Raw genomic sequence first — 120,216 nt, 5'->3', positions numbered from 1 at the left:
ATAGAAAGGAAGATCACTGGACAGTTTGTGTCAGTGTTTAGTACTTGACAGTTATCACCGTGATCAGAACATAATTAACTATTCAGTCATTTGAAAGAAATGAGTCTACAAGAGACGATGGAACATACAGGGTTAGGTGAAATATGTTAAACACTGAAGACAGGCTTCACATAGCCACATAAGACACAAACACATACACACACTTTTTTCTCTCTTGAAAATTTTAATATAAGCCGTCTTCTGCTTGGAGTGTACTTGTATTCTCTACTTGTCGTCTGCGCCTATTTTTGGCATGGGAACAAAAACTTAATTTTAAACTTATACTAATTAGAAGTATAAAGTAGAATTTCTAGATTTAAAAAAAAAAGAAAAAAATGTAATAAAAATGTACAAAAAACAATAATTCGACGTTTCGTCTAGCCATGGTTTAGTTAAATCCTTCGTGACCAAATGTCTTGTCAATCCCAATGTGTTCAAACGAACAAGTACTGCCTATGGAGAGGATGAAAGAAAGGCCCCCGCTAACCCGTCCCATCCCTCACACCGTTCCTCAAGGGGAGTCTTACTGTTGGTGATGGCCCTCTCACGGGCTAAAGGAAAACATAGGAACCCCTCTTGGGCTCGGCCTCTGGCATCACTACCATGTTAAAAAAAAATTATGGTGAATATTACGTCCTTCGCTTGAAAATGTTTAACTAAGTCTTTTAGACTATAAAACCTTCTAGAGCTCAGTGGCTAGTCGTGGAGTCGTGGCAGTACGGTAACCTTCTCCCAGATACCCCTTCCCTCCCCTACTGGTCTACAAAAGTGATTGGACCATAGCGCACTAAGCATTCTAAAAAATTGAAAGTTGCGCTAAACAAAAACAATCAATAAAATATTGCCAATCGCACACATTTGTTGACTAGGGCAATCAGTGGCTAGCACGAATTCGACTAGAGAAATCAGTGGCTAGCACATAGTTGACGAGGGCAATCAGTGGCCTGCACATAGTTGACTAGGGCAATCAGTGGCTAGCACGAATTTGACTAGAGAAATCAGTGGCTAGCACATAGTTGACTAGGGCAATCAGTGGCCTGCACATAGTTGACTAGGGCAATCAGTGGCTAGCACGAATTTGACTAGAGAAATCAGTGGCTAGCACATAGTTGACTAGGGCAATCAGTGGCCTGCACATAGTTGACTAGGGCAATCAGTGGCTAGCACGAATTTGACTAGAGAAATCAGTGGCTAGCACATAGTTGACTAGGGCAATCAGTGGCTAGCACATAGTTGACTAGGGCAATCAGTGGCCTGCACATAGTTGACTAGGGCAATCAGTGGCTAGCACGAATTTGACTAGAGAAATCAGTGGCTAGCACATAGTTGACTAGAGAAATCAGTGGCTAGCACATAGTTGACTAGGGCAATCAGTGGCCTGCACATAGTTGACTAGGGCAATCAGTGGCTAGCACATAGTTGGCTAGGGCAATCAGTGGCTAGCACATAGTTGGCTAGGGCAATCAGTGGCCTGCACATAGTTGACTAGGGCAATCAGTGGCCTGCACATAGTTGACTAGGGCAATTAGTGGCAAGCACGCCATCCTGTAGTCACATATTTCTCGTGTTGTGAAACTGAAACTCGAAGTCAAAACGTTATGTCTTTTCTTTGCAAATTCTCTTCGCCCCAAAACACCTACCTATCAGTTTACGCCTTTGAATCTCCGTGCCGTCTATGCCTACAGGTTGCTCGTTGACGGTTAAAATAAATCGTCATTTCTAATAATGACTTAATGACAAGTCACGTGTTTTAATCTATTACACGCAAAACTAGGAAGACAAACTGTTCAGTCTAAGCAATACAGACACAAGAGAACTATTAAATCAATCGCAGGGACAGCATGTAAACATAATTTGACCTAGATAAGAACTTGAACATCACATAACTCCCCACTACTCTCTCTCTCTCTCTCTCTCTCACACTGAGACTCTCTGTCTTCCTTCTCTCTCTCTCTCATATTAAATCCTTATGCCTCTCCCCGTATCTCCCGCTCTCCCAATGTTCGTCATCTCTTTCTCTCTTCTGCCTCTCACGGGTTTAAGAATGCCAGCCTATGATCTAATTATCATATAATGGTAAACAATTTCACGTCTGCAGACTATCTTTGACGATTCCATCGCTCCCCCTTCCAAGAGAATACGTTGAGACACGAAAGTGGCCACCAGAACATGTTGAGGTCAAGCCTGGACGGGCCTGGCCTAGCAGGAATGTTGTCCTACGAAATAGATATGAACATTTACCTATAGTTGAGAAATGTGGGCCATCAGCTGTTCATGTTTCCTTTGACACAGAGACAGTTACACGACTGAATGACGGCTACAGGATTTTATGTTAAGTCATGCGGTATATAGACTGGAGTCCTCTCTCTCTCTCTCTCTGTATATGTATGTTATATATAATTCGTATATATATTGTTACGATGATATGACAACACCATATATATATATATATATATATATATATATATATATATATATATATATATATATATATATATATATATCAGATAAATAGCGATATCATATCATATCAGATAAATAGCTAACAGTCGTGAAGTCGCCTTTCTATCGCGTAGACAAGTTAAGTGGGACAACCAGAATTGATGATATATATATATATATAGCAGTAAAGTTTAACCTTTCCTAAAGTAGTTGGTAGCCACCTAGTAGTACAGTCAGATTGTTAATGGTCACAGTTTTAACAAAAGGTGGGGAAAAGAAGTAAAAAGTGAACTCGGTATTTCGATCCTGATTAGGGTTGTTTCGGTTCGCTAGGTTTGAAAAAGTCAACTCGTGCAGAACGTCTTTGTACACCAATCGCTTATACAAGAAAAGTAAGAAAACACAATAGCATAACAACAACAACACCATCACCACCAACACTACTTGCAACACCAACAACAAAACCACCAACACCCCCACCATTGCCACCAATTACAAAAAGCACCAACAACAACACCATCTTCAAAAACAAAAGATTAGATACAGAAACAAATAAATATGCGCGCATACACCTTTTCTTTTGAAATGATTTATTATCTAAGTTGTATCTTAATTGTGAAAGCAGACTACACCTGTAAGCAATAGATGTATGGGTTTCACTTGAGACTAGGTAGAGACTGTGAAGTCATGTACGAGATGTCAGGCCCCTACAACCATGATCTTCAGGTTTCTCTTCATACTTCTACAGGTTTGCTGTTTGTCGTACCTGATAGAACTTGTTCCACGACTGAATGCAATGGCGTATCTTTTTCGAGGGTGTCCCTGCATTCATAACGTCTTCGGATGGAGGGGGCGCCCATGGTTCCGTTAAATTCTAGACTAGACTATCAGGGCAGAAATATGGAAGACAGTCAAAAGAAACCACAGAAAGAACACAAGAGACTAAATAGATAGAATAGACAGGAAAGACTAAAGAGTCTGAATCAACTTTCAAGACACCACAAAATTGAAGGGTTTTGTTGGGGCTGCTAGTAAGACTTCGTCAAAGTTCTTAGAAAAACATTTTCGATTTCGATGATATGACAACACCATGCCAGTGTAGGATCTTGCGAACAATATCACTAGACAAAACACATAAATCCAATAGATAGGTAGATAGATAGATAGATAGATAGATAGATAGATAGATAGATAGATAATAGATAGATAGATAGATAGATAGATAGATAGATAGATAGATAGATAGATAGATAGATAGATAGATAGATAGATAGATGGATAGATAGATAGGAATAGGATATCCCTGATTACACCATAGCCTGTATTGACTTAATGATAGCGTGAATCATGAATGTTACTTATTCATTCAGAAAAGACATTTCGCTAAAAATACAATCCTCCAAGGCGTCGTCTCTTGTGACGCCCTAGCACGTGAACTTGAATGGAATGCTCAAACAAATCTATTAGGCACACGGATTACATCGATCTGATTATTGACCAAACATCCTTAGAACAGAATCCATGGATCCGGAACTTACCTGTGACTCCGCGTCCTATTTGGTTTATCTTAAAAGTGGCCTTCATCGCATTGGCTTTTCTACGGTAATGATGTCATGCACACATTCAGACATAAATATAAACACAAAGATAAAGCGTGTATGTGTGTGCGTGTGTGTGCTTGTGTACACAGCTCTCTTTTAGTGTTCTTGAGCTATTGCTAATCAGCACACCCCAAAACAAGTCCGGGTCTTGCTGTCAATTGCTACTATGAAAAGAGGGAAGAGAACACTACAATATCCCATCTCTCTCTCTCTCTCTCTCTCTCTGTCTCTCTCTGAGTCTCTCTCTGTGTGTCTCTCTCTGTATCTATCTCTGTGTGTGTGTCTCTCTCTGTGTCTCTGTCTGTCTGTCTCTCACTCTAGTACACTTCCGTTCATCCCCTTATTTATTCCCGACCTGTAGGACGTAAAATGGAGTTTACACACACACACATATAATAATGTTCCATTCTAAATTGTGAATCCCCTCTTGAAAATATTGTGATACGCCCACAGTCTTTATGTGCAGTGTGTGTTTGATTGAAATTTTGATCTCTGTTTATTTAAATATAAATTAAAGGTGAGAATTTAGCCATGTTCTTAAATAATTTTCCCACACACTGACAGAGAGAGAGAGAGAGAGAGAGAGAGAGAGGGAGAGAGGGAACGAGACAGACACCTTTCCTGATTGTATCTACGTCTCTGTTCAGAGGTGTAGCTTCCTTATAGATTCGTGATGAAAATCTTCATCATTTTGGATTCGTCTTATGAAACAGATTTCCCCTAAAAGAAACGCCCCTGAAACATAGCGTGCTAAAAGTAAGTGGTATTATCTTAACTCTGGATTTTCCAATTGTTCATCCTGTTCCTGTTAAAATGTCCCGCTTGATTGAATGTCTTGATATCTGCACAGTAGAGGTAAACTGGTTCTCAGGGGTGTCTCCATCGGTAACATACTTTAGTCTGCCTTGACCTTCACGTTAATCGACATAAACCTTTAGCTTCATCAGCAGAAAACACACACACAGACACACTAAGGTTTTAAATTTTATGTTCACATAAGAAAATGTTTCGAAAAAAAAAGGATATTAAAGAGTCTGCATGACCTGGACTTCCTATCGGGCTGTAAGAGTCAGTCGTCTGCGGAGTATTAAGACTTTCTTTAAAATCTTGTTTTAAACACTGTTCATACATTATGTTTATATAATTCAAAGACTAATTTAATTGTTAGATTTAGTCGATGCAGCTAAATACACAGACTTTAAATTGGTTTTTGTGACCTCACACTAACATTTTTAGAACCTTCATATTTCATTCATTACGTCTGGGACGTATAGGTTGCGTGGTACAGTACTTTACTTCCGTACCGAGAAGTCTGGGTTTGAGTCCCTGTGAAGACTTTGATTTCGAATGTCCAGTTTACAGTACGCTCTATTAATCCACACATTTCTATTGGAAACCAGACATTTGTAGTGGAAAGTAAAAATCGGCTGGTCCTAGACAAACTAATTTATCCTGCCGTGCATACTCAGCATAGTGTTCAGCTTAGATCTACTGGGGCAGGGCAAAGAAATGCAGAACTAATGCAGAAGTGAATTTCAACAGGAGAATGGGTTTAATATTACTTGTAAACAATGCTAAACATCTGCTTTGTCTTGTTTCAGTCTTAAGTCCAGTTCATAGTTTGGAGAAAGTTGAGAGACAACTTCCAGGAACGTAACACAGAGTCTCTCTCACACACACACACAAACATACACATACACACACACACATATATATATATATATATATATATATATATATATATATATATATATATATATATATATATATATATATAATATATGCACACGCGTGCGCACGCTGTAAGTCACGCTCAAAGGTGCTGGGATAGATTGATAAAAAAAAACATTTTGAGAATCCGTCTTCAATTGTTCTCCCCTTACTAAAACTTTAGTGTAACAAATATTTAAGGAAGTTGAATTCGTATACAAGTTATATCTTGATTTCTCGGTAACAGCCAGTCATTCAAACAGCCAGTCATTCAAACAGCCAGTCATTCAAACAATCAGTCATTCAAACAGCCAGTCATTCAAACAACCAGTCATTTAAACAGTCAGTCATTCAAACAATCAGTCATTCAAACAATCAGTCATTCAAACAATCAGTCATTTAAACAGCCAGTCATTCAAACAGCCAGTCATTCAAACAGTCAGTCATTCAATCAGCCAGTCATTCAAACAGCCAGTCATTCAAACAATCAGTCATTCAAACAATCAGTCATTCAAACAATCAGTCATTCAAACAGCCAGTCATTCAAACAGCCAGTCATTCAAACAACCAGTCATTCAAACAGCCAGTCATTCAAACAGCCAGTCATTCAAACAATCAGTCATTCAAACAGCCAGTCATTCAAACAATCAGTCATTCAAACAATCAGTCATTCAAACAATCAGTCATTCAAACAATCAGTCATTCAAACAGCCAGTCATTCAAACAACCAGTCATTCAAACAGCCAGTCATTCAAACAGCCAGTCATTCAAACAATCAGTCATTCAAACAGCCAGTCATTCAAACAATCAGTCATTCAAACAATCAGTCATTCAAACAATCAGTCATTCAAACAATCAGTCATTCAAACAGCCAGTCATTCAAACAGCCAGTCATTCAAACAGCTAGTCATTCAAACAGTCAGTCATTCAAAAATGTGCAAAGTCATTATCTTATCCTTAGCTCTTTTATTATCAATTAGTGAAACGTTAGATCAGAAGAAGATTGTGGAGGGGTCCCTATATATCTGTTTACAAGCAGAAATAAAGAGAACCCCGTAGATGCATAGGTAGGCCTACAAATTAATGTATGGATTATCTAGGCATTTTTACTTAGTTCAAAGGACCCTTGCATAATTAACAAAACATCATACAGAAGGTCCCCTTTGTCTAATTGAAATAAAACCATATAGATGGTCGTCAGGTACATACTTACTTAGAAACAACTATAATATCATTACAGAAAACAAGCTGTTACTTCCGGCTGCTGAAGAATGACAACGTCTCGTGTTTGATTCTGGGTTTATCTCAAGTCTGAAGTAGTTCTTTTCAGCACAACGCAAGTTCTTATTTTTGAGGAGACTAATACTGCCTTCATCAAAAACTGCCTCCATCAGAAACAGCATCTATCAAACACTGTCTCCATCAAACACTGCATCTATCAAACACTGTCTCCATCAAACACTGCATCCATTAAACACTGCCTTCATAAAGCACTGCTTTCATTAAACACTGCCTCCTTCAAACACTGCCTTTATTAAACACTGCCTCCAGAAACACCACATCTGAGCGTTGTAGTCTTTTTCAAACCTGAAACACAGGTACAACATTGACACCTCGTAGGACTACCAGAGCCATACATTAGCCAGACAACCTTACCACAATTCCATGGAGACAGACAACCTTACCACAATTCCATGGAGACAGACAACCTTACCACAATTCCATGGAGACAGACAACCTTACCACAATTCCATGGAGACAGACAACCTTACCACAATTCCATGGAGACAGACAACCTTACCACAATTCCATGGAGACAGACAACCTTACCACAATTCCATGGAGACAGACAACCTTACCACAATTCCATGGAGACAGACAACCTTACCACAATTCCATGGAGACAGACAACCTTACCACAATTCCATGGAGACAGACAACCTTACCACAATTCCATGGAGACAGACAACCTTACCACAATTCCATGGAGACAGACAACCTTACCACAATTCCATCGAGACAGACAACAACAAAATAATTGGGCCGTTTAGACTGGATATGTCAATCTTGGAAAATTTGACTTCATCGCCCCTAACCTGTTAACCTCTGTTTTGTAGTATCCACCCGTACACCTCAGGTTTTTTTTAAATGAAGAAAACAACTAAAGTGGCAGACAACTAGATGTTTTCAATTGCCAACTATGGAGTGGTGTAAAGAATAAAACGTATAGAATATCAGGCAATAAAAGGATAGCATTCAGACTATCATGGAACTGTCAGTGATGTAGGCGATAAGGTTATTCAGACTATGACTGTATGTCAACTTGCTTGGAGAAGCCGTCAGTCCTACCAGGTGCCTGTAAGGCCGCACGATGCATTGCAGAACTCATGAAGTCATTAGACTATCAAAGCTAATATGACAATATTGTGTTAGGGATTTAACCGTTAGACGTCGAGCCTTCGCGTCTCTGCTCTAACAGGTTCACATATTAAAGAAACATTATGTAAATTTATACTGACGCGAGAAGTAACAAATTCAATCGTGACGTCTGCTGCGCATGTAACAACCAATTGTAAATGCCCTAAATTGGATTCAGTGCATAGTTCTTATTATCCCCTAACCATACACAGAATCCCCCTGCCCCCCTCCCCTATTACAGCAGTAACAGAAAGCTTTTAATCTTATCCAACGTGACGCTTTTTCTATCAGATCATCTCGTCGACTGTTAGTGTGCTCTGCACATATGTACAATTGTATATGACACTGTACAACTCTGAACAACTTTGAGTGGTCCCTTAGACATCTGTGAGAAAAGGGCTTTCAGTGAGATCGAGTCTCGGCGTGGTTTTGCGTTGAGGATTCTCAGTTACAACAGACGTGTGGAACCCCCACAGTTTGTGTGGTGTATCGGTATTAAAACAGTAAAAGTTTGCGTTTTTTAAAAACACAAAGATCGTTGTTGTTAACTGTTTTCAAATATTTTGTAAACAATTTTATCAATTTTTAGAGATTTAACAAAGAATATTATCTGTAGAATAAATGAACCTAAATAGAGAGAGAGTGAGAAAGATGGAAACGCACCCTAACGTTATACCTATATATAGTAACACTTGTAGTCTATCGAGCTCTAGCTTGTCAATCCACTAAACATTATAACCACAATAAAAACGACTCTACATTGTTAGTCGTAAAGAAGGTAATAACAACCAAATGGGCAGACAAGTAGCGCCCCCAATCGGCATGTCTCTCCTTCTTCAATAGCTGTCTTCTAATACTGTTATTACAACCCTTCGTTATCAGGCACCTGATCTCTGCAGTTCCTTATATCCATGTTTCAACTTGCTCGGGTCATGGGACTGTTGAATCACTTTAACAGAACACGGCAATAGATGGGGCGGGGGGGGGGCGGTTGAATGAAACCCGAACATTAGTTGTCGCAACTCGTTTCTAGTTGGACTTTATCAAAGAAATAAATCTCAGTTCATCAATAGTTATATTTACCTCGCGACAAAGTTCAAACCAATGAAGAGATGGGGGAGTCGAGCTTATCTCAATATCTATCTCTCTAGTTCTGATTTCAAAGCGGACTTTGTTCAATTAGAAAAAACATATTTAAAGACAGGCTAGTAAAGACAGGCTAGTAAAGACAAGCTAGTAAAGACAAGCTAGTAAAGACAGGCTAGTAAAGACAAGCTAGTAAAGACAAGCTAGTAAAGACAAGCTAGTAAAGACAAGCTAGTAAAGACAGGCTAGTAAAGACAAGCTAGTAAAGACAGGCTAGTAAAGACAAGCTAGTAAAGACAAGCTAGTAAAGACAAGCTAGTAAAGACAGGCTAGTAAAGACAAGCTAGTAAAGACAGGCTAGTAAAGACAGGCATGCATGGGCCAAAGTGTTTATTTTTGTTTCTTATCTCCTTTGTAAGACTCGACAAGTATGTTGGTGGTGGTGACGGTGGTTGACTTGTAGCACCAAACTGCTGGTAGACGACTAAACCCACGTAAGTGTAATATATCTTAACTAATGAAACTTGAAATGACTTCCTTGTGAACAAAACTAAATAGAAATTGTATTATAGTAGAGACAAAATCAAGTTAATATGAAATGAAATAAATGTACTAGACTTTAGTGATAATATAAACAAAAGTACACTCTACAATACTACAACCTTTCATCAGTAGCGTAGCGAGGGTAGGGGAGGAGGAGAATTTGAGTGTTCGAAATTTTTTTTTTCATTAAATATTCAATATTACGCAAAATGCAGGTGCCCCCAAAGAGGCCAAGTTCCCCCCCCCCCGACCGACCCCAAATCATGGCAAATTCCTATCTACGCCACTGCCTTTCCGTCTCACGTTCTGTCCTAACTAAAACCAATGATGACACTGCCACCTATCTTGCATCATTCACAACCAATCGCTAACATCTACCCACGGTCATCTTAGAAACACACACACACACTCCATACCAGTTGGTTTGTTACTGCTATACAAAATGATGAAAGTTTAAACTAATCTAATTTTTTACAAATGGCGTATACTAGACATCTTTGGCCACCAGATGGGAAGAGTCTGTGTAAGTTGCCTATAACCGATTTCTGTTGAGCTTGGTTGCCAGCTAATGCGTCGAACGGCGTGGAAGGACCCAAGTCTAAGTAATAAGTAAATAATTAAACAATACTAAACTGAGATTCTGGCATGGCACAAGACGTCACAGAAATACCCGAAGGCTTCTGCAGCAACTGCGTGTCTGGGAAAATGCCAAATTGACCATGGCAACCACAATGATAGTCTAAAATACCTGTGTTGTGAGCACTGTTCTTTGCACCAACTATACTGAGCTAACCTGCGGAGATGTCTGCAAGCGAGACATGAGAACTACAAATATCAATGAAAGTATATGGGATGAAATAGCCCAAGATCGGACAGCATGGAGACAGACAGTGCGTGCTGGTACTACTAACCTCGCCGAGAGCAAAAGAAACGAAGCAGCTTTAGTCAAGAGTAACAAAAAGAAAGCTGCTCTATCAGCTGGCCCTAAAACAGATGCAATCACATGCAGGAACTGGGGCAAACTTTACCGCTCTAGAATTGACTTGATTAGTCACACCAGATTCTGCCCCGTCTCAAGAAGAAACTAAAACCTGTGATTTATTTTGCCGCATCCATATTATATGTCTGTAGATGTATTAAGTTAGTCATCTAAAAAAGAAAATCTAGATCTTGTGTTTGCCAGAAGAATTGGGAGTTGGTCTCGGGGAAATGGTTTTTTAATGATGTCTGCTGCACTATAAAACAGAATGGTTCTCAAACGTTCATTTGAAAAACACCAGTATTAGACTAATTCCTGTTCCCAGACAGTGCGGGTAGAAAGTAACACCAGTGAGTTGTCTAGACGCCTCCATCAGGCTGACAAAGAACCATGTCTGTCTGACACTGAGGTGGTCACCATTTTGAGTTTTGTCACATACTAAGACAAAAGAAATGTTGGGTTATTGACTGTTAGTTTTGTGACCCGCACCTATCAGCACTACTTCATAGTCTATCACTACACCCTGGAGTCTTAGTGAGTAGCAAGACATTAATTGAAACAGGAATCAGTCGTCAATCAATCACTCAAGCGAGGCAATCAATCACTCAAGCGAGGCAATCAATCACATATTCTAGAGATGTCTACACAATGTCGCCATTTCCTTGTTCAATTAGCTATGAATGTAGGTCTAGATTTCTTTAATCTCATGTGTAATTTTTTAAAAATGTAAGCTCCGCCCATTTTTCTTATAAAAGTAAGACCGACTATAAACAAGAGAACGAAAAAAATAATTTAAATCTAGTCTGATATTATTTGGTCGCTTACTACGCAGGTCAACAGTATTTACCAACGGAGTCCTAAAGTAACAGGATGCCAGACCAATGCAGAGCTAGGTAGCAACAGTTACAGACGCAGTAGTGTCTCCCAGCAGACGTCGCGACCAAATATTGACAAGATTGAACCAAACTGCACAACTGCTATCAACAGTCTGTGGTTACAGGCGTTTCTAGCTCTCTTTCTCTTATCAATACTTTCCAGTTCTCAATCAATCAGCGGCGGCGACCTACTGAACAATCGATTTCAAAATGTAAAGTGCACGAGAGAAACAAACAACAATGAAACTGAATCCGTCCAGTAACTAAAGCTTAGAGTTAATGTTTTTAGTGATGTATCAATAATGTCTTAGTGACATGATCTTTAGCCGATTTATGACGCTCACCATGGCATGATATTGTGTATGTGTTTGTGCTTGTAAGTAATCTGGAAAGAGTTACACGACGTATTGTATAGATGCTCGGCTAAGCTAAGACCAGCCTGTCCTTGTGTGAGCTGCAATATAAAACATGGTGTGATGTAGATATGCTGAGTAGTTGCTTAAGTAACAGAAAATGTCGCATACATTTTCACAAGTGTACAGGTCCCCTGCTGTGCAGTGCATATCCGGACCTGGTCTGCGTTAAATGGTGTGTGTGTGTGTGTGTGTTTATAATTTATTGTTTTAATATTATGGTAAATATAAAGAGTTTTATTTATAATACAACAGAATGCTTGTCAGCCTCAAAGTCACTTGCAAGACCGACGTCTGGAAACGCCGCCACCAGACGATAGGCAATTTTTACTTTTCAATGTCCTTGAACTCTGAGCTGGTTTGTAAAGTTGTCAAAAATTCTTGCTAGGCACATTTCTAATGTCTCAATATTTTTTTCTTTTTAAACGTTTATCTTAAAGGTTAATCTTAGTTTGTTTTTTTCTAAAAGAAAAAAAATATGAGAAAAATGAAAACAAATCGTGTGTAATTATCCCCCTTGTTAATCTCCGCGCTTACAGCAGAAATGATGTAATACTAAACTGGGTACTTAATACGGTTCTCTCCCTTCTTTGAAGCCCTATTTCAAAAGAGTTTAATCTTTTTTTTTTTTTCCCCCATGACCTACTTACAAAAGCCCTAGATCAAGTCCTGGGAATTTTGTACTCGTTCTGCTAATCTTTGGATTCATATTGGAGAAATTCGTTTAGTTTGATTTTTTATTTATTACTTTTTGATTGGATTCATTAATTACACTAATGAAGCTGGGAAATGTTCCACTCAAAGAAAAGACTTGCTTCTTGTGAGACATTTCTAGATAACAGAGAGCTGGGTGGACTCAGAGGCGTTCTAAAAGTCCAGAAGCTCCTGTCTTCACTTAGATTTGAACCCAAAACCCCTCGGTTTGGAAGCCAAGCATTTTACTATTTTCGGTTCCCAGGTCCCCAGTTGTTATTCAGACTAGAGAATAAAGTCAAGAAACATTTCAATTTGTTTTTCTTTATATTTTTATTACTTATATTGATTTAGGCAGAACATAAAAAAAACAATAACGACCACTATAGTAGTGACAGTAGTATATAGAACTCAGTTATAGACAATTTTATTTTATAAACAAATATAAGATTGTAAGACTATTTAGTACAGAAATTATGAAAGAGATTATAACATCACATATATGTTAACATCACATATATATGTTGACTTCAAGTTAGGAAATGCAGATCATATTTACATATATGCAAATAACAATGTTCTATTTTTTTAACATTATATACACATGAGAAAATAAAGTGACTATATATCGATAAAATGTTTTGACAACAATGCAACAACAATGTCATTGTATTATAGAGTATGTACATCATTATTTATTATGGTAATATCAAGAGAGTAGGCGTTTAGCTGATACTGAGTCAACATGGAGGGGTCAGCCATAAGGTCAACGCTGTGGTTAGGCAACAATACTACAATGGCCTTGGCTGTTAGCTGAAAGACAAATGAGGCATGACAATAGAACATCAGAAAGTTTGGGTCTGTGTGACTTTGTGATGGATAGCAGGCGTTGATAACCTGGTGATGATTAGCTCAGATGATTGTATTGTTACAAAGGTTTTGAATATGTACATATTGGTAAGCTTAATTAAAGTAGATTTAGTAGATTAGTATACCGTTATAGGTCAGATATATTTGTAAGGATATCAAATGACTGTGTGTGCGTGTGTGTGTGAAACAATGTTTAAAAATGTTTTATTCAGAGGTCAAAGAACTCAGAACTTGACATTTTAATGTCATCCATCTTTTGGCATGTGAGTGGGTGTCAAAGTAGAAAGTTGTAGTTTTTGTTTTGTAACCAATCGACTGAGTACATCACTGGCCTGTGTTGTAGGCTATGTAGGAACGTGTTGGCGTAGATTCAGTTCTGTTTAAGCTAGATGTCAGGGACAACTTTACTGTCTAAGATAAACAAGGCTGGCAGGGATAAAAACTAACGTCACGGCAGTACACTTCCGGCCCCCACAAAACTTAAGTAACACTAACTCTAAAATAAACTAAAATTTGCTTTCAAACATCTGAACTTTTGGTCAATAAACATTAAAATTCAAGTTTTACGATATTTTACACTCGTCTAGTTTCACGGAGTCGACCTCTTACAGCAAGGGCGACTCGATCTCGAAAGACACACTTACAGGTAGATCTAGACACCACTCGGAAGTAAACTATTTACTTTTAACTTATGCTTACTAAATGGTCATCTCAAGGAGTAGCAGTAGACTAAAGAATAGATTTTCACGGTCAAGTCATCATGATTAATAGGCTCCGGAAATGAGACTTATATTCGACCCAAGAAGCGCGAACAAGACACTGGCGCCATAACAGCCTTTGGAAGACAACCTGTATAGAGAACTGCTTCATATGTGAACCAACAAGCAGTCGAGATATAGGAGTGGTTGTCGGCGCTCTCCAACTTGTGGAGAGCAAAGAAGTAGAAAAAGCTTAGCTGTATGAATTCAAGAGTTTTTTTTTCTTCAAATAATGGTGTACCAGTAGTTCTTGTACATACCATAAGATCACACCACCGGAAAGAACGAGGTCTATAATGATAGAGAAATCCAATGAAGCCTTAATGAGATAGTTGGAAAAACTATGAAGAAAGCCCAGGTTAGAACGTGGCACTAGAAGTCGTTTGAGAACCTCTCACAAGAATGCGCTATACTTGAGACGCCATCTTTACATACAGGTCTGTTGGAAATCATTTGTTTGCCAAGACAGAAGACTTGTGTTTTGTTGTCTGCCAAGACAGAAGACTTGTGTTTTGTTCTCTGTCTTAATGGGACAATTTACATTTTCTTCGATTACCAAAATGAGTCCGTTACGTCAAACCCCGCTAAAGTACATCGGCTGTTGGATTGGCGAAGTTTTTTAACCTTGACCTTTACACGGGAGGGGGATTTTTGTTTTTGTTTATGGGGTAGCCCGAAGTGTGAAACGCGATTACCGCTGAAAAGAAGTTTGGATTTAAGGGAGGAGGGAGGTTGCTCTGTGCCCTTGAAAAATGCATTATCGTAAATGTTAGAGTGAAATGAAACATGGGCGAGATTCTAATGAGATGACGCTAAGACAAGACAGTGTGAATCTCAATGTTTACTTCCAGAATGTATTCATTCACACCAATTAGTAAGAAATGCTCTTGCCTGCTTGGATTGGGGATGGGGCAACTGAAACAAATCAAACAATGGATATGTCAGACATTGGGGGAAAATATGATTACGTCCCCTGAACGCCATACGTTTTAAAAGCTGCATACTTTAGTCTCAATGATTCAAAGTCGACATTTTGTTTGGTTTGTTTCAATTCTACAAGAAGCAACAGTTGCAATAAAAACCTGGCCACAGTGTAAATAAAGTTTTCCGTTTCAAGGGAGATAATTGAACTATCGAAGAATAAACCTAGTTTTGTTTTATTTTGTGTGCAAAACAATAACATTCAGTGACACATAAAAGAACTGAAAACAATAATAACTTCCTGTACTGTTAGATATTTACATCATTATATCCTAAAGGACAGTAATTACGCGTTTTCCTAAGCCCAGCACAACAAGAGTAGAAACACCTAGAACGCCATGAATGAACTATGACCCGCATTTATGTCATATTTTATAAGCAGTTACATGTCAATGTCAGTATCATTAGGGGAAACAATGTGATTGGTGTGTATAAAGTATTTATTATGAAATCCAACAATTTTGTTTTCCACTGTTGTGTTATAATCATTATGTCTAATACATAGGTAGTACACTATGTGTTCCAGTCTAGAGATGACTAATGGTTCTCGAATTGTCTATTTGGTTGTAAAAGCCTGCGGACTACCTCGAAATCTGTGTTCACGCCACACCGCTGGTGGTCCGTAGACCACACGTTGAGAAATGTCACGTGATAAAGATGGGGAGACGCGAACGAATGCTTAGGTAAGCGTGTGCGGAGGTGGTTAGGATGACCCAAGGTCTCTGTCACATTTTGACTTATATTGGTAATTGTCATCGGAGGTGAGTCTATGACTCTTGGAGAAATAATGTGTGGGACAACGCAGCACCAGTGCAGAACAAATACGGCAGGACTGTTGTTGGTATTCAATTGTGAGGCAGGGCTTTTGTTAGAATTCAATTGTGAGACAGGGCTGTTGTGCTATAAAGTAGTGAGACTAAAGAAGGAAACGACTATGTGCCCAAAGAGACTGACTAATGACAACAGTTAACGGTAAAAGAATTCTAATCAATATATAAACCATGGTATGAAAAGATTCGGGACTAGTGCATGGTGTCCTGTAATTTAGAAAAAATATAATTAGAAAAACAAAAACCTTCACAAATGAGCTGCAGTGTCAAATCAAGTTTAAAAGACTTTGAACAGAATGCGATAGCGGAAGACAAAGTCTACAATAAGCGCAAGGTATTGTAGAAATATTTGGCGACTTTGTAACGTTATGGCTGAGACTCTGAAGTAACGCTTGCGTCAGCGATTTTCTCTATTGAATGTCCACCACCTCCAGCAGACCCCTCGAAGACAACATTAAGGGCAGGAAACTTAAGTGTACTTCACACGTGAAGAGGACATGGTCACTTATTACAAATAGGCTTATTGTTTACTTTGTGTGCTGGTCAAGAGGTCACTTCATGGCACTATAACGGAAGCGATTACGACACATACTTCTGTGAACGAATTCCTACTTGACTTAGTCCGTCTGTCACAATGCTAACATTATCTGCCTGTACACCCCCTCCCCTCTTAAACATCGTTATGTCATTGATAGTGTTTTTGAAAGTCACATCATAAAGTTTGGTGTCAGCGGAAATCTCCTCCTTAATTTATTGTAGTAGTTGTCATCTGTTGATAATGCTATACTGTTGTCATCTATTGGTAGTGCTATACTGTTGTCATCTATTGATAGTGCTATACTGTTGTCATCTGTTGTTATCAAAGGTGTTATCACTTTACTAACTGCAACGTCGTCACGTGATTTACCAACTCATTTTACCATTTCGAAAGTCGCAGTACGACTGGATATTTATCTTCCCACAAGAAGGAATGCAATAGATTCTTAGTCACAGACATCTCTGCCAGTATCTACCGTCTTTAGAGTGTCACAGTCTGTCATAGCTACACAGTCAATAGAAAGTACTACATCGGAAATGGATGGGTGTGTCCTGCCAACTAAAATGAGTGGCTAACATGAAAAATGATCTCCCTCTTAAACCTAATGACCTTCAGGAGTACTACTTTCTTGTTATATTGCTCTTTTTCCATAGCTTCTCCGACTTAATCTACGATATGAAAAGACCACAAGCTTTATTCAAATTATAATTGACTTAACTAATAGGAATACGTACATAAGTGTGTGCTATCAGTAATTATTTATAATTTTCACGACGGTTGAATGTCAAGATTGTATTTCCGTAAGCTAAAATAAGCCTTATGTCTACTCATTTTTAAGGGGGTGATTATATGATAGTGGATAAATAGTAGATCTTCTTGAGAATTGTTCCACTTAGGTAATTTAGCTGGCTAGAAACATAAACATTAGGCTCGGTGAATCCAGTCCAAAAGTTATAAAACATTTCGTAAATACACTAGATCTAAATACAGTTTTGACAATACAATCTAGAAAGTTTAGCTATTCTTATATTTCGCTTTATGCTGACTTAAGAGTTACTGTCCTTGTTGTATGATAGGAACCAACTAGCAGTATCCTTGTGAAAAACTTGAGAACTATTGACTTCAACTTTAGATAGGAAAATATATATGTGTGTGTGTGTCATTCTGTTAGTTTTGTTTATAAATTATAGACTTTCAAATATCAAAGTATACAGCTTACACGTCCACATGTTGTCCCATCCATTAACAACGCCTTTGTACTCAAATGTACTCATGCTGAGAGTGAAACATGCTTTCTACATTTAAAAAAATGTCATTAGTTGAGTTCAAAGGGAATGCCACACATATTGCCATTGCCTTGGCAAGTGACAAGAGAAACATGAAACATCATGACAAAGTGATGCGTCACAAACGTTTCAGACACACACCTACCACAAACACACCACCAGTCACATTGATCCCCCCCCCCCCCCCCCACGGTACTATCTCAAGATGGCGTGAACATACAAATATTCTGAGTACATCGTAGGATGCGGCGTGTCTTCCCCCCCCCCCCCCATTACCTTTCTTTACGTGCCCTAGAACGGTGAGATGTCCACTAGATCTGTCAGGTCTATTGAGAGGTCTGTTTTGGACTTCACACATTTCACTTTGAATTCTGCTGCCCCTCCCTCTCCACAAACATTAACATATCAGACTACTGCTGCATGTCATACGAAGTACAGAGAAGTCTTTAGTAAATAACAGGTGTATCAATGAAGTAACGGTAAGCTACAGACTTAGTAAGTAACAGGTGTATCAGGGAAGTAACGGTAAGCTAGAGACTTAGTAAGTAACAGGTGTATCAATGAAGTAACGGTAAGCTACAGACTTAGTAAGTAACAGGTGTATCAGGGAAGTAACGGTAAGCTACAGACTTAGTAAGTAACAGGTGTATCAAGGAAGTAACGGTAAGCTACAGACTTAGTAAGTAACAGGTGTAACAAGGAAGTAACGGTAAGCTACAGACTTAGTAAGTAACAGGTGTATCAAGGAAGTAACGGTAAGCTACAGACTTAGTAAATAACAGGTGTATCAGGGAAGTAACGGTAAGCTACAGACTTAGTAAGTAACAGGTGTATCAGGGAAGTAACGGTAAGCTACAGACTTAGTAAGTAACAGGTGTAACAAGGAAGTAACGGTAAGCTACAGACTTAGTAAGTAACAGGTGTATCAAGGAAGTAACGGTAAGCTACAGACTTAGTAAGTAACAGGTGTATCAGGGAAGTAACGATAAGCGTTGATTACAACTTATTGATGCAATAAGAGGTGGGACTATTGGGACCCCGTCAATCCTTAGTACGACCAATAGTGATCAACACTTTATTATCTACTTCTAGATTGTACACCTTAGAAAAAAAAGTCATTGGAAAAGGACACACATATAAGCATCCACTCTAAGCTACCTGTACACCAATCCTTTCAAAACACAATCCATACCAGGTGCAGATGTAAGTTAGTAGGTAAACGTCAAGTATGTCAGGTCGGTGCGCCTTCCCTCTCCTATTGTGTAATGGGCACACACACACACGTCAGACAGACAGACTTTAAAGTCTTTAATTAGTTTGAACATGAGCTGCATGCTTTGCACTTTTCAGAGTTCAAGTGATTTCTTGTTTTCAACAGCTAACAGCGTCAAGTGGCTTGAGGCCAATCCAATAGTGGTCAAGTCAAGAGGTGGCACGGGCGACTGTCTCGCTCCTTATCTTGACAGTGGAACTAAGGTGTAACGTACGCTGATCTAAAGATAGTTTAAAAACAGTTTGAATTATGCCAAGGGTTTCTAGCGACATTTTGTATACGGCCCCTAATTCCTGCTGGTTTATGTGTGGAGTCCTCAACGTATGCTCAAGGCACTCATGAATTAAAGTGTTTCAAATGTAAAGAACGTTTTGGCTTCTGAGTGAAGTTGTCCAAGTATTGGATTGTGTGTGGAGAGTGTAGTCAAGTGTGCCTACTGATGCTAGTTGGAGACTGTAGTCAAGTGTGCCTACTGATGCTAGTTGGAGACTGTAGTCAAGTGTGCCTACTGATGCTAGTTGGAGACTGTAGTCAAGTGTGCCTACTGATGCTAGTTGGAGACTGTAGTCAAGTGTGCCTACTGGTGCTAGTTGGAGACTCTAGTCAAGTCTGCCTAATCCTACATCTTCAGTCTCATTATTATTTTCTCGCTCGCAATTAACTAAGCCTTTAGCAGAAAGATGACATATATATGAATGCCTGGCCAGAAGAACTCTACCTGCATATCTTTAAAACTTCATTTTCTACACATCTCTGCTTCACTGAAGAAAATCGTCACATGATCTTACGCTGGATGGAGGTGACTATTGATTTGACTACCAGAACAGTGACCATTTTTAACAGCTCTAATGTTACTTAAGACGTTACTTCCTCAAAGAATAAGCGTTCTATCTAAATGACTTACAATAACAAAAACATGTTGAAAGGACTAGTTGATAGGTTGTTAGGCTATTGGCTAACTTTAATGGGGTAATTTCCCTGTGCAACTAAGCCTAAGAACAGTAAATAGTGTACTTCGCAATAAGTACTCAGTAAAATGATTAATGACATCTTTCATTTATTTCCTAGCAGCTGTTAAGGGTATCAGGAAACAGTCAATGGGGAATACCAAGATCGATGAAGACCTGGAATTCCCAGAGGCTGTGGGCACGGTGACGACCCCTGTTGCCTCTTCCCTCTCGCTATCCCAAAATACAAATCTATTAGTCATCCGGGCACCCACACAAACTCATTAACACTCATTCGAACAGTGGTGAAATAAACAGATTTATTTTCCCGAAAAAAACAACTATTCAGGCTTCACATGTGTTGTCAGAGTTTAAAATATCAATTATTAGAATTGAATTCGACTGTAGTCAACGTGTCCTGATCAGCTCCGAAACAACTTGGTCATTAAATACAACGTTAAAAAAAAAAATGGTTGTCTTTTTTTGTTGTTGTTGTCCTTCGCTTAGGTTCAACCAAGACGTCACGACTGTAGGGCAGTCATGTAAACTAAGTAGACTAGCCAAGTGTGTCGTTAATTAGATCATCGCGTGTCTGTGTGTGTGTGTTTAATAACGAAAACAAGAGTGCAATGGGAGATAAACTAGTAGATGTTTATTGATAACTTTGCACTTTTGGATTCTTTCCCCTGTTTCCGGGTTATAAAACAACAACATTTTAAAAGCTCGACCTGAATTCTGTTTATCGACTTATAAACAAATTGCTAGAGGCCAGGTGATAGATACAGAGAGTACATGTGTTTATATATATTTTGCATGTGTGTGTGCCTCAGATAGAGGTATAAAGAGAAAGTACCGCTGTTCAGTACTCGCCATCACAAAATAACTTCGCTCGAACTAACACGTTTTCTGGAATATTTCAATGACTTTGATTCGGCGATGAGCAGCATGCTTTAACGCTTACAAGGGAGAGATCTCTCAGAGGAGGATGTAGAGACGGCGGAGTGGTATTAGGAGATATCAGACGACTTAAGTAGGGCAAGTTTGGTTCAGAGACACAAGCAGAAGTCTCCTGACATACTATTGACCACCAATCGTGGTATTTATTAAAGCCCACCCCAAGCAGTGTTTTATTACTTGATTTTGTAAACCCAACCCTCCGCGTTCTACACATTATGTTGGAGCCCAAAAACATCAGCACTTTTTGGCATGCACATCAAGATGTTAAACTGTGCCGATGTTTAGTTGGACTGGACTATTTGAAATGTTTATCCCAAGTCTGTGCGTGAGTGTTTGGGTGCACGTGTTGTAATCTTTTATCTGGCTCGAGGTCTATCAACAGGTTTTTTTTTTAATCATATCTAGTGTGTTTCATATTCTAGGGGCATGGGTTGAACAAGGAGTCCTATACTCAACTTGGTTGTCTTAGGGTTGTTACTTGTTTAAATTAGAGCCAACCACTGACTGGAAACTCGTGTTGTTTGTCTTACCTACAAAATAAAATTTGTTTTGAAATGTCCGCTGACGTTGTTTTCGTAGATGAGTTATACCTGCTGTTAACGGCACCCCCTCGCTCAGTGATAGACAAGTTCTTCTCAGCAACACAAACACAATTGAACGCAGCGCTTTTGTCTTGTCACTGACCTCCTTCATATCTCTTTGACCTTTCCTACTGGCCAGTGTCTAAGAAAGTTTGTGTAAATATCAGGAGTTGGCTTGCAAAGAGAGTAGAAATGACTCTCACGTACTTAGGTAGGTAGGGAGGGGGTGTACTCAATAGCTTCAACCTTTCACCACTTTTAATGAATGTATTTACTTTCACTTTCACACGCCCAGAAGTTCAACTCGATACGTCGACTGTGATCTACTTTAAGTACCTGAGCCTTTGAAAGAAAAAAAGAGAGAGATAGAGAGAGAAAGATGCACGGCGTTGACCTTCACCTGAATCCAATTCGTGTCATAACTATTAGGAGTTGGTGAAAGTGGTGGTTATTAGAGGTGGAGGAGTTCCATCAGCGGAGGAGTTCCATCAGACATCGCCCTTTAGCCCTCACGAGTAAAATACTATACGTTCATCGCTAACAAACGACACGCACTAGTACGACTAGAAGGAAGTTGCGGACAGAGATTAGAAATCTTGGACTGTTATAAATCCGGGAATAGTACCATGGGCACAGATTGGTGTAGGGTTCAATCTATAGACAAAAAAAAAAAAAAAGGGTGTGTGTGCCAAAGAAGTTAGGTGTTTTTGGAAAGATCTCTCACCAGGAAATCTGTTCTATCAGACTTCATAAGATGTTCAAATTATCAAACACGCGTAACTCAATTATTTAACAATGCAAAGGGCGCAATATGTTGCCATCAGAATAAACTACAGGTGGTGGCCCTTCTATAATCCAACACAGGTGTTGCCCTTTTTTAATTGCCACAGCGCAATCCCAAACTACACACAAGCCAAGCCCAAACTACACACAAGCCAATCCCAAACTACACACAAGCCCAAGTGGAAAACAAACAAAAACGAAACCTGGATGGGGGCGGCACCAAATGAATGTCAAATAAAATATACGCTTAAATAGATATCCATTTGGGAGATCTATAAGGAGATTGTACTAGTTTCGAACACATTCAGTCAGCAATTGAGGTAGAGGAGAACAAAGGTTCAGTAGTCAAAAATAAGTTTCGAACACATTTTTTGTTTTCCAAGAAAGAAAAGGCAACATTGGCCAGAGGTAAACAACTTGACTGGTGCTATATAGGTTGGCCAGAGGTACAAACGTGACTGGTGCTATATAGGTTGGCCAGAGGTACAAACTTGACTGGTGCTATATAGGTTGGCCAGAGGTACAAACGTGACTGGTGCTGATCACCGAAAATCCCCCCCCCCCATTAGCTTTGGTCTCAATTATTCATGACTATACAGCTTTCGTATACTCCTGTCTTTTGTTTTTTCTATTTAATGCATTCAATCACCCATATATCCAACCTTGTGCGTTCAATGCTATCAAGTTAGTAACATTCTACTTTGAAATATACTGACATTATATTGCAAACATAGTGTAAGTCCTCTACCCCACTGGACTAATGAACTTATTGGGATGGGATTGAAAGTTGGCTCGAGTGTACACTTCAAGGATTTATATAGACCAATTATTTTCAATGTTTTGTTTCAAAGTGTAAGATGAATTATGCACAGATGGTATAATTGGACGTGTAAGGTGGTAAACTATATCGCGAATGTTAGCTTTGTTTTAGTTACAAAAATAAACATAATTTTTGTTCAAAGATGGATACTGATGTTTAGAATTTAGGACCTTTATATACATATAAACAAAGTAGCGTGCATGCTAATGTCACGGTGTATGATGACAACAGTGTGGATGATAATGTTAAGTCATAATGCAGTGTTGAATGATTTGCACTGAGAAAAAGAGATGCTAGCCAAATGAAGTTTCAGAATGATGCCGAGACTAAAAAAGTAAAACTATGAACAATTTGTAGCTAAATATAACACAGTCATCATTATCATCAGCTGCAATATCAAAACATTCTAACAATGATATGTCGTCAACATAACATGAACACATAGAACAATGAATCAAGTGAATACAGACAATTAAAGTGGACTGTGAACGCTTACGTTTGTATATCTGTTAGCCCTTGGTCACTTCAGAGTTTTGCTGGGGACACAAGGCGTTACAGTAACAAGTTAAAATATATCACCTTTCCTATAAGGCAAGTCAACACAGCTAGTGCAAATAGACTTTTCCAATTTAGAAAAAATCATTCCTTAAATGTCATCACAAAGCTCAATACAAGCCCATCACTTGAAGAAAAACATCATTAGCGAACAATGACTCCAATCAACTCACATCATAGTCTCTATATCCATGTGAAAAAAAAAAGAAAAATATTAACAAATAATGCTAGGTAACAATTAAACACATTATATCCCAATGTACTACGAAAGCCGTTCAGAGGTAGGTTTGGCGTCTCGCATAAAATTGTTAAAAAAAAAAAAGATGCGTTAAAAATTTGCATCTGAAATTAACTGGTTCATCTGATCATCGCTTAGGAGAGGTGACTGAATGTCTAGGTCAAACAGACTGTCAAGGTCACTTGGTGCTGTGCTGACCAACATAGTGTCCAGCATGCCTAAGCTGTACGTGGGTGGATGTCCGAGAGAGTAATCAGCAGCGGGGTCAGTGTTGTTGTTGGCCACGCTGGCATGGTTGTTGTTGCAGTCACTCTCTTGAGAGTCCATAGGTTCCTGGTTTTGAAAATGGTGAGAACCGCTGCTGGTGGGGTTCAACGATTTGAAAGATGCTGGCTTAGAGTCTTTGCCATAGAAGAGAAAAAGGTCTTTCACTTGACTCGACACTCGGCTTTTTGAGGAGCTGAATGCCGGTATTGAGATTACAGATATTGGTATAGTTACTGGGATAGTCACGGGCACTGATGATGTGGATGCAGGGGCGAAACTCACGGTGGAAGCGGATTTGATGGGCGAGGCCAGTACGGCGGAAATGGAAGGCATAATGTAGTTGATGGTAGCCTGCGAAATGGGCGTGTAAGACGGCGTGGAGATAACGGTCAGTGGAGAAGGAGACGTGGCCTGTGCGACAGGTGAATGGTGCGGCTCGTGGCTGTCGTCGAAGGGAGGAGTATTAGCCGGTGTGTCGAAGACTGATGAGGACATTCCTTTACTTTGCGTCTCAGACACGTCAGTGTCATGGTGGCCGGCATCCTCAAATCTGTCCATCGTTTTGGGGCTATCCGCCTCGATAGGACTAAGCTGACCAAATCGGGAGTGACAAGACGGCGTTGATATATGATCTTTCAAAAGCTTATCCTTAGATATTTTTAAACTGAGCATGTCTCTGATGGCTGGCGAAGACTTGGATAAAGTCTGCTTAGGAGATTTTGTGCTTACGCTAGGTTTAGGTCCTTGAACTTTCCTTGGACGACCAGCGTTTCCATGTGGCTTCTTTTTACCCTGTGCGGCTTCAACGTTCGCCACTTTTTCGCGTTTGACAAGAGCTCGCATTTTGGCTTTATTCAAAGTGAGCTCCTCTTTTTCCCTAGCCTTCTGTACTTTTGTTTTGGGTTTGTATTTGTATTCTGGGAACTCCACGTTGTGAAACCTTCTGAGCTGGTTCTTCTCGTCCTCAAACTTCTTTTTAAATGCCTCACTTTTGTTTCGCCAGCAGTCGCCTAGAGCCTCGCTGATGATGGCGTTCTGCATTTTCGGGCAAAGTTCATTAATCATTCTTCGGGCGCCCTGAGCCCATATCATGAAAGCGTTCATTGGTCTGGGAGGTTTGTCCCTGAAAGACAATTTCTTGCAGTCTGCGACAATTGTGTAACAGCATGGGATGTCTTCAGGCTCGACACATTCCCAGCGGTAGCGCTGAGGGATGTTCTGGACAATTTTGGCACAAGCTTTAGCCGAGTCTTTGCAGCGTTTGTCAAACTGTAGAATATCATTGACTTTGTACTCTTTGCAATCACTTTTAGATAAAATGAACTCGATTTTTTCTTTGTGACTCAAATTGTGGTTTGGAATGAAAGCAATTTTATGGAATTCCTCATCGACGAACCGCCTGGCTTCAGCCTCTGACATGCTATGGGACTTTCCGATTTTATTAGAACTGATCGGAGCACTGTCTCCATAACCAGGGTCAAGAATTTCTGTTTTAATGAGAGATGCCGAATCTTCGATGTCCACTTCATCAACCTCAACATCTTCACGGTCGGCCTTTTCGTCATCGGGGCACCCAGTAGATGTAAAGTCGTCGTCCTCTTCTTTGACAGACGGGGCCCTTTTGCGATCGTTTGACCAGAAGTCAGTCAACGAAGAGCTATGCTCAGGACTGAGGAGGCCTTCGATTGACAAGCTGAAGGGGTTGGATGTGCATGTTAGCATTCCCATGGGGCTAGGTGCCCCCGAGTGGCATTCAAGCTTCTTTAACCACCCTTCGCTGTCAAAACTGGACAACATGGGATCGTGTCCCGTATTCATAGTGGGCGCTTGTTTAGTAATAGTGTTCGCATGAAATCATTTCTGGTCTGAAAAACAAACAAAGAAATAGTAATGAATGGAAACTAGTATAACAAAGACAGTAAAGCAATATGAATATAATTATATTAAATCATATGCTTAACCATGAGGTTCACATTCTGATCATCAAGTTTCAAGGCTAACATAAATTCATTACAAATATATGTTCATTATACTTCAAGTTTGAGTAATTTCGCGACCAAAGCTGCATAACTATTTAGTTCAAGACATGACGGTTATATTCAGGACACAGAACCAACGCACTGGACTACTTGATGATATGCATGCATTACAATTTGTTCATATTGCAATTAATGGTAGCTAGCGTCCTGGACACATGAACAAAAAATCATTTATGTAGTTTATATTAAAGTAATCAGAGAGGCCTTAGAAGACATCACACATCTTGTGATAGAGAAACATGTTATTTGAGGACTCAAATGAAAAGCTCGATAACGAAACGAGACAAGTCAGCAACACTACTTTCACGAGTCCATTCTAGAGTTAAAAAGCTAAAATAACCACGGCAACAATAGCAGCATTCTAAAACTTTATTAAGACAAAGAATTAAAACTTTTACATGTAAATAGTTCATCAGCTAGTTTAAAAAAAAAACGTGCAAGCTGACCTTTGAACCATAACCCTTCCCCTTTTCGTCTCATGCAGTTCACCAACACATGTGCAAATCGCTGCTTATTGTTAACATTCTTTCCGCTGACCTGCACATGTCAAATGGGGAGTTGGGGCAATGGATTTTAATGGAGGTCATTCGCGTCAAAAGGAAGAGAGCCCGTTTGTCCATTAATCCAAGGCCAGCCCTGGAAACTCTAAAAATTACAAGCGCATAACATAGGCCCTACTTACCCTCAAACAAAAATAAAGACCCCACTTAAGCTAATAGTCGAACATCATTGACCACGAGTGCAAGCGTCCACTGCCTGGTCAACCCAAACTACCTACAGTTATAGGTAATTGTTTACCTTTCTGCACACTGGACAGAGAAAAACCTAAAGAGCTAAAAACTGTTAATAAAAACCCATATAGTAACCTGCAGTAATGATGCAAGTGGCTTCAATGTATCTAGAGAAATAAATAAAACCAACCCCTAGTTCATTTGACAAATAAATGCTAAAAACAGGTATCCATTAGAAGTGTGGGAAGAAGGCACGTCGGTACATTTTAGTTATCACAATGACCCAATGGTTTGAACTCCGCCACGACACAAATAATCGAAAGTAAACTGGTCGAGCCTTGGAAGATGATGCTCGCTGAGACTAACATGCAAAGGTGACAAGTGAGAAACGAATCCGCAATGCAGGAGACGTGTGGCCTTGAGATCCTCCGAGAGAATAAACCAGCACTCACAGCTAGGAGTGATTAGCCGATCAAAACATCCGAGTGAGGTGCATAGCTAGGAGTGATTAGCCGATCAAATCATCCGAGTGAGGTGCATAGCTAGGAGTGATTAGCCGATCAAATCATCCGAGTGAGGTGCACAGCTAGGAGTGATTAGCCGATCAAATCATCCGAGTGAGGTGCACAGCTAGGAGTGATTAGCCGATCAAATCATCCGAGTGAGGTGCACAGCTAGGAGTGATTAGCCGATCAAATCATCCGAGTGAGGTGCACAGCTAGGAGTGATTAGCCGATCAAATCATCCGAGTGAGGTGCACAGCTAGGAGTGATTAGCCGATCAAATCATCCGAGTGAGGTGCACAGCTAGGAGTGATTAGCCGATCAAAACATCCGAGTGAGGTGCACAGCTAGGAGTGATTAGCCGATCAAATCATCCGAGTGAGGTGCACAGCTAGGAGTGATTAGTCGATCAAAACATCCGAGTGAGGTGCACAGCTAGGAGTGATTAGCCGATCAAATCATCCGAGTGAGGTGCACAGCTAGGAGTGATTAGTCGATCAAAACATCCGAGTGAGGTGCACAGCTAGGAGTGATTAGTCGATCAGATCAATAAGGGCATCTTCTGGGATTCTAAATTCATTTAGCCTACTTGATTTATACGTAATGTCTATATTCGCCATTAGAGTCCAGACTCTCCTATTTATTTCACAACAGCTTGTTTCATTAATAGACACAATTACATTTAAGAATGTTTCAATCTTTAATTCCTTTTAGCCCTATCAACTATTTTTAGTTGACTATGGTAAGCGTGGCCTTCATTTAGCTTATTACTTTAAAGTGTGTTCATCTTTTGTTAAATCTAAATTGACGTGAATTTATTGCCTTTGAGAACTTCGACCGGAAGTTTCAAAATGCGCACTTTAAGAAGAAAGTTTTTTTTTTTTACCCTTCTCCCCCCCCCCTCCCCCAGTCAGTCCGTAGCGTGCAAACACACACCGCTTTCCTCTTCGCATTGCTGTGCTGGCTAGCACTTTGGTCGAGCCACGAAACTAAAACATCTTTAGGAAGTCCTCATTGAAATGTCGATCAGAAAGGTAAGGAGACATTGGAGGGGGGAGGGGGTAACAAGTATGGTGTCTTGTTAAAACACTGACTAATCCCAAGACTGGACGTGTCCACAAAAACTATGGGCATCTTTGTTTCGGGGTTTGACAAGTGACCATGGTCTTTTTTTTTTTTTTTTTCGTTTTAAATCGGAATCTCGGGCAGTAATTGCCAAGTCGGCAAGTGTTCCCGTTGAACACAATACCTACACCACTTGGAGAGGGTGAAAACTGTACTTCGTTTACCACGAATGGTATCTGTGTGGTAGCGAACAAAACAAAGTGTATGCATAGGTTTATCACCAAGTTTGAAAAAAAGTTAAACGAACCTTAAAGTGATACTATGTAAGCTCGCGTTCTTCATAAATACTACAACGTTAAATGAACATACTATAACGTGTTGATACAATTGTATTAATTGGACAATAGCATGGAATTATTGGTTTAAGCGACAATTTAAAATGCAAAGTTCAGACCTAGTCAAGCAATTCAACTTGAAAATAAATTCACATTTCAAAGAGTAGACCTACTGAAATGCAAGTTGCCTGTTACTCAGCCACCAAATTAATTGAAGATGGCGATTTAAACAGTTTTGAATTGATCATCTAGCTTGGCCGTAGTGTGAAGTTTAGTTTGTACCAAATTCAACAAAATCAAAATTACATTTAACCTTCCATGATCTCGTCCAAGTCAAATGTTTATTATAGATCACCTAACCATGGCCTAACTCTAGGACAAAGTGAACAAGCCTTCAGTCAAGAATAAATAAACTTGAGACTCGAACACTTCAATTAGAAACATCCATTTACCTTGTGGATACATTGAGACCCAAATAACTCCACGTGCAAGTTACGAAAGTAGGTCAGAACTGTTACTTCTATGCAAATGACGTTTGTGTAACTACATGCCACAGCTTGTCACTTCTATGCCATGAAATGTGTGTCACACTGCATAAATATGTCATAATTTGACAGATATTGTTTTCACCCTAAGGACAGACTGAATTTTTTTTATCTGACTCAATAATATGACAAAATATAACTAACTATCCTGTATGTAACTGAAAGATCAAAGAGAGATAACAAAATGTAGATATACTTTCCCTTGAAAAACAAATCAAGGCAGAATCAGGCTCGTTTACCGCATGCAAAGGTTGGGTAGCCATCGACATCCAAGTTATACAAAATAAAATTAAAGTTAATTCTATCAATTGTATTTCTAGGCGTAAAACTGATTGTCTTCTAATCATATCTAGAGATCTCAATCAAATGAAACCTTTGGGTAGGGCCTAGTCAGAGATTCCCAGTACGAATCATTATTCCAGGTGAAGTTACATTTACAGTTTTCTAGATGCATCTCTGTGTCACCAAACATTAAATAAGTCTGATCTGACACGCCGGCCTGAAAAGTGATTGACAAAGATCAATAAGACTAGGTCGGATGGCTGCCCAGTGTGTGGTATATGCTCTCGGGAATCGTCACAATGGTCTCGGGTTCGAACGCTACCCACCCGCCGTTCTGTACATTGATCTATGAGGTTTTGTCTAGGATGTAATACTGATCACTTCTGAAGGAAAATCTGAAACTTAACAAGTAAAAACTGATCATGTTGACAACAGGCATCTTATAAGTTAGCAGACAATTCTTGCTAAATGTATCTCTTACAGTCATAGTCGAGTTACATTGCCTTTAGTATACGCCTACCTAGACATAGAGATTTAGATCTATTTGTATTGTCAAAACACACCAATGAGCCCCTTATAGACTCTATAACCTGCAGACAATGTGCATGTTCTATGCCAAATGTTTTTTTTTTTCTTGATGTTTCGTCTAAACGATTTTCATAGATCTACCCCTTTCACATTCCACACATTGACACAACCATAGTGATAGATCTAGATCTATATCTAAGACATTCTAAGGCGTGCCCAAACTAGGCCTAAAGCTAGATGTTTCTTAATTCAATATATATATATAGCCTATATATATATATATAGGCCTATTATATATTCAAGACTAGAATCTTTATCTCGACTCTATGTAGAGTCTAGATATAGTAACAAATATATACATATATATACATTAAGCTTAATTGTAATAATTTTACTATATATAGATCTACGCCTAATCCTGACTTATGCAACACATTTGAATGAAGATCTAGATATCTAGACTCTATATTATATAGAATCTACATCTACATCAGTACTAGATCTAGAGTTTACTAGAGTCTACTAAATCTAACTCTATATTAGTATATGATGTATAACTAGATCATCTAGGGTCTAGATTAATTGATCTAGATTCGATCTATGCTGAGTTAGATCTAAATGAAAGGGGAGAAGAGACAAATTAAAATATTTAAAAATTTAGATCTACCTGCTAAGTTAAAAGTCCAGGTGACAATTTAAGTACGTAAAGTTTATAATCCAAAGATGATACTGGATCTAAAATATTTTTAATCCAAAGTACGAAATAATTATAATATGTATCCTTTCACAGCACGATAAGAATAGAACTGTAGATCTAGATCTAGATTTAGTTTACATCCAAAACGTGTTCAAGTCCAAAATGATTTATTCTATTTATTTAAAAAAAATCTATAGAGTCTATATTTTCACTGAAACATGCGATAAATAATAGGACTATTGAATGTCTTGTTGACTGATCTAGTCTTGACCTAGATCTAAATCTATATAGATCTATCTAGATCTAGATCATATCAAACCGAGATAATAGCTCTGGCTAACCCAGATCGAGAACTCGATCTATGTAGATAATATAGGTCGATACAAAATTAGAAAAATATCTAGATCTAGATTCAAATAGATTTCGAATCGAATAGATCTAATTAGACTTTATTAGACTCTACATTGAGTTCAGAATTGTTACATTTATCAATGACAAAGAGTCTAGCTCACAATAACTTTATCTGACGTAATAAAATAACAAAGTTACAAATTGTTTATGTTTCTCACTATTAAACAAAATCACGTTGGTATTAAAACAAGACTCTGAACTTAAATTTCAATGTCTTTCGAATTTGTTGTTTTCGTTTCACTGACTAGGACAGATTTTCTCGTCTGCTAATAAACTCTTGTTCTGAGGCTCTGTTGGGGTAAAGTTATCTATTATAGCGCAGGAGAGAAAAAGAGAAAAGCGGGCTAGACGTAGTTTTTTTCTTCTGACAGAAAAGTGAACGAGGGTCTGTGGGACTAAAAGTTGTGACCCTTGACAGAACTTCTAAACAGCGCACACACACACACACACATTTTTTTGTGTGTGGCGCAGTGGCGATGCACAGACAGAGAAGGGAGAAAAAAGTGAGAGAGAGGTGCGAGTCGCAACATGAAAATCTGTTGAGTCGTGTAGACATCACTGGATTCGAACGAACCCCCCCCCCCCCCCATCATATGACACAGAGGTGACATGACTCCTGCAGAGGTTCTCATGTTATTTCAATGAAACCTGATGTATTTAGAGATATATGATTTTCAATCTACTTACTATTGCACATTTCCCATTAGTTATAATACTAATTGGTCAACCACATTTGATAGTTTTGCGAATCGGGAGCACACACATACCTTGATCAAAGGCGGCCTTAGCAGAGCGCAGGGCTGTGGGCGAGTGCCATCAGATGCACCATGGGCTCACGGTGACAACAGTCTCCTTATCGCCCCCCCCCTGCAAGGCGAAGGCACTGGTGCGGTGGCCCCACTCGCCAACCCTGCTTTGATTAATGTTTAAACAATGTTTAATCCCTTGATTATACGATGGAGATTGCCATTGTTCCTATCATAAACAACTAAACCTAGACATATTCACGAACAAACAAGGGAACACCAGGATCACATTGAAGTTCAATATCTTGGAACAAGAGTTTAATCTCTTGGGACAAGCTGTGATGATTATATGATTATACAGTTATACAAGACACATAGACTACTTGAGGATCTTGGCTATGGTGTCCATAGACGTCAGGTCTTAAAATAATTCGAATATACGTCATTATTTCTAATATTGGAGGAACCGAAGACGTCACAGGATCGTTTTTTTTTCTTCTAACTGTAACAATGGAATGCATACGAGAAGGGAAATAATCAATAAAATATATTTTTCTCAGAAAACTACACATTAAGTATAGATTTACCTCCTCTTAGTTCATGTGCAAACGTTCAATAATAAAAAATACAACGTAAGATGGTACATGCTAAATGTGTTAAAAAGCTCAAGGTACCATTAATAAAAGAGAATTTTTTTTTCATTAAATCTAATTCAAAGTTCAGCGAAATAATCAGAACTATTACATTTGTATAGTAGAAATGCTAGCCTATCTTCCCACTGTAACCTATATACATAACATCACAAAGTGGCCATTCTTTTCACACTAAAATGTAGTACAATGCGTACTACAAAGAGATATAGTAAAGTATACCAAACTTTGTTTCAACAGATGTATTTTTCCTTTTGTGTAAAGTGTACATTAGTACAAGCTTCCAACATCCAGGTGTCATGGTAGCATGATGCTGCAATATATGGATGAAGGGTGGCAGTGCAACCTGTTGATGCTCCAAGAACATGTTCGTGATTATTCACTTTTTCATGCCTCACGAAAGTACAACATATTGATTGGAACATTGATGCTTAATGATTGTCTAACATATTGATGCTTCACAATAATAAGGTTTACCAATTAACTTTTTAATTTCTTTAGGGTTGAAGCTTACACATTTTTTTGTAATACATTACTGAATAGGCTATACAGCTTTTAAAATGAAAAACAGAACAAAACAAAACATCTGGATGGCTGGTCATGTTGTTAGCACTCTGTCTCAATGATCCCAGGTTTGAACCCTGCCTGCCACTATCCCGTGTGAAGTTTGAGCTAGGACAGGAACCTCCGAAACACGAAACATGTCAAACATAGAAACTGTGTGAGATTCAAGGGATTTCCAGTTTTACTGACTGGACATTTTCAATAGGCACCTATTCTATTTTAATATCAACTGTTTTTTTTTATTTACCTCTTTTAATAAAATTATATTAAATAATTATATTTACTAAACAAATAAAAAACGACACAGGCGACAATAGAACAACAAAAATGTTTGACATTAGATAAAAATTTAATTCCAATAATATACTGGTATAAGGCTAATTCAAATTGGGTAGACAGACAAGCAGAGAAGAGCTGTGATTCTTTATAAGTCTAACACATTGTAGTTTGGGGGGTGGAGACTATGTCAGTTACATTGCAACTCCTTTAGCTAACAAATAAAATATTCAAATAGATTTTTGCAGCAACAAAAGAGATCCCATTCCAAGTAAACTGTCTGAGCAGACTTTTCAACTCAAGGCCTCAATGTGATACCATTTCAACAAATCTATAGAAAGGGGGACAAAGCTGTAGTGGTGTTATTTGGACTACTATGTATGAACAATGTATAATGTCTGACCCACACTGAATCATACAAGTAAACAAATAAAACCTATTGCTAAGGAGACCACACACACTCACTCACTCACACACATACATATATATAATAGATTTGTGCTAAACACAGATACTTAATAAAACTTACAAAGAATTGAGATAAACTATTTGGTTTACAGATGGTTGTTACAAACTTTTTGGAAGAACATCCATGTTTTGGGGTTAGAAGTCTTCAGCAGTCTGTTGAATAGCTGCCAGAATCTTGTGTGTCTGCATAGACTACTATACATTGACAAATTACTTTAAAAAAATAACAACTGCTTTGTTATTTTCATAATAGGTTCAAAGGTTATGGTAAGCAACCAGTCAACAAAGTGTTAAAAGGATATATATATATACAAATTAGAACATAGCCGAGTGTTCAGTAGAACTAGAGCCTATAATATCATTTGTAGCATGAGACAAGTTGTCTCCTTTCTCACCACCTTTCTTACTAATGAATGTACAATTTCAGGCCAAGACATACACATTCATACATTTGTAGGTTAGATTCGTGGAAACACTTTTTTTTTGAAAACCTAAGTTTCTCTAAGTCAGGCCAGAAATAAACCTAGGAAGTCAAGTGTTTGTGAAACAAGAAAAACATATTTTGAAATATCTTCCAAGTACATTCACATAAAGACAAATGAAATTAGTCTTCTTATAGATTACAGACATTACCTCAAAAAAAGAAGATAATTAAGTCCTAAGCGTTTCAGGTGTCAATCTTATATATTACAGACATTACTTCAAAAAAGAAGATAATCTAGTCACATAAATAAAGACAAATGAAATGTCTTGCAAATTAAAACGCATTTGCTCTATCCAACTGTCGCATATTTTAATCCTGTTTTAACTTGCAACAATTCAAGCATATATTGTACGAGAACATTTTTAATTTCTTAGATAAAATAATAATTCTGCATCCAATTAAAAAAAACCCAACAAAACTTCCTCTTTAGTTGTCCTGCAATATCTGAGATCTTAAATAACATCACAACCAACAACAAATTCAAATATAAACTCAAATTGACAGTTCTGAAGACAGATCAAGCATACATTATGTTAGCCTGAAAAAGAAAGATTGAACACACAAAATAATTGATTCTTTTTTTTGCTATGAATCTACTTCATGCTGACATTAAATAAGAAATGTCAAGGCAGAACTACATATAGGGTCATTCTAATGAAGTGAGGACTCCTTTAATAATGCCTAGGTTACCTAACACACATACATCCTCAGCACAAAATTAAAGGTCTCAGTGAAATGGAAGCAAGAGGTGAGGTAGATCAACTAAAAAGTCAAGGGCAGAAACTCAGCTAAAACCTAGGGAAGATAATCCAGCCAACTTAAACATCATGTTCTACATAAAAGTGCTTTTCTCTCCAGCAGATAGATATTTCTATATGTGCCTAGTTAACCTCCACACTACACAATATATATTCTATCTATAGAATACATGAACACATAATATATATTTGTTAATAATTATAATAGTTATATTATAATGCTAATGGTTTATTATAAAAATTGGAATAATGAATCCAAACCCATAAGTTCAAACACAGCAGTGAATAGAAATGTCTTCTAAATATTGAAATATGTCTTCTATGTAGTGTGTTGTAATAAGACTCACATATGATTATACAATATACTTTTGAAATGCACATAACCTTGATTCCCAATGCCATATACATTAAAAGGTAACATAAAAACATAACAAAACTGTACAACGCACATCACATAGATAGTATGGAATGTATGAAGATAAACATATTGTATGTACTCTGGTATGTACATTTTGAAATAAAGGCATAGACCACTTGACATAGTGGAGGACAAACAGAACAAGATTCTGTACATGAGTAGCTAAGGTTTCACATTCATACAATTAGCTCTGCCATTCAGAAGGGTGTGCAAAATTAGTTTGGTGTCAGCATACTAGTTGAATGAAGAAAACAAACAACAGATATTGGTTGGTTGGTTTTCCAGAAGCAAGTTTAGATTTCTTGCTTTTCAAATAGAGAGATTAATTATTTACTTGCAAGAAAACTTAACAACAAGAATTCAAGTCCCAGCTAAAAAAAAAATCCAAGGACCACTTGAATTAATGCTCTTATGTCTGGAGATCAAACCACTGGTGGTGATCATCTAAAGAGATTTTCCTATGCTATCAATTTTCAAAGCACATAAAAAAGAGAAAGTGTCCGATGTAGTGAAACAATAGGTTTGTGACTGGATTTGAGAAGTGATGAAAACTGAGTCAAAATCACACAGAAAATTTGCAAATCCTAAACATCTAGAATCTATATAAGAAATATGAAGATAAGAAAAAACTATTTGAAGTGCAAGATGAACAACACTCTTATTTCAACTTGAAGAAGGTTCTAAAGTTTGTATCAGAATATCAGGGGCCATCACTTGTACAATGTGAAACTAGTACACTTTTCTACTTAGGGAGGGAGTGGATAACACATTGATTGCCAAAGCAAAAGTTTCAGATTCAAATCTTTGTGAAGAGACATTTATTTATTCAGAATGTAGATCTGGAGTAATGTCCCTGGTATTTCAGAACTGAAAGGCATTTAATTGCTAAATCAGCCACACTTCCCACATGTCAACTGTTACAGAAAATGGAAAACTTTTTTCCACCTGCCATATAGCCCATTAGGTGCAAAGAAAACTTTGTTTATAAATGTACATTTAGAAGCAAAAGCACCTCTTTCATTGCATTTTGCAGATATATGATCATAGCAACATCTCATTCAGATTAACTAGATTTAAGTGTACATAACTGGTGTTTCAAATGTTTAATATAATGAAAATTGTAAGTTTATATTTTGAACAATATTTAGATCTGTGTCAACTGTAACATTTATTTCAGAGTATAAGCCTGGCAACCTCTCCTCTTCAGGGGAGTTTACTCCATGTCCCACGCTACTTCTTGTGATATCCCAGCATTCACAGTGAAGATTCTGTGTCTGGATTCTCTGTTAGTGGATTTCGAAACTGCTGTAATAGAGATTAAAAGAGCAGAATTAGCACTGAGAGTTGACAAGTAATGAATAATAAGTTGTCTTCATGGTCTATTCAAAGGATTAATAAATTACTGTAAGAAGACATTTTCTAAATCACATTTATTGTTTCACAAACATTTTGAAAGAAGTCATATTCCAATAAACTGTTTAAAATGTTGATGTATTTTCTATTGTTATTTCTTACTTAAGCATAAACTTTTAAAATAACTGAAATAGTATTAAATTTGTGCTAAATATAATCCTTACTGCAAGGCACCATAGAGAAAGGTGTTACATGTATCATCTTATTATTATCCATTTTGTCACAATTTTCTCTGTTGGAGTGCACAACTAAGAACATGTCTACCTATTGATGTTATTATCAACACAAAACAAATTTGTAGCAGGCCTACAGAATGTTGGTTGTACACCATTTATAAAGAAAACCTTGACATTTGTTCAAGTTCAAAGGTTAGGGTGACTCATTGATTGCTGCATCACAAGGACATGTCATTCAAGTAACACTAAAGTGTACAGTGGTGATGGTTAAATGGATGCTCCAGACAAGACAACAAAACAGAATTATATTTGCAATAAATATACTTAAAGGAAGACAACCCAATTGGTCGTTCTATTTTATGAAGAAATCAAAACATTTATTTTAAATGGCAAGTGTCATAGATTTATTGATTAAAAAAAATATGTAGTAATAAGCAAGGTGCTTGAGATATTAGCAGAGCTAACAAATACTATAAGACTGATTTCCCTTTTTAGTTCTGGAAACTTTATTGCGCTCTAATTCAAGAAATATTTGTTACACTATGGGGAGTTACAACACTATGGGGAGTTACAACACTATGGGGAGTTACAACACTATGGGGAGTTACAACACTATGGGGAGTTACTATGGGGAGTTACAACACTATGGGGAGTTACAACACTATGGTAGTGATGTGGAATGCACCTTTTTTCAGGAAAATAACTAAACACAGCCTACAATTCAATTTAAATGCTGTTACTATTATCTAGATCTAGCTTATAAAAATAGAATAAAAAAAGAGAACTCTCAACTAATGGGTTAAAATTAGAACCAACAAAACTACAAGGTGACTACAGTGATAAATATTTGGTTGCTCCAAGCACATAGTGATGTTGTAAGAAAAACTACTCAAAATAAAATGAAAAGTTAAATGACATAAAAAGGTCAAAATGATACAAGACACATTACAGTGAGACAGAACATGCAGCTAGAATTCATGTTGAGTTGAAGAGGGTCAGGTGTAGGGATGTATCTAAAATGCAATACTAAAGTCAAGAGTTATTGAAAACTTCACAAAGTGACTACTTCAAAAATCTTTGACGAAATCCATTTGGATGTTTTGTCTTAGAAGTAAATTGTATTTCTAAAAAGTGTATAGGTGTAGCTGGTCCTATAACTTAAATGTAAAGTGGGTGAATGTAGCAAATGGTGTAACTTTAATGCAAATGATTATTAGTCAATTCTTTAAAAATAAAATGATGAACCACAGCCAAATTAATTATTATCATTAAATTGCAATACAAAAATATATTATAGGCTACACACTTGCTATAACATAGCTGATGAATGAACTGAAGAAAGTTTTTTGCTCATTAAAAACATGTTACTTAGAAACTAGCAAGTTTTGTGGAATGTTAAGCCCACTGAAGGACTATTGTCCAATGAACAAAACATCTGCACTCACTCAATAGATTTCTACTTCTCCACAAAGGGAATCTACTCCATTGTTCTTTCAGTGATTTTTTTCCCTAACAAAAAGTTTTAGCTGCCAAGTTATCATCACTATAAGGATGAACTATAAATTGAAAATATTGCGAGTTACTTTAAACTAAAACTTTTGAAGTTCATAATCTGAGTCTAGGATGTTTTGAATAACTCTTGTAGATAATTAATACAAAAGTCTTGAAAAGAAACTTCAAACCTCTTAAATTTCTTTATAAGCTGAAACAAAGTGATACAAAGTTTTGATCTCAGTAGCTAATACTAACAGACCACACCTATTTGGTTTAGGCTGTCTGGCTTATGAGCAAATTAAAGACCAAAATTAAATGTCTCTGAAAACATTATTTTTTGGGGGGCAAAGCAATGGAAGTAAACTCAGTATCTTTAGTATAAGAAAAAAAAAGACTATTTAAAAGAAAGTATTTGAAATTTAAAAAGACATGAAGATAAGAAAAAAAATCATTCTTGCCATTTTGTTGAACAATTTGAGATAGCAATGACTAGCTTTAAGGAGAATCTTGTAACAATAAGAAACTGAAATTGTCCTGATTGGATGAACCATCAATCAGTTACACAATCAGCATAAAGACAAAAGTAGACCCAGTGTTTAGGCAGATCATGCTTTAGAAACTAAAAGTTCAGTCTAAATGAGCACCCCTCCACCTAATGTGTCTGCCCATCAGCCAACTACTCAATGAATTAGTTGCCTTGTCAAACTTTACCTTGGAGTGGGAGAGCTGGAGCTTTTTCTTTTCTTGTGATAGCCCTAGTGAACAAGAGAAGGAAATGCATGCATACAGCGAAACATAGAGACACAAAAAAAAAAAATACACAACAAAAATGAAAATGTGATGCTTACTGCCTGCCATACATCTGACCAACAAAACTAAGCTCACATTTTTTTATGGATAAAATTAGAAAAATCTGAAATTGACACATTATGCCACATGCTGGTTAATATTTTAAATCATAAAACAATGGACTAATTTTCATAAGGGTTTAAAGACTGTATGGCAAGCAATATGAGTGATAAACTGAAAATTAAAAAGCCATTAACTTGTAATGCAAGCTAATATACAGACATAAACAAGAAGGATACAAAACAACTTTATATAGGGTCCTAATAAACTAGACTGAGCTGACAATACATAGGGTCCTATTAAACTAGATTGAGCTGACAATATATGGGGTCCTATTAAACTAGACTGAGCTGACAATTTATGGGGTCCTATTAAACTAGACTGAGCTGACAATTTATGGGGTCCTATTAAACTAGACTGAGCTGACAATATATAGGGTCCTATTAAACTAGACTGAGCTGACAATATATAGGGTCCTATTAAACTAGACTGAGCTGACAATTTATGGGGTCCTATTAAACTAGACTGAGCTGACAATTTATAGGGTCCTATTAAACTAGACTGAGCTGACAATATATAGGGTCCTATTAAACTAGACTGAGCTGACAATTTATGGGGTCCTATTAAACTAGACTGAGCTGACAATATATAGGGTCCTATTAAACTAGACTGAGCTGACAATATATAGGGTCCTATTAAACTAGACTGAGCTGACAATTTATGGGGTCCTATTAAACTAGACTGACCTGACAATTTATGGGGTCCTATTAAACTAGTCTGAGCTGACAATATATAGGGTCCTATTAAACTAGACTGAGCTGACAATACATAGGGTCCTATTAAACTAGACTGACCTGACAATTTATGGGGTCCTATTAAACTAGACTGAGCTGACAATATATAGGGTCCTATTAAACTAGACTGAGCTGACAATACATAGGGTCCTATTAAACTAGACTGAGCTGACAATTTATAGGGTCCTATTAAACTAGACTGAGCTGACAATATATAGGGTCCTATTAAACTAGACTGAGCTGACAATATATAGGGTCCTATTAAACTAGACTGACCTGACAATTTATGGGGTCCTATTAAACTAGACTGAGCTGACAATTTATGGGGTCCTATTAAACTAGACAGAGCTGACAATATATAGGGTCCTATTAAACTAGACTGAGCTGACAATACATAGGGTCTAGACTGACCTGACAATTTATGGGGTCCTATTAAACTAGACTGACCTGACAATTTATGGGGTCCTATTAAACTAGACTGAGCTGACAATTTATGGGGTCCTATTAAACTAGACTGAGCTGACAATATATAGGGTCCTATTAAACTAGACTGAGCTGACAATACATAGGGTCCTATTAAACTAGACTGACCTGACAATATATAGGGTCCTATTAAACTAGACTGAGCTGACAATTTATGGGGTCCTATTAAACTAGACTGACCTGACAATTTATGGGGTCCTATTAAACTAGTCTGAGCTGACAATATATAGGGTCCTATTAAACTAGACTGAGCTGACAATACATAGGGTCCTATTAAACTAGACTGACCTGACAATTTATGGGGTCCTATTAAACTAGACTGAGCTGACAATATATAGGGTCCTATTAAACTAGACTGAGCTGACAATACATAGGGTCCTATTAAACTAGACTGAGCTGACAATTTATAGGGTCCTATTAAACTAGACTGAGCTGACAATATATAGGGTCCTATTAAACTAGACTGAGCTGACAATATATAGGGTCCTATTAAACTAGACTGAGCTGACAATATATAGGGTCCTATTAAACTAGACTGACCTGACAATTTATGGGGTCCTATTAAACTAGACTGAGCTGACAATTTATGGGGTCCTATTAAACTAGACAGAGCTGACAATATATAGGGTCTTATTAAACTAGACTGAGCTGACAATACATAGGGTCTAGACTGACCTGACAATTTATGGGGTCCTATTAAACTAGACTGACCTGACAATTTATGGGGTCCTATTAAACTAGACTGAGCTGACACTTTATGGGGTCCTATTAAACTAGACTGAGCTGACAATATATAGGGTCCTATTAAACTAGACTGAGCTGACAATATATAGGGTCCTATTAAGCTAGACTGACCTGACAATTTATGGGGTCCTATTAAACTAGACTGACCTGACAATTTATGGGGTCCTATTAAACTAGACTGAGCTGACAATTTATGGGGTCCTATTAAACTAGACTGAGCTGACAATACATAGGGTCCTATTAAACTAGACTGAGCTGACAATTTATGGGGTCCTATTAAACTAGACTGAGCTGACAATTTATAGGGTCCTATTAAACTAGACTGAGCTGACAATTTATGGGGTCCTATTAAACTAGACTGAGCTTACAATTTATGGGGTCCTATTAAACTAGACTGAGCTGACAATTTATGGGGTCCTATTAAACTAGACTGAGCTGACAATATATAGGTTTCTATTAAACTAGACTGAGCTGACAATTTATGGGGTCCTATTAAACTAGACTGACCTGACAATTTATGGGGTCCTATTAAACTAGACTGACCTGACAATTTATGGGGTCCTATTAAACTAGACTGAGCTGACAATTTATGGGGTCCTATTAAACTAGACTGAGCTGACAATATCAAGTACTTGAAAACACTGACACCATCTTATTGACACTAATTATTCCTACACAGAAGTAAACAAAGAAATTAATTTCAACAAATTATTTCCGAACTTTTAAAATGACAAAATTCATAAAACTCACCAATGGAATGGTTACTACTTATCCGTAATTTTTGTTATTTTGCATAAAATTGTTAATTTTAGAAAAATGAAAAAGAGGTAAATTGGTTCTGAAAATTAAAAAATTAGCTTCCTCAATTTAAAGGACTGAGTTAACAAGAGGTACTGCTAGTTGCCACTCAACAACTTTTTATCAAACACTCTTGCAATAGATGGGTGCCCGGTCTGGTAGTATGAGCTTTGGACTGCTGTCCCAATGGTCTAAGTTCTAATAATGATCACTGTTATCCCATGACATCAAGCAGGAGGTTTAGACTAGGACATAAATAATATTCAGTGTGAAGGATAGTCTCAAACTTATAAATCAAGTTTTACCTTTCCTACAAACAATAAATTATGAAGTTACAATGATCTAAGTTCAAATACAGTTCAATCTCTTCGATGTGTTGAACAGTGGGTATATCAGTAACTATCATTATGATGTGAATGTTCCTTTTGAATCTATCTAAATGTCTATAACAATACATGAAGACATTGAAAATAAATGTCAACTACAACAGTGATGACAACAAGAGGGAACACAAATAAAAAAAACCCAGTATAAAATATTCACAGAATAAACCTCAACAACCACAACATCTAATGGAGGACTAAGCAAATGAGCTCAAAAATGTCATTTACCCTTGCTGATCGCTGGTAAGGTGGAGAAGAAACAAAGTTAAGAATAAAAAAACTATTTAAATCATGTAATGTTCAAAGCAAATAAAAACAATTAGAATTAGTTAAAAGCTATTGATTTTGGTTTTAATTTAAAACTGAATGACGTAGGTCTAACTTTGTGAACTAGGAACAGAGTGATTCTAGGATTAGTTAAAATAGTAACAATAATGTGACATTGTTGTGACCCATCTAATTGTAATGCTGACCCATCAAATTGTAATGCTAACCCATCTAATTGCAATGCTAATCCATCTAATTGCACTGCTGGACCATCAAATTGCACTGCTGACCCATCAAATTGCACTGCTGACCCATCAAATTGCACTGCTGACCCATCTAATTGCACTGCTGACCCATCCAATGGCACTGAAGGTAAAAGATAACATTGATTGAAATATGAATGAGAGAATTATAGTTCTTGTTATAAAATAGAGAAAACTCCATTTATTTGATATGCTAGTTACAGATTTTCAGATAAGCACAAAAAAATAATAAGTGTGTATAGATAACTAACTAATTATATGAAGGTCGAATAGCGTTTGTGTGCATTAAAAAACCCAAATATAATCTCATAGAAAAAAAAAAGATTATGGTGAGAATAAAATCCTATAAAAATGAATTAAACTAAACAAATTATCTTGTAACATAATTTTTTTTTCTTTTTCAATAAATAAAAAATTTAGCTGAGTAATTTTGAATTATTCACTAGCATAAAAAAAAATAAATGTGAAGTAATCTGCTAAGAAAACTAAAACAATTAACTTGACAAATGCTTTAATTATTTGGGCAATTCTTACAATAATATTGTAACTGTTTTCTTATCTCTAACCCTAACATAAGAGGATATAGTGGAAATGTCCCTCCTCTACTTTCTTTCCCCCATTCTTGTGATTTTGATAGTATACAAATCTCACAATTTTCACTAACAAAATTTGTCATTGTCTTGAAGCCCAATATTGCTCACACTCCAAGTATTGGCTGTATTGGATGTAAGTATTACTGTAGAAAGTAAACATTATTTACATCCAATAAATAACTAGATTCTGTCTGTTCCTTGTTCACTGTATTAGAATTAGTTCAACTGATCATATCATTGGAGGCTAATCACATAATAAGTAAAAAAAAAAGCCATGCTAAGAGGGTGGAGGGTGCAGTGATACATGAATTAAAAACCTCCATCATATGGTCAGGAAATAAATGGGATAAATAATATTAATGATAAAATGATAAGTGTTTTAAAAATATAATATGACAGCCCTGCATGTTCTAACAGCCAAACCTCATAATCTGAACATGCATAACATCTAGGATGTAGCTGATAATGTTTAGTCCCACAGTCTATCCAGGAGCCACGGAGACTATAAGGAGGTTTGACTGTTATGCTGATTTGCCCTAGCTATGTGAAGTCTGCAGGACTTACTGGAGATGTTGGCTTGGAGAAGTTGAGATGTTTGTACAGCACCACACCCACATCTTTGTGTCCTGCCTCCATGGCTATACTCAGGGCAGTGCTATTCTCCTGCACACCAAGAACAAAAATAAATGGAAGGATTTTACAAATTTGTAAGCATAAAAACAGGTGGCCAAAAGAAGAAGGCAACAGAGGAAGGCATTGTTCCAGCAGGATCTCAATGATGCCTACTTCAATGTTTCCCAGAGTTGATTTCTAACATAAATTTTTAAAATAGCCCTTAAAACCTTCCCACGATTTTTCAGCTCACCCAAAACATTTGCACAAAAATTGTTTGCTAAGGCTATTGACACATTAGTTGGATAACTACTGAGCCAATGAAATAAATATGGAAAAAATTAGAACAAGAAGAAATAAAAAAAAATATATCTAAAAATAATTTTTGCAAACAAACAATACAAATCAAAGTCAAACTGAAATGTGAATGATTGAAAGATGCTTTAGAAAATTCTAATTAAAAAACCATCTTTGACATAGATCTACTGATAAGCACAAAATAATATTTTTTTCCTAAAATAATTTACTCTATAAAAAAAAAGTAAAAATAAAACCACTACACCCAAGAAAAGAGTTTTGAGTTTCTAATTGAAAAATAAAAGTTTCCAGAAAGAAGAACTACTTACATTGTCTGTAATCTTGGCATCAATATTTGGCTGGGACAACAAAAAGTTGACAATCTCCAGGTGACCATGTTCACATGCACACATGAGGGCAGTGGAGCCATCCACATCTTGGAGGTTGATCTCTGCTCCCTCTTCAACTAAGAGTTTGACCATCTCTGTCTTGCCATGGGAGGCAGCAAGCATTAAGGCTGTCTGTTGAGTCTGGGATTAACAAAACGTCTATTGTATAATACAGCTCACATTTTTAGTTCACATACAATTTTGAAAACAAACTTTTTTTTCTTCTAATTTCTAAGATGATAAATTAACTAATTCTTATTATAAAAAAACTAACAATATTAAAATGATATTTTTCAATCAATTTTTTTATAGTAAGTGATACTTGAGTTAAACTCTTTTCAGTGACAATCCAACACATATAATTTAAAAAGCAAATAAAATCAAAAGCTATTTAATTGATACACTTCAGCTCCTATAATCACAAACTGGCTCATTTTTTTCTTGTTAGATAATAGAATATTTTTTATATTATAGCTTTAAGTTATGACTAAAAACCTTGGTATTTTAACATGCTTGTAGTTAACCCTAACATGCAAGAGATCAAAGTTAAGACATAACCTAGTTCTAATAAATTCTTCCTTTATTCACAAATGCTTGGTGTCAGCCTGAATGTAAGTGTTCATTTTCAAATGAATTTCTTCAACAACCAAACCAATCATGAAATAAATTAGGCAGATAAAGTCAATATCATTTCATGACCTATAGTACATCCATATTGTTTTTAATCCACAATGACAATACAATTTTCAATGGTATTAGTTTAGACCAAGTAGTACCTGCATCTAAATTTATACCAACCAAATCATGCTCCCTAATAAAGGCCAACCAATCCAAGCCCTACATAAAGTAAGGTCATCTACATTTTCTTAAAAGTATGTCCAAGTGAAAAATCTAAACAGTCAAGGATTAATTTGTACCTAACATGAGACTGGAGTCTCTGTGTCTCTAGTGTAATTAATTATATTAAATGCATGTTGTATTGGACTTGCTCTCAGTGCCAAAGTGTGTCAGTTTTAAAGACACCAGAAAGAAATTACCTCTGAAGCTCTGGCATTAATATCACCAGTGGAGAAAATTCTTCTGACCACTTCCAACTGATCAGTGTTCTGTATGGAGGCTAGTCCAGCCAACATGATAGGAGTGTATCCAGCTTTGTTTTGCTTATTATTATCACAGACTTCTGAGTCCAGCAATAGGCTGGCTATCTCAAAGTTACAGTGTGAGATACAGTAATGTATAGCAGTGTTGCCCTGTACAAACAAGCAGACAAGAATGCTGGGAAAATTGTTCTTTTTTATTACATGTATGTAATAATATTATAAAAGTATCTTAAAAAATAGTAATAACTTATATAAGAAACTTTTCCTGGCAATAAAAGTATGTTTTTTTCTCTAAAATTAAAAATTTTAAAAATATTTTTAAATTGTAAAAATACAATTGTAAACACAACTATAAATAGCTTGTAACATTTCTGTAACAACTTTTCTTAAATATACAGAAACAAGAGTTACATGAATTACTTTTCCAGTTTTTTAAACTATGTTTACTTAATGAAGTGGATGAATATATATATAACTAATAAGGTATTATCTTCAATTCTGATTTCACATGACCACACAATGCCAGTTGTGACTTGCATATAATGCATACAAAGCCATAGCCCTTGAGGGTTTTCCAACTGTCGTTAGTTCTGAGCAGCTTTCGTCATCTGCGAAGTCCAAGTCTTTCAGATGTGTTAGGGTCCATTGTATGCTGTTTTTGCTGTCTGACACTGTCTGTTTCATGACCCAATCAATCCCAAACAAAAATATGAAGGGTAAAAGCATGCATCCTTGTCTTACTCCAGCAGTAGCTAATAAACTAGTAAATAATTGTTAGCAGAGTAGACAAAGACTTACATTCGAATCTGTCATATTGACAATATACTTGAGGAGACTTTTAGAAATCTCATTCACAGAAGATAGGAAATCTTCCACTTGGTGTGCACTAGAAAGTTTCATACTTGATACTCGAAACCATTCCTGTTGGACAATGTTCTGACAAGCATTCTGAAAGTAAAAGACATGTTCTAATGTATGTTCGACAACTTAGACATATGGTTACTAAATATGCACAAGAACTTAAGTGTAATCAGATGGGAAATGTCAAATATTCCAACACACTTAAAAATCCAAACATTTTCTGCTTGGGTCAAATGTACTAAAACGTTTCTGAGAGTCACAGCAAGGGAGATAATTTCAATTTAGTTGCTGAACTGATGTTTGGAAACATTCATCATATGGCCAAAGTTTGAAATGGAAGTTGACAGACGAATAGTGTGAAAAAAAGATCTGATGTAGTTTTTAAATTTCAAATGTTTTACTAATCTCTATGAGATTTTGGAATTAGAAATTTCATCATAAATGTTTTCATGTAGATTTTTAAATAAAGCTATTCTTGTCATTCATGTTGTAATGTGTGTCTAAATCTTCTGAAAAATTATGTACTGAAGATGAGCTGCAAAGTTAGTGTCTGCAATCTTAATAAAAGTCTAAAAAAAAAATTAAATTTAGCAATCAAGTAGATCAGTTTTTAGCATAGTTGTAAGATGTCAGATAGTGATTCATTATAGTTTTCTAAAACCCCTGGGCAAAACAAATGCAATCAATGTAATTAATTGTGCACTATTTGGTTGAAAGGTGTTATCAAAATTCTGCTGGCATTTCTAACAACTTTTCTTCAACTCTGTTTTATCATTACAATTTTTTTTGGGGGGTTTCAGATTATTCAGCTGTACAGAAATGCAGCCAGAATGACCTAAAGACCAGTTAGTCAAATCCAAACTTTGCCTACTCTCTCCCCATTCTCTTTGTCCTAGTCTACCAACAATCATAACAATAACATGGTTTCAATTCAACATTTCACTTTCAGCTTTCCTGATTTCCCACTATTGTAAAGAATCCTATTGTAGCCATTTTTCTGAGTGATTATTGATAACTCACCAGCTGTTTTGTCTGAATGTCAGTTGAGTCAATCAAATAGGCAGCCAACACAGTACAAGCTTCTCTGACTTCTTCTGAAAGTTCATAGCTAAAGAAGAAAACATGGGAAATAGATTTTAATTGAAATAATTTGTTAGTCAACATTTGTTTTTTCATTTGTATTGATACCTTAAGAGCTCACATCTTGTATCAATTATTCTATGATTTATATTCACATTACAAAATTTGCATTATCATTCATTTATTTTCTAATCATCCAGTCACTTAGTGGTAACTCTATTATTTATTTTGATAACCACTGAGTAAAGGCACTCCACTAACTATAAATGCTTCCAATGTGATGTACACATCAAACAACCTCTGATAACCACTGAGTCAAGGCAGTCCACTAACTATAAATGCTTCCAATGTGATGTACACATCCAACAACCTCTGATAACCACTAAGTCAAGGCACTCCACTAACTATAAATGCTTCCAATGTGATGTACACATCCAACAACCTCTGATAACCACTGAGTCAAGGCACTCCACTAACTATAAATGCTTCCAATGTGATGTACACATCAAACAAGCTCTGATAACCACTGAGTCAAGGCACTCCACTAACTATAAATGCTTCCAATGTGATGTACACATCAAACAACCTCTGGTAACCACTGAGTCAAGGCAGTCCACTAACTATAAATGCTTCCAATGTGATGTACACATCAAACAAGCTCTGGTAACCACTGAGTCAAGGCACTCCACTAACTATAAATGCTTCCAATGTGATGTACACATCAAACAACCTCTGGTAACCACTGAGTCAAGGCACTCCACTAACTATAAATGCTTCCAATGTGATGTACACATCAAACAACCTCTGATAACCACTGAGTCAAGGCACTCCACTAACTATAAATGCTTCCAATGTGATGTACACATCAAACAACCTCTGATAACCACTGAGTCAAGGCACTCCACTAACTATAAATGCTTCCAATGTGATGTACACATCAAACAACCTCTGATAACCACTGAGTCAAGGCACTCCACTAACTATAAATGCTTCCAATGTGATGTACACATCAAACAAGCTCTGGTAACCACTGAGTCAAGGCACTCCACTAACTATAAATGCTTCCAATGTGATGTACACATCAAACAATCTCTGATAACCACTGAGTCAAGGCAGTCCACTAACTATAAATGCTTCCAATGTGATGTACACATCAAACAAGCTCTGGTAACCACTGAGTCAAGGCACTCCACTAACTATAAATGCTTCCAATGTGATGTACACATCAAACAACCTCTGGTAACCACTGAGTCAAGGCACTCCACTAACTATAAATGCTTCCAATGTGATGTACACATCAAACAACCTCTGATAACCAATCCAACTCATGGCCTTCACAAGTGGGCCAGATATTGGGTACAGGGACACTGACAAAAGAAGGGTCAAAGGCAAGCAGCTGTCTTCTAAATCAGTAAGGTTCCATCAGGAGGGGAAAACAGGAAAACTCTGAATTCAAACCGCTGTTGCCTTGTGGCTATAGCCATTAATGGGAAAGACTTTGAGAGTCAACCCTGAGGAAAAATCAGGAGCCGGTGACACTTAGACAGCTGGCAGATGTAGTGCTACATCCTGACAGAACCTGCAGCACCACTGATCCATAACTGTTTCGGGTACTGCTGTTCTTTTGGGCACATCAGCTGTGTGGAGATGGGGAGAACAGCTGGGTAGACAACAATATTCCAACCATAGCTAATGGTCGAACTACCATAGTAGCTTGGTGACTGAAGAATGAAAACAATTCTTTTTCTTGTCAGCTATCTAATAAACTCAATAACATTTCCCCTTAGAGTTAGTTTTTTTAAACAAGACTTTCTTGTGTGAAATTGTTTTCTTTTAAATAAATACACACACAAAAAAAAAAGAAAAAAAAAACTGTAAAAAAAAATGATAAGAAATTTAAAAAAAAAGTATTAGACTACAGTCTGAAGTAATTAGACACAACTAATGGACTGCAAAATTTTCCCCAACAAACAAGGGTTTTTAAAAAAAAATTCTATTGAACATTAAAAATTAAGTGTCTTCTGAATAATGTAAAGAAAATTATGATGTTACTCTCACTGTCATACCCCACCTAAACCTAACACTAATGATACAATTTTATACTTAACACTAGAACACAGAATTCATTTTTTAAGTTTCAGACGTTCTTTGAGAAAGATTATTACAGCTATGACTATGTCAGCTATATGTGTCTGTTTCTATTGAGAAAGATTATTACAGCTATGACTATGTCAGCTATATTTGTCTGTTTCTATTGAGAAAGATTATTACAGCTATGACTATGTCTGCTATATGTGTCTGTTTCTATTGAGAAAGATTATTACAGCTATGACTATGTCAGCTATATTTGTCTGTTTCTATTATTGCTACAGAAACGGCAAACTCGACACATAATGAAAACTATACATGCGGCGAGGGCGGCCAAACCCTGATGACGGTGTTGGATCAAAGCCAACTGGAAGTCCAATACCTGATACATGGCAAGCCTTTCAACGCAAGGAAACCGACTCTTATAGGCACGTGGAATGTAAGAACCCTGAATCAATGCGGTAAACTGGCCCAACTTTTAAGAGAGTTTGACTCTTACCGGCTGGACATCCTTGGGATCTGCGAGATGCGGTGGACATCAAGTGGACAAATAATCAATGATGGCAAGACAATAATATATTCAGGACATGACAAGGAGCACATTGGTGGTGTAGGAATCATCATGTCTAAAATAGCAGCTTCAGCGCTAATTGCTTGGAAGCCGGTCAGTGACCGCATCATTACAGCTCGACTCCAAACAAAGCAAATTAAAGTCACTACCATCCAAGCTTATGCTCCTACAGAGGATGCAGAAGATACCATCAAAGATCATTTCTATAATCAACTACAAACCACTCTTGATGAAACACCTACTCACGACCTAATTCTACTGATGGGAGACTTTAACGCCAAAATCAATCCCAACCGAACTGGCTTTGAATATGTAATGGGACCATATGGCTCTGCAGAAAACATCAGTGATAATGGCGAGCGCTTGATTTCTCTCTGCGCATCCAACAGCCTTTCAATTGGAAACACATATTTTAAGCACAAACAAATACACAAAAAAACATGGCGATCACCAAATGGAGAAACCTTCAACGAGATAGATTACATTTGCATCTCCAAACGATGGAGGTCATCTCTGTTAGACGTGCGGACCCGCAGAGGAGCTGATATCGGCTCAGACCACTACCTTGTCAGTGGCAAATGTAAGCTCCGATTGAAACGCCAACCAAAACAAACCACACGACCCCGCCCATTTAATGTAGAGAAGCTTAAAGACGGCAATACTGCAGCACAGTTCCAATTGAAACTAACGAACCGCTTTGAGGCTCTTGCAGATATATTGACCCTTGAAGAAGAGTGGGCCAACTTCAAAGATACCACTATTGGGTGCGCGGAAGAAGTTATCGGAAGGAGGCGAGGCTCATACAAGGAACGGTGGATACAAGACAGAACATGGAAATTGATAGATGAGAGGAAAGAGGCCAAACGTAGACGAGATCAGAAAAATGAAACACAGGATCGCAGCCTAGCGGAAGAAGCCTATAGGGAAGCAGATCTGAAAGTAAAGAGAAGCTGTCGGCAAGATAAACGGGACTGGATTGAGCAGAAGGGACAAGAGGCACAAGCAGCTGCAAGCAGAAATGACACAAAAACCCTCCATCGTATTGTCCGAGATCTCACTGGAGCAAAGAGTGGACATGGGGCACCAATAAAAGACAAGCAAGGCAAAACTTTGTTAACCAAAGAAGAACAGGATGCAAGATGGGTAGAGCACTTTAAAGAGACCCTTAACCAACTGTCGCCAGACCTAACTTACATATTCAAGGACCCCTCTCCAGACAATGATCTCAAGGTCAAGACAGACCCAATAACTGCTGAGGAGGTTACCATGGCCATAGCAGTGCTAAAGAATAACAAAGCACCAGGACTAGACATGATATCAGCAGAAATGCTAAAATATGGGGGACAGTGCATTGTTAACAGAATGACTGATCTCTTAAATCTCTGTTGGCGAACTTCAAAAGTCCCAGAGGACTGGCAAAAGGGAGTGATTGTAAAGCTTCCAAAAAAGGGCAACTTGGCAGATTGCAACAACTGGAGGGGCATTACTCTCCTCTCTGTCCCAGGCAAAGTTTTCAGCACAGTTTTGTTGAGACGGCTTCAACAGTCTGTAGATGAAAGGCTCAGAGAAGAACAAGCAGGCTTCCGAAGAGGCAGATCATGTACAGAGCAGATTTTCGTTTTACGAAATATCATAGAACAAAGTCTTGAGTACCAACAACGGCTAATGATCAGTTTTGTGGACTTCAAAAAAGCGTTTGATAGTGTCCACCGAGAATCACTATGGAAAATAGTTAGAGAATACGGTATCCCAGAAAAATTCGTCCAGATCCTACGACGCCTTTACAGTCAGTCTAGTTGCTGCATTAAAACAGAAGAGGGAACAACAGAGTTTTTTACAATCGAGACAGGTGTGAGACAGGGGTGCATCTTATCTCCCTTCCTTTTCCTCCTAGCCATCGACTACATAATGAGGAGAGCAATGAACCAGACTGCCTTTGGTATTCCATGGCATGAACAACTCCGATTGATGGACTTGGACTTTGCTGATGATGTTGCACTACTCGGGGCTACAAATAAATGCATTCAAGAAATGACGGAGAGCCTAGACAGAGAGGCACCCAAAATTGGCCTCTGCATAAACTTGGATAAGACTAAAATTATGCGAGTGGGATATAAGGCAAAGGGTGTCCCCATCAGACTTGGCGAGTCAAAGCTTGAAGAGCTGGACAAGTTCACGTACCTTGGCAGCATCATAACAAATGATGGAGATGCTTACCATGATGTAGCATGTCGAATAGGAAAGGCAGGGAGCATTTTCCAAAGGCTGCAGCCTATTTGGACTAGCCAAGCCATTGGACTCGAGACAAAAATACACCTTCTCAACACAATCGTCATTCCAACTGCTACATATGCATGTGAGACGTGGAAGTCATCTGTCAAAATTGAGAAAAGACTAAATGTGGCTCAACAGAGATGGCTGAGACGGATTTTGGGAGTCAGTTACACAGACCGGATCTCAAACAAGGAAATCCTATGCCGAACTGGGAGTCGAACACTTAGTGAGGTTGTGACTGAGCGTCGCATGAGGTTTGCGGGACATGTTCTACGTCAAAATGAATTACGCACACCAAGAGTTGCGATAACCTGGAAGCCAAAACGAGGAAAGCGCAAACAGGGACGTCCTCGTATTACCTGGCGACACACCTTCATGGAGGACCTCAGAACAGTGGACACCAGATGGGAGGAGGCTCCAGACATTGCCAGTGACAGATCATTATGGAGACAGCTTGCCGCCCAATGCGCCGAACGGCGCGGGAGGACCTAAGTCTAAGTAAGTCTAAGTCTATTGAGAAAGATTATTACAGCTATGACTATGTCTGCTATATGTGTCTGTTTCTATTGAGAAAGATTATTACAGCTATGACTATGTCAGCTATATTTGTCTGTTTCTATTGAGAAAGATTATTACAGCTATGACTATGTCTGCTATATGTATCTGTTTCTATTGAGAAAGATTATTACAGCTATGACTATGTCTGCTATATGTATCTGTTTCTATTGAGAAAGATTATTACAGCTATGATTATGTCAGCTATATGTGTCTGTTTCTATGATTGTTTTTTTCATTAAGGCTCATGTCATTTTAGTGACCCATATACAGTAGTCACTCACGTTTCTCTAATGTTCTGATCAAACATTTGGGCTCCTGGACGTCCCTGGGCTATGACTTCATCATCTTTACACTTGTAGACTACCTCCCCTTGTTGGCTGTCATAAGATCCTTCATCAAAGCTTGTGGTAGAATCAGAGTCTGACGTGTCATCATCTTCTTCAGAGCTTGAGCCTGTCCTGTTGGTAACACCCACAAGAAAAAGAAATTAGTATGTAGCAGTTAGAGAGATTACCATTTATATAAACAATGACCACACATTTTATGTAGGCCATGATCCACAAGTTTTATGAAGACTTAGGTCTACATGGTTTTAAGAACACAATGCTTCACAGGTTTCTTGTAGACAATGGGCTATATTTTTTTAATGTAAACAATGGCCCACAAGTTTTATGTAGACAATAAGCTTTATATCTACACTGTGTCACAACTTTGTGTACTCTATTTGATGGCTTGACCAACCAAAATACAATTTTAAAAGTCCATCACAAATAATTTTATTCCAAAACATTGCAAATACAAAAGAAAAAAAAATACAAAAGAAAAAAAAATACAAAAGAAAAAGAAATACAATAGAAAAAGAAAAACGATAGAAAAAAAAAATTCAATAGAAAAAAAAATCTTAAAGCACAAATTAAAAGTCTTTATTTTTAAAGATGGCTGCCTGATCAGGTGGTATGCTTTTCAGACTTGTCATGTTGGTACCAAGTACCAACACTGCCTGCTTTCATCCAACGCCATCTTGCAGAAGTTTTGGACTACAAGATATTAATAACTTTTTTTTATTGAAAGAACATACAAAACTGATTTTTAAAAAGTGCCATTATAGTATGAAAAAAGTTGCCTACAAGAAAAGTAATAAACAGGTTAAACCTCTCATTAACAAGAATAACTAAATAACATAAATATGCAAAGAAAATTATTATCTTTTATTTAAGGTTAGTAAATTCCAATAGCATCTTCTTTTTGAAGTAACATCTGTATCATATAAGATAAGATAAGAATAGCCCATTCTAATTAATGTGCATGAATAATCTAGATTACTTATCATATCTATTGATTTTTCAACAAACACCTAAAGTAAAATTAACAATAACTCAAAAAGAAGAAAGGAAAAAAAAAACAAAGCCAGTACTATGGGAGGTAAATGTTTCATATCTGTCACCCAATGAATGCTTCAAACAAAATTTCATTTCCTTCTTTCCAGACATATTTCAAAACAATCTTCTAGTACTGTCTGGTGGAGGGCAATTCATGTGTCCACTTTTTCTATTACAAACATTTGTATCTTAGCTTAAAGACATTTTTTCATCTACACATGTCCAAGCTACAGAGTCAGTTAGTTTTCCCTGTACAATACTTCTCATTGTCTTCTCAGTTTGTTGTCTACAATAGTCCATGTTTTTAACAGCAGGCTCCCTACTCCCTAGAAAATCCAGAAAAAAAACAACAACATAGATATATAGTTAATCTTTGACATGTAACACAAGCAAAGACAAGAGAGCCTATTGTGGGCAGGTCCTGATGTTGACAAGAGATCTAGAACATTGGTGCAGGAGACTGTCAGTCAGCATTTAGATACACTGATTCATGCCCAGGGTGTATTCTGATGAGTGAATGTTATTTTAGGAACAACAAAATATAGTAGAACTTTCAGTATGATTTTCAGATGAACCAAAGGGTTGAGTTGTTATCCCATTGTAGCAGACACAATCATTTCAAATAGGAAAACTCTAGTGCCTAAATTGTACAACTTTAAAACAGTTATTAACAGTATTAAAGTTAAAAATGATAATGAATTAAAAAATATGTTTAATATAAATAATAAAAAATGATCAATGTATAACATACAAAAAAAATAAAATTGATTAAATCCAAAGACTCGTTGACGATAATTCTAGGAAAACCTTTATTAAACTTGTATCCCTACCAATTTAGTGTTATTCTGTAAAATTGTTTGGAAAATCTTGGATAGCTCCATGCCTGGTTTCAATAATTCCTCATGATGAGGAGGCAAGGTTGGAAGTGGTGGCTAGGAAATAACAAAAAAACTAAGTTTCTAATCTTTCCTGTATGTGTGTTTATTGATTTTTACTGGTGGAAAACAAAAAATTAAACTATTCATGAATTATTCCATAAGGCAAAGATTTTAGGATACAACAAACTACTAGATAAAAAACAGTATTGATACAAAGACTTCACTTGAGATAAGAACATCAACAAATTGAGAACATTATATTTCATAAAGACTTTGAAATAGGACTCACCCTCCAGTGACTGACTCAGCAAATCTAATGCCAGTTTTCTTATCTCTTCTTTCAGCCTCTGACTTGCTTTGTTTCATGATGGACTTGAGTTTGCCTGTGGCTCTGTCTAGTGAGCCATAGTTACCACTGCTGGTTGTCATGTCACTGTCAGTGGATATCTGGGTGTAACTGTCAGTGTCCTGCTCAACTGACACATCTGAGTCATCAGTTCGGCTAGAAGAATAGCTAGATGAGTATGTTGAAGATGACATTTCATTTTCAGTTGCCCCATTACTAGAAAAAAAATTTGAATGCGGGCCTTGAAGGGCATTGTCATATTGCTGTACAATTTTCAGACCATCTTTAGTGGTCTCAGTAACTGTGGTCACACTTTTACCATCAGGACCTTCTACAGTTTTCGTTTCCTGGACAATGACTGTATCTCCACTTTTAGAAGTGGATGTTGTGGTGATGGTCTTGGAGAGTTTCACTGACCTACTGGCGCCACCACTAGACAATCCCTCGCTGCTAGACACTAGGTTGCCAGAGAAACGGCTCTGCAAGTCTTCCCCAAAGCCAGAGTCTTTAGTTAAGTTGGTCTCAATGGACATGTACTTTTTAATATCATCTGGCATAAAGTCTTCCACAGAGCCAGCCCGCCTCATATCGAAGATAGTGTCCACTGATTTGGTCTCATTAAGAGAAGTTCTCTCAGAATACAGATTTCCATCACTGGATGTTTTGGAAATGGATACTGAGTTGGAATCGATTTCATCAGGCTGGGAATCAACCAGAGCTGAGACCTCAGAGAGGTTTTCTAATGTTCTGTATGGATTAGTCATCAAGTTAATATGAATTTTTTCTACTTTTGAACTTCCAGAGTACTTGTGGGTGTTATGTCCATCTAATGAACTCTTAGGCTCAGTGGTACTGATATCATTGTTGCTATGGATGATAGAAGCATCTGTTAATGATGACCTACCTTCAATAGATGCATTACCAGTGTAATGATTCACAGAGCTGGAATGTCCCCCTCGAGAAGATGTGGTAGTCTTCTCTTCAGATATCAGCTTTTTTCCATCCTTAGTGATAATGTAGTGCTCAGTTACTGTTTCCTGGAAGCTGTCATCAGATCTTCTAGGAGAAACTTGTTTAAACGATGAATTCATAGTCATGGTATTTGTCTCAAGACTTTCACTTTGCTTTCCCACTAAAGTGACAGGTGCAGAGCTTCGCCTTGATAACTCATAACTTGAAATGTGTACATCTCTCTCATCTGAACCTGAACGACCTACAGAGTTACTTTGAGAGATGTATTTACTAGTCTCTGTTGCTGCCTTTTGAACGTTTTCCAATTTGGCTGTAGAAACTCTAGTAATAGGTGTAATAACCTCTGTAATCTCACTAAAGGAATAGGGTTCCTCATCAGCTACATTGTCCCCAACACTTTTGTCCACATGCTGTGGCTTCTTTAAGATTGATTTCAGCTCTGGTGCTTTCTTCTCAACCGTAGCTTGCTGGAAAAGTTGAGACACCTTCTCTGTGGTATTTACAGCCACATTACTTCTAGGTATAGATTCGGTGTTGGTGGCAGAGTCTAGCCCAATGACCAGGTCTGTGCACATTGCTGTAGAGTAGGTGGTGGGCTGCTCTGTGTTGGTTACAGCATGCTTAATTTGTGCGCTGCTCATGAACACATTCAGGTCTGTCTGAATGGATGAATGCCGATAGGGTAAAGGTTCTGTGTTGGTTGCTGCCATGATACATTTCTGCTTGTCTGTCATACAGGCTTTATGGTACTGGTCAATCATGAATGTGTTGGTACTAGCGTCGAGAACCCAGTCTTTCTCAGTGGACACACATTTAGGCAAACACTCTGGCTTGACTGTCACACCCTGGGACTTCTTGACCGTCGCTGGCCTGACTTCCACGTCAATCCTCATCTCTTCATCTCCGCAGCCAACACTCACACCAGAGCCAGTCTCAGTTAAGGTGGCTGCATCAATGGTTGTTACTTTAAAGTTACAGTTGGTTCCCACACTGTGGACACTTCGTTGCAACACTCCTCGTAAAGCCATGCGCAGCTCTGTTTCTCCCTTAAAGTCCAGTGATGTTAGAATACCACTGGTGTCATAACTAACATTAACACCAATGGTGCGTGTGGCTGGTTTCTCTTCATCACACATGAAAGACACACCCACATCTCGAGTCGGGACCCTGCAGTCTATACCCACATTTCGTTTGGCTACAGCTCCACTCTGTCCAATGATTACAGTCCTTAGTTCCTTCTCATGAACATGCAAACCAGAATCTTCAAAAACATTACCCTCACCCACACCTAGGGTTCGAGTCAGAGCTTTAGGAGTTGACCTCTGTATTTGATTTATGGTGAAACGAGGAGATTCTAGCTGTGATGAGGAAGGAAGACGTGTCTCTCTGTCTATTGACTCCTGAGACGTGGTGCGGTGGAAAGAAACATTTAGGGAAGGGGGCTGGATAAAGCTCTTCAGCAACCTGTCCCTCTCTATTACTGTTGTAGTATGGATCTCCGTGTGGGTTACATTGTCCTCTATTGTGTAGCCAGTGGGCAGCTCAGGCTGCAAAAGATAGGGTTCAATGACACTGTGGTCACCCACTCCTGTGCTTGTTGTTTTAACAGGCTTGGGAAGTGTTGCTGGTGGAGTCTTTGCCAGCGGAGATCTCAAGGATTGGGTAGAGTCTGTGAATGACTTGGGAAGCTCAAACTGTTTCGGAGAATAAACCAATTTCTCCACTTTCTCGTCAACTTCTATCCTGTTATCTCCAACACCAATAGATATCATTGGAGGATGACTGTTGGACTTACTGGCCTTCAGCTGCAGATTTAGAAGTCGTTTTTCTTCTTTCAAAACAGATATGCGCACCTGCAACAAAGCACATTTCAGTAAATTAAACATTAAAAAAAAAAACCAACAACTAACATTCACATATTGGAAACAATAAGTCTGTGTGGGTCTTCTCAAGGACAAAATGAGTATGTTTAAGTTTAATTGAAGTTATCAAGCCATATTTTTGTAATAATAAACTAGAAGAAACAATATTAAGAATGTTTAAAAAGTAAAATTATGTATCTGTTTTCTTGCAAGGTGTCTGCAAGAAGAATGATTCAAAATGTTTTCATGCAAGGTGTCAGTGAGAAATTCGTAATGAGTGATGTACCATTGTTCTGTTGATATCTTTAGCATGAGCAAAATGAGATTACTAAAAGATGTCTTGATGAACACAAGCATAATCTTACAATGATCAATCCCATTACAAACATACATTCACTAAAGCCTTGAATGTTTCTCACACTTCAGTTTAGTCCAGTATAAGTCCTTCTTAATTTTGCTTTATTAGACCTGTGCTTTCTTAGTGTGTTGTAGGCACCAGGATAATGAATTTTGGAAGCTCAGAATCAAATAAAACACTTGGGGGTCTGTGCTCTGCCCTGTTCCCCTTTATGAGAGAACTTAAAATACTCCATGAGCTAGCTAAGAGGCAGGCAAACATACAATTTTTTGGTGTGGCAAGGGGGTGGGGGGCATCACTAGAGAAAGTCTAGAAAACATTGTATTAAATGAGCGCATGACAAAGAGCATCACTAGAGGATGATTGATTTAGGAGCATAAAGAGGACAGCAGAAAGAGAAATACAAGATATGCCATGAAATCTCTTTTCTCTTAAAAAAACCCACAAAAAAAAAAAAACAAGATTGTTTTCTTATTTTTATATTAGCCTAAAAAAATACTGATTGAAATAAATTGTTGAAATAGAAGGCATGGAGAAATGTAAAACTTGCATCAACACTGACCTGCAGAATTGGAATGGTCTTGACCTGATCCTCAAGTTCTTTAATTCTTTGAGCATTGAGAGCAAGAGTTTCTTTAACTGCTGGAGTCAAAGGGTTGGCAGGAGGCAATGTATTTGGAGGTATCTTGGTATTGCCCGGAGAGAAAACCTGAAAGAAAGATCAAAATAATTTTTTCTGATGTTAAGCTTTAACCCCAATACTTTAAGTAACAAGTTTCCTTAGATTCAAACAAACATATAAATATATTTATAGCTGTATAAAGTAAATGAATATTTGGAACTTATTTAACTTTTAAACAGTTATTACGTTTGCACATGTCATAGGTCAAGTTTCATTGCGAGAAGATTGACTCTGCATCTTGCTTACAATTTTTCAAGAAAAAAAGTTAAGTCTAATAATGTGAAGAAATATTTACTTTGGGACTGAATACTGGTTCAAAGACTTCAGACGGACCAGCCAGTTGAGCTGAAGAAGTTGTAGAGTAGTGCTTGACCTCAGCTGTCCCTCTTTCTACCACTGGTGTTTCTTTAGGCTTGACCTCAGCTGTCCCTCTCTCTATCACTGGAGTTTCTTTAAGCTTGACCTCTGCTGTGGCCATTTCTATTACTGGAGTCTCTATAATCTACATAAAAAAAAACATAAGTAAAAAAATAATAAAATAAATAAATAAATAAAAATAAATAAATATGATGCTATCGCCAAACTATGTTTTAATACAGAAAATCAAAATGTTGTCATAATTTAATTGCAAGTTAGCAACATGTTGTATTAAGTGACCAACAATTGTATAAAATTGGACATTGACTAAAAGTATCAGTAAGTATTAAAAAAAAGTCTGTTTAGATATCAATCAAACCTTTAAGATAGAAATGCTAGATAAACCTATAACCATTTTTTTTGGTCACTTCTAATGTATAAATTCTAACGTATAAATTCAGACTAGAGCCAATTCCTTCTTTAATTCTATAAATAAAGTGCTGGTCAATCAAGTTTCAATTATTTTTTTTTTAATTAAAACAAAAACCCTACATTTCATTGGAATAAATATTAAGAACGCACTATGTTTTTTAATACCTTCCAGAGAGTGGTAAAATCAATCACTGGTTGAACAAGAGAAACTGAAAAAAAAAAAAGATCTACATCTGACTTAAAGATAACTCTGACTCTGAACAGCCAGTGACTTTATTTACCTTGCTAGTGACTTTGTGATTCACAGTGTACTGGAATTCCTGAGGGTAGAGCTGTTGCATTAAATGGCTCTCACTGGACATAGTGGACACAGAGGAAAGGGAGGTGAGGGAGTCAGTGCGAGCTGACATGGACAGAGGTGGAGTCATGGCACCATCATTTGAATAAGCCGCCCTAAAGAGATGACAAAACAAGGTTACAAAAATAATAAGCCTTTATGGCTCGTAGTAAAAATATCTGTCTCTTCGTAATACATTGTTATAACTCTTTCCTGCACACCGTCAACCACATATTTGAGAAGGTATGCACTATCTTGTGCACTATAAGAGGCTGGACTGTATGGAATATTTTAGTGTTAAAAATGGAAACGTAAGTAAGTCAGCTAAGAAGAAAGCTGTGCAATAGGCTATCATCTCTGACCTCTCTTCAGACTACTATGAACTATAGCTGTGCAGTGTGGCAACTCCAACTAACACTTACTGCAGTTGTAATGGTAAGTTCTTGCATCACATATTGGACAGACATATTGGACAGACATATTGGACAGACAAATTGGACAGACATATTGGACAGACATATTGGACAGACATATCGGACAGACAAATTGGACAGACATATTGGACAGACAAATTGGACAGACATATTGGACAGACATATTGGACAGACATATTGGACAGACATATTGGACAGACAAATTGGACAGACATATTGGACAGACATATTGGACAGACAAATTGGACAGACATATTGGACAGACAAATTGGACAGACATATTGGACAGACATATTGGACAGACAAATTGGACAGACATATTGGACAGACAAATTGGACAGACATATTGGACAGACATATTGGACAGACATATTGGACAGACATATTGGACAGACAAATTGGACAGACATATTGGACAGACATATTGGACAGACATATTGGACAGACAAATTGGACAGACATATTGGACAGACATATTGGACAGACAAATTCTAATCATAGCTCACCTGTAAGAAGAAGGGCTGAAAGGTGTCACGGGCTCGTCGCTATCTGATGACATGTACCTGCGACCCCTGACTCCGTCAATGTTGGCAATAGTAGTGTTGACAGAGGAATCAATTTGGCTGAGGATGTGGTGGGTAGCTGAACGCTCGTAGTTAATCATGTGCATAAGGCGTCCAGCCTCAGTGGAATGTACAATATCAGGTGGTGCTGAGCTTGGGTCAAATGTTCGTCCCTCTTGCTCGTCTAGCATAAGCTGTAGGAAGAAGCAAATATTTCATTCATTAAACACAACAAAAATTTTTCCTTTTCTCAACATTCACTTGTTCAGATTCTAAATTTATTTTTTCTAAATCTAAAGAAAATTAATGCAGTTTTACAATGCCAAGTGACACTTAAATAAAACTACTTTAACGTCAAATTTTTGACTTACTTCCATAGATTTTCGCAACTTTTTCTTATTGCGTCGAATTCGTTTAAGGTTACGCAGAGTAGAGCCACTTTCAAGATCACGACAAAAATTCAGAAAGTCAAGGTCAATGTGATAACCATAAGGACAGCAAGTACACTTGCCATCTACATAGGTGACCTGGAGGGGTTTCTGTGGCTCTGTGGTCAGATGCTGGTCAGGATGCAAACTATTTAGACCTTGGGGATCTATAAGAAAGCAAAATGAAGACTGCTATTAATAGCGAAAATAAATCATTATTATTGTTGAGGAAATCTGTCTTAGAATTGTGTATTGCACATATCAAAACACTAACCATATGTTAAACAATTAAACAAAATAATAATTTTATAAGTAAAGCGAATGCGGAATGTGTGAATGTAAAAATAGTAAGATACTATATTTTCATAGAGTCTGTCAAATTTTTTTTTATTTTTTTTTTGAGGGTCTTAAGTTTCTTTTAGGGCTACAATACATACATTACGGTCCTATTTAGTACCCAAGGAACATTTATGCCAAGTTTTATCAAGATTGGTCAAACGGTTTTGATTTCTATTCGGCACATACATACATACATACATACATACATACATACATACATACATGCATACATACATACATACATATGCCTTACATTCTACTTTAAAGTATAGATTATAACAATAGAAAACAAATTATTAGTTAATACCAGTTTCACTCAATCATGAAGTTGACATGAGAAAGTTGAATTAATGATTTCATTGTCAAGGGAACAAAAGAACTTTATATTTGCCTCTTTTCGTGATTAGTTCTTCTTCTCTGTGATGGTCAAATCAAGACTTAAATTATTTTTTTTTTATGTTTAAATTTTGTTTCAGCTGTTTTTGTCCAGCCCAAGTGCTATTTGCTTTTGCCAATGATCTTACTAGCAACATTTAGGATTTGATAAAGTTTATGTTTATTTTTAATGTTCAGTTTGCCAAACCAGGTAGAGATGTTGATACTACTGCAGATGGGAGAATGGTAAAACATTGACAAGGCCAAAAGGGAACATTTTCTATTTAATCTTAATCTTTGTTGACATTTTTAAGGTGATATAATCTTATGTTTTTACCTTTTTTTTTAATAGTAGGCTGACACAAAATTGTGGTTTCAATGTAAAGTATTTATTGTCATCATAAAAACACATCAAATGTTGGAAAATGTCCATAACATAAGAGGATAAGAGAAACCACCCAGATTATAACTCAATCAGTAATCTATTGGATATACGGATGTTAGAGAATAAAAAAACAGAAAATCATTTTGCATTGCAAAAACCATAAAATATACAGATAAGTGAAAAATAGACAACTGAAACATTAAATGTATTATGTATGTCATATTAGGAGAAAGGTTTGAAATAAACAAAAACTATGTAACAGTAACATCAAAAGGAGACGCAGGACAAAACTAGAGAGGTCATGTTAGAATGGTGCAAACAAACAAATACATTTTATTTTATGTAGTACCACTTCCTACGCCAAGAAATATTAAATTAAAAAAAAAATAGGGAAACAAGGGACAACTTCTAATACACATTTTCCATATTTGTGTAAAACGTCGGGATGAGCCTCTGCGACTACATTAGTTCTTATAAAATTATTCACTTAGATTGAATGATAAAACGTGTAGAGTTGGGATGAAAGAGCAATGATGGACCTGACAAAATGTCTTTTCCGAAGTATCAAATACAGCTAGTCATTATTAGTGCACACGTTTGGCAAGCTCAACGAATATCGCTTGTCTAGTTAATACACTTCAAAATGTTGGCTTGGACAAGAAATCAGATCAAGCTATTAATCACACGGCACTTCTACTGAAGTATTACCGCACTGAGGTGCTACGGCAGCACATTTTGTCTGCTCTGGCACTTTTCAACAACCTGCGCCCCACCCCCACAGTAACCAACTCCCCACCTCTTACGCTAGCAAATTATTAACCCTAGCTTCACTGTATCTACTATAAATCTAGAAGTGATCTCTACAGGTGTCATATTTTATGAGCCACTGGGCCCCCATATTACGTAAACTACTGCAGATTTTGACAGACGTAAACATCAGCTCTTCTGTTAATGTGTTTGAGACTAATGTAGGACTTAGTTTGGTCATGAACAAGAAGAGCTCTAGCACCAGTAGTACGGAATATATTTGTAAAATGTGAGTACAATTCTATAAAAAAAAACAGACTCACAACTACTATATAGTCTTATTCTATTCAGTTCTGTCTCTATTTGAACAGAAGTATCAATAAACCGTTATGTCCTGACTTTGTTTTCAAGCCTATTGAACGAATGGTGAAGCGCTTTGCGGTTTTCGTATCGCGTTGAAGAGCATGTCATGAACTTCCAAATGTACGTCCCCGAGTCCAGACATCTCTCTTATAACATTAGACTAGGAAAGGAAAGTTGGCTGGCTGCATTACGCTCTCCTAAACCGTCGGTCATAGAAACAATTTCTCTGTACACCTGACTCGTGCAACGCAGGATCTAAAAGAGAAAGTTGACTAGTTACTTTCAGACCTCGGGATTAGAGAGTTGTAGAAAATGAACAGTATTGGGTTGACACTCTTGAAAGATGTCTTTTTAGTCCATAAGTAAACAAATGGAAAACTTTGGCTCTAGGGCAGATTTAAACGTGCACAACACAATGATTTCACGTGACGGTTAGTAGGTACTGGGAGTAGGTACACACATAGTGTAATACTCCTATTCAAGATGTAGTTGAACATTTTTTTCTTGTACAAATGACAAGAGCAGAAGAAAACATGTTTATTTATCAAGTAGTAATCCATCCCACACCACATCTCTCTCTCTCTCTCTCTCTCTAGTTAATTTACTTGCTTCAGTTTCTTAAATGCATTTCTATTTTAGTTCCACCATGAGCAGCGACTCACACACGATATCGCCCGTGTATGTGGTTATAGTTCCAAAAATAAAAAGGACAATTAATTGTTCGTCCATTAAAACCACGTTAAAAGCAAAACGAAATCCTTAGTTTGAGTTTTATGTGAAATGATTCCTATACGAGACCTTATGCTCCATGGAGCAAGTCAAAAAAGGTTCAACCAATAACGAACAGCCCAGTAGAGTAAAAAAACCTCCGTGGAATCCAGAGTGCCAATGATTTCCCGTGCCCACCTTCGGTTCTGACTACAAATCCCAGTGTGAGATCATCTGGCCAGAAGTACTGGGCTGAGTTAGGCAAGCAACGTAAATAGCTTGATCCTTTGTTGGGCTACTTAATCCATTTCTTTGGTCATTAATACATTAGGACATGTAACGGTGAGACATAGCAAACTAAGGAACAAAGAGAATGAACGGATGTATTTCATTTGAAATAGAGTCTTACTACCAAGTCATTCGATCAAATATACATCTCTAGTTCTTGTTGTATGTTCTCTCTGTATGTTTGAAACAAATCATTTTGGTCAAAGCATGAACCATTCACACGAGGAGGTTATGTATTCAGTACAGTGATCGCATTGACTTTCTAAAACGTTTTTTTTTTTTTTTTGTTTTTTTAAAGCCGAATGAATTAATAACACCGATAAATCCGGGACTTCAGGATCTCACAACGGAAGTCTAGCGCTTTGCCTCTATGCCGTCACGGCGTCAACATGTGTGTACTGTTTATTTGTAAAGCCCATCTTTCAATGTCAAATGTAGAGCAAAAGTGAAGTTGTATCAAGTCCTTTAATAATGATGTGATTCTACATGAATACTCGGCAAATCAAAGACAGATCCTGACTCCCTATTTGCTAAGAAGTACTTTAGACTGTCAACAAACAATTACCTGTTAAGAAAACACTCCAATATAAAAACTCCTGAACAGAAACGAAACCCAACGTGATAATTTCCGTATTGTTTTGACCAGACTGCGAGCAAAGTCCAACCATTACTCACGTTGGCCTCTCGTCAAGCCTGACACTCGTCTCGTCAGACCCCTCACTGCTCTCTCTCTCTTTTTTTTTCTCGGACATACCTGAACCCGATCTCTTCTCTTTACCTCGGCAACTTTACCTTTTGACTCACCTTGTTTTATCATCAAGTCCGCAACTCAACACCCCCTCCCCCCGGACACCCTTTCCACCCACGCTAAGCTTTTATCACTGGCCAGGCTTTCAAATATATTTGACTTTATTTATCTCTAAGGTAATCCTGACCTAACGACCGAGTTGTTTCCCCTGCTCTAGAGGACTACGTTAGCATGCACTGAGCAAATCTCTCTAGAATCTCAATTTTGTTTTCTATCATAGAATAAGTTAAAGAGAACTGTGTAAGCGTTTCTACAGAATGTTCCAAGTGTTGGCTACAGCAAGAACATCTACATTCGACCATCTCTTCCTGTGATGTACAGCAACATCTACATTCGACCATCTCTTCCTGTGATGTACAACAACATCTACATTGGACCATCTCTTCCTGTGATGTACAACAACATCTACATTGGACCATCTCTTCCTGTGATGTACAACAACATCTACATTGGACCATCTCTTCCTGTGATGTACAACAACATCTACATTGGACCATCTCTTCCTGTGATGTACAACAACATCTACATTGGACCATCTCTTCCTGTGATGTACAGCAACATCTACATTCGACCATCTCTTCCTGTGATGTACAGCAACATCTACATTCGACCATCTCTTCCTGAGATGTACAGCAACATCTACATTGGACCATCTCTTCCTGTGATGTACAACAACATCTACATTGGACCATCTCTTCCTGTGATGTACAGCAACATCTAGATTGGACCATCTCTTCCATTGATGTACAACAACATCTACATTGGACCATCTCTTCCTGTGATGTACAACAACATCTACATTGGACCATCTCTTCCTGTGATGTACAGCAACATCTACATTCGACCATCTCTTCCTGTGATGTACAGCAACATCTACATTCGACCATCTCTTCCTGTGATGTACAGCAAGAACATCTACATTGGACCATCTCTTCCTGTGATGTACAACAACATCTAAATTGGACCATCTTTTCCTGTGATGTACAGCAAGAACATCTACATTGGACCATCTCTTCCTGTGATGTACAACAACATCTACATTGGACCATCTCTTCCTGTGATGTACAACAACATCTACATTGGACCATCTCTTCCTGTGATGTACAGCAACATCTACATTCGACCATCTCTTCCTGTGATGTACAGCAAGAACATCTACATTGGACCATCTCTTCCTGTGATGTACAACAACATCTACATTGGACCATCTCTTCCTGTTATGTACAGCAAGAACATCTACATTGGACCATCTCTTCCTGTGATGTACAGCAAGAACATCTACATTGGACCATCTCTTCCTGTGATGTACAGCAACATCTACATTGGACCATCTCTTCCTGTGATGTACAGCAACATCTACATTGGACCATCTCTTTTTGTGATGTACAGCAAGAACATCTACATTGGACCATCTCTTCCTGTGATGTACAACAACATCTACATTGGACCATCTCTTCCTGTGATGTACAACAACATCTACATTGGACCATCTCTTCCTGTGATGTACAACAACATCTACATTGGACCATCTCTTCCTGTGATGTACAACAACATCTACATTGGACCATCTCTTCCTGTGATGTACAGCAACATCTACATTCGACAATCTCTTCCTGTGATGTACAGCAAGAACATCTACATTGGACCATCTCTTCCTGTGATGTACAGCAACATCTACATTGGACCATCTCTTCCTGTGATGTACAGCAAGAACATCTACATTGGACCATCTCTTCCTGTGATGTACAACAACATCTAGATTGGACCATCTCTTCCTGTGATGTACAACAACATCTAGATTGGACCATCTCTTCCTGTGATGTACAGCAACATCTAGATTGGACCATCTCTTCCTGTGATGTACAACAACATCTACATTGGACCATCTCTTCCTGTGATGTACAACAACATCTACATTGGACCATCTCTTCCTGTGATGTACAACAACATCTACATTGGACCATCTCTTCCTGTGATGTACAACAACATCTACATTGGACCATCTCTTCCTGTGATGTACAGCAACATCTAGATTGGACCATCTCTTCCATTGATGTACAACAACATCTACATTGGACCATCTCTTCCTGTGATGTACAACAACATCTACATTGGACCATCTCTTCCTGTGATGTACAACAACATCTACATTGGACCATCTCTTCCTGTGATGTACAGCAAGAACATCTACATTGGACCATCTCTTCCTGTGATGTACAGCAAGAACATCTACATTGGACCATCTCTTCCTGTGATGTACAGCAACATCTACATTGGACCATCTCTTCCTGTGATGTACAGCAAGAACATCTACATTGGACCATCTCTTCCTGTGATGTACAGCAAGAACATCTACATTGGACCATCTCTTCCTGTGATGTACAACAACATCTACATTGGACCATCTCTTCCTGTGATGTACAGCAACATCTACATTGGACCATCTCTTCCTGTGATGTACAACAACATCTACATTGGACCATCTCTTCCTGTGATGTACAGCAACATCTACATTGGACCATCTCTTCCTGTGATGTACAGCAAGAACATCTACATTGGACCATCTCTTCCTGTGATGTACAACAACATCTACATTGGACCATCTCTTCCTGTGATGTACAACAACATCTACATTGGACCATCTCTTCCTGTGATGTACAGCAAGAACATCTACATTGGACCATCTCTTCCTGTGATGTACAGCAACATCTAGATTGGACCATCTCTTCCTGTGATGTACAACAACATCTACATTGGACCATCTCTTCCTGTGATGTACAGCAACATCTAGATTGGACCATCTCTTCCTGTGATGTACAACAACATCTACATTGGACCATCTCTTCCTGTGATGAACAACAACATCTACATTGGTCCATCTCTTCCTGTGATGTACAGCAAGAACATCTACATTGGACCATCTCTTCCTGTGATGTACAACAACATCTACATTGGACCATCTCTTCCTGTGATGTACAACAACATCTACATTGGACCATCTCTTCCTGTGATGTACAGCAAGAACATCTACATTGGACCATCTCTTCCTGTGATGTACAACAACATCTACATTGGACCATCTCTTCCTGTGATGTACAGCAAGAACATCTACATTGGACCATCTCTTCCTGTGATGTACAGCAAGAACATCTACATTGGACCATCTCTTCCTGTGATGTACAACAACATCTACATTGGACCATCTCTTCCTGTGATGTACAGCAACATCTACATTGGACCATCTCTTCCTGTGATGTACAACAACATCTACATTGGACCAGCTCTTCCTGTGATGTACAGCAAGAACATCTACATTGGACCATCTCTTCATGTGATGTACAACAACATCTACATTGGACCATCTCTTCCTGTGATGTACAACAACATCTACATTGGACCATCTCTTCCTGAGATGTACAGCAAGAACATCTACATTGGACCATCTCTTCCTGTGATGTACAGCAAGAACATCTACATTGGACCATCTCTTCCTGTGATGTACAGCAAGAACATCTACATTGGACCATCTCTTCCTGTGATGTACAACAACATCTACATTGGACCATCTCTTCCTGTGATGTACAGCAACATCTACATTCGACCATCTCTTCCTGTGATGTACAGCAAGAACATCTACATTGGACCATCTCTTCCTGTGATGTACAACAACATCTACATTGGACCATCTCTTCCTGTTATGTACAGCAAGAACATCTACATTGGACCATCTCTTCCTGTGATGTACAGCAAGAACATCTACATTGGACCATCTCTTCCTGTGATGTACAGCAACATCTACATTGGACCATCTCTTCCTGTGATGTACAGCAACATCTACATTGGACCATCTCTTTTTGTGATGTACAGCAAGAACATCTACATTGGACCATCTCTTCCTGTGATGTACAACAACATCTACATTGGACCATCTCTTCCTGTGATGTACAACAACATCTACATTGGACCATCTCTTCCTGTGATGTACAACAACATCTACATTGGACCATCTCTTCCTGTGATGTACAACAACATCTACATTGGACCATCTCTTCCTGTGATGTACAGCAACATCTACATTCGACAATCTCTTCCTGTGATGTACAGCAAGAACATCTACATTGGACCATCTCTTCCTGTGATGTACAGCAACATCTACATTGGACCATCTCTTCCTGTGATGTACAGCAAGAACATCTACATTGGACCATCTCTTCCTGTGATGTACAACAACATCTAGATTGGACCATCTCTTCCTGTGATGTACAACAACATCTAGATTGGACCATCTCTTCCTGTGATGTACAGCAACATCTAGATTGGACCATCTCTTCCTGTGATGTACAACAACATCTACATTGGACCATCTCTTCCTGTGATGTACAACAACATCTACATTGGACCATCTCTTCCTGTGATGTACAACAACATCTACATTGGACCATCTCTTCCTGTGATGTACAACAACATCTACATTGGACCATCTCTTCCTGTGATGTACAGCAACATCTAGATTGGACCATCTCTTCCATTGATGTACAACAACATCTACATTGGACCATCTCTTCCTGTGATGTACAACAACATCTACATTGGACCATCTCTTCCTGTGATGTACAACAACATCTACATTGGACCATCTCTTCCTGTGATGTACAGCAAGAACATCTACATTGGACCATCTCTTCCTGTGATGTACAGCAAGAACATCTACATTGGACCATCTCTTCCTGTGATGTACAGCAACATCTACATTGGACCATCTCTTCCTGTGATGTACAGCAAGAACATCTACATTGGACCATCTCTTCCTGTGATGTACAGCAAGAACATCTACATTGGACCATCTCTTCCTGTGATGTACAACAACATCTACATTGGACCATCTCTTCCTGTGATGTACAGCAACATCTACATTGGACCATCTCTTCCTGTGATGTACAACAACATCTACATTGGACCATCTCTTCCTGTGATGTACAGCAACATCTACATTGGACCATCTCTTCCTGTGATGTACAGCAAGAACATCTACATTGGACCATCTCTTCCTGTGATGTACAACAACATCTACATTGGACCATCTCTTCCTGTGATGTACAACAACATCTACATTGGACCATCTCTTCCTGTGATGTACAGCAAGAACATCTACATTGGACCATCTCTTCCTGTGATGTACAGCAACATCTAGATTGGACCATCTCTTCCTGTGATGTACAACAACATCTACATTGGACCATCTCTTCCTGTGATGTACAGCAACATCTAGATTGGACCATCTCTTCCTGTGATGTACAACAACATCTACATTGGACCATCTCTTCCTGTGATGAACAACAACATCTACATTGGTCCATCTCTTCCTGTGATGTACAGCAAGAACATCTACATTGGACCATCTCTTCCTGTGATGTACAACAACATCTACATTGGACCATCTCTTCCTGTGATGTACAACAACATCTACATTGGACCATCTCTTCCTGTGATGTACAGCAAGAACATCTACATTGGACCATCTCTTCCTGTGATGTACAACAACATCTACATTGGACCATCTCTTCCTGTGATGTACAGCAAGAACATCTACATTGGACCATCTCTTCCTGTGATGTACAGCAAGAACATCTACATTGGACCATCTCTTCCTGTGATGTACAACAACATCTACATTGGACCATCTCTTCCTGTGATGTACAGCAACATCTACATTGGACCATCTCTTCCTGTGATGTACAACAACATCTACATTGGACCAGCTCTTCCTGTGATGTACAGCAAGAACATCTACATTGGACCATCTCTTCATGTGATGTACAACAACATCTACATTGGACCATCTCTTCCTGTGATGTACAACAACATCTACATTGGACCATCTCTTCCTGAGATGTACAGCAAGAACATCTACATTGGACCATCTCTTCCTGTGATGTACAGCAAGAACATCTACATTGGACCATCTCTTCCTGTGATGTACAGCAAGAACATCTACATTGGACCATCTCTTCCTGTGATGTACAGCAAGAACATCTACATTGGACCATCTCTTCCTGTGATGTACAGCAAGAACATCTACATTGGACCATCTCTTCCTGTGATGTACAACAACATCTACATTGGTCCATCTCTTCCTGTGATGTACAGCAACATCTACATTCGACCATCTCTTCCTGAGATGTACAACAACATCTACATTGGACCATCTCTTCCTGTGATGTACAACAACATCTACATTGGACCATCTCTTCCTGTGATGTACAACAACATCTAGATTGGACCATCTCTTCCTGTGATGAACAACAGCATCTACATTCGACCATCTCTTCCTGTGATGTACAACAACATCTACATTGGACCATCTCTTCCTGTGATGTACAGCAACATCTACATTGGACCATCTCTTCCTGTGATGAACAACAGCATCTACATTCGACCATCTCTTCCTGTGATGTACAACAACATCTACATTGGACCATCTCTTCCTGTGATGTACAACAACATCTACATTGGACCATCTCTTCCTGTGATGTACAGCAACATCTACATTGGACCATCTCTTCCTGAGATGTACAACAACATCTACATTGGACCATCTCTTCCTGTGATGTACAGCAAGAACATCTACATTGGACCATCTCTTCCTGTGATGTACAACAACATCTACATTGGACCATCTCTTCCTGAGATGTACAACAACATCTACATTGGACCATCTCTTCCTGTGATGTACAACAACATCTACATTGGACCATCTCTTCCTGTGATGTACAACAACATCTACATTGGACCATCTCTTCCTGTGATGTACAACAACATCTACATTGGACCATCTCTTCCTGTGATGTACAACAACATCTAGATTGGACCATCTCTTCCTGAGATGTACAGCAAGAACATATACATTGGACCATCTCTTCCTGTGATGTACAGCAACATCTACATTGGACCATCTCTTCCTGTGATGTACAGCAAGAACATCTACATTGGACCATCTCTTCCTGTGATGTACAACAACATCTACATTGGACCATCTCTTCCTGTGATGTACAGCAAGAACATCTACATTGGACCATCTCTTCCTGTGATGTACAACAACATCTACATTGGACCATCTCTTCCTGTGATGTACAACAACATCTACATTGGACCATCTCTTCCTGTGATGTACAGCAAGAACATCTACATTGGACCATCTCTTCCTGAGATGTACAGCAACATCTACATTGGACCATCTCTTCCTGAGATGTACAGCAAGAACATCTACATTGGACCATCTCTTCCTGAGATGTACAGCAAGAACATCTACATTGGACCATCTCTTCCTGAGATGTACAGCAAGAACATCTACATTGGACCATCTCTTCCTGAGATGTACAGCAACATCTACATTGGACCATCTCTTCCTGAGATGTACAGCAAGAACATCTACATTGGACCATCTCTTCCTGAGATGTACAGCAACATCTACATTGGACCATCTCTTCCTGTGATGAACAGCAACAAAAGATGTTGATCACTTTGAAAACATCGCCCACATCTTTGTCTTATTGTCTCTCACATGACCAAATGTCCAAATGTAGTGTTAGAAATACTAGCAGGGCTAAGGACCAATGCATTGCTTCTCAAAACTAACAAGAGAAATACAAGTGTCACTAAAACCCTTGCTAACAAAATAGTTTCTAGTTTCGTATCACTTTTTTTTTTGCTTTTAGTTTGTTTTTGTATTTACTGTTTGGTTTTAATATCTAATAAATTTAAGTTCCAGTTCATTTCTTTGTGTCTGAGGAGCAGTAGAAAGTGAGATAAAGAATGCAAGCGCGAGTCAGTCAATTTGGAAGTATCAAGTCAATTTGGAAGTTTCAAGTCAATTTGGAAGTATCGAGTCAATTTGGAAGTATCGAGTCAATTTGGAAGTATCAAGTCAATTTGGAAGTTTCAAGTCAATTTGGAAGTATCGAGTCAATTTGGAAGTATCGAGTCAATTTGGAAGTATCAAGTCAATTTGGAAGTATCGAGTCAATTTGGAAGTATCGAGTCAATTTGGAAGTATCAAGTCAATTTGGAAGTATCGAGTCAATTTGGAAATATCGAGTCAATTTGGAAGTATCCAACTCAGTTCACTAATGAGACTTTCAAACTTGCCCTCACTTGATTTTAAAGCGACACGATAGACAACTCTGTAAGCGACACTCACAGCGCCTCGTGCAGACCTGTACTCATACCCTCAATTACGCCAGACCATTACTCACTGTCACTATCGACGTTTGAATGCAACCCAAATCACATTTGTATCTGCTTCCACTCCCGCCCTCCCAGGCCACTAAACTCAGCCTCTAGAGGAATTATTCTTTATAGAATGTTATTTGTAGAACGTGACTCTTTTCAATGAAAGTGCCAACAAAGCAAGTCAAGCAGCTGATACATTGAAGAACATTAAGTGTTCGTAATTTAATCAAGTTTTGGTCCTAAACGAGTCCAGGTGTCCGGTTCACAATTTGTGTATGTCCGGTTCCACTTTTTTTTTTTAGTGGCGACATCTTACAATAAAAGCGGTTGATATTTTTTAAAGTCACATTTAGACCAAACAAAGAGATCCATCAGTTAAAACTAATCCGTATAACATTCAATAACCGAATTATCCTTGGTGCAATGTCAAGGGCAAACGTCGTACTTTCAAACTGCCACAGATTTCTGTAGGTCAAGTAACTCTTACTTTGAATGAACCAAGCGGTTCTAGTACACAGTAGGAAACATGCAACGAGGACTAACAACTCTTTATAGGAAGCCCGAGGACTAACAACTCTTTATTGGAAGCCCGAGGACTAACAACTCTTTATAGGAAGCCCGAGGACTAACAACTCTTTATTGGAAGCCCGAGGACTAACAACTCTTTATTGGAAGCCCGAGGACTAACAACTCTTTATAGGAAGCCCGAGGACTAACAACTCTTTATTGGAAGCCCGAGGACTAACAACTCTTTATAGGAAGCCCGAGGACTAACAACTCTTTATTGGAAGCCCGAGGACTAACAACTCTTTATTGGAAGCCCGAGGACTAACAACTCTTTATAGGAAGCCCGAGGACTAACAACTCTTTATTGGAAGCCCGAGAACTAACAACTCTTTATAGGAAGCCCGAGGACTAACAACTCTTTATAGGAAGCCCGAGGACTAACAACTCTTTATTGGAAGCCCGAGAACTAACAACTCTTTATAGGAAGCCCGAGGACTAACAACTCTTTATAGGAAGCCCGAGAACTAACAACTCTTTATAGGAAGCCAGAGAACTAACAACTCTTTATAGGAAGCCCGAGAACTAACAACTCTTTATAGGAAGCCCGAGGACTAACAACTCTTTATAGGAAGCCCGAGAACTAACAACTCTTTATAGGAAGCCCGAGAACTAACAACTCTTTATAGGAAGCCCGAGAACTAACAACTCTTTATAGGAAGCCCGAGGACTAACAACTCTTTATAGGAAGCCCGAGAACTAACAACTCTTTATAGGAAGCCCGAGAACTAACAACTCTTTATAGGAAGCCCGAGAACTAACAACTCTTTATAGGAAGCCCGAGAACTAACAACTCTTTATTGGAAGCCCGAGAACTAACAACTCTTTATAGGAAGCCCGAGAACTAACAACTCTTTATAGGAAGCCCGAGAACTAACAACTCTTTATAGGAAGCCCGAGAACTAACAACTCTTTATAGGAAGCCCGAGAACTAACAACTCTTTATAGGAAGCCCGAGAACTAACAACTCTTTATTGGAAGCCCGAGAACTAACAACTCTTTATAGGAAGCCCGAGAACTAACAACTCTTTATAGGAAGCCCGAGGACTAACAACTATTTATAGGAAGCCCGAGAACTAACAACTATTTATAGGAAGCCCGAGAACTAACAACTATTTATAGGAAGCCCGAGAACTAACAACTAATTATAGGAAGCCCGAGGACTAACAACTATTTATAGGAAGCCCGAGAACTAACAACTATTTATAGGAAGCCCGAGGACTAACAACTCTTTATAGGAAGCCCGAGGACTAACAACTCTTTATAGGAAGCCCGAGGACTAACAACTCTTTATACAAAGAGAACTAACAACTATTTATAAGGCCAACAGTGGCATACAGTTTACGCGCTGAGTTTTTCTCGACCTAAACACAAAGAATAAAAAGTTAAATCACTTTGTTGAATCTTTGGATTTCTTTAGGAATATAGTCTGTTGCTTTAGTGAACCGAAAGAAAGGTTTCAAAACTCAAAAGTCTCAATCTGAAATGTTATGATAGCAAAACCCCCAAATTAGACGTTTAACCCATGCCTAAAAAAATAACTTAAATAACCCAAGCTCGTGATCCAAACCATTAGAAGGTCCTCGTTGAGTCAACAAAATGTTACCTTCTGCACCCATTCCACACGAGTGTTAAGCCCCCCCCCCCTCCATCCCCACTAGTTTCTATAAAGTTCGTTTCTACCCTATTGTCTCTGTTAGCCTTTTCTTCTATCTTTATGTACAAAGGTATCAAACGTATGAATAGAACATATCTAGAGGGTCCATGTCAAGACTGCGCCAGATAGCACCTGCTGCCCCCCTCCTCCTGTTCAACTTATCAGAGTGAAGTCGTACAACTCCAACTTAAATAGCAGCAGAAGCAGACGATCAAACCTGTAGAAATGTTGTCCATTGTTTGCTTTAGGTAAGCGCTGAACTGGCCAGTAAAACAGTTGACCTTGTCTTAGGTCAGAGAGGCCTAGGAACGGTTTCCCGCCTAGATAATGATGCTCTAAATACAAGGCTACATATAATTACAAATCAATGTCATTAGGAAGTCCACTAAATAATGTCTAAACCTGATACGATCACAACTAAAACCAACAAGGTGGTTATTGTTGCTATTTGTTGAGAAACGTAATTTTCTTTTTGTTTGAAGACAAATAAACTCAACCGCTTCTTTCACGTCTGAAAACAACACGACTAGATCTGTCTAGTAGAGAAGTCACGTGTGTACCATAAGATGGAGAACAGAAGATGTGCATTACTTAGTAGGATGTTTTTTAGCCGCCCTCGTAGGGAAACGTCGCTATTGCATCTGTGCTGCCTGTTTGTCCGTCTGTCACCTATAGATCATTAGTTGCAACGACTACTATAGGTCTGGTGATAAGAAGTCTTTTTGATTAAAACAGTAACACACGATACATACAAACTGTTTTTAGAGACCATTTATAGACAATGAACAATACAATTTTAAAACCCAAGTTCACGTGTTCAGCAGCTTAGTTTGGAAAGATCGCATGTATGGAACTACTACTTATGTATATTGTTTTCTTACATTGGTAAACATTTAGTTGAAAATAAAATTCGAAAGGTAGTGTGTGTTGGTAACTATGGTTACAACTAGGCAACTCAAACAAAAATCACACGCCGCTTCCGCTTTTACGATAGTACAATGACTGCATAGTGCACTGCAATTACACACAGCACTGCAATTACATGGTGCACTGTAATTACATACAGTAATGTAATTACATGGTACACTATATTAGCCTACATACAGCACTATAAATTACATACAGTAATGTGATTACATGGTTCACTATAATTACATACAGTAATGTACTTACATGGTGCACTATAATTACATACAGTAATGTACTTACATGGTGCACTATAATTACATACAGTAATGTGATTACATGGTGCACTATAATTACATACAACAATGTAATAACATGGTGCACTATAATTACATACAGTAATGTACTTACATGGTGCACTATAATTACATACAGTAATGTACTTACATGGTGCACTATAATTACATACAACAATGTAATAACATGGTGCACTATAATTACATACAGTAATGTACTTACATGGTGCACTATAATTTCATACAGTAATGTAATTACATGGTGCACTATAATTACATACAGTAATGTGATTACATGGTGCAATATTATTACATACAGTACTGCAATTACATGTTACACTATAATTACAAACAGTACTGTAATTACATGGTACACTATAATTACATACAGTACTGTAATAACGTTAAAATATGCAACGTAGTTCTTAGTACCATAAATATAGATGTTCACGTATTGAAGGTATAAACCTAGACAGAAGAATACATTTTTTTTCTAATCTAGTAGAATAATATCCAGTAAATGTAAGCGCTTGCTAGTTTCTTCATACTTAGAGTCAGTCACACACACACACCTTTTTTTTCCTATTCCCTAGAGCCAGTTTCATTAAGTTTTAATCAGCACACATAGACACAAAATTCTGTCTAAACTAACTTCCCAGTACTTCAGTCTTATTGAACTCTTAGTATCTATTGACTCCTCATGGCACACATAGACAAAATTCTCTCTAAACTAACTTCCCAGTACTTCAGTCTTATTGAACTCTTAGTATCTATTGACTCCTCATGGCACACATAGACATAGAATTCTCTCTAAACTAACTTCCCAGTACTTCAGTTTTATTGGAATCTTAGTATCTATTGACTCCTCATGGCCCAGTTGATGTTTAAATTCATTAGTTCCAGTAAGTCTCTGACAATTATTCCTACGTTCTTTAGGACGATCATGTTTCACTACAATACGTCAGACCGTGCTACATCAAGTCAAAGCGTCACCTTCTAAACATTGACCACACTTTATGCAGACAGAGTCAATGTTAACTTTACAGATCACAGAGCGGGACTGGCAAGCGGGTAGGGCAACGTATTCTTGTGTTGGTCTCCCACACATACAGGTTACACAAGATTTATAAGGCATAATGATTTGAAAACCTATTACGACACTATGCCCCCCCCTCCCTCCTGTTTGACAGGTCAACAAGCATACTAACTAAAATAGCAGCAGGAAACAGTGTTGTTGATGTGACTGTTTGGCCGCCTGACGTTGTTGGTATAACGTAAGTTTTACATTGTTACAATTCACGTCTTCAATATCATGAAGATACGGTTCTGTGTGAGCCTGGCCTAACGGATGGTTTTGAAAGATCATCTAATCGATGTTTGACCTAGGGGATTAGAGAATGGCCAATCTCTCATTCATGTAGCAGTTGCATCAAAACTTTGCCAGCCGTAAAAATATCATGAAATTTTCAATATCTTTTCTAGCTTGCGAGATCTAAACGTGACGGACGCTCACACAGACCACACAAAGCTAACAGCAGTTTTTTCCCCTTTCGGCGGCCGGTGATTGGGTTGAAGTTGAAGCCATTTACTTCCGTAAGCCGAGAAAACACTGGAATTGAAGACTACAATATCAAATGTTCCAATAATTTCAATTACTCCCCCCGCCCACAACTTTCGCCAGACTTCCTTCTTCTATCCGCACTAGCATTAAGGTATTTTGTTTTAACAGCCAAAGCAATGCACCATGACGTCACAGACCACTTAGTGTGGCTCATATATCTCATGCGGTGATATCCCGAGATAAAATTGTGTAAACACCGTAAGAACGGAGGACAGGTAAAGAAACCTATTCTATTGACTTTGGGAATACATAGATTAAACAATGTCTGGAAAGAGATGAACAACACCCTAATAGAATTAGATTGAGTCTAGCTAATGCCATATAGATATCCTGTAATTCATCCTAATACATTACGACACACAATCTCCCGAGCGTAGCACTAAGTCTACATTAGCACTGTAGACAGAAGGAGATACAAGCTTGACTTCTCAGTCGCCAGCCACCTTTGAATATTTTATCGAGATCTAGGTAACACCATATGGCTAAACAATCCATACAATCAATACGGTCAATGTTTGAATAGATTAAGTAACCATATCCTTGAACTCACAAAAAAAAAAAAAAAAACAAACACAAACATCTTAAAAGCCAAACTTAAAAACAAACAAATAAATCCACATTAACCAAAGCGTCAAAAAATAAAAAAGGTTGCGACTGGTTCCTCTTGTTAAAGAATCTATCAGTCTTCTGACTGAAGTAGCGACTTATATACAAGACATTTTTGTTAGTACTTTCCACAAAATTGAACAAGGTGACAAGACATGTGTCTACTCTCCAGGAATTGAACAAGGTGACAAGACATGTGTCTACTCTCCAGAAGTAGTGACAAAGACGAACTAAAGTGAACGTCTTAAATAAACAGACCTATCTGTTCAGGTCTGCTCAAAAGTCCGTAGACCCCAACCAATAGGAAACACAATGGCGCCAGACCCATGCCACGCCCGCCTCCAACGAGTGATGACATTTGGGAAGCTTACGTTAAACTATCAGAGGTTCTCAGTTTGTTGTTTTTAATACTTATTTATAAAAAAACAGCTCTACGTAAATACTCCATAGGATTAAGGTATTTTAGAAGTCAGTCTAGTCCTACCCGCGAGTCTGTTGACACTCCAACCAGCAGTGGCTCAGCAGATGTTCCATTACACTCGACTAGTTTATTTATTTGTTTGAAGCGATTAGCTCCCTTGCATGCGTGTCAGAAATGTCCATGGCCCAATGCTAAAAAACCTGGCTACCACTAATGTCCATGGCCCAATGCTAAAAAACCTGGCTACCACTAATGTCCATGGCCCAATGCTAAAAAACCTGGCTACCACTAATGTCCATGGCCCAATGCTAAAAAACCTGGCTACCACTAATGTCCATGGCCCAATGCTAAAAAACCTGGCTACCACTAATGTCCATGGCCCAATGCTAAAAAACCTGGCTACCACTAATGTCCATGGCCCAATGCTAAAAAACCTGGCTACCACTAATGTCCATGGCCCAATGCTAATAAACCTGGCTACCACTAATGTCCATGGCCCAATGCTAAAAAACCTGGCTACCACTAATGTCCATGGCCCAATGCTAAAAAACCTGGCTACCACTAATGTCCATGGCCCAATGCTAAAAAACCTGGCTACCACTAATGTCCATGGCCCAATGCTAATAAACCTGGCTACCACTAATGTCCATGGCCCAATGCTAAAAAACCTGGCTACCACTAATGTCCATGGCCCAATGCTAAAAAACCTGGCTACCACTAATGTCCATGGCCCAATGCTAAAAAACCTGGCTACCACTAATGTCCATGGCCCAATGCTAAAAAACCTGGCTACCACTAATGTCCATGGCCCAATGCTAAAAAACCTGGCTACCACTAATGTTTATGGCCACATGCCAAAAATTGGTCACCACCGATGTCTATGGCAGCATGCCTAAAAAAATTGGCCACCAAGATGTCTATGACCCAATTAAAAAAAACTTGGCCACCACTGATCTTTTTATGGACCCATATCAAAAACGTGGCCACCCCTGGCGTCTATGGCCACATGCTAAAAAAAATAATGGCATTGTGTTCCCTACCAAACACAACAGTATTCCCTTATGACCATCATTAGTTCATCATTGTATGTAATGCACATCTCTTAGAAAGTTTGTAACTACTAAGTTCTATCAAGATTTGATCGGGAGACCCTTGTATCAACTCTAGAACCTCTGGCAGACTACTCACCGACTGTTCGCAACACTTCATTCTGTTCCCTCAAACCCACCGGTGCGTTAGCCGCACAGATCTCCCCAAATCAGACCTGTATCTACCTATTAGATCTAGATCTACCTGTCATATAAAGTCTCAACACCAAGGTGTTGGGTGGATTCAGGATAGTTTAGATATGGCGGGATCGGACATGGAGTAGTGAGGGAGGGGGTACTCACCAATGGTGTATGTAGGTAGACGTGATGTCCTAGGCTGTGTGTGGCTGGGGGGGGGTACTCACCAATGGTGTATGTAGGTAGACGTGATGTCCTAGGCTGTGTGTGGCTGGGGGGGGGGTAATCACCAATGGTGTATGTAGGTAGACGTGATGTCCTAGGCTGTGTGTGGCTGGGGAGGGGGGTACTCACCAATGGTGTATGTATGTAGACGTGATGTCCTAGGCTGTGTGTGGCTGGGGGGGGTACTCACCAATGGTGTATGTAGGTAGACGTGATGTCCTAGGCTGTGTGTGGCTGGGGGGGGGTACTCACCAATGGTGTATGTAGGTAGACGTGATGTCCTAGGCTGTGTGTGGCTGGGGGGGTACTCACCAATGGTGTATGTAGGAAGACGTGATGTCCTAGGCTGTGTGTGGCTGGGGGGGGTACTCACCAATGGTGTATGTAGGTAGTCGTGATGTCCTAGGCTGTGTGTGGCTGGGAGGGGGGTACTCACCAATGGTGTATGTAGGAAGACGTGATGTCCTAGGCTGTGTGTGGCTGGGGGGGGTACTCACCAATGGTGTATGTAGGTAGACGTGATGTCCTAGGCTGTGTGTGGCTGGGGGGGGGGGTACTCACCAATGGTGTATGTAGGTAGTCGTGATGTCCTAGGCTGTGTGTGGCTGGGGGGGGGTACTCACCAATGGTGTATGTAGGTAGTCGTGAGGTCCTAGGCTGTGTGTGGCTGGGGGGGGGTACTCACCAATGGTGTAAGTAGGTAGTCGTGATGTCCTAGGCTGTGTGTGGCTGGGAGGGGGTACTCACCAATGGTGTATGTAGGCAGACGTGATGCCCTAGGCTGTGTGTGGCTGGGGGGGTACTCACCAATGGTGTATGTAGGTAGTCGTGATGTCCTAGGCTGTGTGTGGCTGGGAGGGGGGGGGTACTCACCAATGGTTTATGTAGGCAGACGTGATGTCCTAGGCTGTGTGTGGCTGGGAGGGGGGGTACTCACCAATGGTGTATGTAGGCAGACGTGATGTCCTAGGCTGTGTGTGGCTGGGAGGGGGTACTCACCAATGGTGTATGTAGGCAGACGTGATGTCCTAGGCTGTGTGTGGCTGGGAGGGGGTACTCACCAATGGTGTATGTAGGTAGACGTGATGTCCTAGGCTGTGTGTGGCTGGGGGGGGGTACTCACCAATGGTGTATGTAGGTAGACGTGATGTCCTAGGCTGTGTGTGGCTGGGGGGGGTACTCACCAATGGTGTATGTAGGTAGACGTGATGTCCTAGGCTGTGTGTGGCTGGGGGGGGGGTACTCACCAATGGTGTATGTAGGTAGACGTGATGTCCTAGGCTGTGTGTGGCTGGGGGGGGGACTCACCAATGGTGTATGTAGGTAGACGTGATGTCCTAGGCTGTGTGTGGCTGGGGGGGGGTACTCACCAATGGTGTATGTAGGTAGACGTGATGTCCTAGGCTGTGTGTGGCTGGGGGGGGGGTACTCACCAATGGTGTATGTAGGTAGACGTGATGTCCTAGGCTGTGTGTGGCTGGGGAGGGGGGTACTAACCAATGGTGTATGTATGTAGACGTGATGTCCTAGGCTGTGTGTGGCTGGGGGGGGGGTACTCACCAATGGTGTATGTAGGTAGACGTGATGTCCTAGGCTGTGTGTGGCTGGGGGGGTACCCACCAATGGTGTATGTAGGTAGACGTGATGTCCTAGGCTGTGTGTGGCTGGGGGGGTACTCACCAATGGTGTATGTAGGTAGACGTGATGTCCTAGGCTGTGTGTGGCTGGGGGGGGGTACTCACCAATGGTGTATGTAGGTAGTCGTGATGTCCTAGGCTGTGTGTGGCTGGGAGGGGGGTACTCACCAATGGTGTATGTAGGAAGACGTGATGTCCTAGGCTGTGTGTGGCTGGGGGGGGGTACTCACCAATGGTGTATGTAGGTAGTCGTGATGTCCTAGGCTGTGTGTGGCTGGGGGGGTACTCACCAATGGTGTATGTAGGTAGTCGTGATGTCCTAGGCTGTGTGTGGCTGGGGGGGGTACTCACCAATGGTGTATGTAGGTAGTCGTGAGGTCCTAGGCTGTGTGTGGCTGGGGGGGGGTACTCACCAATGGTGTAAGTAGGTAGTCGTGATGTCCTAGGCTGTGTGTGGCTGGGAGGGGGTACTCACCAATGGTGTATGTAGGCAGACGTGATGCCCTAGGCTGTGTGTGGCTGGGGGGGTACTCACCAATGGTGTATGTAGGTAGTCGTGATGTCCTAGGCTGTGTGTGGCTGGGAGGGGGGGGGTACTCACCAATGGTTTATGTAGGCAGACGTGATGTCCTAGGCTGTGTGTGGCTGGGAGGGGGGGTACTCACCAATGGTGTATGTAGGCAGACGTGATGTCCTAGGCTGTGTGTGGCTGGGGGGGGGGTACTCACCAATGGTGTATGTAGGTAGACGTGATGTCCTAGGCTGTGTGTGGCTGGGGGGGGGTACTCACCAATGGTGTATGTAGGTAGACGTGATGTCCTAGGCTGTGTGTGGCTGGAGGGGGGGGGGGTAATCACCAATGGTGTATGTAGATAGTCGTGATGTCCTAGGCTGTGTGTGGCTGGGAGGGGGGTACTCACCAATGGTGTATGTAGGCAGACGTGATGTCCTAGGCTGTGTGTGGCTGGGGGAGGGGGTAGAGATGTCCTGGAGGAAGTGAACCAGTAAGACGGGTGTCAAATGTAAGACAACTACAATGCGCTGCTGCTGCTCCAATAAGATCTAAAATGTAAGGTTGATTAGAAGCAGACGACTCAGGAGGCAGAACTGCACCAAGAAATATTTACAGAAGGATGTTGACAGTTTGACTAGGAAACAAAAAGTATCTAATGTGTGCTCTTTACGTAGCATGGACAGCAGGTAGATCAAGTCATTACAGCGTATGTACAATAAAAGTGTGCAGTTTTAATCTGGTTTATATCTTTGCGCACAAAAAATGCTTGCATAATATTCAAAACCAAAAAAAATAAATAATAATTGTAATAAACTTTTGTAGGACTCACCTATTTCCAACCCCAAAAACAGTATAACATTTAATTTCTTATTTTGGACTATGTGTATTTCAAACTAACTTTTTCGTTTCAAAAACTGCCCTTTTTACCAAACTAATATCAATTCACTATGTCTATCAGTCTGTCTGATACAAGTTTCGTACACGTTATACCTAACCTACCCATTCTCAAATCAATTTGAAACTTTCAACCATTATTTACTGTACCTAACAAAACACGAATCAAACAATTAAATAATTTAGTTAGTTAATTATTGGTAATTAATTATTTTTTTTGGTGTATTAAGAGATATGGCTGCATATACGGAGTTATTCTCCTTAATACGTTTTGTACACGTTTTTCTCCTACTTCCCATTCTCGGATTAAGAGGAAATGTGGCATAATTATTTTGTATTCGGTTTACAGAATCCTTCGTCTACCTCAAGGTCAGTGCAAGAATACACTAAACCAGAACTTACAAATAAATATAGTACAACACAATAAAATACTCAGAAATACAGACTGAGAAAGGCACATTTCTTATTCCATAGGCTAAGACATATTTGTACAAGCGCTCCTTCTTCCCTAATGCCCCTTAAAATGGAAAGGGTTGCCTGAATTAGCCAGGAAAAGCAATGACTTAGCAGAGCTTAAGTCACTAATTAACTTGCATGACTAAATTAAAAATTTATACGCGTAGGACGTAATTATCTTCTGTTTTCAAGGAACGTCTGTAATTTATAAGATAAGATAAGATATAACTTTGATCCCAATTCTCAATACTTTCTCTGGCAACCAGTGCACCTGTCATCCACACTTACCTCTTCGTTTCACTTCTGCTGTTCCTGTCACGAAAGTCACTTTGGAGGTGGCCATGACATTCAGTACAAAGTAATCCAATCCACTCAGGAAGGAAGCAAATGCGTGGAGGACAATGGGTGGACAGCGTCTACGTAGACAATGATGGGCATCTACTGGTCAAGCCAGGTAAAATCCTCATTTTATCACGAACCAAAAGGACCGACGGATCTATGGAAGAGAAATGGACAATTTTAGAAAACGATTGGAGTCAATATAAAGAACTGAGTAATACAAACAAGAATTGAGTAATACAAACAAGAATTGAGTAATACAAACAAGAATTGAGTAATACAAACAAGAATTGAGTAATACAAACAAGAATTGAGTAATACAAACAAGAATTGAGTAATACAAACAAGAATTGAGTAATACAAACAAGAATTGAGTAATACAAACAAGAATTGAGTAATACAAACAAGAATTGAGTAATACAAACAAGAATTGAGTAATACAAACAAGAACTGAGTAATACAAACAAGAATTGAGTAATACAAACAAGAATTGAGTAATACAAACAAGAATTGAGTAATACAAACAAGAACTGAGTAATACAAACAAGAATTGAGTAATACAAACAAGAATTGAGTAATACAAACAAGAATTGAGTAATACAAAAAAGAATTGAGTAATACAGGAAAACGTGGACAAATTCAACTGTACCCCCCCCCCGGGGTTCAAAGGTTACCTAATCCGAATAAGTGTGGAAAGAAAACATTCCTAGGAGGTAGTTCGAAACTAACGCCGCATCTAGAGAACAGGTCGCACGAGTATCTTGTATGTACAGAGAGGTACTAATCATTGATTGTTGGACAGAAACTCTTTGATGTCAGATCTAACACGATACAGACAACAGAAGGCAATGTGCTACTTGAGTGAGACAAAAAAAACAAGCATTTATTCTTTAAAAAAAACAACAAAATGTAAACAACATCTAAAATATGAATAAGGTCGATCTTAAAAATATAAAGAAAGGTTGAATTGCAAGCAGACTGATCGAGGTCAGGTTAACCCCTGTGGATAGTTATGTGTGAGGAAATATGATCTTTTGGTTGTGGCGATGAATAAATAGTTAGGAATGGAGATTAACAAAGTCACGTTCATTTCTTTTGGAGTCTTCAACTTTTAAAATAAAAATTATGGCTTGAAGAGTTGATGCCACGGAAGAAGAAAAAAAAATATAATGAGTGGGGGGTGGGGGGACTAGAAACATGAGAGTAAGTGTCAATATGATGTTAATTGTAGTATATACATTAGATCAGAGTAACCTATGAAGTTAGCTGTAGGTAGAGATTTCTTTTCATTGTACTATGACGGTAGGAAAAATAGGAATTTCTGCGTAGTCAAGGAATGGTGTGTTTTGTAGCTGACCCTTTGTTAATGGAACAGCTGCATGTGAACATGTACGGGTTAATCAAAAATGTATTTAAAGGCTAAATTTTGTTCTAGTTATAGCGAGACGTGTTAAAATTTGTAGAGAGAGTGTTCGTTACAGTTTAGGGATATAGTTCAATGCTAGAGCACTGTAATTTAGAAATGTACTTGTATTTATAAACATTGAAACTGTTCAAGAGTTCGACTTGTCTCTGCTGCTGTTTTTCAAGAATAAATTCAAGTAGTAAATCAGCATCAACATTAAACGAACGAACAATACAATGAACATGGAATTTATTTAAAAAATTGCAATATTTATCACAATTTCGCCGAATATTACCTTAAAAAGTCGCTTGCTTTGGGATAAAAATGTTGAAAATCTACCAGCTTGAATTACGCAACAGAAATTTGAAAGAGCCACAAGTTTGGTTTGACTGATGAGAAGCATGAATGTCAAAGCATTGATACATGTTACAGTGCATTCAAGTATGTATATTGTATTGTATTATGTTATTTCTTATTGAATTTGTGAAATTACTTTCGCATAGCGCATTCTTCACGCTACACGCAATACTTGGAGGTACTCAACAAACAGTTCGAGCCGGGGGATGAACTCGGACCTCAAGAACAGGCAGCTAACACACCATACTTTGTTCAGAGGTGTACAGCGACACTCATTATTTCAAGGAAAACAAGATTACAAAGACAGTTTGTGTTGAAACACAAACTCAAATCGGCCCCCGAAGTGGTCCAGCCACGCAGGCTTCAATATTTTCAGAAAGAACATCCGAATGAAATTATATCAAAGACAAATGAGAGATAAGAATGGAGAAAGAAGGTTGATAGATCTTGTGTAGTGCCCCAACGGTACAGCAGATCAAAGGATAGGTGCAAGTGAATGCAAAGTTAGATGTGAACCTGGCCTAACTAGTTCCCCTTTAAGACCTTGTGGTCTATAGGGCAGATGATGTAAAGTTCATCTGTTTTTGTGGCCTACGGTTAACGAGGTTGTCATGTAGCATTGCCAGCACAACGACCAACCGCCTTTACTTTTCCCCAACTAATGTCAGGTACCCATTGGAGCTGGGTGGACTCAGAGGCGCCTAAGGATTCCGAAGTTGAAAATTCCAGTCTTCACCAGAATTCGAACTCTGGGCCCCAGGTTCGGAAGCCAAGCGCTTTACCGCTCAGCTACCGCGCCTCCACTGGCCTAACTGAAGTGATATAATTGATATAATTGTTTTGAAAAGGCTCAATCTCTTTTTCGAATGCTCAAAAAAAAAAAAAAAACATTTTCGCAATAAAAAAAAGTGCACGAAAATGTCGTTTACAGGATTACTATTCGTGTTAATTTAGGTCTAAATTATAATGTATACTAATTCGCTTTTTCTCTATAAAAAAATACTTGCATAACTGATTTTAAAAATTAGATTTTTCGCTTTCAGAAAAAAAAAAGTAGCCGTTGCATCAGAACTTTGAATGGTCTAAAATATTGTATGTCGGATTTTCAATATCTTTTCTAGTTTAGGAGATATAAACGGGAGGGACGGACAGACATTTCGCACAAAACTAATAGCGTCTTTTCCCCTTTCGGGGGCCGCTAATAAAAGTAAAGCTTTTTGAAAACCGATTAAAGCAACACACATCAAATTGAGTTGTTGGATGTCGGATTGTGGGCTTCACCAATATTTAAATGCATGAACTAGTACCTCAAGTACTCCTCTGTCTACACACACACATCATGTCAGTGTGAGAACCAACTTCTCAAGTACTCCTCACTCCACACATCATGTCAGTGTGAGAACCAACTTCTCAAGTACTCCTCACTCCACACATCATGTCAGTGTGAGAACCAGCTTCTCAAGTACTCCTCACTCCACACATCATGCCAGTGTGAGAACCAGCTTCTCAAGTACTCCTCACTCCACACACGGCATGTCAATGTGAGAACCAACTTCTCAAGTACTCCTCTCTCTACACACACACATCATGTCAGTGTGAGAACCAGCTTCTCAAGTACTCCTCACTCCACACACGGCATGTCAATGTGAGAACCAACTTCTCAAGTACTCCTCTCCCTACACACACACGTCATGTCAGTGTGAGAACCAGCTTCTCAAGTACTCCTCTCCCTACACACACAAGTCATGTCAGTGTGAGAACCAGCTTCTCAAGTACTCCTCTCCCTACACACACAAGTCATGTCAGTGTGAGAACCAGCTTCTCAAGTACTCCTCTCCCTACACACACAAGTCATGTCAGTGTGAGAACCAGCTTCTCAAGTACTCCTCTCCCTACACACACAAGTCATGTCAGTGTGAGAACCAGCTTCTCAAGTACTCCTCTCCCTACACACACACGTCATGCCAGTGTGAGAACCAGCTTCTCAGGTACTCCTCCTCTCCCTACACACACACGTCATGCCAGTGTGAGAACCAGCTTCTCAAGTACTCCTCTCCCTACACACACAAGTCATGTCAGTGTGAGAACCAGCTTCTCAAGTACTCCTCTCCCTACACACACAAGTCATGTCAGTGTGAGAACCAGCTTCTCAAGTACTCCTCTCCCTACACACACACGTCATGCCAGTGTGAGAACCAGCTTCTCAAGTACTCCTCTCCCTACACACACACGTCATGCCAGTGTGAGAACCAGCTTCTCAAGTACTCCTCTCCCTACACACACACGTCATGCCAGTGTGAGAACCAGCTTCTCAAGTACTCCTCTCCCTACACACACACGTCATGCCAGTGTGAGAACCAGCTTCTCAAGTACTCCTCTCCCTACACACACAAGTCATGCCAGTGTGAGAACCAGCTTCTCAAGTACTCCTCTCCCTACACACACAAGTCATGTCAGTGTGAGAACCAGCTTCTCAAGTACTCCTCTCCCTACACACACAAGTCATGTCAGTGTGAGAACCAGCTTCTCAAGTACTCCTCTCCCTACACACACTCGTCATGCCAGTGTGAGAACCAGCTTCTCAAGTACTCCTCTCCCTACACACACACGTCATGCCAGTGTGAGAACCAGCTTCTCAAGTACTCCTCTCCCTACACACACACGTCATGCCAGTGTGAGAACCAGCTTCTCAAGTACTCCTCTCCCTACACACACACGTCATGCCAGTGTCAAACACTTAGCAGTGAAAGGCCAGACTTGAACGTGAGATACAGATCACCATGGCAACAGGACTTCGATAATATTTTCACAACCTGACAGTGAGAAGAAATGAGACAAAATGAAAGAGAGAAAGAGAGAGGGAGAGAGAGAAGGAGAGAAGGAGAGAGAAAAGAGAGAGGGAGAGACTGAGAAAAAGTGCCAAAAAAAGAGAACTGAAAGAAAATGTGAGGGTAAAAAAAAAAGAAAAAAGATTTAGCAATGGCGGAGGTAGACAATCCTGCTATGGTACCTGGGGAGCATTGAAATGTCAGACTACCACTGATGGCTACCTGATGTTAGTACCCGTAGACACGCAGCTTAAACTATCTCAACTGTGTACATTTCATTACATTCACATGATATGATATCAACTATTTATTAAACAGTCATGAAAAGAGAGAAAAAAGAAAACAAAAATGTGTCCAGAGACGTAAGTCATTTCATTGACTGTAAAGATGTTCAGATTGAGCAATGAGTAACATGGATAGAACCATTGAAACAATCTACTAGACAACCAACAAGTCATGTCTTTGACTCAATCACTTCTATAAGACCTTCATGAAAACTGCATTCAATCCTTTCTCTCTAATCCATACTCTCTCTTTCTCTAAGTCGTTTCAATGAAGACACTTATACCAGTTTAGATTTGCAAGGTAGATCTAAATATTTAGAGTTCTGAAATAATTGGCTCGCTGTTTCTTTTGATAAGCGAGGTCTTCGTTGAATGTAATAAGTAGGATCTGTGTGTTAGGCTTGGCCAGTTTTGTTGACGGCAAGAGATAATAGACTATTTATAGAGACGTCAAATGTGGAACAGTTTGTGATATTGTGTAGGGCTAGAAAGACTGCGAAATTTTATATTTCAGTTTTTGGAGCAAAGATTTTACAGGTGTCTGGGAGAAAATAGGTCAAATGAATGGCGAACTTTCATAAAAGCGTGGTATAGAAAGCTGTCAGAAAGCCCCTAAGGAAATGCAGAATTAAACGAGGTCAGCAGAAGGTATCTTTGTCGAGCAGCTGGACGTTGCCTAAGGCATTTATATTTGACTTTAGGCAATAGGTTAAAGTGGCCACCAAACAGCATCAGATGCCAAACTTTTCAGATCAGCATACTGCCAACTTAACATTTCTAAGGCCAACAGACGTGTGCCAGTTTGAAGCTTGATTTTAGGATGGCGTGAAATCCTTTGAGAAAATAAATAAATAAATCTAGATCTATTCAAGTCATGCCAAGAATGAAGCATGCGAAAGTAAAAGCTATTTATGACTTCCAGAGAGAGAGAAACGCTCAGTGAGATTTGTCTAAACTTGTCTAAGAAATGAGACTCCACCACTAACTAGGCGCAACACGTGAAGCAGTCCAAAACCAAAACAACATAAATGTGGTCAGTCATGGTCATTTGTGACCATTCACGAGGAGGAGACATTTTCTTAGCGGTCTTAATGCTGCTTAAAAAGTGTACAACTTTTCAGCTTTAAAATGTGTTTAGCTTTCACCTAAGATTCGCACTCGAGATCCTCAGTTTTAGAGTGAAACGTATTGATATAGTTGATATACCAGCTCGATACGTGAATATAGCACGCAGATATGTATGTGTCTATGCAAGAGATAATTTATTCAAAAATGACAAACATGTGGGCCAAATGTTGGAAGCAACAGGTGTTGTAAAACAGTCATTAGTTTGCATAATTTGGAGAGAGAGAGAGAGAGAGAGACAGAGAGCATGCAACAAGGGGAACAGAGCCATGGAGCGTCAACATACAGCCGGTAACTTATACATCAATAATGCTTTCTGAACAGTGACTACCTGCCTAGTACATGTAAGATCTGCCGAGGGCGGTAGAGTTAAGGTCAAGGATTTTGGTGTAGAACACTGTGGGGCGGTGTTAGATGCATGTGTATTGTCTCCCCTCCCCCAATCCCTCCAGTGGATGGAAATAATAATTTCTCTTCAAAAGCAGAAACAAAAAAAAAAAAGAAAACCAAGGCTGGAAGTGAAAGTCCGGAAGTGAGAGTTAGAGAGAAGTTTGAAATACAAGCAATAGGTCTATTGTCTATTCAAGAGTAGTTATACCCTCAAGTTCTATTTCTATACTGAAAAGTGGCCTGTCACTGTATTGATCTTCGAGTAAAATAACAGCAAAATTTGAGAACATACGTATAGAACATACACCCGCGGCCCAACGCTCTGATCATACTGTCTAAGCAAAGACTAAGTTTTCATTAATTATCAGATTTACTCCAAGCAATGTCAACAAGTCTGTCCATTCTTGTGTATTCACATAGCTGAGTATCCTGCATTCTCATTTCATACGCAGTCTGCAGTAGCCAAACATGTTATAACCAAGCATTTGTCAAGTTCACTTTGAAATGTGCAGGTTACAATCACAGACATTTATTACAGTGTTCAGATACATTTATTACAGTGTTCAGATACATTTATTACAGTGTTCAGATACATTTATTACAGTGTTCAGATACATTTATTACAGTGTTCAGATACATTTAAAAAAAACATTTCAAAACTGTATCGATTATGTCCCCATAAACAAACACACACACACACGTGTGCTACTGCCCTACCTGAGAGAGAGAGAGAGAGAGAGAGAGAGAGAGAAAAGAGATAGAAGACAAGAGAGAGAGAGAAATGAGATAGAAGACAAGAGAGAGAGAGAGAGAGAGAGAAATACACGAACAACTCTGAGAAGAACAAGATGTATTTATTGAATTAGAACAAAATAGTAACTGGATGAACTGAATTACTTGACTCTGGATGAACTGAATTACTTGACTCTGGATGAACTGAATTACTTGACTCTGGATGAACTGAATTACTTGACTCTGGATGAACTGAATTACTTGACTCTGGATGGACTAAATTAATTAACTCTGAATGAACTGAGTTGCTTCAATTTGAATGAACTGAATTGCTTCACTCTGAATGAACTGAATCGCTTCAATTTGAATGAACTGAATTGCTTCACTCTGAATGAACTGCTATGATTTAATAAAAAAAATAAATTTTCTTGCTCATTGACCATAGAGTCCAAGACCAACCTGAGTGTAACAGAGCGAATCCAAGAACCTAGTTTGTGGCTCTTGCTTACCTAGAAGTGCTCGTTAGATCTAGACAAGATAAAGACAGTCAGAGCTTACCAACTAAAACGCATACATTTAATGGCACTGGACTGGAACATGAGTTTCATAGACAACTATTTGAATTTTCTTATACATGACGTCCTTTGTATAAAACATACAATATTATCATCGAACCTTCACAAAATGTAAATAAATTACCCAGAAAAAAATGTAAAAGATAAAAAAAGTAATACAACTTTATTCTTTCAATGTTAATTTTTCAACATATGAGTGCCATTACATTGGCCAAAGATGGACTACAATTAAAGTGAATATAAACATGACATTTGCTGGATATGGGAAAAAAAAAGGAACTTAACACTTTCCTATACTCTACACCTCTTAGAATCTACCCAATAATTTCAGTCATAGACTGTCAAATGGATGATCGTAACAGTCTCATTACTGCACGTTATTAGTGTACTATAGACTGTCACATTGATTATCGTAACAGTCTCATTACTGCACGTTATTAGTGTACTATAGACTGTCACATTGATTATCGTAACAGCCTCATCACTGGACGTTATTAGTGTACTATAGACTGTCACATTGATTAGCGTAACAGTCTCATTACTGCACGTTATTAGTGTACTATATACTGTCACATTGATTATCGTAACAATCTCATTACTGCACGTTCTTAGTGTACTATAGACTGTCAAATTGATTATCGTAACAGCCTCATTACTGCACGTTATTAGTGTACTATAGACTGTCAAATGGATGATCGTAACCAATCTCAAACCTTCCCACACATAAACTCAAACATAGTGCGATCGATCAATCAGTATTGTCTAATCACCTGAGGGCGATTCTCAAAATCGCAGCACCCTACCCCAAATAATGTCAATCTACATTTATATAACAATCGTAATTTATTAAGTGAATAGTCACCTCTTGATTATTGGTCTGGCGACTTTGTTTCACATAGAGACAAAAATAAACTATTCTACTAGATTCTACTCACACTGTCTGGTTGGGGGGGGGGGGGTGTACTATAATCAAAACAAAATGTTAAATTATAAAGGCCAAGTTTCAGACTTACATGAGAATCAGTGTATGAAGTCAAAGAAATACATCCGAACAAGAGAAACAAACCTTATGTCCCCTAATTGAGTTGTCAGCTAGACAGGAAGACTAAAAGCTGTGCCAAAAGTACGTGTAATTTTTCTCTGTGTCGTGGTTGAACCAGTCCGCCCACTTTACCACCGCCACCACACTGCATACAGAAACATAGAAAATGTACAGAACATACCATACTAAGTCTTTCCGTGGAACGGGGGCAGGGAGAGGGGTAGGAGGAATGAAGACACACTAGTGCAACGAGTCAACCAGATCACAGCCAACACGAGATAGCATGTAGGCATAGACACAGAACACTAGATAATAAGGTTTGTTTATTATTTGTTGAACTATCTTGTCTCGCATAGACACAGAACACTAGATAATAAGGTTTGTTTATTATTTGTTGAACTATCTTGTCTCGCATAGACACAGAACACTAGATAATAAGGTTTGTTTATTATTTGTTGAAGTATCTTGTCTCGCATAGACACAGAACACTAGATAATAAGGTTTGTTTATTATTTGTTGAACTATCTTGTCTCGCATAGACACAGAACACTAGATAATAAGGTTTGTTTATTATTTGTTGAACTATCTTGTCTCGCATAGACACAGAACACTAGATAATAAGGTTTGTTTATTATTTGTTGAAGTATCTTGTCTCCTATCGAAGGCTTGCATTCAGAAATAGGAGTCGTGGAACTATAGCATGAAAACAAATGAAGCCAAAGATTTACTTGGCAAGCAGTTGGGGCTTTCATTGGATTGCATGTTAACTTATTATTCTGATTCTCAACGAGATGTAGTCTGGACTGTGGTGTCTGCAGCCATGAGCTCGACAAATATACTTTGAATGCACTCAAGGGATATCTAACAAAGTGACAATAGAAATAGCTCAATTTCCAACATAGAATGAAAACAACATAGGACCAAAGTAATATACACATACAAATAGATTAAAGAAAAGCGTAGTTATGAGAAAGCTTAGAGTTGAGGAAATAGAAAAATTATTATCCGAGATCAAGTCAAAATATTTCAAACGTTTGTAATAGTGACAATCAAAAGGAGCCAAATGTCTTTATTCAGTCTTCAGAAGGAGCATGAGATTGATTTTGTTGTTCTCACATTGTAAATGTATATAGGCCTACTGCGATATATCTCATCATCCGTCTTGTCCATTTTGTAAACTAGACTTTTCATCCAAAACCATTGAACGACTATCGATGAAAGTGGTCGCGGGGTCTGCACACAATGTTAGTCACTCTCCATCTGGTTTAACTTCCAATGACAAGAAAGACCCCTCATACAAAACCGGGCGGTGTTCTCCTTCAAATGTAGCTCTACTAAATGACTTACAATTGTGTCAAGTCAATGACATTTGAACAGTAGCATAGGAAAAGCAGCTAGCTCTCCCCCTCTCTCTCGATTAATCACTTCAACTAACTGCTAGGAATCATTTATCAGATGTAATCAGTCAGATGAATTATAATCATTAAGTGATTCATGTCATTATTCTTACAAATGTCAATGACACCAGCTACACTGCATGATGATCACCATGTCGTTAAGATGGGACAAAATTATTTTTGTTTTCAAATCTGGAGCAATATTTCTACATTTTAAAAGCACAAATCTAGACAGAATTTAGTTCACGTCTAGACTAAGTTCCAAATGTCAACATCCATTTTTAAATGAAAAAGTAAATATGCAACGAAATCAGTTAAAGTCAATCAAGTGTGTGTGTATATGTCGCATGTGTTCGTGAGCACCAGTGTCACGATGACCCAATATTCAAGTAGCCTTGTCAATATGTTTTAACAGGTGAGTTGAATGACTAGAGACAGGTAGATGAGAGAGAGGGAGAGAGAGAGAGAATACCTGGACTCTATACGTAAGAAGACAAGGGAGGAGAAGCCAGTGGGAGCACAAGACTTAACGATGTTCAAACACTGATTGAATGTTTAAAAACTTCACATCTCAGTACTGCATTAGAAGACACACACACATTTAGTTAGAAACAACACTTTCTCCTAGCACTACCCGCCCACTCTTTTGACAGCCCTCCCATTGTTTTGTGTACACTTTACCAAAAGACTACAGTAGCAAGACGTTGTACAAGAAACCAAGTCAGTTATAACAATGTTGTACACAAACAGGTGTCAGGCTAACTAAACATGAAGACACTATGCATTTTAGGAAATCTAGGATTGTGTGATTGTATCCAGAACTATCCACAGCACGTGCTAGACAAACACTTCCTGTGTGTCAATGTTGCGTCGGCGTTTGTTTTTTCTGTTTAATATTCCATTTTTTTCTCTCCTCAATGGGAGAATACAGTGTTGACGTGTTGATAGTTCATGTTTGGAGGTTACAGAAATCATTGAGTAATGAAACTTTTTTTTTTTACCAATACAATTGATTGAAAAGAAAAAAAATCTTTGTCATCAGCTTCAATATGTTTATGGCAGTAAAGTGTGGAACTAATTTACATAAGAATACATGAGAGACCATTAAATATTCAAAATCTATTTTAAGTATAAGATAACACGGAGTTGTTTACCCTTGCAGTGTGTCAAGTTGCCACCATTGAAAGCTTCAACAGACTAGTCAAACAAATACTAAATACAGATATTCTAGCAAACCAAGAGATTACCAAAATGACTGTAAATCTATCACACATGTGTTAGTTGAAGATTGTTCTAGAAGTGACAGTCTGCCTCAAACTCGTCTGTGTCTCTAGGCGCTAGATGGTATCAACACACAGCTGAGAAGACACGCTGAGAACGCGCACCCCCGCACCCTCGAAACAATAAGAGATATTACGCAAAGAAAGTTCAGTCTCTATGGAATTAGAAATGAAAATAATGGAAGAGAAATACTGATTAAAACCTAAAGATAGATTATTGAAATAAGAAATGGAAATAAAAAGATCGCTGGCAAAGAATAACAAAAAAACAACAACAACAGGAGAGTTCACTAATACAAACTGTCAGTGAACTAATGAATGACAATTCACTAATACAAACTGTCAGTGAACTAATGAATGACAATCTCTGGCAACCAGAATGGAATAATAATATAATTCAAAGTTCACAGTTCTGTATCACGAGATGAATTTATGGATAGACTGGAACAGGAGAAGACCAAATTACGAAACGGTTAGCAAAATGAACTACTGTATTAGGCAACACACTTTCCAATATGACCTGCTAACCTGTCTCATTACAGAAACGTTTAGGACGAGACAGCATATCTCGGAGTTTACCTAGTTATCAATACAGACTGGTATAAACTAATTCCTAAATTAATAGGCCTACATGTTGTGTATTTTTTAACCATTTTAAGTTACTTTAGTTTTGGACATTATGTAATACTACTTGTATAACTTACGCAACGAGATGTAAACACAAAGCCATGAATAGAAATACACGAGACCCGGGCAGGCTAAACGAAGCTGTGTCCCTACGAGCGCATCAAGGCCAACTTAATGAAGAAATGAGGTGGCCCTTTCTGAAGAATTGAGTCACACAATGACGCTCATTCCGCAGTGCCCGCTGCTGTTACCCTCCCCTCCTATTTGATTGGCCAACAGCCAAATTCTATAAATAGAGTCACGTGGTGGACATGCTACCATTGTCCAAAAGACAAAATCATTCTGGGCATTCAGTATTTAAATCAATATGGGCAACAGAATACAATTTTCTCAATCACCATTGGCATAAAGTATTTCAAATAGGTATCTATTATTTCAATCATTACGGACCCAGTAAATTAATTTATTTTAATGGACTCTGTGTTAATGCTAGTTGGCGCTACAACGTCGGAGGTTTGTGTCTATGAAGATTGCTTTTGAGAACATATAGAGTGTGTTTAAACACATATCTTTACAATAGTACCAACTGCAGTCAGCAACTCTGTTGATGGTAAAGGAGGACAAGAAACGTGTACAAGAAAAACTTTTCATCGTCTTGAATACAAAACTAAACGTTAATGCATTCTTACTGTACATTGTAGGCTGAGCTAACTAGAAACAACAAATAGAATCTAGATCTTTCCTGCAACACATTCACCTCTCCTTAGTGATTAGGCGGAGCACCACACATGATCTGTTGACCGTCCTTCTCCATTCAACTCTGTACCTTGACAAGAATCTCTTCCAAATAGTTCTCAGAAACAAACACGAAAAAAAAAAAAAGGCACATTGGAGAAAATGGTGAAAAAAAAAGTGTGCGTGGAGGCATTGTATACAGAATTGGTGTGCGTGGAGGCAGTGTATACAGAATTGGTGTGCGTGGAGGCAGTGTATACAGAATTGGTGTGCGTGGAGGCAGTGTATACAGAATTAGTGTGCGTGGAGGCAGTGTATACAGAATTAGTGTGCGTGGAGGCAGTGTATACAGAATTGGTGTGCGTGGAGGCAGTGTATACAGAATTGGTGTGCGTGGAGGCAGTGTATACAGAATTAGTGTGCGTGGAGGCAGTGTATACAGAATTGGTGTGCGTGGAGGCAGTGTATACAGAATTGGTGTACGTGGAGGCAGTGTATACAGAATTAGTGTGCGTGGAGGCAGTGTATACAGAATTGGTGTGCGTGGAGGCAGTGTATACAGAATTGGTGTGCGTGGAGGCAGTGTATACAGAATTGGTGTGCGTGGAGGCAGTGTATACAGAATTAGTGTGCGTGGAGGCAGTGTATACAGAATTAGTGTGCGTGGAGGCAGTGTATACAGAATTGGTGTGCGTGGAGGCAGTGTATACAGAATTAGTGTGCGTGGAGGCAGTGTATACAGAATTAGTGTGCGTGGAGGCAGTGTATACAGAATTGGTGTGCGTGGAGGTAGTGTATACAGAATTGGTGTGCGTGGAGGCAGTGTATACAAAATTAGTGTGCGTGGAGGCAGTGTATACAGAATTAGTGTGCGTGGAGGCAGTGTATACAGAATTAGTGTGCGTGGAGGCAGTGTATACAGAATTAGTGTGCGTGGAGGCAGTGTATACAGAATTAGTGTGCGTGGAGGCAGTGTATACAGAATTAGTGTGCGTGGAGGCAGGGTATACAGAATTAGTGTGCGTGGAGGCAGTGTATACAGAATTGGTGTGCGTGGAGGCAGTGTATACAGAATTAGTGTGCGTGGAGGCAGTGTATACAGAATTGGTGTGCGTGGAGACAGTGTATACAGAATTAGTGTGCGTGGAGGCAGTGTATACAGAATTGGTGTGCGTGGAGACAGTGTATACAGAATTAGTGTGCGTGGAGGCAGTGTATACAGAATTGGTGTGCGTGGAGGCAGTGTATACAGAATTGGTGTGCGTGGAGGCAGTGTATACAGAATTAGTGTGCGTGGAGGCAGTGTATACAGAATTGGTGTGCGTGGAGACAGTGTATACAGAATTAGTGTGCGTGGAGGCAGTGTATACAGAATTGGTGTGCGTGGAGGCAGTGTATACAGAATTGGTGTGCGTGGAGGCAGTGTATACAGAATTAGTGTGCGTGGAGGCAGTGTATACAGAATTAGTGTGCGTGGAGGCAGTGTATACAGAATTGGTGTGCGTGGAGACAGTGTATACAGAATTAGTGTGCGTGGAGGCAGTGTATACAGAATTGGTGTGCGTGGAGACAGTGTATACAGAATTAGTGTGCGTGGAGGCAGTGTATACAGAATTGGTGTGCGTGGAGGCAGTGTATACAGAATTGGTGTGCGTGGAGGCAGTGTATACAGAATTAGTGTGCGTGGAGGCAGTGTATACAGAATTGGTGTGCGTGGAGACAGTGTATACAGAATTAGTGTGCGTGGAGGCAGTGTATACAGAATTGGTGTGCGTGGAGGCAGTGTATACAGAATTGGTGTGCGTGGAGGCAGTGTATACAGAATTAGTGTGCGTGGAGGCAGTGTATACAGAATTGGTGTGCGTGGAGGCAGTGTATACAGAATTGGTGTGCGTGGAGGCAGTGTATACAGAATTAGTGGGCGTGGAGGCAGGGTATACAGAATTAGTGTGCGTGGAGGCAGTGTATACAGAATTAGTGTGCGTGGAGGCAGTGTATACAGAATTAGTGTGCGTGGAGGCAGTGTATACAGAATTGGTGTGCGTGGAGGCAGTGTATACAGAATTAGTGTGCGTGGAGGCAGTGTATACAGAATTAGTGTCAAAGTAAAGTCCCCCTTTCGGTCCACAGGGCTGATGATATAAAGCTCATTTGTTTCTATGGCAGAAGGTTAACGAAGGTGCTATGTGTCCATCACAAAGATCAGAAACCTTTCCAAAACTTAACTAATGTCATGTCATCCAAATCCAGAAGATCCAAGGCACAGTCTTCACGCCTAACCCTTCGGTGTGAAAGCTAAGTGCTTAGCCACTTGGCCACCACGCCTCCCTGAGCCAACGGTCGGTCAAGTTTGACCTTGATCTGTAGACACACACACAATAGACTTGGACACGGCGTATGACCACACACACTAAGTTTCCGCCACGCAACTGTGTAAAGGTTACTCCACCAATTATGTCAAATGTTGCTATCACAATGAAAGAGAGCTCAAGACAAGATTCAAGCCCAACTCATGTGTCATTCTAGGGAAAGAGAAAACGCCCAAAAATCAAATTGGGATCAAACAATACAGATCTGATTCAAATCGAAAACAAACATGTATTGACCAGCCATAAAAAAAAATGGAAGAGGTTTTGAAAAGCAACAATTGAAGGAAAGACATGTTGCTAACAGGTTGTAGACTAAATAGACATTTTTTTGTTGTTTTCAAATACAATGAAACCAAAACGTACAACTTCCAATGAAAACAACTTCCAATGAAAACCACTTAGAACACTCTCACCACTGAAGATAGCAAACCTCTCACAGAATACACATTTAGTGTTGGCACTAAGTCCTCAACAATTTGTGAAGTAAGCAAAACCAGCTGATAACCAAGTTTCACCTGTTTTGTATTAGTGCTGCTGGGATATTTGTCCTGACATAACACTTAACTAGACAAATACTACTTAAGAAGCGCATCGTCATTACAAGATTATCAAGATAGATAACTGAATACCGCTTCACTACCACAATCAGTGTGTGTAGGTATTTGTGCCTGTATGTGTTAGCCTTAGTGTAGTCTACAAACGAGATCGCCTCAGAATGTCACTCAGAATGTCACAACTGATATATTAATGACGTCAAGACGATAAACATTATATTTCAATAACAGTCTGCTCTATTGTCAACTAAGATGTGCATGAGATTTAAGACGGCTTCACAGTCATCAACTTATATTGAAACGTCCAGTCTGTGACAACAATAGATCTATATAGATGAATAAAGATGGCATGTAACACACAAAAAGCATATATTGAGAGTCTAAGGGGAAGTTAATCTACTTGTCTATGTTCCTATTTATCATCCTTTCTTCAGTCGATAACGTATGTACCCTAGATCTAACAGTCACGGTATCTGTACATAGTTCTATACCACCAACTTACCCTAACATTGAGCACATGTAACTTCCCTCGCACGGTGCGAAAAGTGAATAACTACTTATGCACAGAATTTCTGGGGACATGACAACCATTATCTACTCATGAACTCTGACCTATCAAAGGGCACGCGCCTCGAGTTGCCCGCGATAATGTAGGATTGCTGCCAACACGCACCAGTTTAGCATGTCTACTTCCAATGGGGACTAGATGGCTAATGAAATGTAAGGTGAGCAATGTACTCTGCGCTCCCTAGCATTCAAGTGTAATCTTATAGTACATGGAACAAGTCTGGTGGAAAGAAGAAATAGAAGGCCGTTCAAAGTATTTATACCAAGTACCGAAGGCAGTGTTCAAAGTAGACAAAAGACAAAAAATAGATGGTTGAGTGAGTGTTGCGTTTAGGGAAAAACAAAAGGAAAAAAAAAAGGGGGGGGGAATATTCATACCTTTCATCTTTGATTCATTAAATTTGATTCTCTGAAGTTGTAACTCACCCGACAAGACGCTCGTGAAATCTCATGTTTATACGTATGTCATGATGACTTGCGGAGTACTTCCCTAAACACTAGACCAGGCTGACCTCACTGAAGTAGACATGTATAACATTCAAGTAGCTGAAGCAGGAGACCAAACATCTTTAGCAGGCTGTGACACTCGTTCGGACTTTATTAAAGACTATATTAGCCTAATAAAAAAAATACTTATGACAAGCGAGGAAAAAAGTTCAAGAAACAGGTTTCATCGATCGCTGTCTTGAGTGAAGCCCAATTCTAATCATCAAGAAGAATCGAGTTTCTTCAATGTACACACACACACAAAGTTGTCTTTTTCTAGTAGGCATCTTCAACGTAAAATGACGACCACAAATGAACCCATTAAAAACACAAGTTTGAGAACGCCAAAACGCCAAGGGGGGAAGGGTCCTATTCATTTTATTGACAAATCAACTATAAATGTGCAGGCGACATCTAGCTACAAATGTGCAGGCGACATCTAGCTACAAATGTGCAGGCGACATCTAGCTACAAATGTGCAGGCGACATCTAGCTACAAATGTGCAGGCGACATCTAGCTACAAATGAGCAGGCGACATCTAGCTACAAATGTGCAGGCGACATCTAGCTACAAATGTGTAGTTCAAGAGAAACTATTTAAAATGTGCATCACCAGTTACGCCCATGACAAAAGGTGTAACACCTTAACTAAGATTCTATGAAGCAGCTCAAATGAACTAAATATCAACTTGAGAATGTCACTGAAAAATGTCTGGTCACAAGACAACTTGGGGGGGGGGGGGGGGGACAAGTACCGTGGAGATAAGGCCTAGCAAAACTCAGGTGTTTGTTTAGAGAGGTGATGTGACAGTGTAGGATGGATGGCTCGTCTCTATTACCTGGGTGCTGGCCGTGAGAAACCAAAGAGAGGGTGTCGAGAGGTAGGGGAATCTTTACAATTAGTTTTACATTATTATTCAGGCGTGCTGCATGTCGACTACAAGTGCATAAACATTTTAATGGGGGAAGAAATGTTCAAGTATTGTGCTATATTTAGCAGACACTGAAGCTACAACTGTTCAAATCGAATGTTAGTAGCAAATAAGATGTTTTTCATAGTAAGGGAAGTTCAATTTTTGATAATGAATTTCAGAAGTAGACCTAGTCAGCGTCATGTATGTGTGTCAAGTCAGAGTCATGTATGTGTGTCAAGTCAGAGTCATGTATGTGTGTCAAGTCAGAGTCATGTATGTGTGTCAAGTCAGAGTTATGTATGTGTGTCAAGTCAGAGTTATGTATGTGTGTCAAGTCAGAGTTATGTATGTGTGTCAAGTCAGAGTTATGTATGTGTGTCAAGTCAGAGTTATGTATGTGTGTCAAGTCAGCGTCATGCATGTGTGTCAAGTCAGCGTCATGTATGTGTGTCAAGTCAGAGTCATGTATGTGTGTCAAGTCAGAGTTAAGTATGTGTGTCAAGTCAGAGTCATGTATGTGTTTCAAGTCAGAGTCATGTATGTGTTTCAAGTCAGCGTCATGTATGTGTTTCAAGTCAGAGTCATGTATGTGTTTCAAGTCAGAGTCATGTATGTGTGTCAAGTCAGCGTCATGTATGTGTTTCAAGTCAGAGTCATGTATGTGTGTCAAGTCAGAGTCATGTATGTGTTTCAAGTCAGCGTCATGCATGTGTGTCAAGTCAGAGTCATGTATGTGTGTCAAGTCAGAGTCATGTATGTGTTTCAAGTCAGCGTCATGTATGTGTGTCAAGTCAGCGTCATGTATGTGTGTCAAGTCAGCGTCATGTATGTGTGTCAAGTCAACAATAGATGTGTGTATGTATGAGAGGTACTATGATCCAGATGGATAGCCCAGTGTACCACGAAATGACTAAATGTTAATGTCTTAGTATTACTACCTTAGGAGAGGCGGTGGCTGAGCGGTAAAGCGCTTGGCTTCCGAACCGGAGTCCTGGGTTCGAATCCCGGGATTTTTTAAATTTCAGGATCTTTGGATTCCTCTGAGTTCACCCAGCTCTAATGGGTACATGACATGAGTTGGGGAAAAGTAAAGACGGTTGATCGTTGTGCTGGCCAGATGACACCCTCGTTAAGCGCGGGCTACAGAAACAGATCATCTGCAACATAGATCGCAAAGTCTGAAAGGGGAACTTTTTTGTTTATTAGTACCTTTCATCAATATTCGATTACTAGAACTATGTATGTACCTAAGAGACGTTAGTTGACATGAGTACCTTTCATCAATATTTGATTACTTGAACTATGTATGTACCAAAGAGACGTTTTGACATGAGTACCTTTCATCAATATTTGATTACTTGAACTATGTATGTAACAAAGAGACGTTTTGACATGAGTACCTTTCATCAATATTTGATTACTTGAACTATGTATGTACCAAAGAGACGTTTTGACATGAGTACCTTTCATCAATATTTGATTACTTGAACTATGTATGTACCTAAGAGACGTTTTGACATGAGTACCTTTCATCAATATTTGATTACTTGAACTATGTATGTACCAAAGAGACGTTTTGACATGAGTACATTTCATCAATATTTGATTACTTGAATTATGTATATACCAAAGAGACGTTAGTTGACATGAGTACCTTTCATCAATATTTGATTACTTGAACTATGTATGTACCAAAGAGACGTTAGTTGACATGAGTATCTGCATGTATAGGAAAAAGTTCACGTGACGTCTACTACATCCATTATGTGTCTTCAAATGGCAAAAGACGCAAACTTAAGCTTTATGACCATATCACAAGGTCCTCAAGGCTCACAAAGACCTTCCTTCAGGGAACAGTGTCAGGAAAAAGAAGAAGTGGCAGACAGAGAAAGCGATGTGAAGACAAAAGAATGGACAGCCCCGCATTGAATGAAATTCTATGCAAGGCAAAAGACAAAGAGGAATGGAGAAAGACGGTCAACAGATTCTGTGTGGTGCCCCAACGGTTCAGCAAACTAAGGGATAGGTGAAGGGTTTAAGAGTTTTGAATGATGTGATCAGTGTAACATTACAGCAGTAAATGTATAGACTATACTGATAGATTGTGACAGATCAACAGAGATGAACAGAAGAGAATCAGATCTAAGATTGTCAAAGACACACACTAAATATTTCCCAGGTCGAGACAAATGATACAGTAATCAAGTAAAAGACAGAAATTTAAATAAAAAATACTTTCTGTAGACACAAGAAACATTTGAACACAAGTAAAGTTATTTACAAATACATACACACACACAGTTTTTAAGTTAAACTTGTTCACTCCCCCTTTTCCCATCAAATTAAACTAAATAGTTTGTAATTACTCAGACCCTGAGTCTCACCTGTTTTATGTTTCAGTTCAAAATATACTTTTGTTTAAGCATATTAATTTTTAATGTCAAAAATGTGGAAAAAAAAAATCTTTCATGGATGTTTTTAACTTGACACTAGAGAGAGTTCAAAGGAATGCACACATAAACACAAGGGGATCACAACCAGCAGGACTTGAGACAAACAGACAGAGGAACAATTGATTAAAATTACTGATGTTTAAAAATGTTGAAATATCTAGGAAGTTCAATACATTCCAAAAACAACATACTAACAGAAATAAATGAATGAATAGCAGGAAGCAACACTACAGCACCCACCCACTTAGTTATAAGCAAAACAATTTATCAAGGAAAAAAAAAGATCTCACAAAACAGAGGAAGGCTCAATGGTGAGACCTGGACACTGGCAAAAACAACAGAAAATCTGCTAAATATTTTGAATTTTTAGGAAAATCCTTTAAAAAAAAATCTATGAAACTAAGATAGAACTGGATACACACTAACCAGAAGATGCATCCATTATATATGAATACCTGTCTATAGTGTCAGAAATGTAACGAAGTACAGAATATGCTGGGTCACCTTGAAAGAATGTAAGAGGAGCCAAAAACAGAATATGTGACCATTAAAAAACCAAAGGCTAACCATGAATTCATATGATGGATGGATTGATGATGCAGAGGTAGATCTACAACAAATTAAAAGTTCAGGGCTGGAGGTGTAAAGATCAAAAGAGGTCTGAAAGGAAAGAAAGTGTTGAAGCAGGCCAGAGCTCTCCAAAGGCTTTAGTGCCACTGGGATGGGTGGTAAATAATTTCTAACCGCTTAAAATGTTGCAAGTTTCCTTAATACCAAGACCAATAGCCTGGTATAATGCAAGTTTATCAATATCTTAGTGTACATAATGGAAAGAACTTAAAACAAAAAAATCAAACTCTCATATTAAAACAGCACTCTATGGTAAAAACCTGTGAATAATAAACTTGCTTATACATAAATTCTAAATTGTGTCTTTGTAGGCTGAATTATAATTCATAAAACTGTCCCTGCTGTCTATAGAGTATCACTAATTTCCTAACTTTAATTGAAAGCATCATTTAGTATTGATATACTTCTACTTTAAGAACACTATTGATCAGAATGAGCAGTGTGCCTAGAGATAGTAAACAACAGGCAGACCAGAGTGTTAGAACTAAGTGTGTACATATATGCCCCACTGCCCAACATGCCACACTACATTAGAGCTGTGACCTTCACCTTTTGCTATGAATGCTGTGGCAGTGTAACTAGGTCCAGTGTGCTCCCTCTTTTAAAATTATAATATTGTTCTATCACAGATGGCTCATAGTGGGTGCAGCATTAAACTACGAAATGTATCAAAGAGATTGTAAACTTCAGATCAAGTAAAGCCACAATCTTTTACTTTTAACCAAGTCTTTAAATAATGTCTTTTAAGTTATTTAAGTATAGTATCTAATTTAAATATAAAATAAATATCACGTGTGGTACCCCAACACTAATAAGTGGAAAAAAATAATTAAAACTAAATTGACTTTAAATAGATGTCTGGATATAGAGATCCCTAGCTAATTAGCCACTACTGGCTCTAGTGCTTTAGCTTTACAGTTAGTTTACTTTTCCTACCAATAGAGCTATTTAAAGATTATAATAAATTATATAAGTCTATTTTATACCTCTTAATAACTTATAGATCTAGATTAATCAATCTAGATCTAAACACTAGACAGAAACAAATTATCACTTCATAAGATGGAGTGTTTCTAGAGGTAATTTGAGACCAGTATAAGTTAGACAAGTCACAAGTGTTATAATGTATTTTAACTGTTTACTTGTCTTGTTTTATAGATCTATTTTATTGCTCTGAGATTAATTATCTAGACTAGATCTCTATTAGTCTATTGGAGTATTGCCTGTATAAAGAATATAATATATATAGATCTATGTCATCTGTCATAAATAATTAATATGATAATATCAGTTCTGAATTTCATTTGACATTAAAGTATTAATTATATAATATAGGTCTAGACAGTCTAGACTCTAGACAAAGAGTTTCCTAACTTAAACTAAAACTTTGATACACACAATCAAACTATCACTTTTTATACTATCGACTATCGTAACTAAAAATAACTATAGAGTCTATCACTATCAGTGTCTAACTCTAACTAGATCTAGATTTCTAGTACTAGTCTAACTAGATCTAGTCAATCTAGATATCTAGAATGACTAAGTGTCACTAAGTTCTAACTACTCCCTAGTCACTAGTCACTCACTTGTGACTAGTGTATTTACTTAATTATTTACCTTTCTAGATCTAGATCTAGTAAAAATTAAACATGAATCCAAAAATGTATTAGCTTTGTCAAAATGGGACTTTGGCGTTTAGCAGAAGTAAAAATCTCCGAATGAAATTTGGAAAGAAGACTAGGACAGAAGTGGCCGGCACGACACGAACACAGACTGCTACACAGGTAAAGCAGCCATGAATGACAACAAACCTTTACCTTATCTGTCACGAAGGCCCGGATGTTGGCTAAACCTCTTCAATGGAAGCCAGGTGAAAAAATGGAAAAATAAAAAAGGTAAATCTGGGTCTAGATTAGGTCTAGGAGGTGGGGAAGGGGACAAGAGAAAAGTGGACAAATGATCTAGATCTCATCAGTCATAGAAAGATCTAGATCAATCATCCTAAGTTATTAGAATATCTTAATAATTAAATGTGAAAAAAAAATTCTTTTCTTTTTTCTTTATAGCCTAACTTATCTTGATAGAATCATTGTCATTGATATATATATATATATCTAATCAAGACTCTCTCTATTTGACAAATAAAATTGATGAAATAAAAATACGGCAATTTCAGAAATAAAACCGCGCAGAGAACGGCAAGCCCCCGACAACGAGAGAGGTTTGCGCCTGGGGCCATTGGTACGATAGTTTGAAGCTCATACCATACGTGCAGATAGCCATTATATATAGCGTTAGGCCTTTTACCTGTCTGTCAAACCTGTCATTTCATTTTTTTTAAACGTAAAAGGGCTGAGGGAATAAAACAGAATAAATTTGTTATTTAGATTTAGATGAAGTGCTACGTCTTAAAATTTCAGAGGAACAAATATTTTAGCTAATTAACATTAGCTACAACTAGGGGCGGACTGGATGTCAAAATCGGCCCATGCATTTCTATACAGTACAGCCCATGAATTGTTTTTCATACGATGGGCCTCCTTTTATAGGCCTATCAGCCGCCTATCTGTTCACAAAATCATTATATTATTTTTTTTTTATAGTGTATCGATAACTGTATGCATGCTCTATATCTTTCTAAGAAATGTAGGCATAATGTTGCTTTTGAATCGCTATATGTTTGTAAGCCCTAAAAGGATGAAGCCTACTAATAGCACTGATTACGGATGAAGGCGATTACATTATTTTTGCCCTTTATACAGGGGCGGACTGGCTATTTGTGCATTTGAGCAAATGCCCGATGAGCTGGTACTCAAATGGGTTTAAAGGGCTTCATCAATGCCACTATGGCACGCATTAAACTGTTAAAGGTTTTATAATATTCTCATATATTAGGGGCTCTATAAGCATCATGCTAAAAACATCTTTTACAGACTACAATGTAATACTAATTTAATCTAATACATTTTCAAAAATAATGTAATAGCCTACATCATGGGCGTAGCCAGGATTTTTTTTTCGGGGGAAGGGATACCCTAGATTAGTTTCTTCCTGGAGTTAGTGGAAAAATTGTAGACTCCCTGTCCACGCCAGTAATGGGGTCTGTGGGAGCGCTGATAGCCCCCCCCTCCCCCCAGCGCGGGGAAGCCCCGCCGCCAAGCACTATTTCCGGTATTGAAAGCCTAAAAAATACATATTCTGAGGTATCTACAGTGCATTGTTCTGCTATTACAAAGTTTTCTTTCAAAACCTAATGTGCTATTTTTACTGACTTAGATCCTCAGTCGCCTTTCGGCTCATTGGGTGGCAAGCTGTTTCCACAAAAATCTGTCACTGGCAATATCTGAAGCCTCTTCCCACCTGCTCTAAGGACCTCTTTGAAAGTGTGGCGTGAAGTTGTACTTAGATGTTCCTGTTTGCCATTTTTTCGTAATGAACTAAATGTTATTGCAACTCTTTGTATGCGTATTTCTGTTAGAACGTCAAGATTTTGAACCAAGTCATACATTTATGTAGCTTTTAGACAAATTTCGCAAGCAGAAGAAGCGGCGAAAGGAGAAGGCGAAATGGGCAATCGCATTGCGCAGTTACATGAAGAGTACCAAAATGCAATGCAAGAATCAAAAATTTTGTATCTTGAATGATGATTGGACAGTGCAAGCATATTTCATTTAGTTTAAAGAAAAGAAAAAAGTAAAAAAAAAAAATTAAAAAATTGCTCTTCGTAGAAACTGAACCCAGCATGTTAAGCTTTAAAAGCCAACACTCAAAGGGAATGCCAAAGCTGTCTCGTTCGGAAGCCGCCTGCATTCAATTGATCTCTTCTATGCCATTTTAAGCAAATTTGCACCTAAGCTTCTCTTTATGGCATTTTTTAGGAGGCCTTTTTGTTACGACTATCACATGTTAACTTGCCAAACAATTTTGTTTGAGGCACACGGTCGTCCCCTCATACGGATATATGGCCTTACTTGCGTAACTGTACAAATTTAAGCATCTTTTCACGCAACTGATTAGGAGAGAATTATTTCTTGAAGCAGTTCTATAGATATCTTACATGAGTCTATCTAAAATTGGTTTAACATCGATGAAACTATTAGAACCAGGACTAGTACATTTTTTAACAATGATAAACACTAAATAGAAAGATAGGATATTCAATATTATATGTCTCTACAACGGAATGAGATTTTAAATTCTAAAACTATATAAAGAAGTCATTCAATGTAAGACTGGTACTTGATTGAAATGTAACAGTTAAAAAATGTATAAATTGAAATTTAAACACATATATAAATAAAAATTTGTTTTGTAATATTTTTGTAATAAAAGAGATTAAAACATTGTATACATGTTATGCTATTTTCAATTTTTACTGGAAAAAAAGTATTTTTCAGGATAAAAAATGCAAAAATTTGTTCATAAAAAGTCTATGGAGTTCTCTGTCATTGTACTACACAAATGAAATACGGAAAGGTCATCGTCAAAGGCAGATAAATGTTGAAACAAGATGAAATCTATTTTTAATTTATATAACTATTACTAGATAAACCATTTTAGAGGTCAACCTTATAAAAAGATAAAATATTATCTTTTTATTTTTGGAAATACTGTTTTAAATCATATACATTGTTTTATTTTAAAGAAATTTTTAAAGTTTCAAGAAATATTTGTAAAATATATATAGCAGAAAATATTTTATAGATTTATGTTTTTAAAAACAAATATAAGTCGTATGTTTTTATACCCGTATTTTACATTATTTCTATCGGCCGTGTGGCATTTCGATTTAGTATTGGCTTTTAAAGAGGTACGTACTGGGTTCAAATCTCACCTTGATCAATTTTTTTTCTATATTTTCATTTTTTTACTAAATGAAAATATTACTACGTAACCGAATAAATTGATAAGTTTGTCTGAATATATATATTCTTTCCAGGGGCGGACTGGATGTCAAAATCGGCACAGTCATTTCTATACAGTACAGCCTATAAATTGTATATTTTATGATGAGCCTCCAATTATAGGCCTATCTGTTCTCAAAATCATTGTTATTTTTTTTTATTGTTTTACGATAACTGTATGGATGCACTATATCTTTCTAAGAAATATAGGCATAATGTTGCTTTTTAATCGCTATATTTGTAGACTCTAAAAGGATGAGGCCTACTAATAACACTGTTTACGGATGTAGGCTATGACATTATTTTTAATAATGCGTTAGATTAAATTAGTATTACACTGTAGTCTGTAAAAGATGTTTTTAGCATGACGTTTATATAGCTCTTTATATATGAAAAATATTATAAAACCTTTAACAGTTTAATGCGTGCCATAGTGGCATTGATGTGGCCCTTTAAACCCATTTGAGATCGGCACATCGGGCATTTGCCTAAATGCCTATATAGCCAGTCCGCCCCTGATCTTTGCAGAAAATCAAGAGATTGGTCAGTTAACTGCTTTAGGACGATCATCTAGCTTTCTTTGTAATTTTATAAATTTTTTATCTGGAATGATGTTTTAAATCATATACATTGTTTTATTTTAAAGAAATTTTTAAATTTTCAAGAAATATTTGTAAAATATAGCTGAAAATATTTTATAGATTTATGTTTTGAAAAACAAATTTAAGTCGTATGTTTTTATACCCGTATTTTAAATTATTTCGATCGGCCATGTGGCATTTCGATTTAGTGTTGGCTTTTAAAGAGGTATGTACTGGGTTCAAATCTCACCATGAGCAATTTCTTTGTTTCTATATTTTCATTTTTTTACTAAATGAAAATATTACTACGTAACCGAATAAATTGATAAGTTTGTCTAAATATATATATTCTTTCCAGGGGCGGACTGGATGTCCCTTTTAAAGCTTAACGTAGTGGGTTCAAATCTCACCAAAACTTTATTTTCAATTTTTTTTCTCAATTTCGTACTACATGAAAATTTATACCTCGGTAACCGAATAAATTGATAATTTTGTCTAAACATATATATATATTTTTTTTTTCCATGGGTGAACTTGATGTCAAAATCTATTGGTTCGACTCTAAAGCAGCCATTTTAGCCCCTGTCATCAGAGTAAAGAGAGATGTGCACTCGCTACTTACAAGGCGAAACCTACCCAACCCAACCTGTTCACTCTGAAAGAAGCTAGAGCCAATTCACAGAGGACAGCAAGGATCTGTGCCAATGAATACTGTGTAGAGCTAAGTGAGAATATTCAGCTCGCAGCCCAAGTGGGCAACATAAGAGGAATGTACGAAGGAATCAGAAAGGCTCTTGGACCCTCCCAAAACAAGACAGCACCTCTTAAATCAACCACATTGGAAATTATCACAGACAAGTGCCAACAAATGCACAGGTGGGTTGAACATTACTCTGAGCTCTACGCCACAACAAGCTCAGTCTCTGCCTCAGCCCTTAAGGCCATCAAACAATTACCCACAATGAACGAGCTTGACGAAATACCCATCCTGTCAGAGCTCAACAAAGCCATAGACAACATTGCTGCCCGCTAATCACCCGGATGCGATGGTATCCCCCCAGATCTTCTAAAACAATGCAAAACTACTCTAATCCAACCTCTACACGAACTGTTTTGCAAATGTTGGCAAGAAGGTACAAGACCTGCGGGATACTAAAATCATTACACTGTATAAGAACAAAGGTGACAGAAGCGACTGCAACAATTACAGGGGAATCTCCCTCTTAAGTATTGTAGGCAAAGTCTTTGCTCGAGTGATACTTCCCAGACTATAAAAACTCGCTGATCGGGTCTATCCAGAATCACAATGCAGCTTTTGCTCAGGAAGATCCACGATTGACATGATTTTCTCCATCCGCCAACTCCAGGAAAAGTGCAGAGAACAAAGGTTTATTGACCTGACAGAGGCCTTCGATCTAGTTAGCAGAGATGGCCTCTTTTAAATTTTACAGATAATAGGCTGTCCACCCAAGCTACTAAATGTAATCATATCTTTCCACCAAAATATGATGGGTACAGTGCAATTCAACGGTGCCAGCTCTAAAAGTTTCAGTATAAACAGCGGTGTTAAACAAGGATGTGTCCTGCCCCCAACCCTCTTTGGAATACTATTTTCACTGCTAATCCACAACGCGTTTGACAAAGCCACTGAAGGCATCTATCTCCATTCCAGATTTGATGGCAAACTCCTAAATATTGCCAGACTGAGGGCCAAAACTAAAATCACAGCCACCCTCGTAAGAGATATGCTATTCGCGGATGACGCAGCGGTAGTGGCACACACGCAAGAGGAACTTCAGTCACTAATGTCCCGCTTCTCTCAGGCCTGTAAAGAATATGGCTTGAATATTAGCACGAATAAAACCAATGTTATGGGACCACCTGCTACAGCACCACCCTCCATCCTCATAGACGATAACAAGCTGGACGCCGTAAACGAGTTCTGCTATCTGGGATCCACAATTAAAGATGACCTGTCTCTAGAAGAGGAGATAAAAAAAAACGCATAGGGAAGGCTGCCTCGACCTTCGCTAGACTCAGGCCAAGAGTTTGGGAAAACCATAAGCTAACTACGGTGACCAAAATGGAAGTCTACAAGGCATGCGTTATGAGTACACTACTGTACGATAGTGAATCATGGACTACCTACGCAAAGCAAGAGAGAAAACTGAACTCATTCCATTTGAGATGTCTCCGTAGGATCTTGAATGTCACATGGAAAGAAAAAGTGTGCAATACTGAGATCCTTACGCGATCAGGTATTCCCAGCATCTTTACAGCCCTCAGGCAACGCCGTTGGCGCTGGCTTGGACATGTTCGCCGGATGGAGGACAAGCGCATCCCGAAAGTCATTCTCTATGGTCAACTCGCGACTAGCACAAGGAAAACAGTGCATCTGCAAAGGGCCTTACCCTCCACAAACTAAAAATATACACTTTTGAAACAAAACTTTTCATATTTAATATTTTTTTAAGGAAAGTGAGATTAAATGTACAAGAACTCTATGTCTTTCTTCTAAACTAGAGCATGCTTTTAGATCGAAGTATTTCCATAGATAAGTGCATCTTTATTAAAGCGTTCAAAAATGTTTGGGGCCTCCACAAACATCCTGCCTTGTACCTTTAAATACTTTCATTCGGCCCTGTCTCTAGATATAAATATGTAAATATTTATATCGCTTTTGATTTTTTAAGAGTACGAGATAGGTTTAGATCATGTTTCTAAGCCAAGTGACTAGTAAATAAAGTTTTAGCGGAACTTTCGTTAGTGGTCGCCCTGTTAAATACATTCATATTCAATGAAAGTTGACAATATCGTTTTTATCGCACGTTTTCCATATTGAATGACACCCCAAAATAATAATTTTGTTTATTTTTCAGGGGATTGTAATAATTTCAGGAGATTTCCAGGAGTTCCTGGAATATAAGTTATAATGGTTTAATTATATAATTTACACCTAGCAGTAGCGCGGGGCCTATAAAAGTGCGCGACCCACCGCGACCGCATAGGTTGCAGTGGCCTAAGGCCGGCCCTGTATACCAGCAGGTAACTTTCACAAACCTTAAAGATACTTTCGTTGAGTTTTAACATTTTATTAGAAATTTATTATATGACTATTTGACTTCAATATGTTAAAATTAAAAAGTCTGGCCTAAATTACGTCCAGATTCAGATGTTGATGTTTCTGTGACCGAAGTTTCAATGCAATGTCCCACTGGAGATTCTGCCTCTAAATAGTTGTTCTTGTATCATTTCACTTCGCATTGAACACCAATGTAAAACAAAAAAATGAAAAGCTTTTACTATAATTAGGACTCTTCTGTTTACCTCCTGCTCTAGTATATCATGTAAGGCATATTGACTCAGATGTGCATTATTACATACATTATTACATACTAGTTTTCTCTGAGTTCTTCCACAATTAACTTCCTACCGTTTAATGTGCAACAACCGAATTTGTCGACGGGAGATAACTGCTAAAATTGTTTAGGCTTATGCATTTCTTCCATTATCATATAATTTATTTTTTTTACTTTAGTACCTTAAAAAAAACAACATGTTGACGAATATTAAGTGACTTTTGCGTAATCATTTGATATCTGAGGAGTAGTTTTAAATGGATAAATAGTTTCATATCCTGTTTAGCAGAATTGTGTATGGTTTCAATGCAAAGTGAACTAGACAAACACAGTATTTCTATGATTCAATATACAACATACATATTTACAATATAAGGAGCATGACAATTTTCAATGAGATGAAACATTTATCGTACAAACCAGTGATGCCCAACCTTATACAGCTTGCGGGCCATTTTAATTTCCGACACTCGTGTCGCGGGCCACATTAATGAAAAGATACAGAAAAATGAAATAGAGACCAAACCATTTTAAATAGTTTTATCACAATCCCATGGATGCAGTAGATCTACTTAAAGTCATAAATCAATTATGTAACATTTATGTAACAAGGGTTTCATGCGTCTTATAAATGAACAAGTTTTCCTACTAAATTAAGGGCTTGTAAACATTGTAATACTACAAAGCAAATAATTTTCAGAAATGTGCAATGTTGATGCAGACAACACGGCGTAGAAATGCTATTGTCTGCATTGCTCGAAATTTCTCAAGCAGAGAAGTCTGATTTGTAAGTCAATCAGTTCCAGTTGGTGTCACTCATAAGGGCAATAGAAAACTTTTCGAAATCTGCTGCTCTGTCATTTAGTTTTAAATGGAGATTTTCACCAACATCGTCTACTCCACTCGTTTTGCAGTTGTCATGCCTCCAAGTAGCCTCCAATACAGCCGACTCATTTTCTTGACTTCATGGCAAACATTTTCTTCACTCGATTAACTCTAGACGTAACTTAGCGACTCTTTTCTTAGCGGCTCAAGCCGATAGTACCTCCATATCGTTTCTTCGACACTCCCATTTCATAAACGTACAAATGTTACATGGAATGGCACCTATCATGTTGATGTCAGAAGTACCCAAACCAAAATGATGCAAAAATGATGCGCTGTTACACACATGAGATTTTAAGGACACAGCTCAAAACAGCCGCAGAATCGTCCAAGACTCTAAAATGAATGTCAATTCTTGTCGCCGAAAAAAACAACAACTTGTGTTCTTATAGAAAACAAAATGAACACGAATAACTAACAAGACAATAGATTACTTTGAAATACATCAAAGTGTGAGAGTCCTAACATAGAGAAAATAAATTTTTCAACCTTTTTGTTTGTATATTTTTTTTATTTTCTATATTATGTGCCGATGTTTTTGCGGGCCGGTCAGAACTACGTCGCGGGCCGGATCTGGCCCGTGGGCCGTAGGTTGGGCATCACTGGTACAAACAATTATTAAAATAAATCAAATAAGTATATTTTTAAAATTAGTTTTCAAAATTAGTTTTAAAGTATGAAATGTAAGGGAAGCAACTAACTATTAGACGGAAATTTACATCTAAGCAATTTTAAAACAATTATTTCCCTTGGATTGTAAATTCAACGGAAACTGTTGGCATTTAATTGTCCTGCCGTTTCTCTCTCTATCTCTCTCTCTCTCTCTTTCTTTACTTCTCTCTCTCTCTCTCTCTCTCTCTTCCTCTCTCTCTCTCTCTCTCTCTCAGTTTCAATATTCTTTAGCGTCAAGAGTATTTCTTAAATATATGTTGAACTCTATTAGAATATTCTCTTCCGCTCCCTTGTCAGCGTACTCCACAGTGTTCTAGCTCTCTTCTAAGCCAAGTAGTTGCTCATACATTTCAATTTGTCCTTTCTAGGCTTGAACCACTGCCCCACACATAGTTCATTATTTCCTGCAGAGGCGTCACTTATGTTCTATGACAATGCTGTTCCAAACAGTTGCAGCTTGGAAGGCACTGTTGGTTTCTTGTTGTTTTTCCACACTTGTTTATTGAGCACAATTAGGAGTTCTGGATATTTGAAGGGTTGTTACTGAATAGAAAGTTCCACTAATGACAAGAGCATCTCTCATCTAGGAAAGCTTCATCTCTTAATTCAACCTCAACTCAATCTGCATAATGGATGACCTCCGACTGCTCAATTAAACACAGGTCGAGTGGTAAGCGCTTCGGACCGTCGACACGAAGGTTACCAGTTCGTATCCTGCCCGCAGCCCCATTGGAGATTACGCTAGGATGTTTTAATATTCTCCATTTTTGAAGAGACGTCCTCAGCTTGTAAAAGAAACAAATGTATCAGTCAAAATGTCCCGGCAACTCTTTACCATCCCCTTTGTAGACAAGCAAAACGTCTCCTGGAACTGCACAACAAGAAGTTGAATGTTTCAACAGAACGTTTCTATTGGTTAGTTGATGTATAGCTTTATGTCACTTTATTTCATTGTATTCGTTTGTTTGTATCAAATGTTAAAGACTCAATGATATAAAAATGCGGTGCCTTTGACACATAATCTTTTAAAGGTAAGATATAGACGGACAAATGGTATATGGTGGATTATACGGAAACAGTTTCAGGACTTTTACTCCATATCATGGAAGCCTTTTCCTTATCTGTACTCTGCACCATCTGATGTGTTGGTTCGCCGTGCAACATGTGTCTGATGGTCAAGGGCCACTAAATCAATGCAAGGGCAAGTACCATTTGAACGTACGTAATCAAACGACCAATGGCACTCGTACTTTTGACTAAGACTAAGACTAAGACTAAGACTAAGACTAAGACTGCTTTATTGATCCTTACGGAAATTTGTTGTGATTACAAGGACTCGTTTCTCATATAAAGACAACACAACAGAAAAATACACATAAATACAACAGACAACATAAAGAGTTCATTCAGCGACTACACACAGGTATCTTGGTGCATTTCATGTTCCCTGATCAATGAGTGGCGGTGATAGAGTCTGACCGAGTGAGGTACGAACGAGTTTTTGTACCGCTCCGTTCTTGTTTTGATTGACAGCAGTCGCCCACTTCGCGACGACCTGGCGTAGTTCTGATGGAGCGGGTGGCCGTTGTCTTCCAAGATTTTTTCGATTTTTCTTAGGCACGTTTGTTCAAAAAGTTCCTTTAAATGTGGTAATGTTGTGAGTGTAATTTTTGATGCTTTTTTAATGATGTTTTCTAGACGTTGCAACAGTTTAGATGAGGCGTTGCCTTGCCAACAACTTATTCCGTATGTTAGCAGATAATACTAATAAGGCCTACGGGTACTGCGATCAAGGTGGGTCAGCCCGTAGTATGATATATGTATAGGACACTAGCCCAGGGACACACGTTGACCTACTGCCAAGGCCTCCTTTTCAGTTGTGTTACCTTTTCCCTCCATAAGTTTTGTCATATAGATTTTTTTTGTTAAGCTAAAAGTTAAAGGTAAACATTTTCCGATGCTAAAAAAAACAACAACAAAACAAAACAAAAAACACTTCTACTCCATGAGTCATATTGTGTTTATACAAAATTAATTTGTCTAAAGTTTTGTTTTCTCTGGCCGATGCTTTTGAACTAATACTATTAAAGCTCATGCAATATGTAGCATCTATTTCTTCGGTTGTTTGCGCAGCCTGTACAGTAAGCTTGGGAAGCACTAAGAAGGCCAGACATCGATCGCAGGGCGACAACTTGAAAGCAACTGAATTCTAAGGGGAAAAAATGAAATCTAGTGGCGGGGAGAGGAAAGCTTTAGCATTGAAAATTTGTTTTGTAAATGTCTGAAAGGGAAAAAAAAGAGAAAAAAAAAGGGGGGGGGTTCGTAGCCATACCGAAGAATTGACAGGCTTTATCATTGGG

The 120,216-nt window shown here is 38.4% G+C and overlaps 2 protein-coding genes across 9 annotated transcripts; both read right to left on the bottom strand.

Moving 5' to 3' along the window:
• Positions 1-21,272: 21,272 nt before the first annotated feature.
• LOC106064295 (uncharacterized) lies at positions 21,273-31,874 on the bottom strand. 2 transcript variants are annotated; one of them, XM_013222787.2, is made up of 2 exons: positions 31,179-31,874; positions 21,273-26,348 (listed from the first exon to the last, which is right to left on the bottom strand). In XM_013222787.2, exon 2 carries the CDS (start codon positions 26,299-26,301, stop codon positions 24,307-24,309), a length of 1,995 nt encoding a protein of 664 aa, XP_013078241.2. In that variant the 5' UTR covers positions 26,302-26,348; positions 31,179-31,874; the 3' UTR covers positions 21,273-24,306. The 2 variants fall into 2 exon arrangements, with proteins under 2 accessions (XP_013078241.2, XP_013078249.2); XM_013222795.2 differs by having other exon boundaries at positions 31,778-31,860.
• Positions 31,875-33,909: 2,035 nt separating this feature from the next.
• On the bottom strand, positions 33,910-109,271 carry LOC106064223 (KN motif and ankyrin repeat domain-containing protein 1-like). 7 transcript variants are annotated; one of them, XM_056028435.1, is made up of 17 exons: positions 95,412-95,574; positions 86,652-86,859; positions 63,042-63,265; positions 62,614-62,864; positions 61,618-61,789; positions 60,843-61,049; positions 60,428-60,574; positions 56,617-59,498; positions 54,352-54,528; positions 48,520-48,607; positions 47,437-47,586; positions 46,576-46,788; positions 45,479-45,679; positions 44,805-44,903; positions 39,778-39,821; positions 39,255-39,274; positions 33,910-37,288 (listed from the first exon to the last, which is right to left on the bottom strand). In XM_056028435.1, the coding sequence occupies exons 2-16, from the start codon at positions 86,704-86,706 to the stop codon at positions 39,268-39,270; spliced, it is 4,917 nt and encodes a 1,638-aa protein (XP_055884410.1). In that variant the 5' UTR covers positions 86,707-86,859; positions 95,412-95,574; the 3' UTR covers positions 33,910-37,288; positions 39,255-39,267. The 7 variants fall into 7 exon arrangements, with proteins under 7 accessions (XP_055884410.1, XP_013078210.2, XP_055884406.1 ...); XM_013222756.2 differs by lacking the exons at positions 39,255-39,274; positions 95,412-95,574 and adding an exon at positions 109,073-109,271; XM_056028431.1 differs by lacking the exons at positions 39,255-39,274; positions 95,412-95,574 and adding an exon at positions 102,905-103,011.
• Between the last annotated feature and the right edge of the window lie 10,945 nt (positions 109,272-120,216).

This window comes from Biomphalaria glabrata, chromosome 5 (assembly GCF_947242115.1).
Source record: "Biomphalaria glabrata chromosome 5, xgBioGlab47.1, whole genome shotgun sequence".
Taxonomy (NCBI): Eukaryota; Metazoa; Mollusca; class Gastropoda; family Planorbidae; genus Biomphalaria; species Biomphalaria glabrata.
The sequence above is the reverse complement of the archived record's forward strand: the minus strand, read 5'-3'. Positions and strand labels throughout refer to the sequence as shown.

Bases quoted from the DNA above. Each gene is read 5' to 3' on its own strand.
- LOC106064295 (XM_013222787.2), bottom strand. From the start codon at position 26,301: ATGAATACGGGACACGATCCCATGTTGTCCAGTTTTGACAGCGAAGGG.
- LOC106064223 (XM_013222756.2), bottom strand. From the start codon at position 86,706: ATGGCCACCTCCAAAGTGACTTTCGTGACAGGAACAGCAGAAGTGAAA. The intron at 61,050-61,617 runs GTAAATAAAGTC...TTTTTTATGTAG, and splicing joins ATCACAAAGTCACTAGCAAG to ATTATAGAGACTCCAGTAAT. The intron at 39,822-44,804 runs GTAAGTCCTGCA...CTTGTTCACTAG, and splicing joins TCTCCAAGCCAACATCTCCA to GGCTATCACAAGAAAAGAAA.